This window comes from Trachypithecus francoisi, unplaced genomic scaffold (genome assembly GCF_009764315.1).
Source record: "Trachypithecus francoisi isolate TF-2019V2 unplaced genomic scaffold, Tfra_2.0 Lachesis_group2, whole genome shotgun sequence".
In the NCBI taxonomy this organism is placed as follows: domain Eukaryota; kingdom Metazoa; phylum Chordata; class Mammalia; order Primates; family Cercopithecidae; genus Trachypithecus; species Trachypithecus francoisi.
This window is the reverse complement of record NW_022681465.1, coordinates 111,168,481-111,306,354: the sequence shown is the minus strand read 5'-3', so window position 1 is coordinate 111,306,354 and position 137,874 is coordinate 111,168,481. Positions and strand designations below refer to the sequence as shown.

General features: G+C 54.2%; 6 protein-coding genes across 15 annotated transcripts in view; 3 read left to right on the top strand and 3 right to left on the bottom strand.

The window, feature by feature from the left end:
* Positions 1–10,547, bottom strand: part of RNF44 (ring finger protein 44) — a 10,999-nt gene extending 452 nt beyond the window's left edge. Inside the window, exons 1-11 of one of the 3 annotated variants that reach the window (XM_033180096.1) lie at positions 9,453–9,930; positions 4,925–5,075; positions 4,563–4,752; positions 4,004–4,171; positions 3,432–3,605; positions 3,150–3,311; positions 2,938–3,062; positions 2,584–2,671; positions 2,377–2,498; positions 2,143–2,242; positions 1–1,941 (exon numbers count right to left, since the gene is read on the bottom strand). The exon at positions 1–1,941 is cut by the window's left edge and continues 444 nt beyond it. In XM_033180096.1, coding sequence (XP_033035987.1) covers positions 1,879–1,941; positions 2,143–2,242; positions 2,377–2,498; positions 2,584–2,671; positions 2,938–3,062; positions 3,150–3,311; positions 3,432–3,605; positions 4,004–4,171; positions 4,563–4,752; positions 4,925–5,031 — 1,299 coding nt within the window. In that variant the 5' untranslated portion in view covers positions 5,032–5,075; positions 9,453–9,930 and the 3' untranslated portion in view covers positions 1–1,878. Of the gene's footprint in view, positions 1,942–2,142; positions 2,243–2,376; positions 2,499–2,583; positions 2,672–2,937; positions 3,063–3,149; positions 3,312–3,431; positions 3,609–4,003; positions 4,172–4,562; positions 4,753–4,924; positions 5,076–9,452; positions 9,931–10,241 lie in introns of those variants that run through there. The other 2 variants (XM_033180097.1, XM_033180095.1) reach the window with 2 other exon arrangements.
* An 11,725-nt stretch (positions 10,548–22,272) lies between these two features.
* On the top strand, positions 22,273–72,392 carry CDHR2 (cadherin related family member 2). 2 transcript variants are annotated; one of them, XM_033180092.1, is made up of 32 exons: positions 22,273–22,374; positions 40,031–40,097; positions 40,357–40,428; positions 43,386–43,525; positions 43,668–43,718; positions 45,617–45,706; positions 48,200–48,289; positions 49,504–49,629; positions 49,700–49,846; positions 49,927–50,002; positions 50,114–50,229; positions 50,338–50,571; positions 51,849–52,004; positions 52,087–52,248; positions 53,961–54,022; positions 54,292–54,535; positions 57,216–57,455; positions 60,049–60,118; positions 60,269–60,874; positions 61,766–61,837; positions 62,595–62,644; positions 65,371–65,522; positions 65,670–65,778; positions 65,870–65,958; positions 66,416–66,484; positions 66,591–66,668; positions 66,763–66,823; positions 66,900–67,024; positions 67,546–67,659; positions 67,740–67,820; positions 69,139–69,196; positions 71,957–72,392. In XM_033180092.1, exons 2-32 carry the CDS (start codon positions 40,046–40,048, stop codon positions 72,095–72,097), a joined length of 3,933 nt encoding a protein of 1,310 aa, XP_033035983.1. In that variant the 5' UTR covers positions 22,273–22,374; positions 40,031–40,045; the 3' UTR covers positions 72,098–72,392. The 2 variants fall into 2 exon arrangements, with proteins under 2 accessions (XP_033035983.1, XP_033035984.1); XM_033180093.1 differs by lacking the exon at positions 69,139–69,196.
* On the bottom strand, positions 72,228–86,936 carry GPRIN1 (G protein regulated inducer of neurite outgrowth 1). Its single transcript, XM_033180094.1, has 2 exons — positions 86,787–86,936; positions 72,228–76,277 (listed from the first exon to the last, which is right to left on the bottom strand). The coding sequence occupies exon 2, from the start codon at positions 76,232–76,234 to the stop codon at positions 73,241–73,243; it is 2,994 nt and encodes a 997-aa protein (XP_033035985.1). The 5' UTR covers positions 76,235–76,277; positions 86,787–86,936; the 3' UTR covers positions 72,228–73,240.
* Positions 86,937–96,641: 9,705 nt separating this feature from the next.
* SNCB (synuclein beta) lies at positions 96,642–107,514 on the bottom strand. 2 transcript variants are annotated; one of them, XM_033180090.1, is made up of 6 exons: positions 107,245–107,514; positions 106,515–106,644; positions 103,389–103,430; positions 103,069–103,187; positions 97,647–97,736; positions 96,642–97,277 (listed from the first exon to the last, which is right to left on the bottom strand). In XM_033180090.1, the coding sequence occupies exons 2-6, from the start codon at positions 106,633–106,635 to the stop codon at positions 97,245–97,247; spliced, it is 405 nt and encodes a 134-aa protein (XP_033035981.1). In that variant the 5' UTR covers positions 106,636–106,644; positions 107,245–107,514; the 3' UTR covers positions 96,642–97,244. The 2 variants fall into 2 exon arrangements, with proteins under 2 accessions (XP_033035981.1, XP_033035982.1); XM_033180091.1 differs by having other exon boundaries at positions 103,401–103,430; positions 107,245–107,509.
* Positions 107,515–120,547: 13,033 nt separating this feature from the next.
* EIF4E1B (eukaryotic translation initiation factor 4E family member 1B) lies at positions 120,548–123,585 on the top strand. The gene is made up of 6 exons (XM_033178614.1): positions 120,548–120,735; positions 121,074–121,169; positions 121,815–121,878; positions 122,557–122,670; positions 122,804–122,943; positions 123,291–123,585. The coding sequence occupies exons 1-6, from the start codon at positions 120,626–120,628 to the stop codon at positions 123,403–123,405; spliced, it is 639 nt and encodes a 212-aa protein (XP_033034505.1). The 5' UTR covers positions 120,548–120,625; the 3' UTR covers positions 123,406–123,585.
* Positions 123,586–124,805: 1,220 nt separating this feature from the next.
* On the top strand, positions 124,806–136,348 carry TSPAN17 (tetraspanin 17). 6 transcript variants are annotated; one of them, XR_004429895.1, is made up of 9 exons: positions 124,812–125,130; positions 128,877–128,927; positions 129,015–129,161; positions 130,011–130,181; positions 132,174–132,299; positions 133,379–133,435; positions 133,996–134,112; positions 134,191–134,456; positions 134,810–134,948. XR_004429895.1 is itself a non-coding variant. In XM_033180085.1 (9 exons), the coding sequence occupies exons 1-9, from the start codon at positions 125,044–125,046 to the stop codon at positions 134,988–134,990; spliced, it is 999 nt and encodes a 332-aa protein (XP_033035976.1). In that variant the 5' UTR covers positions 124,812–125,043; the 3' UTR covers positions 134,991–136,348. The 6 variants fall into 6 exon arrangements, 5 of the variants coding, with proteins under 5 accessions (XP_033035979.1, XP_033035975.1, XP_033035980.1 ...); XM_033180085.1 differs by having other exon boundaries at positions 134,191–134,252; positions 134,810–136,348; XM_033180086.1 differs by having other exon boundaries at positions 124,815–125,130; positions 133,379–133,426; positions 134,191–134,252; positions 134,810–136,348.
* Positions 136,349–137,874: the final 1,526 nt, after the last annotated feature.

The following is a 137,874-nucleotide window of genomic DNA, read 5'->3' as shown; positions in this document are numbered from 1 at the left end:
TCATGCCTAGGCCAGAAGTTGGTAAATAAAAGAGTAAACAATGGCAAGCCCCCACCACAGGAAATCATTGGTAACATGTCATCTATAGCAAGGTCGGCAAATCACAAACATCCTAAGTAATTGTTGTATAAATCTTGGTTTTAATGATGATTTTTTAAATGCTGTGTTCCCCCCCAACAGCTGCTTGTTGGAATCACTGCTGCAGCCGACACACGGTCTGCGAGCCTGTTTCCGCCTGCCCCAGGAACCGTAAGGGGTTTGAAAACCTTTTGTTGGGGTCGGGAAGGGAGGGGTTGGAGAGGGTGGTTCTGTGTAAAACACGTGGGTTTTCAACACTGCTATAAATATAGAAACGTCACCTGGAGTTATATTACAGTAAGACTTTGGGTTCTTCATGGGGGTGGGACCAGGCTGACGGGCCCCACGGCAGGCTGGGGCGGGAGGTGGGAGCCAGGGCCGCTGCCGGGAGAACGAGGGTGGTTGGAGCATCCCTGAGGCAGCAGGCGCCAGGGGCTGCCTGCTAGGATGTGCCGGCCCCACACGCAGTTCGTTCAGGGCAGCAACCCCAGCTGGGTGTAGGACAAGAAAGGATTGGGACCAGGGAAGGAGGGTGGGAAGCTCAGCCAGACCCTACAGCGGCCTCCTCCAGAGCTTGGAGGACAGGGAACAGGTTGGGAGGGCCCCCGGAGATGGGGGTCCACGGCCTTCCTGGTCCCCATTCTCCTGGGACTTTCTTGGAGGAGACTCGCCCAGGCAGGTGGGAGACGGGCCCCGGCTGGAGGGAGAAATGCCCTGAAAAGCGTCGGGTCCCGGTAGGCTCTAGGGACGTGTGCAGTACAGTGCATGGCAGTTATCAGCTGAGCACAGACCCCCAACCCTGCCCCACGACCGCCGGCCGCCCAGCCCAGCCCGGCCTGGCCCGGCCCGGCACACGCATGCATGCAGGCTGGCCAGCACCACCGTGCTCGGCCCCCTGGGCACTTGGTCCCAGTTGGTCCCTATACACGCCCCTATTAAACCAAAAGAAAACATAAATTGTCTTAAATATCCACATCCCCAAATCCTACACGCGATTTTGGGCCAAATGAATAAACAAAAACTGCTGCTCCTCACGTTCATGCAAAACAACAGAGGGAGAGGAGACTGGGCACGGGTCTGGCTGCATCCCCGGGAGGGACAGCCACCGGGAACACAGGACTCCCTCTCCCCGTATGGCCCAGGCCCCTCAGGATACGTGTGCCCCAGCTCGGGGCTAGGCTGGGACACTCTCCAGCCTGAGGGTAGGGCTGGAATGTTGTGCCTGGGATGAGGGTCCCCTAGGGAGCCAGACTCAGCCCTCACAGCAGCCAACACAGAGCCGGCTGCCTGAGTTCACTGTTTGGGGTCAAGGAGGGAGGATTCAGCCCTGGGGCTCAGGAAATGGCCTCGTGACACCATCAGTCTATGCACCTGGCAGTGCCACCTGGGCAGAGGGCACACCATTTCAGAGCACGAGACCTTCTGACCCAGGATGGTGCTGTCTGCCCATCCTGAGGCCAAGGATCTCCACCAGCCCCAGCAGGGGAGCGGACCCCTAGCTCTCAGTGCCAGCAGGAAAAGGAGGGACCCAAGGGCGCACAGGAGGGACACCAGGTTAGGGACACTCAGGCAGCTCCGTGGCGGGCGGACCGGCAGGCAGACTAGGGAGGGAGTCTTTGGAGCTTGGCAAATGCAGGGGCTTATTGCAGGGACTCCTTGCCGGGCTGACCCTGGCACCAGCTCTGGAGATACAGGCGGGAGCGATGGGGCAGGCCTGGGCCACTCCCTCCCGTCCTCCCTGGGCCCTACCCCCAAGTTTCCAGAGCTTCACGCAAGGTTCTCCCGCGCGGCTGTGTGGCCTCACTCAGCCTCCCTGGGCACCTCGGAGGCATCGGCCCGGCAGATGGGACACGTCCGGTTGGCCTGCGGGAACATGCATGTCAGGCGTTGCTTTCACCAGCCCCAACCCATCACATCTGTGCAGCCACCTGGAGGGACTTGGTCCCCTTGGAGCCGGAACTTCCGAGATGACGACAAGGACAAGGAGGGAAACAGCCCAGGCCTGCCCATCCATGCCCTGTCACTGCACGAGGAATGCCCAGGAGCCGGCCTGGGCAGTGTTACCTTCAGCCACTTGTCAACACACTTGGTGTGGAACTCATGGTTGCAGGGCAGGACTCGGAGCAGCTGCCGCGTCTCGAAGTCACTGAAGCAGACCACACACCTGCAGAGGGGCACGGAGCGTCACCTCCGCACTGAGGTCCACGGGAAGGCTCAGTGGAGTGTGACTCCCCTGAGAGGGGCGTCCCATGGCAGCCAGCTATGTTCAGAGGGGCGGGAGGCGGGCATGGCACTCACAGCGTCTGCTCTGACTGATGGCTGTCCGGGTTAAAGCGGTATGACGGGAGCTGCTCTATGTCTCCTTTGGTGAGGCCGCGGGGCTTGGCATCTCCCAGCCGCTCGGCCAGGTTCAGGAGGGCCTGCATGCGGGCAGGAAACGGTCAGCGGTGCCCAGGGCTGCAGGTCTCCCAAACCCCACCTCCCAAGCATGGGGATCCACGGGACCTCATAGTTCTCCATCTCCACGTCATCCACGTCCAGATCCAGGCTGATGGTGGGCCCCATTGCTGTTGGTGACATTGGCAGCATCGAGCTAGAGAGAGACAAGTGTGGGGGCCCAGGGTCAAGGTCAAAAGGAGTGGGGTGCACAGAGCCGCTCTCCTGACTCCCTCCTTGCAAACAGAGCCCAGAACGTTGCAGTGGCGAAGGGAGCCCAGCTGGTGTGCCTGTCAGGCTTGGGGGAGAACGCAAGATGGCTTCAGAGGCCCTGGGGCCCCTGGAGCTGTGTTTGGGTCTAACCACTGGAGATTCTAGGAGAACAGGGCATCAGGGACCTCGGGTGGATGTGCTGATACTTACAGGAAGTAGGGCAGGAAGCTGGGGTAGTAGGGTGGTGGGGGTGGTGGTGGGGGCGGCGGGGGCAGTGGCTGCTGCAGGCGGTATCTCTGGGTGCTCAGTCTCCGCGGCATCATGTGAGAATATGGCTGCAAGAGGGGTCAGGTGCAGGTCAGCCCGACGGGCCTGCCTCCCAGATGGCCCGGAGCCCAGGTGGGGTTCCGGGTGGCACTCACCACACCAAAGGACAGCTCCTGGTGCAGCGGGTCATGGGGCAGGTAGTGCAAGGGCACTGATGGGGAAAGGGCTGGGCCAGGCGCAGAGGTGGAGTAGGTGAAGCTACCCAGGGAGTGCTGGTCCCCACGCAGGTCCACGTCATTGTCGAGCCGCTGTAGGGGCTGGAAGAAGCAGCACCGGGTCAGGAAGTCAGTGAGACAATGCTGTCCTCGCCCCGCCTCCCCCGACGCCATCCCCCTCCATCATCATTCCCCTCCAGCATCGGACCCCTGCCGACTCACCATCCGAGGGTGCTGGGTCTGCAGAGACACAAACTGCCCCAGGGGCGCCATGTGGGTGGGCTGTGGGGGTGGGGCCGGTGGTGGGGGATGCAGGATGTAGTGGTCACTGGAGATGAGGTGGGGATAGGCCTGATAGGGCACAGGCAGCTGCTGCATGGTGCACGCCTGGATAAGCTGCTGAGAGAGGGGACAGGAGGCTGAGAATGTTCTCCTGGACTCTGGGCCAGGTCTATGCCATGCCACCCAGCAAAAGGCCCCCACCCTGCACACACCCAGCAGCTCCAGGGTGTGCACAAGAAACCATGTGGAAGGCCTATCCCTGTTCTAGGCCACCAGGCAGGACACTACTCTTCAGGCCCACAGCCTCAACTCCTGGGCCTCTGCCAAGCTGTAAGGCTTGTACAGGGGTACAGGGGTACTGGAAGGTCCCTGAACCTTGAAACATTCTATTACCAAATGTGAATACACGTATGCTTTCCTGGGGAGGCCAGGCAGGCGCTCTGACAGCCTGGACGGCTGGATAGCTCAGCCCAGTTCAGGGCTGCCCTGGTGGAGGAGCTGGGAACACTCACCGGGGGCGGGAGGCAGCAGAGGGGGTAGTGCTGCCCGCTGAACATCACGGAGCATGCTGGGAGCTGCTGGGCACTGCAGCCAGGGATGTGTTGGCCTGTAGGCAAGGGGAAGCCTTGGGTCGTCACTGTGGTGACCGTGTAGGACAGAGGGACAGGTCCCTGGTGCACCTGTGGGTAGAGAGAACGCCAGGAAAGGGTGAGAAGGAAGCTGGCCGTGAGGGCTACTCTCAGAGAAATCGTCCTGCCACGATCAGCTGCTGGCTCCCTTCCCTTCTCCACAGCGGCCTACCTCAGTGCAGACTAGACTGTGCCTCTACCCCCAGGTCCCCGGGGCAGAGAAAGCCCTGTGGGAATCCAGCTCTGCCAGTCATCCACTGTGGCCCCTTCCCCGGGCCTCAGTTTACCTAACTGTAAAACAGGGCTAATAATGCCTCCCTGAAACGTGAAATGAAGCAAGCTAGGTGAAATGAAGCAAGCTAGGTGAAATCAAGGCCTTGCTGCCTCTGCTTCTTAGAATGGCTCACAGGGCCAGGGGCACAGGGGATGGGGTTCTGCCTACCTGCTCGTGGAGATCAACCATGAACGGGCTCTGCTGGGTGGCTGGGTGCAGCATTCGGGGGCTCCCGCCGGCAGGAGCCGAGGCTCGGCGCTCCTCTACGGGGAGGTGTGGAGGTCGGGACAGCGGCTGCTGGGAGGGTAAGCGCTCATCCCGGGCAGGTGGGCTGGCCAGGGGACCCTCGAGGCTGGGGCTGCACCACAGAGAGGAGGCCCCGATAGGACTGAGGGGGGCCACTCGTGCACAGAGCAGGGAGAGAAGCCAGGGTGACTCCCCCCATGGGGAGGGAAGGCAGCTCAGGGCCCTGCGCCCCACCCCTGCTGGCCCCCGTGCCCCAGCATCAGAACTGTGAGGCTCCTTCCTACCTTCCCCAGAGCTGGCCCGGGGTGCTGCCGGGTCCCGCAGAGAATCGCCGCTGACCCACGGGGGCAGAGGGTGGCCACCTAGTCACTGCCAGAGCCCATGGTCGCATCAGGGGGGCAGGGGGGTGGAGGGGCTGGGCCGGGACTCACAACCCTAGGAGGCAAGGAGACAAGGAAACTGAGGCGCCTGGTCAACATAGTGAAACCTCATCTCTACTAAAAATACAAAAACTAGCCAGGCATGGTGGCGGACACCTGTAATCCCAGCTACTTGGGAGGCTGAGACACGAGAATCACTTGAACCTGGGAAGCGGAGGTTGCGGTGAGCTGAGCTGAGATCGCGCCACTGCACTCCAGCCTAGTGACAGAACGACACGCTGTCTCAAAAAAAAAAGAAAAAAGAAAAAAAGGAAACTGAGGCACAGAGGAGTCCAGGTGCTTGCACCATGAGGGGTCAGGAGACAGAACCCAACCTCTGCAGTGTGACCCCAGGGACCAATGGTGTTCAGCCATGCCCCTCCTCCGAGTCCTGGGGTCCAGTGCTGAAAAGCCAGGACAACTCAGCCTGCCAGCACCCAGGCCTCCTCAGTTGTGAGCTCAGGGAACCGGCCAGTGTGCTTCCAGGCCAGTGGGCTCCCCATAGGCTCCCGCTGGGCGGGGTCTAAGGGCACCCTGTCTCGGAAAGGGGCTTAGGGATGGACCTTTTTCTGCCTTATACCAGGGGCTACAACTTGGCCTTCAGGTGGCAGCTGGGGGTTCCTGAGGAGGCTCCAGCATCCTCCCTTCCCTCTGGTTGGCTCCAGCAGGGATTCCAAACAGGCCTGGGACCCAGTTCTCCTCTTATGGGCGCCAGGCAAGAAGTTCTAACCTGCTCCTGCCCTTGGGGGCTTCCAGTCCAAGGCAAGACACTATTCTTTCTTTCCTTAACCTGCTCCCACTGTGCCTACCCAAGTGTGACTTCATCTACCTTTCAAGAATGTATAGCTGGCCCATTTGACAGAGGAGGAAACTGAGGCTCAGCCAGAATAAACTTGCCCAAAGCCCCACGGTAGCGTTAAAGCTGGGAGGTGGGCCAAAGACAAGCCTCTCCCTGTGCTCTGCTGCCAACAGAGAGGACCAGTCCCAGGCTTCATGGAGGCAATGAAGGAAGCCGGCCTGGGGAGACTGGAGTCTGGCATGCAGCGAGGCCCTTGCTCTGGGGCCCCCAACCCAGCCCTCAAAGTGGGAGGTGGGGCCTGTTGAGAAAAAAGGGAAGCAAGAACCGGAGAGAGGAAGTTGAATAGGAATGAGTTGGGCAGGGTCTCCTGCCTCCGGCCAGAGCCGAGGGTCCAGGTGGGGGATGTTGAGGGACCTGGCTCCACCTCAGGGTTCCGCTCAACTCAAAGTTGGGACGAGGCCCTTGACGGAAAAGCTCTAGAACCTATCAGGCCCTGCAAAGCTGAAGGATGCGTCCGACAGGACCAGCTCTTTGTTGTTCCTGCCACAGGGAGGCCCCTTCCATCCCTTCTCCCATCTAACAAAACTCCTATGCATCCTTGATACCCAGCTTTCAATGTTGCCTCCCTATTGACACAGCCAGCCAGTGTAACTGTCAGCTCAACACCTAGTTGCTTCCTGCCAACAGCAGCAAGAACCATTTCCTCTGTGCTGCACTTCACAAGCCTGGGCCCTGCTTCTCAAAAGGAGCCCACATGGGAGATGGGGCCCGGCCAGCAGAGGGTGTGGGCAGGGCCAGGGACCACTTTGTGTCCAGCTCAGGGCAGGCCTGATGGGATAAATGTGCACGGAACAGAGCCAATCACACAGGTCTGAGGCCACCCAGTCTGGCAGCGATGACTTTAATGCCAACGACTGAAAATTGGGAGATTACAAAAAAAACCTGGCTTCTCATGGCAAGTCTGGTCCCACTTGTTTCTGCCTGTCCCCTTCACTGGGAGCAAGAGCTTTCCCTCCAGGTCACCCAGGCCCATCCTCTGCCTGCCCACCATCAGGGACTGGGTTTGTGACCCCTGGCCTGGGCCAAGTGCACATCATGACAGCCATGTCTACGCACACAGCCTCCCTAATTCCTGCCGACAAACCAGCCAAGGAAACAACGGCCAAGGGAGACTCAGGAAATCTCCAAATAACTGAAACAGCAGATGCCTGGCCCATCCCAAGCCTCCTGGACCAGACGCTTTGGAGGGATGGGGAACAAGGGCACCCAGATTTTTATCAAATTCCCCAGAAGTTGTCACAGCACAGCTAGGATTGGGAATTTCTACCTTAGCTAACCTCAGAAAGCCTGGGAGCCCGCAGTTCTGCTGGTGCGGAACAAGCACCATAATAACTATGCCGTTTCCCCCGCGCCAACTTGGTGAGTCCTCCCAGCAGCCAAGACACCAAGGCTGGGAGAGGTGAGGTCCAAGGCCAGTCAGCTGGAATCGTGAGGACACAGGGGCATGACCTAAGCAGTCTGGCCGTAAAGCACCCATGATTAGCCACCAAGCCAGCAGTCTTGACTGCTCCTTATGCCAGGATGTCTTGCAGATGGCTGAGCAGTGCCAGACCCAAGGCACTCTCACGGAGGCCCAGGCCTGGGGGTGTCTGCTCTGTAGACACCCTACAAAGGCACCCACTCCCCAGGGCAAGGAAGGTGGTAAGGAGCTGTGAAAGCAAGCCAGAAGACAGAAGGGCCTCCAGCTGTGGGTAAGAGCGTCAGCCCTCACAGACTCACACACGACAGTGACTTCTAGCTAGATTCTTGCCTACAGACCATGGGCAAGGGCTTCCCCTCCCGAGCCTCAGTATCTTCATCTGTAAAATGGGAACAGCCCAATAACTACCTCCTAGTTTACCATCAGGGACTGCTCCAAGGCAACAGCAGAGGCAGCTTGTAAAGTCTGAACTTAGCTTGGGTGTGAATGATCATTATTAGAGACTACAACACACTGACCTCCATTTCCAACCCTGAGCAGAGCTTGAAGGGTGCCACTTCCCGGGCAGCAGGCTACTCTAGGGGAATACCTCAGTTGGGAAGAGTGGATCCTGGTTCTTTAAGCCCTGCCAGGAACAGGGGTGGCATAGAAAGGTTACACCCACTTCACAGCTGAGAAAACTGGGGCTGAGAGAAAGGAAGTAAGTTACTCTAGGCCACAAGGCCAGAGGGAACAGAACTGGTCCGTCCTAGTTGGCCTCCTAGGCCCAAACTCCCCCAACCCATAACTCCTTGTGGCATCAGTAGCTGGAGGAAATCACCTAATCCCGGGTCGCCAAGCTATATGGGAGGCTGGGAGAGCACTCTCTTTCAGGCACCCATCTTTAGTTCGGTGGTACAGAGAAGCAAGCAAGGCCCAGAGTTGGAGCTAGCAACTTGCTCAAGGTCAAACAGCAAGGGTGGCCAGGTGGCCTCCCCTAACAACTGCTCTGCCAGTCCACATTTCTGTGCTGTGCTGTCACGGAGGTCTGTGCGATCAAGTCTTGAGAGTCCCGTCGCTGAGCCCCGTCCGCCCTGAGGCATGCAATGCATTTTGCAGTTAACACCACCCCTCTACACCCACCCAGGAAAGCCGGCCAACCTTTTAGGTCCAGCGCCCCAAGCACCTACCCTGACCTCGGTCTAAGAGCCCCAGGGATCTGTTTGCAGGAAGAGACACTCCCTTTTGCAGATAAAAACACAGTCAGACCCTGGGGGCATGAGCAGACACAGCCAGGAAGAGAAGCGGGCCCCCTTCTTACTTCCCCATACCCCACTCCAAACAAGCAGGCTCTGCCCAGCGCAAGCAGAGCTTCCCAACTGGAAGCCGCTGAGGGCCGGACCACCAGACGACGAGAGAAAAATCCCCGGGTGACCTTGGTCAAGGAAATCCTTTTGCTTCTGAGAGCCTCAGGTGGCACAACTGTAAAATGGGGGTAGAAATCTTTCCTTCCCAGAGCGCCCAAATCAACCAGAAGAGTCAAGAAGAAACCAGGTGGTCACACTAGTGGGGGAGGAGACCAGTGTCCCCGGGGAAGGGGGGGGGCTCTCCAACGCGGGCCAAGTGCATATTGTGGGGCTCTGGGAAGCTTACCCAGCCACCCCTCTCCAGGCATAGTGCTGGGGAGCCGAGGCGCGGACGTCTGCCCCGAGAGGGGCCTCCCTCGTCCGCTTCCCACTCTTTTGTGCCGCTCTCGGAGGGACACCGGGGGCGGGAGGCAAGACTGCAGCGCAGGGGCCGGAGCGCTGTGACTTTAAGAGCCGAGGATCCCGGACCATGTGCTCGGCGAGAGACAAAAGCAACAACAAAGGAAGTGGCGGCCGCAGGGGGAGGGGGCGGCTCCTTCCTCTCCAACCGCAGCGCTCAGCCGCAGGAGAGGGGAGACCTGGCCCAGCCACGGGGGGCCCGGGGGGGTGGGGGGTTCCTGATCCCAGGGGTCTTGCTGTCCGCAGTCTGGACCGCCCGTGATTAACCCCTGCGGAGCTAGCTAGATCACGGCCCCCATTCCCAGGGGAGGGGAACAGGAGGTCCATGAGTAGGGAAATAGGGAGTTGGGGGCCCTGGCCCCGACTCACCTTTGGCCGCCCGGCCACACGTTGACTCCTTTGTTTCCGATCTAAGACGGCCAAACTGGGCAGGGGGCGCGGGGGGGGGGGGGGCCTGCCTGGACCCTTTAAGAGCTCCCGCCCTGCGAAACAATGTGCTCGCCTCCCCACCCCCGGGTCCAGGGGCAGCCCGGCTCCTTCCGGGGCCTCTCTTTGTTGTCCGCCCAACGGCGTCTGCCTCGCGAGGCCCACACGCGGTCAGTCTCTCTCGGCCCAGGCCCTCAGGGAGCGGGAGGCGGCGCAGGACGCAGCTGGGTCTGCGCGGCAGCCGGCGGCTGGCCCTTTAAGAACTGTCCGCGGCAGCAGCGGAATGTAACAAACCCCACATTTGATTCACAACATTCGAAGTGGCGGGGTCGCGCGCCGGGCGGGAGGGGGCTCGCGGGGGCGCGCCAGGAGGATACGGCAAACAGTAGCCCGCTGCAAGCCCGCGGGGGCCCCGCCCCGCGCCGGGAGCTCCGCCCTGAGAGCCAATCACTCGCCGCGACCACGCACGTGACTACTGGGCCGCCATCTTGAAAGATTTTTTTTTTAACCTCCTCGCCCCCACCTTCGCACTTAAAGTGGCCGCAGCCCTAGTCAAAAGCAAGGGGCGGGGCCACACGGACTGATATAAAGATGGGGAGACCCCAGGGTGGGCAAAACCGATCGGCTGCAACTCGAACTTGCTATGCAAACTCGCTAACTACTCGCACCTCTGAGGCTCAGTTTCCCTGCCGAAGAAACTGTACTGCAGCAGAACCGGCAGTACGGACTTACTGTGTCATGGTCCCCTCCTCGGGGACAGGGTGCCGCCTAAGATACTGAAGTGCAATGGGTCTGACCTCTGACGGGGCGAGAGCGGCCTCAAGCCGGCCCAAGTGGTTAGGCTAGCTCTAACAACCCTGGGCCGGCTACCTTCCCGGAGATGACGTCACCCCCAAGAGCTGCAGCACCGCGCTGACATCATGGCTCGGCCGCCCCACATCTCCTTGTTTATACTATGCGGCGTCTTTAAAAAGCTGGGACGGCCCAGATTGCCCAACAGACCAATGGCGGGCTACCCATGCAAACGAAATAACGACTGCCGGGCAAGGAGATTGGCCCTGCTCGCGCTGACGTCACAGAGACGCTTAACCGCCCCGCCCCCAGCGTGGCGGCGAAGGAAGAGGGGCGGGGCGGGGAATAGGTTGTAGCTTAAAGCAAAACTGCAGTCACCGGGCGCTCTAGTTGCTAGGCTGGGCTTGAGAGTTGGGTGTCCCCGCGGAGACCTCCCTACCCAGGGAAACTGGGAACTAAGCCCAGTGAAGTCTCTATACTTTAGTTTTCTGTTCTTCTCAGCAGCTATGAGACGGAGGGATTGCTAATAGCCAGTTATTTTAACAGATGGGGAAAGTGAGGGCCTTCCCTTACTCCAGATCACACAACTGGAAGTGTGGCGGAGCAGGAATTTGAACCTAACCCAAAGCCAAGGCTCTTTCTCCTTTGCCTCGAAGCCCACCCGCCCGGGCAAAATTTATACAAAATGAGGTATTACCTCCATCACAATTATATAAGCAGAAAATCAGTAATTTCCTAAATATTCAAGAGCTGGAACAAGTCGAATAATGAATATTGGGTCCATACATACATAATCAATAACGACTCTCGGGCAGTTACCACAAAGAGGCAGCTGGAGGCGACATGGGGCTACCTCCAAGACAGCCATAAACAAGGCGCCAATGCAAAATGTTAACATCTGTTAACCTGCGTGGTGGGCCATGGGGCAGGGGGATGGGGAGCTCACTTTCTTTGCTTCTTTGGTATATTTCATAATCCCAAATTTTAAATAAAAATGGAAACCAAGATGCTGAACAGGTGTAACAGTATGTATCAGGTTTTTTTAATTGGACATATACCACATCTGCATTTATTTCTGGAAGGGTATACAGAAAACTGATTAACAATTGTTGCCCTTAGGGAGAACTGGAAGGGAGAAGTGGGTCAGGAGGATAGACTATTGTATATATTGCACATTAGCTCTTTTTAAAAAACCCTATGCATCATAACCCACTGAAATTTTAAAAGAAAACTATTATAGAGACTATGTCTTAAGTCTTTTAAGCCAGAAAACCATTTGTTCCCTTAGAATCAGAAATCCCCTTTCAGCTTGGGGAACAGACATGTTTATGGCAATGTTTAGACCAGCAACAATCAGTATCACTGTGCAACACAATGACTGAAGATGGAACTGAGCCGGCTGTTTGCAGATCTCTAAGCAACACAAGAGCAAGTTCATGATGCAGTGCTATTGATGTTACCTGGAATGCCAAACTCTATCCATCACAGTTAAAAATTACGTGTGCATGAGAATAAGTGTGGATATATAAGGTTATGTCTTTAACCAGTTCCTTATCATCAACTGTTCCTTCACCTCCAATGTCTCCTTCAACCTTTTGTTTTCCCCACCACATAAAAGCAATTTGAAAACCCTCCCCTTGGCCGGGCGCAGTGGCTCACACCTGTAATCCCAGCACTTTGGGAGATTGAGGCGGGCAGATCACGAGGTCAGGAGTTTGAGACCAGCCTGACCAACGTGGTGAAACCCCGTATCTACAAAAAATACAAAAATGAGCCGGGCATGGTGGCGTGCACCTGTAAACCCAGCTACTCAGGAGGCCGAGGCAGGAGAATCGCTTGAACCCAGGAGGTGGATGTTGCAGTGAGCCGAGATCACGTCACTACACTCCAGCCTGGGCGACAGAGTGAGACTCTGTCTCAAAAAAAAAAAAACAAAACCAAAAAAAACCCTCCCCACATTCGAAGGTACCTACATATTTGTTAGATTACTGCCTGCTGGCCGGGCGCGGTGGCTCAAGCCTGTAATCCCAGCACTTTGGGAGGCCGAGACGGGCGGATCACGAGGTCAGGAGATCGAAACCATCCTGGCTAACACGGTGAAACCCCGTCTCTACTAAAAAATACAAAAAACTAGCCGGGCGAGGTGGCGGGCGCCTGTGGTCCCAGCTACTCGGGAGGCTGAGGCAGGAGAATGGCGTAAACCCGGGATGTGGAGCTTCCAGTGAGCTTGAGATCCGGCCACTGCACTCCAGCCCGGGCGACAGAGCGAGACTCCGTCTCAAAAAAAAAAAAAAAAAAAAAAAAAAAAAGAAAGATTACTGCCTGCCTGCCCTTATGGATAGGGCCTACAGTGGCTCCCTACTGCCTGGCTTCGAGGCTGCACTTAACAAGCTCTTCCTGCCCAAACTTTTCAGGCTCGCCTCTCCCCAGTCCCTCCTCTCACACCTCTGGCCTTCTCTCCCTGCCACCTTCCTGCCTTTTTTCAGGCTAGACCGCCTGCCTGGGATGCCCTCTCTTTTCCTTTCTGCCAATCCATTTCACTTTTCGGCCGTTTGAAGCTCTGTTCCTATCTCGCCTTTTACAGGAAGCTGCCTGTGGCATCTCCAGCTGTGCTGAATCCCCCATTTTTGAACGCAGAGCTAGATGCACCCCAGCCTTTACCTCATGCCATTTAATTTGCGCACAGTCCTGTCACAATCTCTGTGAGTCTCACTCAGTAATTCCCCTGACTGAAGGGGTTTGGCTTTTTTAAGTGCGCAGATGTCCAACCTTCACTGGCACATACGAGTACCCCAGCCTCATTTTACAGATAAGGATCTGAGGCCACACAGTGAGACCACCTTTACCATCCCCACTCCAGGAAAGCGACCCTCCAGCCACAATCTAATCCTGTACTTTTAAGCCAACAAGCCTCTGACTGTGGCATTCTCCCTGCTTAATATGTCCTCAATATCTCCTACTTACTGGGCAAAATCCTGCTCATGCTTTGGGGCTAGCTCAAGGACCACTCCCTTGGAGCCTTCCCTGCCCCGCCGGCTTGCTCTGGCATCCTCAGTCCATTAGGATTACCATCACATTGCATCATGAGAGCAGAAGGCCATCTCCATGTGACTGCTCCCCCTGCTCTCAGCAGGGCCCACAACACCCAGTCTAGGGCCTGGCTCCCGCTGGGTGGCGGATGCCCAGGGATGGGGCTCTGGGTCTGCCTCTTGTCCTGCAGGACCAGGAAACCCCTGCTCTGTCCTGGCCCCAGGAAACCCTCAGTAAATCCTCAGTCACTTGAGTTTCCCCTCAGCGCCAGAGGCCAGTAACACATCTCCCCCTAACCTGAAAAACCTCGTGGGCGATTGTGAAATCACTCTGGATTAAATGGGAAGGGAGGCACAATTTTCCCAGAATTTTCCAGTTTTTCAAATGAAGCCAGAAATCTAAACTTTTCTTTGAATCCCTCCTCAGGGTCACTGATGGATTTTAGGCTTTGGAACTTTTCTTTGAATCCCTCCTCAGGGTCACTTTGGATCTTAGGCTGTGGGGACATGGCCTGCACCCCTACAGTGCCAGCCGCGTTCTCCTCACACCTCAAGCCCTCGCAGGCAGGTGTTGTTTACTTTCATCTCACAGAGAGGAAAGCGGTTCAGAGCCATGGAGGGGCCGACCCTCACCACAGAGCCCAGAAGTGGGAAACCTCAGATGGGAGTGGCCCATCTGCTTTGGCATCTGCTGTGAGGTTCTATGGGGGAAATAGGGGTCCTAGAGTCTTCCACAAGCTCTGGGCAAGTCCTATCCTGATCCTCTCCTCATCATGATCTAAGAGCTGGCCATCAGCATTGGCCCCATTTTACAGATGAGGTGAGAGGTGACACCACTCACCCAGTGTCATGCAGCCATCAAGAGGCAAACCTGGGATCCCATTCTAATCTCACATTGTGTGGTTTGTGCAATAGGAATGCCAATACAGGGGCCCCCGTGGTTGCTGAAGAACCAAATACAGATGTCCCCAGGGAAAGGGGAGAACACAGAGGCTCAGGGACTAGTGGATGGCTCCAGATCAGGGTGGACAGGAGCCTGAGAGGGATCCAAAGTTTGATCCTTCCAGCACAAAGCACTAGATGCCACATTCCGGCTTCCTCCCCCAGGCCTCCTCTGCAGAGGGGAGGGGCTTGCGCAGGCTGAGGCAGGAAGAGGACATGGCCAAGTTTCCTGATGGGGCCCTGCCCGACCAGGGTTCTCACCTACCCCAGAGCCTGGACAACTGGCTGCATCTCTCCCTCAGAGTCAGAAAGTATCCCATTTCTTTCTTCCAAGGCCCCTCAAACCTCCCTCCAAACAGGCAGGGCCCAGTCACCTTCCCAGGATGGAGCTGCCGGGACACAGAGACTGGGGTACCAGCCAGGGACACAGCACAGCCTGGCAAAGCCAGCTCAGGGCTCACACCTCCCAGACACCAGAGCATCAGACCAGGGCCCAGAGCCTCACACACCAGGGAGGGAGTAGACAAGGCCCTGCTAAGTCCTCTCCACTCAGGGCTGGCCTCAACACCCCTGAGCCCTGAGTTCTGGCTCCATTGAGTGGCTGTGCAGATGGCGGCGAGGGCAGCGCGTCTGGAGAGATGCTCCAAGTCTGGGGCTCTGGCCCTCAGCGCTCGGGCTCCAGTTTCGAGACCTTGGGTAAGTTCTATGGCTTCTATCCTCCTCAGTCTCTAGTCTGTAAAGTTGGGTGATCGATAATAACTAGGCCACTGGGGGAAAGGACTACATTGAGGGGTGAGACAGAGCTCCTGAGGCCAGCCCGTTCTGCCTCTGCTTAGCCTGTGACCTTGGGGAAGTCAGTAAGGTCTGTGAGACTGTTTGTCCAGGTATGAAGCGGGGTGAAAGCATCCTCCTCGGTGGGTCAACAGAGGTTCTCTGTGTGTGTGCCGGTGGGCGGTACCTGCCGACTTTTCGGGTCTGGGTCTGCATTTGGAGGTGTGCGCTGTGTGGGTGTGGCGTGGGGGCGTTCCCCTTTCTGACTCCTCCTCCCCACCCCGCAGCTCTCACTACGGGAACCCCCAGATTCTGCAAAGGGGGCAGGAACCCGTCACCGCATTGTTCAGTGATGAAAACCGAGGGCTGCAGGAGTGCGGTCCCTGGAAGACCCAGGAAGACGAGTCTTCCCGAATCCCCCACTGTCCCTCCAGCTCAGTCGTCCTCCTCCCCCCACTTCCCAGCCCCCGGCACCAGCTCAACTAGAGCTTAGTGGCTTTCAGGCAACGGAAGCTGTGTGACCTTGGGCAAGACACGGACCCTCTCCGGACCCCGCGGCGTTCCGACATCCAGAATGCAGTAAGGACGGCGCTGGAGTGCAGTGGTCTGTTCCCCGGACCTGCAGCCGCTCCAGGGCAGGGCTCTGGCCGCTCTGGCTCCCGGCGGCTGGCACAGGGGGCGTCGGGGAAATGTCTAGGACGGACATGGCGAGGCCAAAGAGCTGCAGCGCGTCTCCAGCTCGCGGTCCGTGACCCGCCGGGGGTGGCGGTCGAGACGTGCGCGGGGCGCAGGGCACCCGGGGGCTCGGAGTTCCCTGGGGCTCCCCGAGCTGGGGCGTTTGGACCTAGCAGACGGGGAGAAGAGCGGCGCAGCTCCCGCTGCCGGGCCCGGGACTGCGAGCTCCCACCGTGCGGGCTCCGGCAGAGGCCTGGCGGGAAGCCTCCGCGTGCGCTCCTCCGCCGGCCCGCGGCCGCCCCCTACCGCCGCCTGCTCGCCGGCCCTGCGCCCGGGGCGCTCGGCGCAGGGTCCGGGCCGGGCGTTACCTGGGGCCGCGGCGGGGCTCCACCCCCACCCGGCGGCCGGCGCGTCGCTCCCGCTGCAGCCCGGGCTCGCAGTGCGGCTGCGGCCCGCGCGCCGCCTGCCGCGGCCCCTCTCCGGCCCCGTGCAGGGGAACCGTCCGCAGACCTCACCGCCCGGGCGCGCGGGGCCCACGCCGGGTGCGCAGCTTCCAGTACCCCCGCCCCGGCCCCTCGCGAATGGAGCTGCCTGGACCGCACCACGCGTGCGGGAGCGCGGGTGGCGCGGACGGGGCGGAGCCTCTTTCGGCCGCGCCCGCCCAGCGTCAGTCGGCCAGGGGTGCGTAAGGGCGCGGCGCCTGGGGCCTGGCAGCGTCCGTGACCTTGGAGGAGTGACTTCGTTTCCTCGTCTGTGAAACAGGGGAAACAATACGACCCCGTGGTCGTTCAGAGAATCTTCGCTTCCCGGAGAGTGTGCCCCCTCCCCCACCCCCGATGGGCGCGGGGGTAGCTAATAGAGAGCTGCTCTGGGGTCAGCAGATCTTGGTTCCCCACTTTGGGCCATTCTCTGAACCTCAGTTTTCAAGTCTGCGGAATGGAAGTGATGATACCTTCTTCAGGAGGAGGATGGGAGACTCCAGTGACAAAAGACGAGGCTGCCGGCCGAGACGTGGGGAGGGATTACGCTCCCCGCAACCCCTGTGTCCCCATCTCTAGAACCAACCTGGACCAGGGCATGGCCGGCAACTGCTCAGGCCGCGGGTCCCAGCTCCGGAGGGGAGCCCCACCGCCCCCGCCTCCTGGGCGCATTAGGCCAGCGAGGGCTGCACCCTGCCGCGGGCCGCGCTCTGGCTGGCATGCAGGTGGTGGTAGTCCATGCAGACCGCGCCTCCCGCAGGCTGCCCAACCAGGTCGTCTTCTCAGCCCAGGTTTAGGTCCTCTGCGGAGGGCTGATTAGACGGTGGAGCGGCTGCCTCCCGGTCTACTTAATTTTTAAAGCTGCCGTTTGTTGACAGAACAGCCACCTAAAGGAGAGCTTTAGAGGGAATGAGTGCCCTGGAAGGAGGCTCTGGGGTGGGGAGAAGTTGGTCTCATGGGTCCCTAAGTTCTTTCTTTCTTTCCTTTCCTCCTTCCTCCCCCCCTCCCCCCCTCCCTTCTCTCTCTCTCTCCCTCTTTCTTTCTTCTTTCATTTCCTTTCTTTCTCTGTCCTTTCTTTTTTTGACGGAGTCTTACTTTGTCGCCCAGGCTGGAGTGCAGTGGCACGATCTCGGTTCACTGCAGCCTCCACCACCCAGGTTCAAGCGATTCTCCTGTCTCAGCCTCCCGAGTACCTGGAATTACAGGTGCATGGCACCATGCCCGGCTAATTTTTTGTGTTTTAATAGAGACAGGTTTTCACCATGTTGGCCAGCCTAGTCTTGAACTCCTGACCTCGTGATCCGCCCGCCTCGGCCTCCCAAAGTGCTGGGATTACAGGAGTGAGCCACCGCGCCCAGCCCCCTAGTTCTTTCTAGGGTGGAAGGCTGAGTCTGTGACATCACGGGGATATTCTTGGGTTGGTTATTTGTAAGAGCAATGAAGGGACTTTGTACCCTTCAAAGGGCAACTTCTGGGCAGGATTGGGGAGTTGAGGGGTTGAATGCATTCACACCAGAGAGTCACCCTCAGCCCAGACTCTCCAGGTCCTCTCTGAGGCTGTGCACTAGGTGGGCATCAGAGGTATTGCAGGTAAAGAAATGGCGGCTCAGAGGGAAGGAGAGACTTGCCCAGCTCCCGGGCAAGCTAACACTTGATTTCGACTTGACAAATTTCTGAGTATGTAGTGGATGCACATAGCAAAGACAGGTAATGAGAAGTTTTCCTTTTCTTTTTTTTTTGGAGGGGGGAGGGGACAGAGTCTCTGTCACCCAGGCAGGAGTGTAGTGGTGCAATCTTGGCTCACTGCAACCTCCCCCCACCCCACCCCCAGGTTCAAGCAATTCTTGTGCCTCAGCCTCCTGAGCAGCTGGCACTACAGGTGCGTGCCACCACACTGGGCTAATTTTTCTATTTTTAGTAGAGACGGGGTTTCACCATGTTTCATGTTTCACCGTGTTGGCCAGGCTGGTCTTGGACTCCTGGCCTGAAGTGATCCGCCCGCCTCAGTCTCCCAAAAGTGCTGGGATTACAGGTGTGAGCCACTGCGCCCAGCCGAGAAGTTTTTCTGATAAAAAAAATTTTTAAGGCACACACTTAAGACAGTGACTGTGAAGGAACCCTGATGTGTATCTAAACTGTTGCCTCATGTACGTCACCCTGTTACTTACCCTGTGCTAAGTGCTGGCATGCATTACATCATTACTCCTTAGAGCAGGCCTATGAGGTGGAGTCTGCATTAGGCCTCTTTTCGACAAGGACACCAATAATGTGGGAGATGATGTACCTTGCCCAAGCCCCCAGCAGGTAAGTGTTGGGGGGGATTAGGACCCAGGTCACCTGAGTCCATATCCTGGGCTCTTAGCCCCACTCTGCCTGGCTGCCTGCTGTTCCATGAAGCCAACCCTGGACCTAGACCTGGACCTGGATCGTCACAGCCCGGATCCCCGTGTGCTTCCCAGGCTGCCTTGTGGCAGGTGGATGGTGCCCCTTGAGATGGGCAGGGCACCATCTGGCCACACATCTTGATGGGTCCAAAGGTCTGTGCAGGCCAGGACACACCTGTGGCAGCCAGAGCAGTGACTCAGAGCTGTCCGCCTCAGCCGTAAGGGCAGGGAGGGAGGGCAGGGGCTTGGATTGGGGTCTGCCCTATTTGGGGCACAGCAGAGTGACCAAGCTGACTCCCATGGTCTGAGGCAGAGTGAGGAGCCTGGAGCCTTGGGTGGGGTCACCTGCCTCACCTCTTACCAGTTAAGCCACCAGCGATGACTAGTGCCTACTTCCTTCAGAAAGGAATCTGATGGCTGTGGCAGGAAAGTCAGGGGCAAGAATCGTTGCACAGACATGAGCTAATATCCCGGTGCTGCCACTTTCTGTAATCTTGGGTGGTGATCTAACCTGTCCAGGTGTCTCTTTTCCCATCTGTAATAGGGGAAAAAAATCATCCCTGGAGTTACTGGCAGGATTAAATGAGGTGATATTAGTAGTAATAATGCAGTGGTCGCCACCACACCACCACGAAAACTTAGCATTCATCGAGACCTTACTGTGTTGGGCACTGTGCCCGGGACTTTCAATGCGTAATTTCATTACATCCTCACCACCACCTTCCCAGGTAGGCATCATGTCTTACCTGCAATTTCCAGATAAGGAAACAGTCTTAGAGGGGTTATGTAACTTGCCCTGCCAAAATTGAACCCATTTGTGAATATACATTAGGTAAACAAAATTAATAAAAATAAAATAAAAAATTGTGGCCAGGCACAGTGGCTCACGCCTGTAATCCCAGCACTTTGGGAGGCCGACACGGGGGGATCACCTGAGGTCGGGAGTTCAAAACCAGCCTGGCCAACATGGTGAAACCCCATCTCTACTAAAAATACAAAAAATTAGCCAGGCGTGGTGGTGCATGCCTGTAATCCCAGCTACTTGGAGGCAGAGGCAGGAGAATTGCTTGAACTCAGGAGGCAGAGGTTGCAGTGAGCCAAGATTGCGCCATTGCACTCCAGCCTGGGCAACAAGAGTGAAACTACGTCTCAAAAAAAAAAAAAAAATTGAACCCAGCTGTCTGCCCCAGGAGGAGCCTGGTCTCTTAACCCCTGCATTGTAATAGTCATATCAAGTGCTACCTAGTGTCTGCAGCCTCCTTTCCTCAGAAACACTTCTCAAAAAGAGGAAAAGTCTCTTGGCTATCAAAACTCAGAACTGCATCATAGCTCATAGCTCCCAGAACCTGGTTATATGCAAAGTAGTTTTTTTTTTTTTTTTTAGACAGAGTCTTGCTCTGCCACCCAGACTGGTGTGCAGTGGCACGATCTTGCCTCACTGCAACCTCTGCCTCCCGGGTTCAAGCGATTCTCCTGCCTCAGCCTCCTGAGTAGCTGAGATTACAGGCACCTGCCACCGTGCATGGCTGATTTTTGTATTTTTAGTAGCGGCAGGGTTTCACCATTTTGGCTAGGCTGGTCTCGAACCCCTGACCTGTTGATCCACCCACCTCAGCCTCCCAAAGTGCTGGGATTATAGGCACGAGCCACCATGCCCAGCCTATGCAAATGTTTTAAAATGAATGGATGCTGGACTTAATGGATCTCAATTCCCTTTTTGCTTTGCCTGCTGGGAAGCTCAGAACCTGATTCATGACCCACCTATACAATTACCCAGAACTTGAAAGTAAATATATATATAATTTGTTTATTTTTTGACAGACAAGATCTTGTTATGTTGTCTGGGCTGGAGTGCAGTAGCTATTCATAGGCACAATCTCACTAGTGAGCAGCACCTGAGTTTTGACCTGCTCTGTTTCTGACCTGGGCTGGTTCACCCCTTCTGAGGCAACCTAGTGGTCCTCTGCTCCTTGGGGTTCACCATATTAGTGCTGAATTTAGTGTGGACACCCCGTCAACATAATGCACTACAGCACAGAAATCCTGGCTTCAAGCCATCCTCCTGCTGCAGCGTCCCAAGTAGCTGGGACTACAGGTACACACCACTGCCCCCAGCTCAAGCCAAGTATTTTGTGGCCTCAATTCAGGCATAGATTACCCTTGTTTTTCTCACTTGGCTTCCCTTCATCTGGGCTTCTCCTTTTTCTGCTCATGGCATATATATTTTGTTAATATGTTTTACATTTGGAGAGTCGGGAAGCAAACTATTAAAACGCCTGACTATAGCAACTGCCTGATACACAGTCACACATCCCTTAACAATGGGACACCTTCTGGGAAATGTGTCATCGGGCAATTTCGTTGTTGTGTGAACATCATACAGTGACTTACACAAACCTAGATGGTACCACTTACTACACACCTAGGCTGTATGCCACCAGCTGTCCCCCTGGGCTGCTAACCTGTGCAGCCTGAAACTGAACCAGACACTGCAGGCAATAGTAATGCAGTGGTAAGTATTTGTGCATCTAAACACAGAAAAGGTGCAGTGAAATACGGTATTATACTCTCATGGGACCACTATTGTATGTGTGGTTCGTCGTTGACCAAAACACAGCTATATGGTGCATGACTGTGTATCTATTGTGAATTAGACATGTCCTCTGCCCACAAGAAGAGGGCCACCCAATGGTGATGACCCAATGTTGTGCCTTAAGAAAGTTGTGCCCAGGGTCCCCTTTCTGTGTCAACTGTGATGGCTGAGCCAAAGGGAGGATAAGGAGGACTTGTGACTGAGTCCCTGCGAGAGGCCACCACATTGGACAGTGCTTAAAGCCAGCCTGGGGGCCGGGCTCCGTGGCTCATCCTTGTAATCCCAGCACTTTGGAAGGCTGAGGCAGGTGGATCGCCTGAAGTCAGGAGTTTGAAACCACCCTGGCCAACATGGTGAAACTCTGTTTCTATTAAAAATACAAAAAATTAGCCGGGTGTAGAGGCGCACGCCTGTAATCTCAGTTGCTCAGGAGGTTGAGGCAGGAGAATTGCTTGAACCTGAGAGGAAGAGGTTGCAGTGAGCCGAGATTGTGCCACTGCACTCCAGCCTGGGCGACAGAGTGAGACTCTGTCTCAAAAATAAATAAATAAAAGGCAGCCTGGGGGTGGATGAAGCCCCTGGGGACGGGCAGATGCCTTTGGAGGGCCTCAGTGCGGGGTCGGGTCAGTGTCAATAGGCTCGAAAGTGGGTTGTCCAGGCTCAGGTAGCCCCCACTCCTCCATGAGAACCTCACAGGGACTGGTCTGGCCACGCAGTGTTTGATTGTTACACTGTTTTACCACTTCCCTCTCCTGACTTAACCCCCTACTTTTCCACAGATCTCCTGTCACTGAAGACTTGTAGCAGGCAGGGGATGGGGGCTCTGGCATCACCTTTTAACTATCACCGTCCCTGCCTCCAGCCTGCCCCAGGGCTGGGCCTTGTTCCCAGGTCCTCTGGGCTCAGGGTCGGTCAGGCCCCTTCTCCTGTGGTGTGGGCCTCCAGCCCCGGGAGCACCAGGAGCTCTGGCGCCCTGGTCCCTGCCTCCTGTCCGGGGCTCCCAGCTCTACTCAGTGCCCCATTAGGAGTCAGCCCACTCCTGGGAGGTGTGGTCTCTGGCAGGGTTAATAATTGCTCAGTGGAGGTGGAGATGGTGCCAAAGTCTGCTGGTCACATAGCTGCAGGCCGCAGAAGGTGCCCAGCTGTGCCCCGGCACCTGTCTGGCGCCTGCCTGCCACCTCTGTGGCGAAGGGGACACAGGTAGGGACCGTCCAGCCCATCGGGAGTCTCCGGGCCAGAGACATTTGGTGGGGGTTGGGGGAGGTCCCTAGAGCCAAGGCAAGCTTGGGGGTATTTAAAGTCTCCCCTGAAGCTGGGCAGGGGAAGTCCCACGCTAGATGGGGCAGACCCGGCTGGAGTCCCAGCCTGCTGTGAGGCCTGTTTCTTTGGTAAACGTGGGATAATAATACCTCCCTCGCTGGGGGCTGATGGCCCCCTTCCCATCCAAGTCCTCGCAGGATGATTCTTCGCAGGATGGAAGGGAGGCAGGCGCCCCAGGGAAATGAGGTAACTGGTCTGGCCCCTTCACAGGATGCTCGGGGGTTGAGGAGGGGAAAGCTGGCCTGGGCTCTTAGCCCAGCTGCTCTGTTCACATCCCAGCTCCACCCTGACCTTGGTGGGCTGCTTCACGCTTCTGGGCCTCCGTTTCCTTATTTATCAAATGGGGATGAGAAGAGTTCCAGAAAGGGCCAGAAGAGCCCTGAGGTGAAGGTGGGCATGTGGTCCATGACCGAGCCCAGTGCCACCTCAGCCAGGACTAGGAAGTGTCAGGCAGGGACTGACCCAGGCTGGCCCCGGCTCTGCCCGGTCTGGGCCCTGTACAGCTCTCTGCCCTGGTAGAGGAGGTGGGGACCCAGCTGACAGTCGGCGCCACGCTGCATCACTCAGGCAGGCATGTGCTGGGTTGGGTACCAGGCACAAGGCAGGGTCCCAGTGAGCACTGAGGTCCCATTGATGGAAACAGGTCATGGCCCGTGTGTAGACTCCATGATTTTTATCCTCACGCCATTTCTCAGCAGGGGAAACTGAGGCCTGGAGAGGGGAGAGGACTTGCCTGGAATTGCACGACAAATATGTGAAATGCTGGCATCTGAACCCAGGGCCGTTTGACTCTGTATGTGTCTGCTGGGCCAGGTGGCCTGGGCCATAGGCACTGGGAGGGCACGTGGCGGGGAGCTGGTGTTCAGGTTCCACATCCTTGCTCGGCGCACCCAGGTTCAGCTGGAGTCCGCTCGGTGGGTGCAGGCATGGTCTCCTAGATCAGCAGAGCCCAGACCAAGGCTTGCCCAGGGACCCCTGGATTTGGAGGCAGCCTGGGTCTAACCTGCTGCCCCTGTCTCACCCATCTCTGGGCATCTGTGAGCCTTGGTTTCCTTGGAATAATAGGATAGGATAATTCCTGCTTGGGAACAGCTGTGAGAAGTCAATGAAAAAGCAGAAGTGAAAGTGCATGGCGAGCTGACCATGTAGCAGTGGCGGTGCTGGGGGAGCCCTGTAGCATCGTGGCTGATTGCACCCCGTGGGCTCCCCGCACTGAAGGAGTACCTACCTCCCCACCCTGACCCTCCTGGAGGCCCTGGGAAGTCCGAGTATCCTCACTCCCAGTGGTTCCAAATTCTAGAAAATCTTGGCACCGTGGACTGCTCTGAGATGCAGCTGAAGCCCCCCTCCCAGCCAAGGCTGAAGAGCTGGCACCTCCTGGGCCAGGTGGGACTAGTGAGGGTTCCTGGAGACTACACATCTCATGGTGTGGGGGCCAGAGTCTCCCTGGTTCTCCTGTGTCCTTTTTGGTCTTTCCCTAAGCACTTTCTTTTTGAGACGGACTCACTGTTTCCCAGGCTGGAGTGCAATGGCGCTATCTTGGCTCACCGCAACCTCTGCCTCCCTGGTTCAAGGGATTCTCCTGCCTCAGTCTCCTGAGTAGCTAGGATTACAGACACACACCACCACACCCAGCTAATGTGTGTGTGTGTGTGTGTGTGTGTGTGACGGAGTCTCGCTTGTCGCCCAGGCTCGAGTGCAGTGGCGCGATCTCAGTTCACCGAAACCTCTGCCTCTTTGGTTCAAGTGATTCTCCTGCCTCAGCCTCCTGAGTAGCTGGGATTACAGGTGTGCACCACGATGCCTGGCTAATTTTTGTATTTTTAGTAGAGATGGGGTTTCACCATGTTGGTCAGGCTGGTTCAGACCTTTTCTGAGAGGCCAGAAAGAACAGGAGTGGCCAGAGGGCTTGGGAACAAGGAAGCAGTAATTTCTGGAATGTAGATAACCCCCATTTTAATTTATTTTATTTTATTTTTATTTTTTGAGACAAGCTCTTGCTCTGTCGCCCAGGCTGGAGTGCAGTGGCGCAATTTTGGCTCACTGCAGCCTCAACCTCCTGGGCTCAAGTGATCCTCCCAAAGTGCTGGGCTGTGTTTGCTCCTTTAAGAAATGAGAACTATTGGTATTGGCCTGGAGGGAGCCAACAGACCTAACCAATAGTTCTCATTTTTTTTTTTTTTTTTTTTGAGACAGAGTCTCACTCTGTCACCCAGGCTGGAGTGCAGTGGCCGGATCTTGGCTCACTGCAAGCTTCACCTCCCAGGTTCATGCCATTCACCTGCCTCAGCCTCCTGAGTAGCTGGGACTGCAGGTGCCCACCACAACGCCTGGCTAAGTTTTTTTTTTTTCTTTTCTTTCTTTTTTTTTTTTTTGTATTTTTTAGTAGGGTTTCACCGTGTTAGCCAGGATGGTCTCGATCTCCTGACCTTGTGATCTGCCCACCTCAGCCTCCCAAGGTGCTGGGAGCTCCCAAGGTGGCGTGAGCCACCGGCCCAGCCAATAGTTCCTACTTTTTTTTTTTTTTTTTTTGAGACGGAGTCTCGCTCTGTTACCCAGGCTGGAGTGCAGTGGCCGGATCTCAGCTCACTGCAAGCTCTGTCTCCCAGGTTTACGCCATTCTCCTGTCTCAGCCTCCCGAGTAGCTGGGACTACAGGCGCCCACCACCTTGCCCAGCTAGTTTTTTGTATTTTTTAGTAGAGACGGGGTTTCACCGGGTTAGCCAGGATGGTCTCGATCTCCTGACCTCGTGATCCGCCCGCCTCGGCCTCCCAAAGTGTTGGGATTACAGGCTTGAGCCACCGCGCCCAGCCAGTTCCCATTTTTTAAAAGAGCAAACAGAGAAAAGAGCCCAGGGGTGTGGTTGCGCAGTGACTGGGACCTTGTTTCACACCCATGCATTGGCCTGAGGCTGCTCCAGCAGGGAGAAGTGGGTGTCTGTCCGCAAGTCCCAGCCCAGGGGCAACTCCATTCTCTCCTTTTCCATTTTGCCCCTTGCTCCTGCCCCTTGCTGGGGTACCAGGAAATTAGGAGCCCAGAGTGGGGGCCACCAACTGCCTGAACACAGCTCCACAGCTGACCTGGGCCTTACAGAACGGAGAGAATTTGCACGTAGGCAGAAGGCAAAGAAAGGCATCCTGGGCAGAGGGAACGGTTTAGACAAATGAAGGAGGAAGGAAAATGCAGGGTGTGGACCGAGAACAGGAGGATTCAACACCACTGAACAGCAGCTCGTGTGGAAAGCAAGACCCAGGAACTTCAAGGACCTTGCCTGCCAGGCTGTGTGGGCCCTCTCCAGCCCACACAGACACTGTGCTTTTTCCCCAGGTGTCTGAATCCAGAGGCGGATGCTCTGGACTGTAGAACACCAGCCTCATGATGATCATGAGGAGGCAGGACTGCGAGAAACCCAGGGCCAACCCCAGCAGAGCAGGAGGCAGGCGAGGCAGGGATGAGGCAAGAAAGAGCGCTGGCCTGGGAGGCAGACAGGGTGGCACCCCTGCTCTGCCTCTGACACCCTGGGAGCTGCTGGGCAGGAACCCTGGCCTCCTGCACTCATGTCAGTGTGCCTAAAGGGGATCAATAAATCCAGCTCTTCCTTCCGGTGGTGGCGGGGCCTAGATTCGGGGGTGAGACCGCATGTGCGTCACGCAGATGCAAAGGGGTGTCGCTGTTGCTCTGAGTGAGGGTCCACAGTCTTCTCGAGACCCTCCGTCCTGCCCTGTGAGACGGGGAGAGGAGAGTTGGGAGACACTTCCATGAGGGAGGAGGGTGGCGAGTATGGGGAAGGGGCTGTAGGGAGAGGCCCCTTGGGGACTGGGTGAAGGTCCTGGTTCGGGCTGTTCTCTCTCAACGTCACATGTCTGTGGGCTTAGCGTGGCTTGTGGGAAAATCAGGCAGCTCAAGAAGGAAAACCCAGGAGCCTAGAAAAGAGAGAAGGCACAGGCCTGGCTTGGGTTCTGGTCCCCTTACTGGCTGGGCCACGCCCTTTCCCCTCTTTGACCTCAATTTGCTGAGGATTAAATGGTAATGGGGGCAAAGTGCTAGCCTCAGCATGTGGCCCTTCCTTGCCAGTTCCCATTTGCTTCTGGGATTGGGAGGAGGGACCCTGAGGGCAGGAATCTCCTGTCCTGCAAGCTGGACCCAGGGGAACTTTGTAATGATGATGAATCCATCTTGACGCCTGCTGGCTGCACACCTACTGACTAATTGTCCTGTGGCAGTTGACTCATTTCTGAAGGATAGAACATGAGAGAAAAAAGTGATGAGGGAGTTAGGTCCCAGATTACAGCCTCAGAGGGATGCCAGGGCTGCATGCATCCAGCCCCTGGCTGTTCCTCACACAACGGACGCCTGTAGTCTAGCATTACCGCTAATGTGCAGCTCACCTGCATCTCCACCGCCAGCTCACCACCACCACCATCTCCCTCCCACAACTGTCACCTCCACCGGCTCCACCTGCGTCTCCACCTTTATCAGCACACGTGTCATCAGCACGTCCATCCCCACTTACCACCACCAGTGCCACCCCTACCCCCGAGGGATCCCTATCCTGATATTGGACCCTACCTCCATGACCACCTCAGTCACTGCCCTTGACTCCAGCGCTAACCTGTCGCCCTCCAGGGCATAGCTGTAGCCACATCTCTGTCCCCGTCTCACTGAGGATTGTGGCTCAGCACTGCTGGGTATTCTGAGGATTGAGAACTTACTAATTCCCCTGAGCAGAGGGGCACAACTGTATTTATCAGTCTGGCTGAGTGCAGCCCTGCCGTCCAGCATGTGGGCTGTCCCCAGCTGTCATCTCCAGGGTTGTTGGCAAGCCAGCATTTTCCATAGCAACTTCCCAAGGTTCCCCTGGCTAGAGTCACATGGAAGGTAGCATCAGAAAGAGCCCCAGGGCCCCTCCACACTTAGCCCTGGCCCTGCCCATTTAGCTCTGACCTCTGCAAGCAGCCTCAGACCCTGGGGAGCGTGGACGATCACCAGGGAGGGAGGAAGCTGTTTCTATGGTGATTGCAGTGGGAGGAGCAGGCATAAGGTGAGGACAACCCCATAGAAGGAAGAAGGTTTGCATTTGCTGGGCGCCTATTGTGTGCCAGGCGCTGAGGTGGCACATTCTTATTCCCACTCATCCCCGCTGCCCACCCTCATCACTTAGTGGGGTTATTATTCTCACAAGGGAGGGAACGCTTAGAGAAGGGCAGTGAACTGCCCAACGAAGCTCTGCTGCTTCTTGACTGTAAACTGAAGCCAGCTTCTTCACTTCTCTGAGCTTTGTTTTCCCCATCTGTGAAGTGGGTAGAATGGTACCAGTTCTAGAAGGGTTTTTGTTTTGTTGTTTTTGTTGACGGTGTCTTGCTCTGTCTCCCAGGCTGGAGTGCAGTGGCACGATCTCTGCTCACCACAACCTCCACCTCCCGGGTTCATGCCATTCTCCTGCCTCAGCCTCCTGAGGATTACAGGCGCCCGCCACCACACCTGGCTAATTATTGTATTTTTAGTAGAGACGGGGTTTCACCATGTTGGCCAAGCTGGTCTTGAACTCCTGACCTCATGATCCGCCCGCCTCGGCCTCCCAAAGTGCTGGGATTACACGCGGCCTCCAAGGGTTTTTGTGGGCATTACATTAGCGCCCGGCTCTAGTTCTGGCAGGCAGGAGGTGCTTCCTCCATGGGTCTCTTGCTATTCATTGCCGTAATGTTTAACAGTTGTTGAACATTCCACCCCGGGCTTGTCCACATCTTTCTTCATCATTGCCTGTGTTTCATGTTACGGTCACTTCCAGCTTCCCATGATTATAAATAATCACTCCTGGTGAACAACTTTCTGCAAAAAGAGCTTCTTATTTTATGTTAGTTGGATGAGTAGGTCAACAGGGTAAACATTTTGAAGCTTTGGGGTCCACATCTGAACTGGGGTTTTCTCTTCTTGCTAGGGCCCTGGGGCCACGTGAGGGCTGCCCCCTTCTCCCTGCTTCTGCTTCAGGGAGAGGCGAGGGCCTTGGGCTTGGAGAGTGGCTGTGATTCCCACTCGCTTTCAGCTGTGAGGGCCCCAGCAAGAAGAACACTCCCAGCAACAGCCCGTCTGCTCGTCTGCAAAATGAGTTGCTGTGAAGATGAAGTTCTATGAATCCCAAATATTCTGCCTCCAAACTACAGCCCTGCTCTTGCCTCTTCTCTCCAGCCCTGCTGCCCCCAGTTCAGCTGGGCGACACACAGCAACCAGAAAGATCTTAAGAGGAAATTAGTCCCTGCCACTCCCCTGCTTAAAACTCTGAAATGGGCCAGGTGCGGTGTGTGGCTCATGTCTGTAATCCCAGCACTTTGGGAGGCCGAGGTGGATGGATCACCTGAGGTCAGGAGTTTGAGATCAGCCTGGCCAATATGGCAAAACCCCGTCTCTACTAAAAATACAAAAATTAGCTAGGTGTGGTGGCACACGCCTGTAATCTCAGCTACTCGGGAGGCTGAGGCAGCAGACTCACTTGAACCCGGGAGGCAGAGGTTGCAGTGAGCCTAGATCGCCCCACTGCACTCCAGCCTGGGAGACAGAGCGAGACTCCATCTCAAAACAAACAAAAAACCCTCCTCTGAAATGACCTGTTTTCCTGTTTTCTGTTTTTCTTAGAATAAAATGAAACATCCTTCCTGTGTTTCACAGGGTGGAGCATGCTCTGGCCCTGCCAAATTTCTGAACCTGCCTCCCTCCCATCATTCCCCACCTGTCTCCCTGCAACCCAGCCATAGGGACCTTCTCTGAACTCCTGGAATATACCTGTTTCTTCCCTGGCCCAGGCCATCTCTCATATTGTTTGTGCTACTTGGGACTCCCCCATAACAGTGCTCACCTTATCACAGCAATATGGGTATTTAATTTTTAAAAATATCAAATAGGCCAGTCACAGTGGCTCACACCTGTAATCCCAGCACTTTAGGAGGCCGAGATGGGAAGATCGCTTGAGCCCACAAGTTTGAGGCTGCAGTGAGCCAGGATAGCGCCATTGCACTCCAGAATGGGTGACAGAGCAAGAACGTGTCTCAAAAAACACCTAACAGGCTGGTCCAAGTGCAGTGGTGTTTACAGCTAATTTATCACAACCAGTTACAGATCGCTTTATTCCTTCTCCACTCAAACTGCTTCACTTGACTAGCCTTAAAACAAACAAACAAAAATATCAAACAATACAACAAGATTTATAACAAAAGCCGGCCTTTTCCTGACCCACACCCCACGTCCCCAATATCCACTCTCTAGAAGCAACTGCTTTCATCTCCTTTGGTCCCCTCCCCTCCCGCCCTCCCTCTCTCTCTCACTCTCTTTCTTTCTTTCTTTTCTTTTTTTTTTTTGGACAGTCTTGCTCTGTCACCACCTAGGCTGGAGTGCAGTGGTGCAATCTCAGCTTACTGCAGCCTCTGCCTCTCAGGTTCAAGCAATTCTTTTTTTTTTTTTTTTTTTTTTTTTTTTTTTTTTGAGGCGGAGTCTTGCTCTGTCGCCCAGGCTGGAGTGTAGTGGCCGGATCTCAGCTCACTGCAAGCTCCGCCTCGCGGGTTCTCGCCATTCTCCTGTCTCAGCCTCCCAAGTAGCTGGGACTACAGGCGCCCGCCACCTCGCCCGGCTAGTTTTTTGTATTTTTAGTAGAGACGGGGTTTCACTGTGTTCGCCAGGATGGTCTCGATCTCCTGACCTTGTGATCCACCCGTCTCGGCCTCCCAAAGTGCTGGGATTACAGGCTTGAGCCACCGCGCCCGGCAGGTTCAAGCAATTCTTGTGCCTCAGCCTCCTGAATAGCTGGGACTACAGGCACATGCCACCACACCTGGTTAATTTTTGTATTTTTTGTAGAGACGTGGTCTCACCATGTTGGCTAGGCTGGTCTTGAACTCCTGACCTCAGGTGATCCGCCTGCCTCGGCCTCCCAAAGTGCTGGGATTACAGGCATAAGCCACCATGTCCAGCCCTTCCTTCCTTCCTTCCTTTCCCTTTTTTTTTTTTAAGCAATGGGGTCTTGCTCTGTTGCCCAGGCTGGAGTGCAGTGGCAAGGTCTTGGCTCACTGCAGCCTCAAACTCCTGGGCTCAAGCAGTTCTCCCACCTCAGCCTCACGAGTAGCTAGGACCACAGGCATTCACCACCGCACCTGGCCTGTTATTTAACAATATGTTGTTGTTTTGCTTTTTTTTTTTTTTTTTTTTTTGATATAGGGTCTCACTCTGTCGCCCAGGTTGGAGTGCAGTGATGCGTTCATGGCTCACTGCAGCCTGAAGCTTCCGGGCTCAAGTAATCCTCCCACCTAAGCCTCCCAAGTAGCTGGAACTACAGGCATGTGCCACCATGCTGGCCTAATTTTTGTATTTTTTGCAGAGATGGGTTTTTGCTATGTAGGCCAGGATGGTCTCAAACTCCTGAGCTCAAGTGATCCACCTGCCTTGGCCTCCCAAAGTGCTGGGATTATAGGCGTGAGCCACTCTGCCCAGCCTCATAATTTTTAAGACATTATCTGTTTATTTCTTTTTTATTATCACCTTCTTAGATTTTTTTTTTTTTTTTTTTTTTTTGAGATAGGGTCTTGCTCTGTCACCCAGTCTGGAGTGCAGTGACGAAATCTCGGCTCACTGCAACCTCGACCTCCTGGGCTAAGTCATTATCTGTTGATTTCTTTTTCTTTCTTTCTTTCTTTTTTTTTTTTATTTTGAAACAAGTCTTGCACTGTTACCCAGGCTAGAGTGCAATGGCGTGATCTTGGCTCACTGCAACCTCTGCCTTCCAGGTTCAAGCGATTCTCCTGCCTCATCCTCTCAAATAGCTGGGGTTACAGGTGCCCGCCACTGTGCCTGGCTAATTTTTGTATTTTTTGTAGACATGGGGTTTTGCCATGTTAGCCAGGCTAGTCTCAAACTCCAGACCTCATGATCCACCTGCCTCGGCCTCCCAAAGTGCTAGGATTACAGGTGTGAACCACCATGCCCGGCCTATCTGTTAATTTCTTAAAGTGAAAGTTGAGGATTTTATTATCTTACAGCCCAACACACTTCCCCAGTGCGCACAGTAAGACTGTAGTCCATCAACCATGGGAATGGTCCCAGCTGAGCCACTGGCGAATGACGTTCCTGGATTCTTTCTAGTACAGCTTTCCTTTCCTGCATGGTCACTGGTTTTGCTTGCTTAGTTTTCTTTCTTTCTTTCTTTCTTTCTTTCTTACTTTCTTTCTTTCTTTCTTTCTTTCTTCTTCTTTCTTTCTTTCTTTCTTTCTTTTCTTTCCTCCCTCCCTCCTTTCTTTCTTTCTTTCTTTTCTTTCCTTTCTTTCTTCTTTTTTTTTTTTTTGAGATGGAGTCTCGCTCTGTCACCCAGGCTGGAGTGCAGTGGCGCCGTCTCAGCTCAGTGAAAGCTCTGCCTCCCAGATTCTCGCCTTTCTCCTGCCTAAGCCTCCCAAGTAGCTGGGACGACAGGCGCCCACCACCAAGCCCGGCTAATTTTTTTGTATTTTTAGTAGAGATAGGATTTCACCGTGTTAGCCAAGAGGGTCTCCATCTCCTGACCTTGTGATCCGCCCGCCTCGGCCTCCCAAAGTGCTGGGATTACAGGCGTGAGCCACCGTGCCCGGCTGCTCGCTTAGTTTTTTACATGGTATCACAAGTTCATCCCTTCACCCTAGCCAGAGGTGTACATCTCCTCGAAATGTTCACGCCATCAGTTCTGTTTCCACGTGTGTAGACAGCCCTCGAAAGCTTGCTGAGCCCTTCTTCCCATCAGGACCCGCTGTGGTCTCAGTGCCCTTTTCCCTCTCTTCTGTGTTGATCTCTCTGTTTCCTTTATCTTGGCTTACTCCCTTCATAGAATGGATTATGTTCTCCAGTAGCTTCCCAAGAAAAGATGCAGAAGAGGTAGCATTTTTCACTTTGTATGTCTAAAAATGTTTTTATTTTGCTCTCATACGTGACTGACAATTTTGGTGGGTGTGGAATTCTAGGTTGGAGATTATTTGTCTTCAGTATTTTGCAGGCGTCGTGTTCTGGTTATTTACTGCTGCTTGACAGAATGCCCCAAAACTTAGTGGCTTAAACAACAATTTATTATTGTATTTCCTGATTCTATAGGATGAGAGTTGGGATAGGGCATACCAGGAATTGCTCAGCTCTGTTCCATGGTGTCTGGGTCCTCAGCTGGGGTTATGTGAAAGATTAGGGGTTGGACAGTGGGGACTGGCTGGACATCTTGCTGTCCCTCAACGCACAGGCCTCTCAACGTGGTTAGCCTGGGCTTCCTTATAACATGGCGGCCTCAGGGTAGTTGAACTTCTAACAAGGTATCTCCAGGTTCCAAGAGTAAAGTGGCCCAAGAGGCCCAGGTGTAAGCTGCAAAGCTTCTGAATGCTGCATTTCTGCCACATTCTGTTGATCAAGCAAGTCACTAAGGCCAGCTCAGATTCAAGAGGAGGGGATTAGACTTCACTTCTCAATAGAAGGAATGTCAAAGAATTTGTGACACCATTAATCTCCCACACAGAGCTCCATGAACTCCAGGACTGTTACCGAAAAGCCCCATAACCTTCTGATTCTGGGTGTCTGGGTGTCACTTCTTTTTCTCTGCAGAAGATGTCAGGGTCTTGTCTTTGTCCCGAGTACTCTGAAAATGCTTCGGCTTGGGTTTTCTCTTCTTTCCTTTCTAAAATTTGTTCTTGGAATTCTTTCAGTCTGGAAGTGTGTTATTCACTTCTACAAAATCTATTGTTTATCCTTGTTTGATAGTTTCCTTTCCCTGTTTTCTTTCTCTGTTTCTCTTTCTGGGACTTCTATTAATCAGACATTGGACCTCCTGGATTAATCCTCTAATTTCCTATTTTTCTCTCCTAGTTTCCGTATCTCAATTTTATATTCTGATTCCTCCATTACATTTTTAATTCCTGCATTGTATTTTTAAAATCTATAACAGTGGCTGTCAACTAGGGGTGATCTTCCCACCACTCTCCTTCCCCCATCAGGAGACATCTGGCAATGTCTGGAGACATTTTTGGGTGTTGCAACTTGGGGGTTGCTACTGGCATCTAGTGGGTAGAGGCCAGAGGTGTTTAACAGCAAGGAAATATCGGCTGGGTATGTGAGAATTAGATAAAGGGTGGTTATGGCATGGCTTTGGATTGGTTGGTTTGCATAGGAGAGGCAGGTCTGAAGGCAAGGTGCTTGCTGTCTCCGGGAATTAGCCAGCCCTGGGATGGAAGTCTTTCCCTAGCCAGCAAGGCTCCAAAGATGTCAAAGCATCATAAACACAGAAAATAAAAACAAATGGCTGGGCTCAGTGGCTCACACCTGTAATCCCAGCAATTTGGGAGGCTGAGGCAGATGGATCGCCTGAGGTCAGGAGTTTGAGACCAGCCTGGCCAACATGGTAAAACTCTGTCTCTATTAGAAACACAGGCCAGGCGCGGTGGCTCAAGCCTGTAATCCCAGCACTTTGGGAGGCCGAGACGGGTGGATCACGAGGTCAGGAGATCGAGACCATCCTGGCTAACACGGTGAAACCCCGTCTCTACTAAAAAATACAAAAAACTAGCCAGGCGTGGTGGCACACACCTGTAATCCCAGCTACTTGGGAGGCTGAGGCAGGAGAATTACTTGAACCCAGGGGGTGGAGGTTGCAGTGAGCCAAGATCACACCACTGCACTCCAGCCTGGGCGACAAGAGTAAAACTCCGTTTCAATAAAAAAAAAAAAAAAAAAAAAAGAGGAGAGACGCCGAGAAAGAATGATTAATATACCAGATTCAAGGGGAGAAGTCACAGTCCTCATCTCTTGCAGGGAGGTGTATCAAAAGATCTGTGGTCCTGTTTGTCTGCCATGCCACTTAAAGTGGTTGCCTTCTTTCACTCTCATAGTGCCCACATTTCCCTCCTCCACAGCAGGGATGCAGTGCACTATTAGGTGGGACTTTGTTTACTCGTCTGCAGTCTGTCTCATTCAGAACCTGCACTGTTTTGCTCACCATTGCCTTCCCGTTGCTGGGAGCAGGGTCTGGCAGGTAGCAGCTCATGGACACCGAATAACTATTTACTGCGGGAATGAATGAGTGAATCAGGGTACTCGGCACATAGTAGGTGCTCAGGAAACGCCAGCAGCTATTTAAGATTGTCAGCCGGCCGGGCGCGGTGGCTCAAGCCTGTAATCCCAGCACTTTGGGAGGCCGAGACGGGCGGATCACGAGGTCAGCAGATAGAGACCATCCTGGCTAACATGGTGAAACCCCGTCTCTACTAAAAAATACAAAAAAAAAAACTAGCCGGGCGAGGTGGCAGGCGCCTGTAGTCCCAGCTACTCGGGAGGCTGAGGCAGGAGAATGGCATAAACCCAGGAGGCGGAGCTTGCAGTGAGCTGAGATCCGGCCACTGCACTCCAGCCTGGGCCCTGGGCAGCAGAGCGAGACTCCGTCTCAAAAAAAAAAAAAAAAAAAAGATTGTCAGCCTTCCTGATGTCCCATGTTTCCCCAGCAGGTCTCGGGGGAGTGTGGCGAGATGAATCTGAATGAAAAGAGGGAATGCTGTGCTGGGGCTTCAGGGTTGGGGTGCCAACCATGCCCGGGGAGCACACAGCCAGATCAGAAGCAGGATCTCTGACTGTTGAGGGCACCCTGGGGGAGGAGGGCCTGCAGCTAGCCAGTGCTGGCCAGGGCAGAGTTCCCCAGAAGAGAGGGACCAGGAATAGGAACTCCAACAATGAGAAGGGCAAGAGACAGACTTTCCTTTTCCTGCAATAATAACTTCTAACATTTATTATGTACTTACTGTGAGCTAGGCGCTGTTTAAGCCTCAACACAAACCCCTGGTGTAGGTGCTGTTATTATTCCCATTTTACAGATGAGGAAGCTGAGGCCCAGAGAGGGTATGTTACTTGCCCAAGGTTACACCAGATTTGGACCCAGGCTCTCAGGTACACATACCACATTACACTCTGCTTTATCTCATGGGTGTTCTGGATAAGCCACCTGGGATTGCAGTGACTCACTGGCTCATCCATGCATTCCTTTCAGAAATACTCACCGAGCCTCCACTGGGCTCAGCCCTGTGTTCCTGGGGTCACAGAGGTGCATCAGACTTGGACATTGCCCTCACATCTCTTCTGGCCTGGTGGGAGAGGCGCATTTGTAAGGAGATAACAGACACCAAGAGCTACAGAGGTTATTCTAGGATCTATGCAGCATCCTGTGAGGTCACGACGGATGGGTGGAGGAGGCAGTTCCTCCTGTGGGAGCACTGAGAGGGTGTCTGGACAAAGGGGATCCTGGAGTTGGTTTTTTGTTTGTTTGTTTGTTTGTTTTTGAGACGGAGTCTCGCTCTGTCACCCAGGCTGGAGTGCAGTGGCATGATCTCGGCTCACTGCAACCTCTGCTTCCCAGGTTCGAGCGATTCTCCTGCCTCAGTCTCCTGAGTAGCTGGGACTACAGGTGTGTGCCACCTTGCGCAGCTAATTTTTATATTTTTAGTAGAGATGAAGTTTCACCATGTTGGCCAGGCTGCTCTCAAACTCCTGACATCAAATGATCCACCCGCCTCGGCCTCCCAAAGTGCTGGGATTACAGGCGTGAGCCACCACGCCCAGCCTTGGAACTGGCTTTTAAAAATGAAGAGAGCGCATCAGGCAGCAAGATGGGGAAGAGCATTCCAAAAAGAGGGACGGGCAGTAGTAAGGGCAGGCAGAGGGAGCCCGTGGGCTCATGGGAGATGGAGAGGTGTGCTGTGATGCAGGGAGCGGTTCAAGGTGAAGCTGGAGAGGTTGAGGGTAGTCTTTGGGAAGCCCTTTTATGGAGTCTGGACTCTAGCAATGGGGAGCCATCGAAGGGTTTTGAGTGAGGGCGGAAAAGATTAGACTGCATGCAGAAGGATTAGTTTGGTTGAGTGGGATGGATTCGAGAGGCTGGAGGAAGGGAGGCATTGAGGAGGCTGAGGACAGTGTCCCCAGGGAGGGCGGCCAGTATGGGATGGACAGATGCAGGCTGATTAGACAGAAACAGAGTAGGCCGCACGGATTGGGTGTGGGTGTTCAGGAGAAGGAGGTGTCAGAATGGCATGGGCAGGTGGGTGGCTCCCCGAGGCTGGAACTCGGGAGGAGGGGTGGGCGGTGTGAAGGAGAGGAGTTCTGGTTTTTGATGCTGTTTCACCATCACGGCTCGGCTCTGGAAGCCATCCTCCTCCCCACTCCTCCCCAGGGCCGCTTGCCCACTTCAGATGCTCTGGGGCAGGAGGGAAAGGGACGTGAAGAGGTGCCCAGGACCAGGTGAGCGTGCTTGGTAGTGTTAACTTCTTAAAAAGCACAAAATATCAATCTAGAAAAAGAGAGGGGACTGTGTGCAGGTGGCCATCCCTCCGGCCAAGACCAGAGACAGACACTTCGAAATGGGGTTTGGGAAAGGAGCTTGGTACTAGACAGGGTGGCTACACAAACATATTCAACAGGTTACAGGAGGAGCTACGGATATTAATAAAGGAGCTCCTGACACATGCATGTTGAACACACGTGCATGTAACATAGGATCCATGCTCACTTGGGGTGGCGACTTAAAATTTAAATGTATCACAATTACGCCCTGTACGTCAAAATGTCTTTTAGATACACAGAAGCTGCATGAGTAAGCAATCTCTGTAGGAGCTGGAGCCAGTCTGTGGTCGGTGGGCTCTTATCAGGAGAAAGTTACTGAAATCAGTCTCTTGTCCAGTCAAGGCTGTGGTTATGGGCTGGGCACAGTGGCTCATACCTGTAATCCCAGCACTTTGGGAGGCTGAGGCAGGCGGATCGCTTGAGGTCAGGAGTTCAAGATCAGCCTGGCCAACACGGTGAAACCCTGGCTCTACTGAAAATACAAAAGTTAGCCCAGTGTGGTGGTGGGTGCCTGTAATCCCAGCTACTTGGGAGGCTGAGGCAGGAGAATCACTTGAACCAGGGAGGCAGAGGTTGCAGTGATCCGAGATCGTACCACTGCACTCCAGCCTGAGTGACAGAGTAAGACTCTATCTCAAAAACAAACAAACAAAAAAAGCTGCGGCTATGACTGGTAGAACAGGGGCTCAGTTCGTCAGCATCTGTGAACTGGATGAGCTGTAATTGCTTTAATTTGGCTTTTCTCGAGGGCCAGTGCTTATTTAGCTGCTAGAGAAAAAGAAAACCCTCGTGGCAGTTAGAACAGAGTTTCTTCTTTAGGGATGCCTGACTTCACCCTGGCCTGGCATGGCCTCAGGTCCTGTTTATAATTTAGCATCTTATTGCCACGGAATGTCTATTCTTTCAGTCCTGCGATCTCTATTTTAACATTAATGCTGGTCAGTTATTGTGTGTCGACTATAAAAGAGAAGGGTGTAATGAGGCATGATTAACCTCTCATCCCCTCATCCCGCCGTGGCTGGAAACTAAGTTTTTTATTTTTTATTTTTTTTTGAGACGGAGTTCCGCTATGTCGCCCAGGCTGGAGTGCAGTGGTGCTATCTTGACTCACTGCAAGCTCCGCCTCCCAGGTTCACACTATTCTCCTGCCTCAGCCTCCTGAGTAGCTGGGACTACAGGCGCCTGCCACCACACCTGGCTAATTTTTTGTATTTTTAGTAGAGACAGGGTTTCACTGTGTTAGCCAGGATGGTCTCGATCTCCCTTTTTTTGTTTTTTTTTTTTTTGAGATGGAGTCTTGCTCTATTGCCCGGGCTGGAGAGCAGTGGTGCGATCTCGGCTCACTGCAAACCCCGCCTTGCGGGTTCATACCATTCTCCTGCCTTAGCCTCCTGAGCAGCTGGGACTACAGGCGCCCACCACCGTGCCCGGCTAATTTTTTGTATTTTTAGTAGAGACGGGGTTTCACCATGTTAGCCAGGATGGTCTCGATCTCCTGACCTCATGAACCATCCACTTCGGCCTCCCAAAGTGCTGGGATTACAGGTGTGACCCACTGCGCCTGGCCTGGAAACTAAGTTTTCAAAGTTTTACTGGGGTCTCCTGGGCCACAAGCAAGGCCATTTAGTCAGTGGGAAGCGTACGATTTTATTTTTAGTTTCAGTAGCAAATGTGTTCCTTAGTTTGCTTTCAAGCTTTAGTTTAATTCAGTTTTGGAAAAGTTAATATATTCAATTAGCACAAAAGAGTATACAGTAAAAAACTGGGCACAGTGGCACACGTCTGTAATCCTAGCTACTCTGGAGTTCAAACCCAGAAGCTCAAGGCCAGCCTGGGCAGCATAGTGAGACACTGTCTCAAAAGAAAAAAGTATACAGTAAAAAGCCCTGTCTAACAAAAAGATTATAGAGTAGCATAGCGAACATAGAGCATACAGACAATTTTCTAGACAGCAAGAAACAAAACATGTGGGGGCCCCTCCTGCTCTCCTGCTTTCTGTGGAGTGACACGTCAGTTGTCTTTGGGAATATTTTTTTGAGACGGAGTCTCACCCTGTGGTCCAGGCTGGAATGTGATGGCGTGATCTCATTTTACCGCAACCTCCGCCTCCCGGGTTCAAACGCTTCTTCTGCCTCAGCCTCCCAAGTCTCTGGGATTACAGGCACTCGCCACCACACCTGGCTAATGTTTTTTGTATTTTGGTAGAGACGGGGTTTCACCATGTTGGTCGGGCTGGTCTCGAACTCCTGACCTCAGGAGATCCGCCCGCCTCGGCCTCCCAAAGTGCTGGGATTACAGGCGTGAGCCACCACACCCGGCCTTGTCTTTGGGCATTAAAAGAGCCTTGGCATTTCAGGTTTCTCTGTGACAGTGAATCAAGTCCCCCTTTTCTCCTTTTCCCAAACGAGGGACAGCTTGCAATGTAAGATGACCAAAAAGCCTGGCCCAGCAGGGTTTTCTCAGCGTCTCTGTCCAGTTATCAATCAACAAGAGGATCCCAGAGTTATGCAACCCTCCCTAGACCCACCTGACCAGGGAACCCTTCTGCCGTGGCGAATCTCAGAGGGCCAGGGTTCCATGGAGCACAGTTTGGGAGAGGCTGCAAAGACAGCCATTAGATGTATCAGCAGGTGAACAGAGGACCCTGCCCACCCATAGTCTCTGGATGGTCCTGGACAAATTATGGTCCCTCTTCAGGGCCTTGATTTTGAAGGATGCTATGAGTTTGAACGCTTCTAACAGGCAGGTGGAGATAGTGCAGTGGTTGAGAGAATGAACTCTGGACTCCAAAATGCCTGTGTTCCAAGCATGGTCTTGTCATTGACTCCCTGTGGCCTCAGGCAAGCCCCTTCCTATCCTGGCGTCTTAGCAGCCACCTCACAGTTGTAGAAATAGCACAATTGCACGTCCAGTGCCTTGGAGCAGTTCCTGGTGCATGGTGGGTCCTGGATTCAGGTTCAGCCGTCGTGCTCCCCCCCACCCCACCTGGCCTCCCCCTTGGTTCCCCCGACCCTGGAGCATCTGGAAAATGGACGAAGGGTGATAGAGGCCCTGGGGAAGAGCTACTAAGCGGTGGTGGTGGGTGGGCTCGGGTCAGACCCAGGCAGATGGGGGTCTGCCAAAAGGAGGGAGGCCTGAGTCCAGGAGCCATTCCCTGATCTCTTCCCTTAGGTCCCTGCGGATGTGATGGCCCGGCTGTGGCTGTCCTGCTTCCTGCTTCCTGCTCTCGTGGTGTCTGGTAGGTATCTCCCCTCCCTGGCCACGCAGCCCTAACCTAGAGACCCTTGGCAGGACCCTCCGGAAGGGAGGGGGATCTCTCATCAGCGAACACCAGCTCCTATGGGCCAGCCCTGTGCTTGGCTGAGCTGGGGAGGCCTGGGGAGGAATCCAGGCCTGGACAGGTGGCCTGGGTGGCCATAAAGACTTGTGTGGGCTCCCAGGGGGGCAGGTAGGGGCCGGGTTTTGCAGGGGTGTTCCAGCACTCTGTGTCCCTGCAGTGGCAGCCAATGTGGCCCCGAAGTTCCTGCCCAACATGACGTCAGTGATCCTGCCCGAGGACCTGCCTGTGGGTGAGTCCCAGTCCCTGTGTCTGCTCCATGCCAAGTCCTGACTCACAAGAAAGTCCTGGGGCGCCCTCTTGAGCCCCCACCATCCCTGCAACTCCACGGCTTATTGTGGGACAGAGAGGGCCTGAAGGCAGTTCCTTTGATTCCAGAAGTTTGTTTTCTCCTCTTCAGATTCTGGGTCGAGAGCAGTGTCCCCAAAGGTGTGAGACGCTTCTCCAGGGGCCCTCACACCAGTGTCAAATTATCCAGCCTCCCCCATTGCGCATCGCTTTCAGTCTCTGACTGGAGGATCCCCTGGGCCAGGCTTCCTTCTCCTTCCTCACACTTGCTAATCTCTCCACCCCCACCCTGGCTTTTTTTTTTTTTTTTTTTTTTTAAGGGAGAGCAGGTGTCAGGCTCAGACCCTTTCACAGAAGCTGATGACTCACTTTGGTTCATTTTTATTTGTAAAGTTACTTTCTATCTATAGCAGGTGAGATGGGTTTTGCGATGTAAAGTTTGCTTTTAAAGTACATGTCTTTACATGGGATGGAAAGTCAATTTAAAGAACGAGCACCAGGAATAGAACACGGACGTAGCAATGGTCTTGGCAAAAGTCACAGCAAAGGTCATGGCAGTGGCGCAGGAACAAATGAAGTTTGGTAACATTATTTTGGAAGGAGCCAGGGGGCCTAGATATCAGATTCCCGAAGGCAGGATATAGACTGGGGAAGTAGAAACCATAGGTGGCCATATTGGTTGGGACCCCAAATAACAGAGATGCAAGCAAGGCAGAGGTGAATTACTGTCCCCCTGAGTCCACCCAGGAGGTGGGAGCTGTGGGGGCGTGTTCCATCAGGCTGTCCTCCCTGTGGGGCTTGGGGCGGCCTTCTTCCTGTTCAGTGCCCCACCTTCCCTAAGGCATGGTCCCACCCACATGGGCCAGGATGGCTCAGACAAGAAACCATTCCAGCCATAGAAGGAGGAAGGGGCCAAGACGGCTTCTTCCTTTCTGGATTTTACACACATTGCATCTGCTTTTGTCTCTTTGGTGAAAACTAAGCCGCAGACCCACGCCTAGCTGCAAGGGAACCTGGCAAATGTGGCCTTCATTCCGGTTGGCCATGTGCCCAGCTCAAAATCTGGGGCTCCATTGTTTTCAGAAAAGAGAGACAAATGGATATTGGGGGACAAGTCACAGCCTTTGTTGCAGTGCAAAATGGAATCCAGGAATATCGAAAGCTGCCAGATGAAACAAGAGACACCAAGGAGTATTGACAAATACGAAACCTGTGCAAGCAATCCCCTGATCAAGAGAAAGTATTTCCATCACCCCAGAAAGTTCCCTGTGTCCAGTTCTAGTCAATCTCTGCTCCCTATAGGCAACTGCTGTTATCATGTCTACCCCATGGAGGCTGGAGAGGGAGGAGTGTATGGGACTTTTTCTTTTTTTTTTTTGAGACAGAGTCTGGCTCTGTCCCCCAGGCTGGAGTGTAGTGGTGCGATCACATTCACTGCAGCCTCCACCTCCTGGGCTCAAGCGATCCTCCCATCTCAACCTCCCAGGTAGCTGGGACTACAGGCGTGCACCACCATGCCTAGCTAGTATTTTATTTTTCTAAGTAGAGACAGAGTTTTGCTACATTGCTCAGGCTGGTCTCAAACTCCTGGGCTCAAGCAATTCTCCCACCTCGGCTTCCCAAAGTGCTGGGATTACAGACATGAGCCACTGTGCACCACTACACCTGGCTAATTTTTTATTTTTATATTTATTTATTTTTGAGACGGAGTCTCACTCTGTAGCCCAGGCTGGAGTGCAGTGGCACGATCCCAGCTCACTGCAACCTCCACCTCCCGGGTTCAAGCAATTCTCCTGCCTCAGCCTCCCCAGTAGCTGGGATTACAGGCACACGCCACCACACCTGGCTAATTTTCTGTATTTTTAGTAGAGATGGGGTTTCACCATGTTGGCCAGGCTGGTCTCGAGCTCCTGATCTCAAGTGATCCTCCCACCTCCGCCTCCCAAAATGCTGGGATTACAGGCATGAGCCACCTCGCCTGGCCTAATTTTAAAAATTTTTTGTATAGATGGGGGTCTCGCTATGTTGCTTAGGCAGCTCTCAAATTCCTAGGCTCAAGCAATGCCCCATCTCAGCCTCTCAAAGTGCTGGGATTACAGATGTAAGCCACCACACCCGGCCTTCTGCTTTTAAAAGAAATTCAACTTTCTTGTGGGCCATGAAAGTGTCAGGGGGTGTAGGCTCCCACGCCAGTGGCTGAAGCCCTCAGAACCCTGTGGTGGAGCTCAAGGGAAACACATCTTCATGAAAAGGAGAAAGTCCTTGCTAATGAACAGCAGGGCCAGCAGAGGTGTTGAAGCAGAGGCTGGATGGGTAAAGGAGGTAGGGGCTCAGGGATAGGGTGGGTTTGATGAATCTGTAAAAAGTTCCTTTCAGGCTAGGGAGTGGACGACCAGCCTGCTGCTGTGCTCAGACATGCAGTACAAGAGTTAGGGCTCTCAGGAGGCCAGCAGCAGACTGGATACAGCTTTGGCTCACTTGAGCAGAAAGGGGGTGTCCTGGAAGGTTCTCCAAAGCTCTAGTCTGCACCCAGATGCTGCAGCTGGAAAGGTTCACGCCAGCCACGTCTAGTCTTGTGTCACGGAAACTCGGTATTCCGGAGAGGGCAGGGCCACAGGCTTGGCAAGGGGAGGGGCAGATGCCTAGGTACAGTCCCCACCCCCACACTGTGTCCAGGGCTCTTCGAGTCACTGGGCACAAGGGACGTCAGGACGCTGCTATCCAAAGGCCTCAGAATGCATGTGGAGGAACAGAGGCCCTGAGGGCTGGGGAGGTCCCAGATGGCAAGTCGAGACTGTGTACGGAGCAGCCAGGCACCCAGCCCAGCCTCACAGCCAGCTTGGCCAGACCAGCATTGAAAGGGTGGCTGTGGACCTTGGGTGGCCCCTGTCCCATCCCCAGGTGCCCAGGTCTTCTGGTTGGTAGCTGAAGACCCGGACAATGACCCTCTGACCTATGGGATGAGTGGCCCCAATGCCTACTTCTTTACTGTCATTCCGAACACTGGGGAAGTGAAACTGGCCAGCACTCTGGACTACGAGGTAAAGAGCATCAGCCAGAGAGGGCACAGGACGCGGAGGCGGTGCTGGGAGGGCTCTGGGAGCCCGCGTCCTGGTGGCAGCACCCCCTGTGCTGCCACCCAGGATGGGCTCACCACTGGCCCCTTCTCTCTGGCTGCTGCAGACACTCTACACATTCAAAGTCACTATCTCCGTGAGCGACCCCTACATCCAGGTGAGTTGGGAGGTGCCGGGGGGTTGACAGGGATCGCGAGAGCCCATTTCTGACTACGTCCCCACCTCTGGCAAGGGAGAGATCCCCAGTTAATAGTGAATTTAATGTTTATTTATATCAAGATTATACTAGTCCATTTCCTTGTCACCCGATATTACCAAGATTTTAGTATTTTTAAAAATTTATTTAAATTATATAAATATATTATTTGTATCATAGAGGGCTTTTTTGTTTACGTATAAATATATTGGTTATATTTTCAATAGAAATTAAATGTATTATTAATGTGTATAAATATTGATTAGAAAAGTGCCAAATACCTCCCCACCCCAGTGCTCCAGGGGCAAAAAAATCACTCTCAACTGCTTTGGCTGAATATGTTGGCAACTACACTCTTATTTCCCACTTTGGGAGGCCAAGGTGGGCAGATCACCTGAGGTCAGGGGTTCAAGACTACCCTGGCCAACATGGAGAAACCCCATCTCTACTAAAAATACGAAAATTAGCTGGGCGTGGTTGCACCGGCTTGTAATTCCAACTACTCAGGAGGCTGAGGCACAAGAATCGCTTGAACCCGGGAGGTGGAGGTTGTATTGAGCTGAGATCATACCACCTCACTCCACCTGAGTGACAGGACAAGATCCCATTTCAAAAAAAAAAAAAAAAAAAAAAAAAATTACAGATAAAACTAAAGTTTCCTTGGAAAATCCTTCCCACCTCACTCCCACTGAAGTGTTGGCCGTCACTGTGTGCTTTGACAGCCCTCAGCACTGAGGTACATGCCTCCATGTATTTCTTGGTGTATTTTCTGAAACCCAGTAGGACCCAGCTGTCTATATTGTCTTGGAAGCCGCCTTGCCCATTCAGCAATTGAGCTTAGAGCTGTCTCTGGATCTGCATGCAAATCCCCAATTTTTGTAACGTCTGTATCTAGGGTGGGAGCCGCTCTTAAGCTTGTCCCCTCTGGTGGCCACATCGTTATTCACAGATTTACACTGTGGCAAACAAAGCAAAAATGACATTCCTGTAATAGGACAGGAACTTTTTTCCAACTTTTTATTTTATTTTTTTTGAGTTAGGATCTTACTCTTGCCCAGGCTGGAGTGCAGTGGTGCAATCACAGCTCACAGCAGCCTCTACCTCCTGGACTCAAGCAATCTTCTTAACTCAGCCTCCAGAGTAGCTGGGACTACAGGTGCTCACCAACCATACTCCGCTAATTTTAAAATTTTTTGTAGAGACAGTCTCACCATATTGCCCAGGCTGGTCTTGAACTCCTGGGCTCAAGTGATCCCCCCATCTTGGCCTCCCAAAGTGCACAGGCATGAGCCACTGCGCCTGGCTGGCTGGCACATTTTATATTTAAAAAATTAACTGCTGTGCATGGTGGTGCACGCCTGTAATTCCAGCACTTTGGGAGGCCGAGGCGGGAGGATCACCTGAGGTTGGGAGTTCGAGACCAGCCTGACCAACATGGTAAAACCCCATCTCTACTAAATACAGAAAACTAACTGGGTGTGGTGGTGCATGCCTGTAATCCCAGCTAGTCGGTAGGCTGAGGCAGGAGAATCCCTTGAACCTGGGAGGTGGAGGTTGCATTGAGATGAGATTGCGCCATTGCACTCCAGCCTGAGCAACAAGAGTGAAACCCTGTCTAAAAAAAAAAAATTAACTAATGATGCCTGCAATTTACTTTCAAATGGTTCAGAAAACAACATGTGGAGAGAACCTGGTCTCTACAAAAAAAAAAAAAAGCCCCCAAAAACGTATGATGAGAAAGAGAGACCAAACAGTAGGTTGATCTGGATGAAGGACATCAGCTCTTTGTACAATACTTGCAACTTTTCTGGTGTTTTAAATCCTATTTTCTGGGGTCCCCTGGGCTTTCTCACTTGCAGGTGCAGAGGGAGATGCAGGTGATTGTGGAAGACAGAAACGACAACGCACCCATTTTCCAGAACACCGCATTCTCCACCAGCATCAGCGAGGTGACACCTGCCTTAACGTGGTTGTGGGGCAGGGGGCATCCCAAAGAGCTTCTCAGAGTAGGAAGAGCCAGAGGCAGTCAGGGGGGCATTCAGGGTTGGGAAAAACCTCTCCTAGCAGGAGCATCTTCAAGAACCAAAGCCAGGGGGATGTGTCCCCACAAACAATGGTGACAGCAATATTTTGCAGTCGATCAGGTTAGGAATTATTTCAGTGATGAAAGCAAAAAAAAAAAAAAAAAAAGGAGTTGATTTTTTTCATGTATCTGAAAAATGTAGAGGTACCTCAGCATGGCTAGATCCAGGCACTCAAATCGTATCTTGATTTGATTTGAGCCAAATCATATCGTAAAATTTGATTTGAAATCATATCTTCAGGCATGGCTGGATCCAGGTACTCAAATCACATCAAGATATGATTTGAGTTTCTCTCCTCCTCTCAGCTCTGCTTCTCTCATTGCCTCCATCCTAGGGGATGAGAGGCAAGTGTCTCATGTGGTGATAAAACTACAGGCTCACCAGGGGCAGTGGCTCGTGCCTGTAATCCCAGCACTTTGGGAGGCTGAGGTGGGCAGATCACCTGAGGTTGGGAGTTCGAGACCAGCCTGACCAACATGGAGAAACCCTGTCTCTACTGAAAAAAAAAAAAATTAGTTTTTGTGGTGGCACATGCCTGTAATCCTAGTTACTCAGGAGGCTGAGGCAGGAGAATTGCTTGAACCCGGGAGGCAAAAGTTGCAGTGAGCCGAGATCGCGCCATTGCACTCCAGCCTGGGCAACTAGAGTGAAACTCCATCTCAGATAAATAAATAAATAAATAAATAATAAAAATAAAAATAAAAAAGAACAGGCTCACATTGAAGAGACCGTCTCTTTCTCAATCTTTCCAGCCCAAAGCCCAGGGCTGACTTTCATTGGCTCATTTTAGGTCATGTGCTCTCCTTGAGTCAATTTAGGGGTGTGGAAGGCTCTCACAGGTTAGGTCTGCATCATGGGCCTTCCCCGCAGCAAGGGGGAGGAGTGGGGCCAGTTCCACTTAAGCTACATGGGTGGAAACGAGGTTCCCCAATGATCACTGGGCAGCAAACACCACCACTCCTGACCTGCCGTTGCCATGTGCCTGCAAAGACCTTCCAGGTGGGGGGCCCCACACCAGGCCAGACACGTATGGTCTGGACAGCTATGTGACGGGCTCTGATGGAATGCCTTGGCACCCGGCGCTGTCCTAGGTGCTGAGGTTACCTGGGGAGCAAGATAGACCTGGTTGCTACTCTCAGCAGCTCACCTTCTAGGGAAGGCCACAGACAGGAACCAATGAAACAAAATGAGCAGAATGATTTCACGTGGTGGTGAGCCCCACCCCGAGCACAAGACAAGGCAAAGTGAAGGAAGTGGCTGCAGAAGGTGTTGCTTTAGGTTGAAGGGTCAGGAAAGTCCTCTCTGAGTTGTGGGCATCTGAACAGAGACCTGAATGGCAAGAAGGAGCTGGCAGGGGATGCTCCAGGAAGGGGTGCTCCAGGCAGGGGGAACAACAGGTGCAAAGGCCCTGAGGCAGGAACAAGCTCAGCCAGTGTGGCTGGAGGGGGAGGGGGAGGAGGAGGTGAGGTCAGAGAGGCTGGTGGCAGCCCAGGTTTGAAGGAGTCTGGACTGTGATCTGGCCAGAATGGGGGTACCCTTGGGGGATTTGAAGCACAAGAGTGATGTGGTCTGATTCATGATTTTCAAAGATCTCTTTGGCCACCATTAGGAAGTAGAGGTCATGGCTGGGCGCGGTGGCTCACGTCTATAATACTAGCACTTTGGGAGGCTGAGGCAGATGGATCACCTGAGGTCAGGAGTTCGACACCAGCCTGGCCAACACAGCAAAACCCTGTCTCTACTAAAAATCCAAAAAAGAAATTAGCTGGCCTTGGTGGTGGGCCCCTATAATCCCAGCTACTGGGGAGGCTGAGGCAGGAGAATAGCTTAAACCCAGGGGGCAGAGGTTACAGTGAGCCGAGATTGTGCCACTTCACTCCAGCCTGGGCGAAAAAGTGAAACTCCGTCTCAGGCAAAAACAAAACAAACAAAAAAAGGAAGTAGAGGTCGTGTGCATAGGAGCCCAGGAGCAGAGGGCTCCCAAAAGAAGCCTCCAGCTCTGTAGGGTGCTGTTTGAAACCCATGGCTATAGGCTGTAGAGAGCACATGGGATGTCTGAGTGTGCAGTGGCACCGTGAGGCTGGACTCTAGAATGATCCCTCGTCCTGGTTCTGAGGGGCTCCGAAAATCAGAAGCCAGCTCAGGTGGTGGAGAGGCTGTGTGGGGAGGGGAGGAGGGAGATCCTCCCTGCCGCCCCGCACCCCCAGCTGCCTTCCACCCACAGCCCTGGTGGAAAGGACAGGGGAACACTGTCCCCTGAGTGCACAGCTGAGGACACTGAAGCTCAGGGGGGCAGTGACAGACGAGGGAGAGGAGGAGCTGGGTTTGAGCTGGTAAGCGACGGGTCCCTCCCTGCAGACCCTGCCCGTGGGCAGCGTGGTGTTCTCCGTGCTGGCCGTGGATAAAGACATGGGAACTGCTGGCATGGTCGTGTACTCCATAGAGAAGGTGAGTGTGAAGGGGGCCCTGACCGCCTTCGTGACCACCAGGGGGCAGCATATCCACAGACAACCCACAGGGCCTGAGCGTTGGGTTGGGGACGTTGGTCCTGCCTTGGCCCAGCCCTGGTCCCCAAACCTTCCTCTGGCCACCAGCCCCCCCTTCCCGGAAACCTCGCTTTGCCCACTTGCCTAAAGAGGGTGCCTGCTGCAGACCAGACCCTTCTTCCCGCCCGCCTGCTCCCAGGTCTTGTCCAGGTTCCACAGACAGTAAGGGGTGTGTGAACCCATTTCTCATGGAAACAGAGTTGCTGTTGATAGCGTCATTTGGCCGGGCGCGGTGGCTCAAGCCTGTAATCCCAGCACTTTGGGAGGCCGAGACGGGCGGATCACGAGGTCAGGAGATCGAGACCATCCTGGCTAACACGGTGAAACCCCGTCTCTACTAAAAAATACAAAAATCTAGCCGGGCGAGGTGGCGGGCGCCTGTAGTCCCAAGCTACTTGGGAGGCTGAGGCAGGAGAATGGCGTAAACCTGGGAGGCGGAGCTTGCAGTGAGCTGAGATCCGGCCACTGCACTCCAGCCTGGGCGACAGAGCAAGACTCTGTCTCAAAAAAAAAAAAAAAAAAAAAAAAAGGATAGCGCCATTTACCAAGCACCAACCGTGTGCCTGGCACATACCATACAGTCACCCCTTGGTATCCATGGGGAATTGGCTCCAGGATCCCTGAGGACACCAAAATCCATGGCTGCTCAAGTCCCTGGACATGCAATGGGGGTAGTATTTGCATGTAACCTAGACACATCCTCCTGTGTGCTTTAAATACCAATGCAATGCAAATACTATGTAAATATAGCGTATTATGTATGCTATATTGTTTAGGGAATCATGGCAAGGGAAAAAGTTTATACACCTTCAGTACAGACACAACCATTGTGAGTATAGCTACAGTTTTGATCTGTGGCTGGTCAAATTTGTGGATGTGGAACCCACAGAGATGGAAGGCTGACCGCATCTTATTGGATCCTCCTTTCAACCCACTGAGGGTTGTCACCAGCCCCATTTCCCAGAGCTGGAAACTGAGGCTCAGAGAGGTCATGCGACCTGGTGCCAGTGGCGTGACTGGTCAGTGGTAGAGCTGGGGCCTTCCCTGTGTTGCTGAGTGGGATCCTCAGGGCAGGGCTGTCCCTAGGGAGACTGACCCGAGTCTGCTCTGCCCCAGGTCATCCCTAGCACTGGGGACAGCGAGCATCTCTTCCGGATCCTGGCCAATGGCTCCATCATCCTCAATGGCAGCCTCAGCTACAACAACAAAAGCGCTTTCTACCAGCTGGAGCTGAAGGCCTGCGTGAGTGGGGGTGCCAGAGGGTGGGCCTAGGACCCACGGCGCTGGCTCATGGGCAGCCATCTCCCCGCAGGACTTGGGCGGTATATTCAACAACAGCTTCACCATCCAGTGCTCCCTGCCTGTCTACCTGTCCATCTCCGTGGTGGACCAGCCTGACCTTGACCCTCAGTTTGTCAAGGAATTTTACTCGGCCTCTGTGGCTGAGGATGCAGCCAAGGTGCACGGGGGACCTGTGGGGTACGGGTGGAAGCGGGAGGCGGGGGAAGTTTGAGGAGTACTGACCAGGCACCATTCCAGGAAACCTCGGTGCTGAAAGTGGAGGCTGTGGACGGCGACAAAGGCATCAATGACCCTGTGATCTACAGCATCTCCAGTGAGAATGGGGTGTCCCCAGGCCAGGGCTGGGCCAGGGCTGGGGTCAGGGCTCCGTCAGAGCCACTGGAGCAGCTGTTCCAGCTGTTCCACCTGTCCCCTTGCTTGCCAGACTCCACGCGGCCCGGCTGGTTTGACATCGGGGCAGATGGAGTGATCAGGGTCAACGGCTCCCTGGACCGTGAGCAGCTGCTGGAGGAGGATGAGGAGGTGCAGCTGCAGGTCACGGTGAGCAAAGGTCCCACCACCCCTGTCAGAATCCTGCTCTCTAACCTCTGGCTTTTGATCTCTCTGAGCACTGGCTCTCTGACCTCTGACCTCTGCTCTGTGCCTCAGGCCACCGAGACACACCTCAACATCTACGGGCAGGAGGCCAAGGTGAGCATCTGGGTGACAGTGAGAGTGATGGACGTCAATGACCACAAACCTGAGTTTTACAACTGCAGCCTCCCAGCCTGCACCTTCACCCCCGAAGAGGCCCAAGTGAACTTCACTGGCTACGTGGATGAGCATGCCTCCCCCCGCATCCCCATCGAAGACCTCACCATGGTGGTCTACGACCCGGACAAGGCAGGTGTGGTGGTGTGGGTGTGGGCGGGGGTGGCATGGTGGTCTACGACCCGGACAAAGCAGGTGTGGTGGCGTGGGTGTGGGCGGGGGTGGCTGGGGGAGGCCAGGGGAAGCCCGGATCGAGTGACAGTGCCATGTGGTGCTGGGTGGTGGTGCTGGTGGTGCAGGGCGTGGTGACAGAAAATGGGGGTGCTGTGTGCTCTCTGGAAACCTGCGTCGGTAAGCAGTGTCATCCTCTGGGGGATCCGTGTGGGGCTGAATAGGAGGCCGTGCTGAGTGGAGGCTGACGTTGAACGTCAGATGATGCTGAGTAGAACGTCATTGTCCGTGGTAATGAGTGGCTGGCGAGGTCTCCTAGCATTGGGTGGCCATGATTTGGGTAGTCTTGGGAACTGGGGGAGGCTGAGCAGTGTTGGGACAAGTGGTCTGAGGGTGTGAGGTGGGAGGGTGCTTTTTTTTTTTTTTTTTTTTGAGACAGAGTTTCACTCTGTTGCCTAGGCTGGAGTGCAATGGCCCAATCTTGGCTCACTGCAGCCTCCGTTTCCCAGGTTCAAGTGATTCTCCTGCCTCAGCCTCCCGAGTAGCTATGATTACAGGCGTGCACCACCTCACCCAGCTAATTTTTCTGTTTTTAGTAGAGATGGAGTTTCACCATGTTGGCCAGGCTGGTCACGAACTCCTGACCTCAAGTGATCCGCCCACCTTAGCCTCCCGAAGTGCTGGGATTACAGGCATGAGCCACCGTGCCTGGCCATGGGAGGGCACCCTTAAGTGGAGGCTGCAGTGAGAGGTGGGTTACATGGTGGCGCTGGAGGATGAGTACCTCCGGAGGGTGTGTGATGTTAGGTGATACTGAGGGAGTGGGAATGTTGCATGGAGGACAGCGTCAGGCAGGGTTAGGTTGGCCAGAAGGGTGGCACTGGCCAAGGGGGTGACATAGGATATGAGTGGTGTTTAGTGTTGCTGTGGGGGTTGGGGGTGGGGGATGTGAAGGGTGGGTGGGAGGGACAGTTGACAGGAGCAAGGGGTGTGTGTGCAGGCTCCAGCCCAGGCCTGGGACCCACAGTGCCTAGGGAGCTGTCTTCTACGGAGCCCACATTTGCAGGGTCTGGTCACCAGCCCAGCCTCCTGCACCCTCTCTTGCAGTCTTTTGAGAGGCCCCTTCCATGGGACCTCATCGGGTGGGGCATCCAGAGATAAGAGCCTGGGGACTGGGGGAAGATGCAGGTAGGCAGAGCAGCGGGGACAGGTCCCTGCTAGACAGCCTACCTTTACAGGGCAGCAATGGGATCTTCCTGTTGTCGCTGGGGGGCCCCGACGCAGAAGCCTTCAGTGTCTCCCCGGAGCGGGCAGCAGGCTCAGCCTCTGTTCAGGTGCTGGTGAGAGTGTCCGCGCTGGTGGACTACGAGAGGCAGACGGTGATGGTGGTGCAGGTGAGAGCTGCTCTGGAGTGCCGGGGGCAGAAGCTGCGGGGCACTTGGGCCCTACAGCTGCTGCTTCCTCCTCTACCTCCAGGTCATGGCCACAGACTCAGTCAGCCAGAACTTCTCCATCGCCATGGTGACCATCCACCTTAGAGACATTAATGACCACAGGCCCACATTTTCCCAGAGCTTGTACGTCCTCAGGGTGCGGGAGCACAGTGCCACCGGCTCTGTGGTCACTGACAGCATCCACGTGAGTGATGTGGACACGGTGGGGCTCTGGGGTCCCAGCAAGCAGGCATGCGTGTGTGTGTGAGAGTGTGTGTGTGAGAGAGAGTGTGAGTGTGAGAGTGTGTGTGAGTGTGTGAATATGAGTGTGAGAGAGTGTGTGTGAATGTGACAGTGTGTATGATGTGAGTGTGAGAGTGTGTGTGATTGTGTATGTGTGTGATTGTGAGAGTGTGTGTGAGTGTGTATGTGTGTGTGTGATTGTGAGTGTGTATGTGTGTGTGTGAGAGTGAGTGTGAGAGTGTGTGTGAGTATGAGTGTGAGAAGTGTGTGTGTGAGTGTGAGAGAGTGTGTGTGAATGTGACAGTGTGTGAGTGTGAGTGTGTGATTGTGTGTATGTGTGTGTGATTGTGAGAGTGTGTGTGAGTGAGTGTGTAAGAGCGTGAGTTTGAGTGTGATTGTGAGTGTGTATGTGTGAGTGTGAGTGTGAGAGTGTGACTGTGTAGAGCGTGAGTGTGTGTGAGAGAGTGTGTGACTGTGTGAGTGTGTGAGTGTGAGAGACTGTGTGTGTGACAGTGTGAAAGTGTGTGATTGTGAGTATGTGAGTGTGTGAGTGTGTGTGAGTGTATCAGTGTGAGTGTGTGTGTATGAGTGTGAGAGTGTGTGTGAATGTGACAGTGTGTATGATGTGTGTGAGAGTGTGTGTGATTGTGAGTGTGATTGTGAGCGTGTGTGTGATTGTGAGTGTGATTGTGAGAGTGTATGTGAATGTGACAGTGTGTATGATGTGTGAGAGTGTGTGTGATTGTGAGTGTGTATGTGTGTGTGATTGTGAGAGTGTGTGTGAGTGTGTATGTGTGTGAGTGTGATTGTGAGAGTGTGATTGTGTGTATGTGTGTGTGTGTGATTGTGAGAGTGTGTGATTGTGTGTGTGTGAGAGTGTGAGTGTGTGTGTGAGAGTGTGAGTGTGTGTGAGAGTGTGAGTGTGAGCGTGTGAGTGTATGAGTGTGAGAGTGTGTGTGAATGTGACAGTGTGTATGTGAGTGTGAGAGTGTGTGATTGTGAGAGTGTGTGTGGGTGTGATTGTGAGAGTGTGAGTATGTGTATGTGAGTGTGATTTGTGTGATTGTGTGTATGTGTGTGTAAGAGTATGAGTGTGTGAGTGTGAGTGTGTGTGTATGAGTGTGAGAGTGTGTGTGAATGTGACAGTGTGTATGATGTGAGTGTGAGAGTGAGTGATTGTGTGTGTGTGATTGTGAGAGTGTGTGCGAGTGTGAGTGTGTAAGAGAGAGCGAGTTTGAGTGTGATTGTGAGTGTGTGTATGTGTGAGTGTGAGAGTGAGTGTGAGAGTGTGACTGTGTAGAGCGTGTGTGTATGTGAGCGTGTGTGTAGAGCGTGAGTGTGTGTATGTGTGTGTGTGACTGTGTGAGAGTGTGTGAGAGTGAGTGTGAGAGACTGTGTGTGTGACAGTGTGAAAGTGTGAGTGTGATTGTGAGAGTATGTGAGTGTGATTGTGAGAGTATGTGAGTGTGAGTGTGAGAGTGTGAGTGTGTGTGTGAGTGTGAGAGTGTGTGTGAGTGTGTATGTGTGAGATGGGGGTGACCATGAGTGAATCCGAGTGTGCTGGGGATTCTCCCTTCATGTCAGGAAGCACGACAGCTCTGTCCCCACGAGTGGCATGCGTGGTAGTGTGTGCATCGCCTCCACACAGCACCCTGCCGTGTCTCTGCCTCACAGGCCACGGACCCTGACACGGGCGCATGGGGCCAAATTACCTACAGCCTGCTCCCAGGAAATGGGTAAGGGCTCAGGGTGGGCTGTGGGCAGGTGGGTGAGCAGGGCCCAGGCCCACCTCTCTGCTTCTCTGCTGAGATGGAATAGCTGGGGAAGACCGAAGGCACTCGGTTACATTTCAATTTCAGATAAACAAGGAATGATTTTTTAAAATAATGAATATGTTGCATATACTGCATGGGATATGCTGAAATATTTGTTGTTGTATATCTGAAATTCACACTGAAATGGCCATCCTGTGTCTCTATTTGCTGAACCTGGCCCCTCTGAGCAGGGTAGACCTCTTCCAAGTGGATCCCATCTCAGGGACGGTGACGGTGAGGAACGGTGAGCTGCTGGACCGGGAGATCCAGGCCGTGTACTACCTGACACTGCAGGCCACAGATGGCGGGAACCTGTCCTCCTCCACCATGCTGCAGATCCATCTGCTGGACATCAATGACAACGTGCCCGTGGTCAGCGGCTCCTACAACATCTTCGTCCAGGAGGAGGAGGGCAATGTCTCTGTGACCATCCAGGTGTGAGCCCGCCTGGACCTGGTGGGTGGGGCTGGGGGAGGGGACCGAGCCTGCTCTGTGGGCATGCTGGCCCTGGGTAAAGTCGAGGCTCTGCTGTGTGGCTCTGAGACAGTCATTCAGAATCTCTGGGCCTGTTTCCTCTCAGGAAATGAAGAAAATTACAGCCTTACTCTCAGGGTCATTGGGGAATAATTTGATAACTTGTGTGAGGAGCTCAGCACTGGGCCTGCCACAGAGCAATCCCTCAAAAACATACACTTCTTTTTTATTTACCCACCTGCCCCACTCCAAAAAGGACTTGAGGTGGCTTAGGTAAATAGTAAGATAAAAATATGAAAGAAATAAGAAAAAAGAGAAAATAAGAGTGGCATTTGTTAAAGGGCACAAAGGTAAAATTAGAACCCAGTGCTACAGAATTGCTTGGAGTGAGCTGTGAATTCTGATCTGAACTTCGTGGTGGCCAAAGCAAAAAGGGAAATGAGATCAGTGGCCAGGTTCACAGAGTTCATGAGATAAAAATCCACTAGTGGCTCCAGAGAAACACCGGGGAGTAGCTTCCTCCCTTGTCCTGAGGAGTTTGGAAGCTTCGCCCCGAGGCGTCTTGTGAGAAGTGAGAAACCAGGTTCTCAGAGTGACAATCTGGTGGCCACAGAGCCCTCCCTTCTTTCCAGAACAGTGTAGTTTCCAGACCGTGTTCCTATCCCTGATCTCTTGACCAGCTTTTGAAGCAGGCGGTCTAATAGTTCCCATTTTGCAGGAGACAACAGGCTCAGAAAGGTTAAGTGACTTTCTATGGTTACACAGCCAGTAAATGACAGCACTGGGGCTGCAGCCCAGACCTTTCTGGCCCTGAAGCCTTGGCCTTTCCTCCTTCCTGCGTGGCACTTCTCCCCTGGTCTGTGAGCTCCTTGGGGCAGGAGCATTTCCGGTCGGCTGCTGTAACCATGGTGCCCGGTGTGAGCCCCAGGAACCACTTGATGAATTAACTGACCTGAGTTCAGGGCACCAAGGGATGAGCAGACAGGGTCAGGTTTTGGGGAAAAAAAACGTCTCCAGCTGCTTTCAAATTATGCATGTAATAAACAAGATCCCAGCAGAATGAAATGGAGGAGCTGAAGGCGAGGACCGGCAGGGAGGAAGGAAATAATTGGTTAAGTCAGAGTGGTCCCACTCTGGATGCAAGGCCACGTTTGCTGAGCACCTACCCAGTCTTTGACTGGGTTCTGGGTCCTCAGAGATGAGTCCACCACCATTCCTGTCCCCAGGCAGCTCCCAGTTGGGAAGAGGGCATCAGTCACCCAGCGGTGTCACCTGTGCTATGTTGAGACTGAGAGAAAGAGCCAACCTGGCCTGGAGACAGGCAGGGAAGGTGTGGGGGGCATCGGGGTGAGGGAACAGAATCTGCAAAGTCCTGGCAGCACAGAGGAACCCACTGTGTTATCCACGCTGGTTCACCCCAAAGGCAAACCAAGCACGCCTTCAGGGCCCTGGCAGGGCAGGAACACACACGCACACACACACTCACATACACACGCACTCACAGACGTACAAAGTGGGTGAAGAATCAGCTATTTAAAACATATAGCACTGACAACTGGGCATGGTGGCTGATGCCTGTAATCCCAGCACTTTGGGAGGCTGAGGTGGGTGGATCACTTGAGGTCAGTAGTTCGAAACCAACCTGGCCAACATGGTGAAACCCCATCTCTACTAAAATTACAAAAATTAGCTGGGTGTGGTGGCACACGCCTGTCATCCCAGATACTTGGGAGGCTGAGGCAGGAGAATCACTTGAACCCAGGAATTGGAAGCTGCAGTGAGCTGAGATCACGCCACTGCACTCTACTCTGGGCAACAGACCAAGACTCCACCTCAAAAAAGAGAAGAAAATGAAAGGATAGACATGGTGGCTCACGCCTGTAATCCCAGCACGTTGGGGGGCTGAGGTGGGTGGATCACCTGAGATCAGCAGTTCAAGACCAGCCTGGCCAACATGGCGAAACCCCGTCTCTACTAAAAAATACAAAAAAAAATTAGCCTGGCATGGTGGCGGGGACCTGTAATGCCACCTACTTAGGAGGCTGAGGCAGGAGAATCACTTGAACCCAGAAGAAGGAGTTTGCAGTGAGTGAGAGAGATCGTGCCATTGCACTCCAGCCTGGGCGACAAGAGTGAAACTGTCTGAAAGAAAAAACAAAAAAGAAAAAAAACAAAAAAGAAAAAAAATCTATATATAGCACTGACATAGTCATTATGGGAAAATGAGAATCTTGCTGGACTTCACACTTATGAGTTTAAAACTTTCTTTGAATGTCTACAATTTCCTGCCCCCATACCCCCCTTCCTGCTGGAGTATCAATAGCAAAAGGGCCTGTCTTGATGGCAGTTCTATTCCTTGCACCTGGAATGGGGCTGGGCACGTAGGTCCATAGTGGCCGTTTTTGAGATGAAAGAATGACCTCAGTGCTGAAGATCTCAGAAGCTCTTGCAAACTGTTGACCTGAGCCCCTTAGATGGGAAACTGAGGCTGGGAGATGGGCCCACTGGCTCCAGGCCTGATTACTGCCTGTGTGGGCCAGCGCTGGAGAGGAGGGTCTGGCTGCATCCGAGGGGCTGGGGGCTGGGAATGCCCATGGCCGATGGCCGATGGCCGATGGCCAACCCCTGCTTACCTCCACAGGCCCACGATGATGATGAGCCGGGCACCAACAACAGCCGTCTGCTCTTCAGCCTGCTACCTGGCACCTACAACCACAACTTCTCCTTGGACCCCGACACAGGGCTCCTCAGAAACCTGGGGCCCCTGGACAGAGAGACCATCGACCCCGCCCTGGGGGGCCGCATTGTGCTGACAGTGCTTGTGTCTGACTGCGGAGAGCCTGTCCTCAGCACCAAAGTCAATGTCACCATCACTGTGGAGGTAAGGCCTGGCTCGGCCAGGATGGGCCCGGGGGTCTCCCAAGCCGATGGCCAGCCCCTCCAGCTTGAGTCACCCTTCTGCCTTCTGCAGCCAGCCTGCCTGGGTTCCAGTCCCGCTCACTTGTATAGTCCCAGGCAATTACTCAACCTCCCCTGAGCACTCAGGCTCCTCGTCTATAAAACGGGGGTGAAAAGGTTAAAGATTAAGTGAATTAATGAATAGAAAGTGCTTGGTAGCATGTCTGACCTATAGACAGTATCAGTAAATATCAGCTCTAACTGTCACTCACAAAGTACCACCTGAAACACTCCTGTCTCCCTGCCGCCATTGAAAAGCAAAGGGAAGGGGTGATAATCAGCATTGCTGGTGTCTACTGCACATCAGGGCATCCCCCAAGGTCGGGCCGGTTATTACCATTATTTATTTATTTATTTATTTATTTATTTATTTATTTATGAGACAGGGTCTTTGTCACCCAGGCTGGAGTGCAATAGTGCCATCATGGCTCACTGCAGACTCAACCTCCCAGGCTCAAGTGATCCTCTCGCCTCAGCCTCCTGAGTAGTTGGGACTATAGGCATATGCCACCATGCCTGGTTAATTTTTTTATTTTTGTAGTGATGGGGTTTTTCCATGTTGCCCAGGGTAGTCTTGAACTCCTGAACTCAAGCAATCCACCCGCCTTGGCTTGCTAAGTAGCTAAGACTATGTGTGCCACCACGTCTGGCTAATTTGGCTAATTTTTAAAGTTTATTTTTCATAGAAACAGAGTATCACTTATTGCCCAGGCCAGATTTGAACTGTTGGCCTCAAGCAATCCTCTCAACTCAGCCTTGCAAAATGCTGAGATTACAGGCATAAGTCACTGAGCCCGGCTTATTACCATTTTATTGATCGAGCAACTGAGGCAGGCCTGGGTGCGGTGGCTCATGCCAAAAACCCCAGTACTTTGGGAGGCCAAGGTGAGAGGATTGCTTGAGCCCAGGAGTTCCAGACTGGGCTGGGCAACATAGTGAGACCCCATCACTACAAAAATAAAAAATTAGCCAGGCATGGTGGCATGTACCTGAAGTCCCAGCTACTTGGAAGGCTGAGGCAGGTGGATCGTTTCAGCCCAGGAGGTTGAGGCTACTGTGAGCTATGATCATGCCACTGCAATCCAGCCTATGAGACAGAGCAAGACCCTGTCTCAAAAAAAGAAACTGAGGCACAGAGAGGTTCAGTACCTTGCCTGGGGTCACAAAATGGGGTTTTGACTCCAATCAGTCTGGTTCTAAGGCTGCCAGCAGCCCACAAGTCACCTTCCTCTGGAACAATATTGTAACACATGTGCACCTCCGCCATGTCTGTGGTGTGGCTGGCACCCCGCAGGGTTGTACAGTGCACAGCCAGCACCCGTGCACATAGCAGTCCTGTGTCCCCTGGATTGGGATGTGCCATTTTCACACAAGGGTCAGAGAGTGAGACCTCAGAAATGAAGAAACCACAGCAGAATGAGGACTTGCTGGCTGTCCTTGGGATGGGAGGGCTGCAAAGAGAGAACTTCATTTCCTGAGTGCACAGGTTTCTTCACCACTGTGAGCAGTCCTCACAATTGCCCTGTTAGTGGGACTACTACCCCGTTTTGCAGATGAGGATGCTGAGGTCCAGAGAGGTCAAGGTCACACATGAGGTAGAGGTGCAGCAAGATGTGACTCAGCGCTCTTAGCCACTCCTGTGAGTTAGGGTGACCTTGAGAATGCAGCTGGTCTTGTGCATGGAGCCAATGATGTCATCTCTGGGAAATTAGCAGTAGAAAAGACATCTAGCTAAGGTGCAAGGACGTGGTCTTCCAAATGTTCACTCTAGAGTTATTCAGAAAAACAAACACCTGCTATGTGACCCACAAACCTGGGAAGGCCTGGCATGCTCAGGGCATCCCCCAAGCACATGCCAGTGTTAGGGGACACAGGGGAGGGCAGAGTCACCTCCAGGCTGTGACAATAGTTGCAGGGCTCCAGCTGTGTCCAGTGGGCTAGGGCTGGCCACAGAAGTGAGAGCCGAAAACAGCTGGTGTCCGAGGCAGGAGCAAGTCTAAGCTTCTGCAGGTCCCTGGAGCCCAGCTCTGCCTAGGCACAGAGCTGGTGTCATGGGCTCAGTTGTGTGCAGGAGGGACAGGGGTAGGAGGGGACAAGGGAAAGTGTGGGCCTTGGAGCCTTTGTGGACATATAATGGTATTGGTGCCAACACAATAAATCCGAGAGATGGAAATCAAGCAGGGCCAGGCAGGGCCACAGGTGGGGACCCAGAACCGTGTTTCCAGAAAGCAGGGTCTAGAACATTCTAGAGCTGTGGTCAGAGAAACAGGAAGCAAGCAGGGCTTCCTGAGGATGGATATGTAAGGCCAAGGTCCCACTGTAGGTCCCGAACCCCAGGTGTGTGACCTGGGCAAGTTCCCTCCTCTCAGAGCCTGTTTCCTTATCTGGGAAGTGGGCAGTGAGGTCTGGGCACTAGCAGAGCCCGTGCTTCAGAGCACAGGGACTATTGGTTTCTCAGATTGGCTCTGGGGAGGGTGAGATGGGGTCTGGGGACTCAGACCTATCTCTGTCTGCAGGACATCAATGATAACCTGCCCATCTTCAACCAGTCCAGCTATAACTTTACGGTGAAGGAGGAGGATCCAGGTACTTGCTCCCTGGGCCAGGAAAGTCACTGGGGCTGGGGCCTGGCGTGGCTTTGTCAGGGTGGATCTGGAGTTCCAAGAGAGGCAAGGGCAGAGGAGGCTTCCTATGGCGGGGCCAAGAGTCCCTCCGAGCTCTGCCCCTTGTCCACAGGAGTGCTAGTAGGCGTGGTGAAGGCCTGGGATGCAGACCAGACAGAAGTCAACAACCGCATCAGCTTCAGCCTGTCAGGGAGTGGTGCCAACTACTTCATGATCCGAGGCTTGGTGCTGGGGGCTGGGTGGGCTGAGGGCTACCTCCAGCTGCCCCCGGACGTGAGCCTGGACTACGAGATACAGCCCGTTTTCAACTTGACAGTGAGTGCCGAGAACCCAGACCCCCAGGGGGGTGAGACCATAGTAGACGTCCACGTGAATGTGAAAGATGTGAACGACAATCCCCCCATCCTGGATGTAGCCTCACTCCGGGGCATCCGTGTGGCTGAGAATGGCTCGCAGCACGGCCAGGTGGCTGTGGTGGTTGCCTCGGACGTGGACACCAGCGCCCAGCTGGAGATACAACTTGTGAACATTCTCTGCACCAAGGCCGGGGTCGATGTGGGCAGCCTGTGCTGGGGCTGGTTCTCAGTGGCAGCCAACGGCTCTGTGTACATCAACCAGAGCAAAGCCATTGACTACGAGGCCTGTGACCTGGTCACGCTGGTTGTGCGGGCCTGTGACCTAGCCACGGACCCTGGCTTCCAGGCCTACAGCAACAATGGTAAGGTGGCCTGGCCTTGCAGGGCTTGGCAGGCCACAGCTTAGGGGCCATGGGAAGGAGCCCTGGGCTGGGACTTACAAGATCTGGGCTCAGATCCTGGCTCCAGCCCTTTCCAGCTGCAAATATTGGGAAAGTCCCAAACCTTCTCCAAGCTTCAGTTTCCCCATCTGTCCAGTGGAGTTGGGCAGTAGGGTTGGCTGTGAAGATTCAATGAGAACATGGATGTAAGGCATTTATTGCAGTGCCTGGCATGCAGTAGCATCAAATTAATGCCATTATTTTGCAAGATGCTGTGAAAGAAAGATCACATACTTCGGAGCCAGATGTGTACTTGTATCCCACTTCTGACACCAAATAGCAATAATACCACATTAACAACTAGCATATATTGAGTCCTTATGACAGCCAAGAACTACACCAGGCACCTCGTAAGCATTTTTGCACTTCCGCACAACCCGTGGGGTAGGCGGTCCCTATCCAATTTTATAGATGAGGAAACTGAGGCAGAGAGTGGGCATTTAAACAACCAGCTTACATAGTTAGAATGTGTCCATATAATGTCATAGGTGAGATCTACCTAGGATGGGCCCACTCCTGGCCCACCACTACTGCTGTGTGACTTTGACAAGCTGCTTATTCGCTCTGAGGTCTGGGATGATACTCTCACCCACACAGGCCAGAGAAGACTGAGCAGGCATTCTGGGTCAGGAGCAGGGGAGGGGACTGAGCAGGCATTCTGGGTCAGGAGCAGGGGAGGGGACTGGGCACGGGGAACACATGGGAGAGAGGCTGCAGGGCATGGGGTTGAGGCTGGGAAGCACCAGGTTGAGGCCCAGGCTCCTTGGGTCAAGCTCTTGCCCGGAGCCAAAGCCAGCTTACCTTGTCTCCTAGGAAGCCTCCTCATTACCACTGAGGACATGAATGACAATGCACCCTATTTTCTGCCTGAGGATAAGACTTTTGGTAAGCAGCAACCCCCTTTACACACCATACCCCTGCTCCATGAGGCCACCTTTGAGCAACCCCCACAGACCCTCCTTGGACCCAGGGGGGACCTTTAGAAAGGGAGGAAGGCCTCTAATTCTGCTTTTTCCTAGGGCTGCAATAGGAGAGGACAGTGGAATTTTTTTTTTTTTTTTTTTTGAGATGGAGTCTCACTCTGTTGCCCAGGCTAGAGTGCAATGATATGATCTCGGCTCACTGCAATCTCTGCCTCCCAGGTTCAAGTAATTCTCATGCCTCAGTCTCCCGAGTATAGCTGGGACTATAGGCATGTGCCACTGTGCCTGGCTAATTTTTGTATTTTTAGTAGAGATGGGGTTTCATCATGTTGGCCAGGCTGGTCTTGAACTCCTGGCCTCAAGTGATTTTCCCGCTTTATGATTTGGCCTCCCAAAGTGCTGGGATTATAGGTGTGAGCCACCACGCCCAGCCAACATTGGAGTTTCCATTCCGGCTCTGCCTGACCTAACTGTCTGGCCCTGGGCCAGGCCTTGCCTCTCTATGCCTCCATCTCCCCATGGTCCTGTGGGCCTGTGACAATGGGAGGTGGATGACTTGCTAACTACTGGCCCAGTGGTGACTGTAATGGGGGTCTCTTTTGGTAGAGAGGTTGAGGGCAGATTTAGAGGGATGAGCCCTGAGCTGCGCTCATGGCCAGCCTTGGTCCAGGTGGGCAGTGTCCCGACCCTGCTGACCCCCTTCCCATTCACACCTGCAGTGATCATCCCTGAACTTGTGCTGCCCAACCGGGAGGTGGCTTCTGTCCGGGTAAGTTCTTGGCTCCAGCCTTTGTTGGTTATGTGAGCCCCAGTGGACACAGAGCTGAGGCCTTCAGGCCTTTAATGGTAGAAAGAAAATATGTGGGTTCCAACATATGAAAAAGAAAACCCCAGAAGGGAAACACCTGTCTAATCAGTGTAATCAAACTTCACTGTGTTAAATGTAGCATTCATAAAAATGTCATGACCTCAAACACCACTCGCAGTCTAGATATTTCTTACTCTGCCAGAATTCTTGAGTGGTACAGAGAACTCGTAGCCAATTGTAAATTAAACCAGTGCCTTGTCATTAAATAATTCTCAGAGCCAGCCAGGCACGGTAGCTCACGCCTGTAATCCCAGCACTTTGGGAGGCTAAGGCAGGTGGATCACCTGAGGTCGGGAGTTTGTGACCAGCCTGACCAACATGGAGAAACCCCGTCTCTATTAAAAAATACAAAATTAGCCGGGCGTGGAGGCACATGCCTGTAATCCCAGCTACTGGGGAGGCTGAGGCAGGAGAATTACTTGAACCTGAGAGGCGGAGGTTGCGGTGAGCCGAGACCGCGCCATTGCACTCTAGCCTGGGTGACAAGAACGAAACTCTGTCTCAAAAAAAAAAAAAATTGTCAGAGCCAAGTCATAAAAAGGCTTTTAGCTGTTTATGGTGTCGGATGTGGACGAGTTTATTAGGGGTGGCGGCCATGCCGTGTGGGGATGAGGCCTCCCACACCACTGAGGGCTGGGCCTGGCTGAGCTTCTTACTGACCTGGAGAGCTGCCTACTCTCTCTGGGACTCCGTTTCCCTCTTCGACACGAAGCTGGCGGTTCCCAGAATGTGACATGTGGGTGCCACTCCCTATGCTGTGGAAAGGACATGGGTATAGGAGATGGACAGGGCTGGCCTCCCCCACTTAGAGCTGAATGTAAGGACATGGTCTCTCAGAGCTTCAGCTTCCTCTTGTAAAATGAGGATAGTAATTCTCCCTCGCTACATTGACGTTTATGCTAGAGACAGCGACTGTGTGACTTTCAAGCCTTAAGACAGTTTCCCAATCTTCTGCCAATTTTGTTCTAATGTCATGAGTTTAGCCACGGCAATTTTCTTTAAATAGACTTCTTTTTAAGACTTAAGCACCGGCGTTGGCCTATCCTCAACAGTAACGTTGGTGAACTCGAAGCTCTGTGTGCTGGTTAAATTTTTCTCTGAAAGGCACTAGAATGAATAAAAATGTTTGTGTCCCCTCCCCAACCAGCTTCATGGTCCACTAGGGGCGTTGGTACTCACATTAGCACTGAAACGAGGGATCCCAGGGGAGGTGCTTAGGAAATCTGAGCATTGCTGTGTGTGTGCACCAGTGTGTGTGTGTGTCCAAGTGTGAATGTGTGTGTGCATGTGTATAAAGGTGAGCGAGTGTATGAGAATGTGTGGGACAGTTTGTGGGTATGTATAAGTGTGTGACTGTGAGTGTGTGCATGTGTGTGTGTGACTGTGCACGTGTGTATTTGTGTATGTGAATTGTGTGTATTTGTGTGTGTGAATTGTGTGTATTTGTGTATGTGAATTGAGTGTGTGTATTTGTATGTGAATTGTGTGTGTTTGTGTGAATTGAGTGTGTATATTTTTTTGTGTGTGAATTGAGTGTATTTGTGAACTGAGTGTGTATTTTTATGTGTGAATTGTATTTGTGCATGTGAATTGAGTGCGTGTATTTGTGTGTGTGAATTGTGTGTATTTGTGTGTGTGTGTGAATTGAGTGTGTGTATTTGTGTGTGTGTGAATCAAGTGTGTGTATTTGTGTGTGTGAATTGAGTGTGTGTATTTGTGTGTGTGTGAATTTTGTGAGGGTGAGTGCCTGTGAGAGCGAGGGTGTGAGTATATGTGTGTGAGGACAAGTGTGTGTGAGAGGGTGTGTGAGTGTGAGGATAAATGTGTGTGTAAGGGTGTGTGAGGGTGTGTGTGCACGCGTCTAAGTGTGAGTGTATTAAGGTGAGAGAGTGAGAGTGTGTGTGAGTGTGAGACTGTGAGGGAGCGTGTGTGAGTGTATAAGTGTGAGAGAATGTGAGAGTGTGTGTGGTGTGTGTGTGAGTGTGAGGGTGTGTGAGAGTGTGTGAGGGGTGTGTGTGACAGTGTGAGAGTGTGTGAGGCGGTGTGAGTGTGTGTGAGTGTGAGGGTGTGTGTGACAGTGTGAGAGTGTGTGAGGGGGTGTGTGTGTGAGTGTGAGGGTGTGTGTGACAGTGTGAGAGAGTGTGAGGGTGTGTGAGTGTGTGTGAGAGAGTGTGAGGGTGTGTGTGTGAGAGTGTGAGGGTGTGTGTGAGAGTGTGAGGGTGTGTGTGTGAGTGTGAGGGTGTGTGTGTGAGAGAGAGGGTGTGTGAGGGGTGTGTGAGTGTGTGAGAGTGTGTGTGAGTGTGTGTGAGAGTGTGTGTGTAAGTGTGTGTGTGAGATATGGCAGTGCAGGGGTGTGTGGGGAGCAGGGCAGGATTTCAACATGTGAGGGACTTAGAGCAGTGATCTGTTTAGAATTGGGGAACAGGGGCAGGGACTTGTCCAAATCTGGATTTGCAGAGCAGGCACACTGTTTTTTGAAACCATTTGCTTATTCGGGACAGCATGGGGATGGTGGATAGAGACGTTGAGGACCAGCCTCCTAGGCCACCCTTGCGTCTGATCCCTGCTGGGGTGGAGGGATGCCTGGCCTGGCTGGGCCCCCAGATATTATCCACTCTTGCTCCCAGGCCAGAGACGACGATTCAGGGAACAATGGCCTCATCCAGTTCTCCATACTCCGAGTAGACTTCATCTCTAAGGACGGGGCCACCATCCCTTTCCAGGGCATCTTCTGGATTTCCACCTCCTCCGAGGCCGACGTGTTCACTGGGAGCATTCAGTAACTGCGGGTGGCCCCGGGAGGGAGGTTGTGAGGAGGGGCCTGATAGGAGCTTTCAGGCAGCAAGTCCCCCATCCTGGAGGTTACAAGTCTCCTGAGGATTCAGCTTGGGTTCCAAGACTGACCTGCACCTCCCGCCTTCCACAGGCCAGTGACCAGCCTTGATTCCACTCTCCAAGGCACCTACCAAGTGACAGTCCAGGCCAGGGACATGCCTTCCGTGGATCCTTCCCTGGAAGCCAACACCACCCTGAATGTGAGTGCCAGTCCCACTTCCAGCCCCCAATGCCCTCTGCCAGCCCCCAGAGTCCCTCATGCCTCATCTCCCACACACCCTCTTCCCCCAGCTCTTCACCGTGGACCAGAGTTACCGCTCGCGGTTGCAGTTCTCCACATCAAAGGCGGAGGTGGGCGCCAACACACAGGCGATTAATGAGTAGGTCTGGGGGGCCCGGGAGGGAGCGGTGGGAGGAACTGGGTGTAGAAGCCTGGTCCCTGACAAAACCTGGATGGGATGTCTCTCAATCCTGTTCCTGACTCACATTTGACCTTGTCCCTGTCTTTAACCCTGTACTTTAACCTGCACCACATTCCTGCATGTCCCCAGAAGCCCATACCCAGCAGAGGGCAAAGGGAGGCCTTGGAACAGGGCTGCCATGTACAGTTCCGAAGGCTGTGCCCTGCACAAGGGCACTCTGCTTGCTAAGCTATTAACCCAGCCCCAGAGGAAGGGATTTCCTTTTGTAATTTTCACAGATGTGCTACCTACTCAGCCAACAGAGCTGTCCAGAGGAGGTGCCCCTTTCTCGCTCACACAATTCTTAATTCCACTGGCACAGCCCTGGCCACAGGCCCAGGCTAAGACCCCTCTGTGACATCTGCCTCCTTTTCAGGGCTCTTACCCAGGCAACCAGGACTACAGTATACATTGTGGACATTCAGGACATAGATTCTGCAGCTCGGTGAGTGCCCAGAGGCCTGGGGGTGGGGGTGAGGGGGAGAAGCGGTAGCAGGAGGGGCCTGCTGGGTGATCCAAGCTGCTGACTCTTCAACTCTGTCCCCCTCCAGGGCCCGAGCTCACTCCTACCTCGATGCCTACTTTGTCTTCCCCAATGGGTCAGCCTTGACCCTTGATGAGCTGAGTGTGTGAGTGGGGCTGCCCTTGGGGCAGGTGTGAGGGTGAGCAGGAAGCCTGGGGTGTACCAGAGTCCCTCGGGCCTAAGTGAAGTTATGTGGTCAGGATGATCCGGAATGATCAGGACTCACTGATGCAGCTGCTGCAGCTGGGGCTGGTGGTGCTGGTGAGTGCGGGCAGGGCGGGGCAGCAGGTGGGGCTGCTGGGACCCCACAGTCTCCCTCACACTTGTCCTTCTCCAGGGCTCCCAGGAGAGCCAGGAGTCAGACCTGTCAAATCAGCTCATCAGCGTCATCATAGGATTGGGAGTGGCTTTGCTGCTGGTCCTTGTGATCATGACCACAGCCTTCATGTGTGTGCGGAAGAGGTGCGACTCCCAGTGCCTCTGTGTCTACAACCTTCACCCTCTCCCACTACCCAAGACATCGGGGGCGGGGGTAGAAAGAGCTGGGGTTTAGGCACAGGTATACGTGCATTCACTCCCCAGTGACCCAGTGTGAGATCTTGGGCAAGTCACCTCCCCTCCCTGAGCCTCAGTTTCCTCATCTGTGAATGGGCACGACACTAGATTCCTCAGTGCACTCAAGGAAGTAACGTGCATCTCACACCGAGCAAGACGTCTGGCACACGCTATGCATTTAATAGATGCTGCTGCTTTTTCCAATATGTATAGAGTCAGCAACCTTATCTAGGTGTGACTTCAAGCCTTGTCACTGGCTATGTGACCTTCAGCACATCACTTGCCTTCTCTGGCTCTTACTTCTACTCTCTGTAAAATAGAGCTAACACTCACCTCCCAGGATCTTGTGAAGCAACACGCTCAGGGCCTCCACTGGGGACACAATAGGTGTGCAGCAACAGTGTGACCCCTCTTCCGGTTCCCCACAGCTACAACCGGAAGCTTCGAGCTATGAAGGCTGCCAAGGAGGCCAGGAAGACAGCAGCAGGGGGGATGCCCTCAGCCCCCGCCATCCCAGGGACTAACATGTACAACAACGAGCGGTGAGCAGGGGTAAAAGGGTAGGTAAGAGGCCTGGTGGGGTGGCTGAGGGCCAGGCCACTTGACTAGGCTTTCTCTCCAGAGCCAACCCCATGCTAAACCTCTCCAACAAAGACCTGGGCTTGGAGTACCTCTCTTCCTCCAATGACTTGGACTATGTCAGGTGAGCAGTGCCCCTCACAGCCAGGCTAGGTGGTGGTGGTGGTACAGGTGCTGGTGGTGGTACAGGTAATGATGGTGATGATGATGGTGGTGGTGATGATGGTGATGAGGATGGTGTTGGTGGTGATGATGGTGATGACAATGGTGATGGTGGTGGTCATGGTAGTGGTAGTAGTTGTGGTGGTGGTGGTGATGGCAGTGAGGTGATGGTGATGGTGGTGATGATGGTGTTGGTGTTGAGGTAGTGGTGATGGTGGTGATGGTAGTGGTGGTGGGTGATGGTGATGGCAATGGTGATGGTGGTGGTCATGGTAGTGGTGGTAGTTACTGTGGTGGTGGTGGTGATGGTGATGGTGGTGATGATGGTGGTGATGACGATGATGATGGTGGTGATGGTGTTGGTGGTGATGATGGTGGTGATGATGGTGGTGATGGTAGTGGTGGTGGTGATGGTGATGACAATGGTGATGGTGGTGGTCATGGTAGTGGTGGTAGTTACTGTGGTGGTGGTGGTGATGGTGGTGATGGTGATGGTGGTGATGATGGTGGTGATAACGATGATGATGGTGGTGATGGTGTTGGTGTTGAGGTGGTGGTGATGGTGGTGATGGTAGTGGTGGTGGGTGATGGTGATGACAATGGTGATGGTGGTGGTCATGGTAGTGGTGGTAGTTACTGTGGTGGTGGTGGTGATGGTGGTGATGGTGATGGTGGTGTGATGGTGATGGTGGTGATGATGGTGGTGATAACGATGATGATGGTGGTGATGGTGTTGGTGTTGAGGTGGTGGTGATGGTGGTGATGGTAGTGGTGGTGGGTGATGGTGATGACAATGGTGATGGTGGTGGTCATGGTAGTGGTGGTAGTTACTGTGGTGGTGGTGGTGATGGTGGTGATGGTGATGGTGGTGATGATGGTGGTGATAACGATGATGATGGTGGTGATGGTGTTGGTGTTGAGGTGGTGGTGATGGTGGTGATGGTAGTGGTGGTGGGTGATGGTGATGACAATGGTGATGGTGGTGGTCATGGTAGTAGTGGTAGTTACTGTGATGGTGGTGGTGATGGTGATGGTAGTGATGGTGGTGATGATGGTGATGATGACAATGATGATGGTGGTGGTGATGATGGTGTTGGTGTTGAGGTGATGGTGGTGGTGGTAGTGATGATGGTAGTTGTGATGTCACTGGTGGTGGTGATGGTGATGATGGTGGTAGTTGTGGTGGTGATGGTGGTGGTGATGATGGAGGTGGTGGTTCCTGGGCACAGCAAGGGAGGACTGGGCCTGCCAACACCTGCGCTCCATCACCTCTCTTACAGCACCAACTCCCTGGACGACAACTCTGTGGATGTGGACAAGAATAGTCAGGAAATCAAGGCAAGATGGGGGATGAATTGGTGCCTGGAGATTCCAACTTGGGTTCTCCTGTGGAGGTGTTCAGGACAGAGTTCAAGGGACCTGCTACTGACATGGGCAGTTCTGCTTCTCTGCACCAGGCCCCAGGAAGCCCTGCGGCTTTGGAATGGGGTCCAATTCCTGCTCCTCCACTGGTTCATTGGTTCACAACCCTGAGAGGTTGACTTCTTGCCTCTGCTTCTCAGTGTTTTCACCTGTAAATGGGGATGGGAACATCAACCATGCAGGGCCATTGTGAGGATTAAATAAGGGCAGGCATTAAGAACCACTTGGCACAAACAAGCGCTCACCAATCTGCCTCCAGCCCTTTATGGCCGTTACAGGAAAGCCAGCTGGGGATGGGGAAAGAGATCCAGAGGTGAATGAGCATAGTCTAGCAAAAGAGAGAAGACAGGTTCAAATAAACAACAGTACCGCCATCTGTTAAACAGGTGAGTTGGTTGGATGAGATCAAGTGTTCATAGACTGGCCTGCTACGTAAAAGCACCTGAGGAGCTCTCGAAGAATACTGATGCCCAGGTCACACCTAGGTCCATGGGTGCAACATTCTAGTATTTTAAAGACCAAGAGTTCTGATTCTGATGGCCCACGTGGGGCCTGGGCGTGGACCTGTTGTGAAAGCTGCTCAGGGGATGCTAAGGTGCAGGCAGGGTGGACAACGCAAGAGCAGGTCAGCGGGCTGAGTGCGGGGTGGGTCCTGCACATGGAGGGGTGGCTCTCTGGAAACAGAAGGAACTGCCCTCTCTCCTTCCCACTTTGAAAGCCACCTCTGGAGGAGACACTCTAAGGCCCATTGGCGCTGTGACAGTCTGAGGTTCTGTGTGTGGTGTTGCGCAGGATCCACCCACATTTTCCCCCAGTCTGGGTTCTGGCCTTGGCCGGGTCCCTGCCCGCTAGGGGCTCCCAGCCTGACTTCATGGTTCAGAATTTGTTTTCCCTGAGGACTCCTTACACGGAAAGATTTGGTCAACTAAAGCTTCTCTTGGTCTTTAAAATGGTAGAACGTTGCACAGGGGCCCAGGTATAACACGGTGCAGGGAATCTGGCACAGAAGCCTCCTGAGAGGCCCCAGGTATGGTTGTGTGGGTGGTAACGCAGGCAGCCAGGCAGCGCTGGAGGCCTCTGGGTAGATGCTAGGAGATGGTTAGTGGCCAAAACTCCAATGAACATGTCTGGGGAACTGAGACAAAGGAACAGTCTTGTCTGCTGGAGTTCATGGCCTGTGGCAGAGGCTGATGCTGCTCCAAGCCCGAGGGAGTGGAGTTAAGGACCCCCTGAGGTGCGGCTGGATCTGTGGACTGGGGAGGGGCAGGGAACTAGGAGAAGGGTCTGGAGAGGGAGGGGGACAAGTCACTGAAAGTCTTCAAAGCCAGAAGACTGCTCAGATTTTGTCCTAGGAGGGCAGGGGGTTGCTATATTTCTGAGAAGCTGCCGAAGGCTCCGCCCTCTCTCCTGCAGCAGTGAGTGAGTGAGTCTTGTGGGTCTCTGGGCAGGCCCATGAGGCATGGGGCCTTCTTGGGAGCTGTCTGCCCCCTGATCTCCCATGGCTGGGGTGGCGCAGGTGGATCCTTTTCCCAGGAATCTCTTGGTCCCCTGACTTGTCTAAGCTCCACACATGTCTGTGTGGCAGGTGTGAGTGGCTGCAGAGATTATCACTCTAACCTCCCCAAATAACCAGCAAGGAAATTGACATCCAGAGAGGGGTGCTGACTTGCTCAAAGTGGGACAGCATGCAGGGCAGGAGCAGACCAGAACCCGGGTCTTTGGTCTCTGGCACCAGGTCATGTTATCGTGGGTGGCACTGAGCCTGCAGCTCTCCACTCAGGGTCTGTCTTGAGGGCTCTGAGGAACACAGGCAGAATGCTTAGCCCTCTGGGCCCCTCAGATGTTCCACTGTTTACTAGCGACCTGAAGAGCCCCAGTCTGGAAAAAGTCCTTGGAGTGCCCTGGGGAGGGCAGTGGTGGCTGGGGCTCTGGCCCTGTGGGTGTCTCTGTAGCAGAGCAGCTGAGCTTGGGGACCTGGCTGTTCCACAGGAGGGTGTGTGTGTGTGCACGCACACAGCATGTTGCATGGGAAGGTGGAAGAGGAAGGCCAGGGGAGATGAGTGTGTGCCATGATGAACTACAGGTGGGACCAGCCTGTGGGCTGCCCTCTGAGGGCAGCAAAAAGAGACGTCAAATTCAACCAGGGCAGTGTCACACCATGGACACACTTTTGAACCAGCAAGACCAGTGGTCTGCCCCCTCTTCACCAGTAGAGCTCTCTAAGCCTCAGTTTCCACATCTGTGAAGAGAGGACATGTTCCCTCCCTCAGAGGTTTTCAGTGGGTGGTTGAGGTAATGGATGGACCTTGACCCACACGGTGCCTGCCGTGGGGTGCAGGCGGCAGGAACTGCGCTGGGCCAGCTCCTCGGCACAGGACACAGGGCCTAGCATTATCCAGAACTGGGCTGAATAGCAGAGTGCCGCAGTGTTGGTGGGCAGGGCAAAGGCCAGAGTGGACCCCCCAGGCCACACCCTCCCCCTCACCTGATCTGCATCACCATTAGCAAGGGCCACCTCTGGGACACAGCCTGGACCAGAGGCCCCAGGAGGGGCAGGGTGGGACCCCTGCCAAGGAACCATTGGTCCTGAGCTTGAAGTCCATGCACTCCCTTAGGGCCTGGGGCGCTTGCCCCACCTTACCTTGCCCTTCACTCCTCCTCTCCCTCTCCCTGCAGGAGTACAGGCCACCGCACACACCACCAGAGCCAGATCCAGAGCCCCTGAGCATGGTCCTGTCAAGACGGCAGGCAGGTGCAAGTGGACAGCCGGAGGGGCCGTCCTACACCAACGCTGGCCTGGACACCACGGACCTGTGACAGAGGCCCCTCTCTTCTGGCCCCCCTCGAAGAGGCCCCACTACACCCTAACGGCACCTGTCTCACTGGAGATGAAAATATATGACACTGCCCTGCCTCCGGCTTTTGGCCAATCATGGCAGACAGGGGATGGGGAAACATTTTATTACCAATGTATGCTGTGACAGTTTGTAGCCAAAAACTGTGGCTGGAGGGGTGGGGATGGGGCACTGAGTGGTCACAGGGGACTTGTGGGGCTCACAGCACGGGGTGACAAGGGGCTGGAGAGGGTGACCTTTAAAAGACAACCGTGGTTATAGAATGAGCTCTCTGTCCTGTCCCCAATACCTAAGAACAGCTGTCACCCAGGATGCCAGGGCCCAAGAGCTTCTGTGAGCCCAGCTGTGACCTCCAGACCTTCCTGAGACCCTCTGGCCTTTCTGTGACTCTCGCTCTCTCTCAGCTGAGCCCCCAGGGTACTTCCTGCAGCTGTCTTTGGCCTCTCTGGGAATCTCAAACCTGTGACTCAGTGGGAGAGGGCATGGGGCTGGAACCAGGCGGGTGGGAGATAGGAACTGGGGAAGGACCACCAACAGCATGCAAGAGACGCCCCGGCCACGGGGTCAGCCACTGAGTGGAGATGCTCACACTTGTTCTACCTAACGTGTCGCCCGGGGCCTCACATTCAGAGCCGTGCCCACTCGGGGGTCTCACACACCGATCCTCACCCACTTGAAGCTTCTGCCACTCAGACTTGCATGCAGTCTCTCCCTGTTCTGGTGATCCGGCCCCACTGGAGACCACAACGCACCAGTCTGGACATCCCAGGAGCCTGCCCCAGCTCTCAGGGGGTGGGAGGTGGGGGTGCTGAGCAGGTCCCCGTGGTCGCCCAGTGTGACCGGGAGTAGAGCTGAGGGCTGTGAGGGAACAGTGGGGCGTCAGGGCTGGCCGGGTTCGTGGGCTCGTGGCCATAAGGGAACTTGGTAGAAGGGGTTCTTCTGTGTTTGTGATGGGAGGGGCTATAAAGACGGGGACGTAACAGCCCTAGAGGCTGCACATCCCCTCGGAGGCCTGTGGCACGCAGAGGGGACCCCTTCTAGGGGCCTGTGATCAAGAAGGGAGCCTGAGAAGGTCGGAAACTCGGGCGTACAAAATGGGGACAGATCACTCGGCCGTGGGTCCCGCTCGCGAGCAGCACCGCGGCCGGCGCACACTCTGCAGCAGCGCGCGGAAAAGGCCGGGCGGACGCTTGGCGGCTCCATCGGGCGGCGCCGCGCGCACCGAGCCCGAACGGCCGGGGCCCGCATGGGCAGCGGGCGGCGGCGCGGGCGCCCCTTGGCGGCCGTGCTCCTCGATCTGTCGCTCCAGATGCTTCTGGATGGCCATGCCCAGCACCTCCACCTCCATAGCGGCGCCGTATACCTCCCACGTCATGCCCTTCTCGTCCCAGCTCACGTCTCGCACGGGCTCAGCCGGCTCCGGGGGCGCCACGGCGGCCGCCAGAGCTGAGCCCGGCCGCACTCGCACTTCGGGGAAGGCGGGCGGCGCGGCAGCTTGCGGTGTCATGGGCCCAGTGGCCACGGAGCGCGTCTCGGCGGCGCCCAGCGATACCTGTAGGCCCGCATCCCGGCGCGAGGGCGGTCTGGGTGCGGGGCTGGGCGCGGGAGGCGCCGCCTGGAAGCTGAAGGCCGGGCCCCCAGCGCCGTCCTGCGGAGACATGGGGCTCACGGCCACTGAGACGCAGGCCTGCGCGCCCGCCTGAGTGCCTGCGTCCTCGCGCGGCGGCGGCAGGGCGCTCGCCTCCCACGATGGCGCCTTGGTAAAGTTGTCGCGAGTCCGCGGTCCCGGTGGGGTCGCTGCGGCCTCTGGGCGGGGGCTTCTCTCGGCCCCAGCTGCTTCCAGGTCTTTCTGGCCGAGGCTGGCGGCCTCAGTGCTGGACACAGGCTCGGGTTTCGGCTCCACGCGGCCTTCACTGCCCCTGGCACCCTCGGGAGACCGGGCTGAGCCGAGGCCTTTGCCGTCTAACTGCCTGGAGGAGGAGGAGGACGGCTTGGTCTTCTCCAGAGTCAGGGAGGCCACCTTCCCCAAGGATGGAGACTCCATTTTTCTGGAAGGTGCAGAGTCGGCCTTCCCCAGGGACACAGGCTCTCCCTTTCCTGAAGCAAGGGGCTCTGCTTTTCTGCAGGATCCAGGATCCACCTTCTCTGAGGCCTGCGGTGTCTCCTTTTTCAAAGACACAGCCCCTGCTTCTCCTGGTGCTGTGGCGCCCTCTTGCCCAGGGAGCTTCGTTTCTGCTTTGCCGCCAGACTGCGCCTCTGCTTTCCCGGAGGCCTTGGGATCCGCCTTTGTGGTGTTAACAGGATTCCCCTTCTCTAGAGGCAGAGAACCCACCTTTCCCTCTGGGATAGCTTCTGCTTTTCCCAGGGACACGGGATCCACCTTCCCCGAGGGCACCGGGACTGCTTTTCCTGGAGTTGAGACCACTTTACCTATAGACACAGAGTCCCCTTGTTCAGAGGGGGCAGCGTCTGCCTTTCCCCTGCTCACAGGGTCCTCCTTGCCTGCCTCCAGGGGCTTGGCCTTCCCTGAGGCTGTGGGAGCCGCCTTTCCAGAGGCCGCCAGACCTGCCTTCTCCAAAGACAGGGGATCTCCTTTTCCCCCAATTGCTGGCTCAGCCTTTACTGCAGATGGGGGACCTGCTGTCCCCAAGGACCTAGTATCGCCTGGACCTGAAGACACAGGGTTTGTCTTTCCCAAAGACTCAGGATTGACTTTCTCAGATGATGTCTTTCTACTTTCCACAGATACGGGGTCCTCTTTTCCTGAGGATACAGTTCCTGCCTTTCCCACAGACACATGCTCTGCCTGTCCAGGGGACAAGAGCTCTGGCTTTCCTGAGCACATGGGGTCCATCTTTCCCAGAGAAACTGGATCCACCTTGCCTGAAGACATGGGATCCACATTTTTCAAAGACGTGAGATCTGTCTTTGCTGAAGCCGTGGTATCCGTGTGGCCAGACACAGGACGCCCCTCTCCTGAGGAGGCAGCATCCATCTTTCCCAGGAACCCGGAGTCCTCTTTTGTGGTGGGCACAGTTTCTACATTTCCCACAGATGCGGGATCTGCCATCCCCAAGCATGTGGGATCCAGCCTTCCCGAGGACCTAGGAGCCCCTGTCCCAGAGGATACAGGCCCATTTTTGCCTGATGAGCCTGGAGTCAGCTTGCCCAGGAGCCCAGGCTCTGTCTTTCCTGTGGACACAGAATCCATGCTTTCCAAGCACACAGGATCTGCCTTTCCCAAGGGCCCAGGATCTCTCTTTCCTGACAACACAAGATCTACCTTTTCTGCAGATGTAGGAGCCACCTTTTCTGAGGACATGGGATGCTCTTTTCCTGAATACCTGGGCTCCTCCTTTCTTGGGAATACAGGGTCCACTTTGTCTGAGGACACAGGATCCTCCTTTCTCGGTGACACTGTATCCATCTTGCTGAAGCACAAAGAATCTACTTTTCCCAGGGATCCAAGATCTTCCTTTCTTAGAGTCATGGGATCCATCCTTCCAGGAGCTACAGGATCCCCCTTTCCTAAGATTTCAGGCTCTGCTTTTCCTGTAAACATGGGATCTGCCTTCTGCGAGGACCCAGGATCCTCCTTTCCTATGGCAGTGGAATCGGCCTGCTTTGAGGACTTGGAATCCATCTTCTCCAAGAACATAGGAATTCTGTCATCTGAGGATTTGGGCTCAGTTTTCACAGAGGACACAGGCTCTGGCTTCCCAGACATGGTGGTTTCTGGTGTCCCTGAGATGGAGGCTCCATGTGCCTCCAGTGTCTCCTTGGAGGGTGCCTCCTGGGGAGCGAAGCATGTTGGGGAGGGGCAGGCTAGGCTCCCTCTGGGGCCATCAGAGCAGGAGGCCCCTTCCCCAGCCCCACTGGGGCTTCTGTGTCTAGACTCCATGCCTGGACTTTGGTTAGGGGTGTACCTGGGGGGTGCAGGGCTTGCCTTTTGCTGGGAGGGGCAGTAATCCCTCATGGCCGGGCTGCCAGCCCCCAGGCTCCCATCCTGTGGGCAGAAGAAGGCTGTGGGTCGGGGTCCTGGGGGGCTGGAGTCCTTTTGAAGCAGCTGGAGCCAGGCCGGGTCTTCAGCAGTGCCCATCTGCCCTCAGGACCACGCCTGCACCCAAGGCTGCTGTCTGGTTCTGAAACAGAGAGAGAGCTGACTCAGACTTCCCAAAGCTCAGTGGGGGAGGAGCCTCTTCCTTTTCCCCTTCCTCACTGAGTGCTGTGTCCTGTCGGGTCCCCACCTGTCAGAGGACCTGGATTAAAAACACAAACCCAAGCATGTCACTCCCCTGCTTCACTCTCCCAGTGGCCCTCTGTATAAAGACATCTTAAAATGACATTCAAGGCCCTTCACAATTTGGTCACAGCCTAACTTTCTTTTTCTTTCTTTCTTTCTTTTTTTAAAAACAGAGTTTCGCTCTTGTTGCCCAAGCTGGAGTGCAATGGTGCCATCTCAGCTCACTGCAACCTCCGCCTCCTGGGTTCAAGCGATTCTCCTGCCTCAGCATCCCAAGTAGCTGGGACTACAGGCATGTGCCACCACGCCCAGCTAATTTTGTATTTTGTTGGTCAGGCTGATCTCGAACTCCCAACCTCAGGTGATCCACCCACCTCAGCCTCCCACAGGCTGGGATTGCAGGCGTGAGCCACTGCACCCCACCCACAGCCTAACTTTTCAACTTTGCTTACCATCGCCCCTCCCTGTTCAACCCCACCCCATGCAACACACTATCCAGAAGTTATGCTTTTGTCCTCTAGGCCAGGGGCTGCAAACTCTGATGTCCAGGGGTCAGAGAGGTAATTTAAGTGAGGGAAGTGGGTTAGGTATAAGACAAAAGGGAGTGGTAGGGACTATGGCAAATTAGAGAGCACATGCTCTGTCTAAAGCAATGGCCGGGTGCGGTGGCTCACGCCTGTTAATCCCAGCACTGTGGGAGGCCGAGGCTGATGGACAACTAGAGGTCAGGAGCTCAAGACCCGCCTGGCCAATGTAGTGTAACCCCGTCTCTACTAAAAATACAAAAAACTTAGCCATGTGTGGTGGTGAATGCCTGTAATCCCAGCTACTCAGGAGGCCGAGGCAGGAGAATTGCTTGAACCCAAGAGGCAGAGGTTGCTGTGAGCCAAGATCGTGCCACTGCACTCCAGAGTGGGCAAGAGCAAAACTCCATCTCAAAAAGAAACAAATAAAAACAAAAATAAACAAAAATAATAAAGGGAGAACCACTACTCCATCAGCCAAGTGCTATCCTGGAAAAAGGCAACCTGGTAATACCAATTCTTCCAGTTGCTTAAGTGGGAAATCCAGACTTTAATGTAAAATATGCTAATTAATTCAAGTTTTTAAAAAAAAAAAAACCCAAACACTAGGTGGGCCAAACATGACTTGCCTGTAGGCTACCAGTTTATGTCTATGTAGGCCCTGGAGAGCTGTGAATGGTTTATAGTCAAGGAAGGGACATAGTCAGATATGCGTGTTTTCAAAGGTTCCCCTGGGATGGTATGGAGGCTGGGCTGAAGGAGGACAGGGGTTGGCCAAGACCTATTAGGAAGCTGGTAAATCATTCATTTAATCTTTCATCCATTTAATCCTTCATTCATTCACCTAGCCCTTTCCCTGCAACAGGCCCTGAGCAGTTGCAAGAATCTCGATGAGAGACAGCACAGCAGAGGTCCTGGAGATGGTAGTTAAAGGCAGAATTGAGAAATCCAAAGGAAAACTGACAGGTACCAATAGGCTGTATTGGTAACAGCAGGCGTGGTCTGCAGGGTGCTGGCTAGGGTGAGGGCTGGTGGGTGATGGTGCTGGGCAGGAGATGTAGGAAAGGGGGAGATCTGTTTTTGGACAAGCTGAGTTTGTGGTGCCTGGAGGATATCAAAGAAGAGGGTCCAGCAGGCAGCTGGACCTACAAGCAACCCCGTTCCATTACACATTCAGTAGCCAAAGGGAGTAGAGCTCCTGATCCCTCCAAACCTGCTCCAAAACCATCGCTTTAATGTTCAGGCCCAAATCCCAAATCACCCTTGACTTTCACACCCCACGTCTATCAACAAAATATAATGGAGTTAACTTCAGAATATATCCAGCACCTGGCCACTGCCCTCGGTGAACCCCCCACCATCTCTCACCTGGATTATCCCTACGTTTTCCTTTGCCCCATAGCTTATTCTCAACACAGCAGCCAGAGGGATCTTAGTAAAACCCGAGGCAAATCATGTCCCCCCTCTGCTTGGAACCAGGCAGTGTCTCCCCATGGCACGCAAAGTTAAAAGTAAACTCCTTAGAATGGCTCAGAAGTCCCTGCACCTTCAGGACCCATCACCTCCTCTGCCCTTTCTGCTGCTGCTCTCCCTCTCCCTCACACTGCTTCAGCCATGCTGGGTGCTTCGCTGAGCCTTGAACACACCTGCCTCCATGCCTTGGCGCTGCCTGCTTCTTCTGCATGGAGAGATTTCTCTCCAAATATCTGCATGGTCGGCTCCCCAAGGTTTTCCCTGACCCATGCAATGTAAAACCGCCTCCTCCCCAGCTCTGGCTGGCATTCTCCACCCTCTTATTCTGCTCAGTTTTCCTCCATAGTACCTGTCACCATCTAACATATCACATATATTCGTTTATTGCTTGTGGTGTGTTGCTCTCATTAAAATGCCAGCTCCAGGAGGTGGGGACTTCGCTGTGCTACCTGATATATCCCAGAGTTGAGACCTCGCACACGTGCAGTAAGCAAGGAAGATCCCCATACAGATTTGTTCCATGAATGACTGAATGACCTAAGATGCAGAGCCAACCATGCCCTCCTTGGCTCAAAACCCTCCTCATTCTTGCCGGAAATGTAAATTGGTTGTAATCTTTTTGGAAGGACATTTATCAATTTCTATCAAAGTTTACAACACACATAGCATTGGAGCCACCCAGCCCACCTCTAGGCATGGTCCTAAAGATAGACCTGGGGTCCTGAAGATGGTCCTGGGGTACCCAAGGGCATGGCTAGTGATAAGAACAATACTGGGAAGCAGGTTCTGTGAACTGTGGGACAACCACACGGGGCACCGGGCAGCTACTAGAAGGTGTGGGGTAATGAGGGAAAGCACCCAAGATAAATTAATTGAAAAAAGCAGGGGACAGCATGGCTACTAGGATCCCACGCATGTAGCCAAGGAAAAGGACCCACATGGATGGGTTTATTTATAAAGAGAGAATTTCTGGATGGAATCCTATAAAACTTTTACAGTGACTGTCTCCCAGAAGGAAGAGCAGGGATCTGAGGGTGCGAGAAACTTTTCTTTGTGTGCTCCTTTGTGATGTTTAAATTGTAGTTATGTGTGTGCCTAGTCCTTTTTTTTTTTTCTAACGGACAATAGAGAAATCTTTAATGACTCCTTCTTACATTTGGGGTAAAGTCCAACTCTTTAATATGCTCCTAAGCCCCTATGTTTCTACTCAAGTGCTGGGATTTATCTTTCATTACCCACTCCCACCCCCAAAACATGTACACACACACACACACACACACACACACACACACACACGCTGTCTCTCTCCCCCACGATCTCAGCTTCTACACACCCTCTTCTGGAGGAATCTCCCCCTCCCTTCTGGCCTGGCTGTCTCTTATTACACCTTCAGGTCTCCGTTAAAACGCCTCCTCCTCTAGTGGGTCTTGTTTCGCTACCAGCTTCCTGGGGATTCCTGCAGCCTCTTGCTCCTCCTGTAACAGGCTCACGTCACTCTGCATCTACCATTTACACCTCTGGGTCCCTAGCCAGACCTCAGGTCTCTGGATGGGGACGCAGTCGATGCTGTGCACTACTGGGTCCCCCAGGCTCTGGCTTAGGTGGGGGAGGGGGACCATCACTAAGAGGAGGACACAGGAAGAGGAACAGTTTTGCAGAGGACGATGGGGCACTGGGTTTCGGAAGTGGAACTGGAGTTCCCATGGGCTTATGGAGGGTGACATCCAGGAGGCAGTAGGAAGCAGGCCAGAAGCACGGGCGAGGTCTGGTGGAATTCTTGGGATCACTGGATGGTCACCAGCCTGCAGGGGTGAGGCAGGCATCAGATTTGAGTGGCATGAATTGAGTCCATCTTCATCTTTGGCCTTTTGATAGTGATATGGGCACAGATAAATATTTGTTTTCTCCTGTAAGGAAAACAATTGAGCAAGGGAAATAATGAAAGACTCCTGATATCCTCAGACTGAGGGAGACAAGAGGGAGTGGTGGGGACTGTGGCAAACTAGAGGGCACTGGCCCCTTCTAAAGGGGCAACTGCACTCAATTCCTGCCAATTGTGGCCAATTAGGAATTATTCCATTAACTCAGCATTTACTGAACACACAGGCAATGTTCTAGGCATTACTCTTGGGACTGGGGATACAGCAGTGAATAAGAAATGTGGGGTCCCTGCCTTATAGATGCAGAAAGATTGGGAGGAAGGTAATAAACAAGTAGCAAATAAATCATATTATTTCAAATAATGGATGCTGTGAAGACAAAGGAGTGGGCAGCTGGTTTAGACATGTGGTCAAGAAAAGCCCGTCTGAGGCGGTTACCATCTGAGCCAGCCATGAAGAGCTGGAGTGGAGTTGGAAAGGGCAGTGGAAGAGGAGGCAGTTGATCAGGAGGCGTGGTGGAGGAGGAGGGTTAGCCTAAGGGAACCGGAAACCCCAGAAGTATTTTCTTTTTCTTTGAGACAATGTCTCACTCTGTTGCCTAGGCTGGAGTGCAGTGGCTCCATCTCGGCTCACTGCAGCCTTGACCTACTGGCTCAAATGATCCTTCCACCTCAGCCTCCCAAGTAGCTGGGACTACAGGTGTGCGCCACCATGCCAGGTTAATTTTTGTATTTTTTGTAGAGATGAGGTTTTTCCATGTTGCCCAGCCTGGTCTAAGAGCCAAACTCCTAGGCTCAAGTGATCCTCCCACCTCAGCCTCCCAAAGTAATAGGATTATACCTTGACCGCTTGAGGCCAGGAGTTCCAGACAAGCATGGGCAACATAGCAAGATCCCATCTCTAGAATAGGATTATGCCTAGCACCTAGTGAGCCAGTGTGTCCTGCCCCTTGGAAGTATTTAAGCAGGGAAGTGAATGTGGCCTCTGTGCCTCCAGGTTTCCTAAATTTTTTTTTTAGCTAAGTCATGTATCTGGATATCTGTATTTTTATTTATTTATTAATTTATTATTTATTTATTTATTGAGACAGAGTTTTGCTCTTGTTGTCCAGGCTGGAGGGCTGGAGTGCAATGGTGCTATCTTGGCTCAATGCAACCTCCGCCTCCCAGGTTCAAGTGATTCTCCTGCCTTCGCCTCCTGAGTAGCTGGGATTACAGGCATGCACTACCATGTCCAGCTAATTTTGTATTTTTAGTAGAGACGGGGTTTCTTTATGTTGGTCAGGCTGGTCTCAAACTCCCAACCTCAGGTGATTTGCCTGCCTTGGCCTCCCAAAGTGCTGGGATTATAGGCATAAGCCTGTAATCCCGGCCTGGATATCTGTATTTTAAATATTGGCTCATTTAAAAAATATCATACAGGCTAAACAAAACACTTTTTTTTTTTTTTTTTTTTGAGACCAAGTCTCACTCTGTCGCCCAGGCTGGTACAATCTCAGTTCACTGCAACCTCTGCCTCCCAGGTTCAAGCAATTCTCATGCCTCAGCCTCCCGAGTAGCTGGGGCTACAGGCACACACCACCATACCCAGCTAATTTTTAAAATTTTTATTAGAGACGGAGTTTCCCCATGTTGGCCAGGGTGGTCTTGAACTTCTGGCCTCAGGTGACCTGGCTGCCTTGGCCTCCCAAAGTGCTGCGATTACAGGCATGGGCCACCACGCCCAGACAAAACACCTTCATGAGCCAACTTTGACCCCTAGGTCACCAGCTTGCAACCTCTGATCCATCTGGCCCTTGGGCTATGGAAAAGGATGTTATAAGCCAGGGTGACTGGGAAGATGGTCAAGGGAAAGGGCCCTGGGGCTGAGTACCACGGCTGTAATCCCAGTGCTTTGGGAAGCCAAGGTGGGATGATTGCTTGAGGCCAGGAGTTCCAGACCTGCATGGGCAACATAGCAAGATCCCATCTCTACAAAAAATTTAAATTAAAAAAAAAAAAGAAATTAGCCAGGTGTGGTGGCATGTACTTATAGTCCTGCCGGAGGCTGAGGCAGGAGGATCTCTTGAGCGCAGGAGTTTGAGGCTGCAGTGAGCTATGATCAGCCTGGGTAACAGAACAAGAAACTGTCTTTAAAACAAAGAGAGACAGGGAGAGAGAGAAAGGGCCCAGGTTCCAGTGAGGGCCAGGATCTGCCTCCCATGCCTGCCTGTTTCCTTCTCTGGAAAATAGGAATTCAACAGCTACATGGCTGGTGTACAGGAAGCTTAGCTGGAGCTGGAAGAAGTCAGCAAAGGATATAGGAAGGGTGCTCTGGGCCCTCAGTACCCTTCATTTCAGCCCTGGAAGCCCAACCCTGGGGTCCTCACACACCAGCCCAGCCAACAAGCTCCTCTTCCTGGGTGAAGCCTGGGCAGCAAGTCAGGCCAGCCCACCGCTTATCAGCTCTGTGACTTCAAGCAACACCCTTCTCCTCCTTGGGGACCCTGAAGAACCCACCTCCTGCTCCCCCAGGGCTATAATGAGAATTAAAGAAAATGAGGGGTGTGCCTGACTCTGCTCACTTTAGGGCTGGTCTGTGTCTGTGGAAGGCCTGTTTTTATCTACTCGGCCTGTCAGAGCCCAGCTGTGCTCCCAGGAGGGGACAGGGGAGGAAAGGGCCTGCAGCAGACACAAACCGGCAAAAACTGACCCTCAGACATGCTTGTTTGACCCACAGCGCTAAACACATTTTAAAATCAGTTTTAAAAAGGAATTAACTGATTAACTTCTAAACATTAGAAGATTTCATTTGACAGTAAGATTTCCAGCTTCTCTTGGAAAACTAAAATTTGGCAATCTGAGCATGCTTCCTGCCTGGCAGCATTCAGCTGGAGCCCCGAAGGGACAGCCTCCTTAGATGGGGGTGTACTCCCCAATCAGCCACAATCCGCCCCCCTTCCCCATGGTGTCCTAGACACTGAGGCTGACTGCTGCCATCAATCATGGAATTTGCACTGTCGTTTTTCTCACAGCCGGCCCTTCATGTATCTCACCCACTTGAGTTTGGACCCTGGACCTCAATGCCAAGAAAGGCAGGAGGTGACCTTGTACAAATCAAGCCCTTACTATGTGAAAATCCCACCCACCTGCCAGGCAGGTGTTATAGTCCTGTTTTCCACAGGAAGAAACAGGTTCTGAGAGGCAAGCTTGGCTCAGCTGATAACATGCCCCTTTTGAAAGTCCCCAGGCTTCCCCATCTCCAACTTGTATTTTCCAGCCTCTGAGATGGGATAAAGTCCAGGGTAGGGACAGAGAGCCTGGTCAGGGAGGTAGAAAGATGTAGGGTCAAGCCCCAGCTTAGTCACTGACATCCTCTATGACTCTGAGTGAGTTTTTCTACTCAGTGGGTCTCAGTTTTCCAATCTGTGAAATGGGGGAAGGGAGGTAGTTATATCTGGAAGAGCTATAGGCCAGCCCTGGGTTTAAGAAATGCCCCAGGCCGGGCGCGGTGGCTCAAGCCTGTAATCCCAGCACTTTGGGAGGCCGAGAGGGGCGGATCACGAGGTCAGGAGATCGAGACCATCCTGGCTAACACGGTGAAACCCTGTCTCTACTAACAATACAAAAAACTAGCCGGGCGAGGTGGTGGGCGCCTGTAGTCCCAGCTACTCGGGAGGCTGAGGCAGGAGAATGGCGGGAACCCGGGAGGCGGAGCTTGCAGTGAGCCGAGATCCAGCCACTGCACTCCAGCCTGGGTGACAGAGCGAGACTCCGTCTCAAAAAAAAAAAAAAAAAAAGAAATGCCCCAAGACCATTCCCAGAGGCTTTACTGCTCACAGTTCTGCTGGGCCCTTCCCGGATCTTAGGGAGGCCTGAGGATCCTCGAGCTGCTTCTCCGAGAGGCAGCCCAGGCCTGGGGCCCCACATTCTCTCCCTGCAACTATCCCATTAGAACCCAGCTCCATTACCTGGGCCCAGCATGCTCACTGACTTTCTTTTTTTTAGACCGAGTCTTGCTTTGTTGCCTAGGCTGGAGTGCAGTGGCATGATCTCAGCTCACTGCAATCTCCACCTTCCCAGGTTCCTGCCTCAGCCTCCCGAGTAGCTGGGATTATAGGCATGTGCCACCATACCTGGCTTATTTTTGTATTTTTTGTAGAGACAGGGTTTCACCATGTTGGCCAGGCTCGTCTTGAACTCCTGGCCTCAAGTGACCCACCTTCCTCTTAAAGTGTTGGGATTACAGGCGTGAGCCACTGCACCCAGTCTCAGTCTCTTTTTATCATCTGGATCCCACAACAATCTCATGAGGGTGGCATTATCATCCCATTTCACAGATGAGGCCACTGAAGTCAGAGGGAGAAGACTTGACCAAGGGCACACAGCTGTGGTGGGAGGGAGGAAGGCTGTGGTTCAAAGGCAATTGTGCCCAAGCACAAAGCCTGGGTTCTTTCTAAGGTTGTGGACACTGACACTTGGCTCTTTTTTTTTTTTTTTTTTTTTTAGACAGGGTCTCACTCTGTTGCCCAGGCTGGAGTGTAGTGACACAATCATACCTCACTGTAGCCTCCAACTCCTCAGCTCAAGCAATCTTCCCTCATCAGCCTCCTAAGTAGCTACAGGCATGCGCTATCACACCCAGCTAATGTTTATGTTTTTGTAGAGATGGGGGTCTTGGTATGTTGCCCAAGCTTGTCTCAAATTCCTGGCCTCAAGCAATCCTCCTGCCTGGGCTTCTCAAAGTATTGGGATTACAGGTATGAGCCACTGCACCTGGCCTGACACTTGGTTCTTAAAACCCCCTTTCTGGTTTTTGAGGTCAGGCCAAGGTTCCTCCTAAGTAACAGTGCCAAGAAGCACGCAGTAGAAGAAGCAGGAGCTCCCCATGCCCCTGCATACATTCCCCCACCTGTGGGAATGTGCACACCCTATGAGCAGATGAGCCTGCACACTTGGGCACAAACAGGCTGAGTGTGGCCCGACTGAGGCAGAAGGTAGGAATGACTGCTAGGTATGTGGGCGGGCTCACCTGCTGTGCAAAGGAGTGAGCAGACTGCTTGTGGATATATGTACCAGCTTGGGCCACTCTGGGGCCAGGACCTGGCTCCTGTGTTCTGCTCAAGAAGAGCTTGTTTTGCGTATGTCCACCTGCATGTGCAGAATGGCCTGTGTGTTTGTGCCTCATGGGGGCTACTTGGACCCTGTGGGTATCTCACTCTTGGGAGAGCTTATCTGGGTGTTGCACAGGCGCCTGTGTCCTGCTCCCAGGGAAAGCAGCAGCCCCTATGACTGCCCATTCAGGCCACAGAGACCTGGCCAGCCATTCCTTTCCCTCTAGGATTTCTTTCCAGCATGGAGCCATCCTTACACCCATAAACAGGGCCAGAGCTGCCAAGCACCTGCAAATACCTCTTCCTATGCTGACAAGACCAACAAAGGCTTGAGGGGCTTCAGTAGTCGTGTATGTCTAAGAATCTCAGTCTGCTGCCTCTTGTCCCCTTCTCTCCTAGTGCCCTCAGAGCCGCAAAGTCTCCTGCTCTGGGATGTGGGGGGAGAAGGAATCTAAAGGTGTTCGCCAGACCTTCTTCCAGAAATGGTCCTCAGATCATACATACATACATACATACATAGGAGGGCAAGAAAGGACGTTCACGGACATGCAAACGTGGGACAGTGTGGGTGGGAGTGGGCAGCACGCTAAGGAGTGTGTGTGTAACAAGGAGTGTGTGCACAAGGGTGGCAGTCTACTCCAGGGTCTCCGGGTACGCAAGGGACACCATGAGCAGGGGTGAGCAGGCCAGGGCAGGGTGGCCCCGAGTGTGTTGTGGTCGGGGAGTATTGTTGAGTGGACCATGCTGTGATCCGCGATAGCTGGTTTGAGTGCGTAGCTGTGCCTGGGTGTGTACGCAAGGCTCCCACCCAGTACCCTGGGTGACAGGTGGCTGTGTGTATGAGTCCAATGGAATGACCAACAGCCATTGTGTGTGTGCGTGTAGACCTGTGGCCTCACTGGAGGAAATGAGGTGCCCGTGCGTGAACGCGGTGGTGAGTGTGTGATCGCGCCCCGGAGTGTGTACCACAATGGGTGTGACGGCAAGTGTGCTCAGTAGTGCGAGTGGAGCCAGTGGAGCGTTGAGCTCGCTCCGGGGAAGATGAATCAACGCGGGAGGACGCCCTCCCCCCAGTGGCGGGAAGCGCCCCCCTCCCGCGCGGCCGTGCGGAACAAAGCCAGCGGGTGGCGGCGAGGCCGGGCGCGGGGCCGACCCCGCAGCCAGGGCAGCCTGGCCCGCCGGGCCCCTCGGATGTTCGGCCCGGGGCTGCGGGACCCGCCCCCGCCCCGCCCCACCCGCCCCGGCAAGGAGCCTGGAAACAAGACACCCACCGCCCCCTGCCGCGCGCACACACCCGGGTTCAGGCCGCGCGCGGTGTCTGAGCCCCGCCGCCGCGGGGCTTCGAGGACCCTGGACAGCGGCTCTGGGGCGGCAGCCAGCGGATGAAGGGGCTGCCGCCGCCCGCCCAGAAAGACAGCCGGTGTGGGCGCGGCGCTTACCAGGCAGTGCCGCTGCTCCGGCTCCTGGGCGCGCTGCGCCCCGGCTCCCGCCGCCGCCGCCGCCCGAGCGGCCTCGGCTGCCTCCGGCCGGGCTGGCGGGAGGACCCGCAGACTCCGCGCCGCCGTCCCCCGCGCCGGCTCTGCGCTCCCGCCCCGCGCCCCGCCCCGGGCATGCGCACTGGCTGCCCGGCAGCCTCGGAACCGGGAGGGGGCGGTGATCGCGGGGAAACCGCGGCCCGAGGGAGCGAGGGAGGGGCGCCCCTCGCTGGCCAACCGTAACTGCGGACCCTGGGCTCCTGGGTTCCGCGCGTCCTCGGGCGGGTTCCCACTTCACAGACAGGGAGACTGAGGGCCGGAGAGGCTGCCCCTTTGCTGCGCGCTTGCTGAGGGCGGGGCGCGCCGTCTCGCAGATCTCAGTCCAGCCCCTCGAATGCCCTCGCCTGGCTTGACCAAGGAGGGAACTGGGGCTCAGAGAGGGGCAGTCGCCTGCCGAGGACTCGCGTCGCCTGGATGGGGACCCAGGTCGGCGCGATCTCCCGGCTCCGCCAGCGAGGAAATTTCCCGCCTCCGCCCCCCACACCCCTGGTCGCACTTCCGGCCTCCTCTTCCCCGCCCCCGGCCCTTTGTCTCGCCGCTGCCCACGCTCCAGCGAATGGCGGGGACGCCTGGAGGTAGTGGTGCGGGAGAGGCGTCTTCCAGTCCCTGGCTGCGGCCTCCCCAGTCGGGGGGCCCGCCCCCTCCCCCTGGGTACCCTCGAGCAAATTATTTCACCTTTCTGCACCTCAGTTTCCCGATCTGTAAAACAGGATTAACATTAAGCACCTCGTGGTGGTCTTGGAAGGGCAAAGTAGGTGTTCAGGGACTTCCAGTGGTATCTGAATCACCAAGGACACGGAGACTCGCTGCCCACTCCCTCCACATTTTCCTGCAGAGAAGGAGTTCCCTTCCCCTTGACTTCCCAGAGGAGAAAAAATAATTCCGTAATTGCTCTAGATGTGACAAAACCCTCTCTCACCGGTACTATGAAGCCACCACCATCTATTAATTAATGGTAACAACTATTGGCAATGATGCTTATGTAGGGCCAGACACAGCGCTAAGATTCTGTTTACAGGTTTTATCTAATTTCAATTTCCAATCGTTTAGGAGCAAGTTAATATTAATGTATTATATCTCCATTTTTCAGGTAAGAGAACAGAAGCAGATAAGTAACTTGTTTGCAGCCACACATCTAGTTAGTAGTGGAGCTAGGATTACAAACCCATGCAGTCTAACTCCTGAAACCTCACGTCTTATTCTTATGTTTTACTCCCCTCTCTTACTTAGTGAACCGTAAGTCACCGTGATCCTTAATATATATATATAAAATTCTAAGTGGTAAATGAAGAAAATCCGTGGGACTGGCGTCTCCAGGCAGCACGCCAGGGAAGGAGAAAACCTCAGCGTGTCGGACCGGTTTCAGCACCACGGACAGCACCACACCAGGGCTGCTTCCTCACATTTCCGGTCCTGAAAATTGCTCATTCACTGCCCACAAGGCCATTTCGCTTCAGAGCTTACAAACCCTTATTCCACATTCATCATTTCATTTTTTTCTCCCTACAGCCCTTCAAAGTAAACATTACTGGCTCCATGACACAAATGAAATTAAGACTTGGAGAAGTTCACAGATGTGAAAAGTGGCAAGAACCAACCTGTGATCGAAAAAGGTCCCCCTGGGACAGGATGAGGGTGGACAGGAGCAGGGACTAGGTAGGAGTGAGGAGGCTGTGGCAGGTGTTCAGGTGAGCGATGACAATGCCTGAACCACATTTGTAGGGGATGGAGAGGAGGGGTCAGATTGGATAACTGTCTAGGGGTAAAATCAATAGGCCTTGCCCATGAGGTGGATGTGGGTGAGAGGGGAGAGAGATCTCTGCTGTCTCTCTGAGATTCTGCCTTGGGGAGCCAGGTGGATGAAGGACAGATAACTTACGAGTTCTGGGGAGAAAGAGGGGCTTATAGGATGGCTGTGCTGATATATTTGAGTCCAGAACTGAGTTCTGTAGTGGCCAAAGCTGAAGGCAGACAAGGGAGCCCATCCACCTCCAGCTGGTGCTGGAGGTCATGGGAGGGGTGTCGGCACGTGGGAGGATAGTACACACCAGGCAGGGAGACACAAGGGCCCTAGGCCAACTCTGAGGCACACCAACATGAAGAGACTGGCTGGGAAAAGGAGGCTGCAGCAAAGAATGAGAAGCAGTGATCTGAGAAGCCAGAAGTAGCCCAGGAGAGTGTTATGTCTCAGAAGCCAAGGGAGAGAGTGTTCCAGAAAGCAGGCAGGGTCAACCACATCAAGAAGACAAGATATGGCCTGAAAGGTGTCCTCTGGACTTTGAAAGTTGATGATATGCAGTCAGTGGAGTAGAGGGATGGAAGGCAGCCATGGTCGGGGGTAGGCTGATGAGGAAATGGGAGTAAGGAAATGGGGTGGGCAAGTAGACAACTTCCTCAGAAAGTCTGGGCTTTGAGAGAGAAAAGAGGAATGACAGTGTCTCCAGAGGGATGGGAGTTTGAGATGAAGGAGATTTGAAGGCATTTAAATTCTGATGGAAGGTGCCCAGTACAGAGGGAAAGGGCAAGGTGTCAGCAAAAGAGAGGACCAGGGTTGGGCCTGGATGCTCAGGTGGAAGGCGGGGATGGGCTCCAGAACCCCAGGGCAGCTCCCAGACCTGGAGATAAAGATCAAAGGCATGTGGTTTATTTGTGAGGTGCAAGGACACCAGCAGGGGAGTGGGAAGGTGACCCAGGAAGGGAAGGCAGCCAGTATGAGGTTATTATTAAGTCGGCTACCACAGTGAGTGAGTGAAGCCTAGTCCTGCAGGGAACTCTTGGAAAATGGGGTAAATACACATTTTGGAATTCTCCTGGCTGAGGGCAAGGGAGGTGGGGTATTTATATCCCAACACCAGCAGATGTTGGTTAAGGGCCATCCCTGGAATGTGTTGCATGGGCTGTGTGTTAAATCCCAGGCACTCCTGGCCCACAATGAATGTGGGCAAAGTGGGTCCCAGCAGCCTGAGAGCATCTCTCTGACAAAGATGCAGGTACTGCTGCTGGGAGTCCTGCTGGTGGGCACAAAAATGATAAGAGCACCCAAGGGGATGTGGTCGGAGTTCTGGCAGTGCCTGCTATGTGGATATTGCAGGCTCTTTACAATCTAGGTCCTCTGCCATGCTCTGAAACCACTCTTGTTCCATAGGGACTTGTTGATAAAAACATTTTTAAAATGAAAATTTCCAGACAACAAAACAAAGCACTTGCTAATGCAGAGGAGGAGCTCAAAACAGGTATGGAGGCAGCTGATGTGGGTTCAGTCCTGGCTTTGCCAGTTACTAGATGTATGGCCTTGGATGAGGTCTCTCTTAGCCTCGATATCATCATATACAATGCTTAGCTCTCAGAGCTGTAAGGAAGATGTAGGGATGAAAAATACACCAAATGTCCTTGCTGTGGACAGCAGTGTTATGGCAAGCCCAGCACTGCGCACCCTTTTCTGACTACGGCACCTCCATTTTCCTTGGGAGACCACCTCCCCACCCCAGCCCATGTGGTGGGGTGGGATGGATCCCAGTGCCAGCTCTAGGGTGGGCAGTGACCCAGGTCACTGATTTGTTCTGGGTGGAGGGGGAGTCAGGGATGGAGCACAGAACCAAAGCCACCTGCCTCTCCCACTCTCCTGGAATTTTGGGCCTTGCTGAATCGGTGCTGCATACACCTGGAATTGCTGGGGGTCATCTTTGTCCCTGTGTGGAGAAAATCCATCTGGTCCCAGGTTGTGACTCATCCTAGGGTTCAGGCTCACCCTGTGACAATGGACATGGTCACCCACACCCATGTGAGTGTGTGTATGTATCTCGGGTTGCTCTGCCGCTGGGGAGCCATACACACTCGTACGCACCACAAGATAAACAAGTGCCTGCAGCTTCTTGGCTGGCGCCCAGGCCGGGGGTGGAATAAACAATCCCAGTGACTTTCTGAAAAGCAAGCGTGTGTGGCAACAGGCACCATGGAGACAAGCAGACTGTACCAGAGCAGAGACAGCAGCCACCCCCCAAAGCCACCCCTGCACACACACACACACACACACACACACACACACACACACACAATATGTATCTTGCCCTCTTTCCCCCTCTCTTTCACGTTCATATCTCCTCCATAAAACACAATCCCCTTCCCACACCCAGGCAGCTACTCCCACTCTAGCTTTGTTTGAGGCTAAAACTTTTGAGAAGGTCTGAGATTCCCAACACAGCAGCATCCATAGTTCCTGAATTCTTTGCCTGGATACTAGCCCTGGTCTAGGCCATATTTCAGCAAATTGAAGCCACTAGAGAAGGTGTGTGCTGTGTGTGAGTGTGTGTGTGTGTGTGTGTGTGTAGGTGGTGGAGGGCAGGCAGTGCCATAAAAACCCAACTTTCTGTAAAGCTCTTGTGTTTGCTTCAGGGATGCACACACCACATACACGCACACGCTCCTTCAAGAAATACTTACCCATAGCTGGCTATGAAAATTGAACAACATTTTTTAAAAAATTTATTTAAAAATAAAAATAACAAATACAGACACTCGGATCCACACCCATTCTCCCACGTGCCATGTATAACCCAGGACTCCCCAGATGATGACAACGATGGTAGTATACCACTTACTGTACATACGTGTTTTACAGTCTTCACCTCATTCTATTTAATCCTAAAGAAAACCATGTGAGACAATACAATTATTCCCATTTCATAGGTGAGGAAACTAAAAAGTTCAGAGACGTTAAGCAACTTGCCAGGGTTGCACAACTAGAAAGTAACAAAGTTGGGAGTCAAACTCTAGCCCCGCTCAGACATACATACAACCTCATACATGTGCACATACTACACACACACACACACACACACGAGGAAAGCCGACCTTCTCAGTCAGCCCAGATAACTGATGCACATTGGGTCACCTTCCCCACCCTGATCTCCTCATAGGCACTGCCCCCAGGCCCTCACAGTGCTGCACTGGTGGTCACGAGAGCCCTGGCCTGGGCACATATGCACACAGCCTGCTGCTCACACAGGCCCCCTCCCCACTCGCTGCACCCCTCACCCCCAGCAGCTGCGGCCCGACCTGGATGAGGGAGGCTCCAGGATTCGGATGGTGACTCAGGCTGAATCATGGCCCAGCTGCTCCTTGGCAGCCCTCTCTCCCATACTGCCCAAGAGCCTTTCTTTCTCTTTTTCTTTTTTGAGACAGGGTCTTGCTTTGCCTACGATGGAGTGCAGTGTCATGATCACAGCTCACTGCAGCCTCCAATACCTGAGCCCAAGCAATCCTCCCACCTCAGTTTCCCAAGTAGCTGGGACAAAAGGTGTGAGCAATTGCACCCAGCTGATTTTTAGTATTTTTTGTAGATAGGGTCTTGTTATGTTGCCCAGGCTGATTTCGAACTCCTGGGCTCAAGTTATCCCAGAGAGCTTATTTGGAAAGCAAAGTTGAACCTTAGGGCAGGGGACAATGAGTTGGGGGTGGACAATAAGGGATGGAGCACTTGAGAGGGAGAAATTGGGCACAAGAGGACCTCTGTGCCCTCCTCCACTCTCTGATATCCTGCAGGTGTGCCCAGGCAGCCCCCACCCGTGTCCCTCATTCTGCCAGGGAAATGAGTCCTTCTTCCTGGACACTGACCAGGGGCTCCCTCTCTAATCTCAGGGCTGATTTTGGCTCCCCTGCCCTACCTCTTGGCCCTAACGACGACAACAACAATAAACAATATTAACTATTCTAACTGATCACTCCCAATTTACAGCACTCTATAATTTACAAAGCACTTTCTCATCAGTATTGCATGTAATTCTCCTACCAGTCCTATGGGGAGTCCTCATTTTGGGACTCAGGAAACCAAGGCTCAGAGAGGTTATGTGAACGTCCACTGCCGCAGCTGGTGGCGTGACAGAGTCAGGAAGCAGGCCTGGTCCGATCTGTAGGAGTAAGCACTAGGGCCAGAAGTTAAGCTGCAGTTGGGTGTGGTGGGCACACAGTAGGAGGTAGGTGGGGGGACTGCAGGGGCATGATAGGGCGCATGGTAGAGGGCATGGTGGATGCACGGCCAGTGGCTTGCTGTGTGTGGTAGGTTTGTTGTAAACTTTTTCCCTCCATCCTTCTGTAAGTAAATAATTACAGAATGATTTATGCTTTCAAGCTTTCTTTTCAGTGTGTCAGGCCGATATCCCAAGGCTCTCAACCCCACAGCATGGAGCTTCCACTGAGAGGGTAGCTGGGCTGCAAGACTTTTGCTTCTTTAAACCTCCATTTCTTCATCTGAAAAAATGGGTCCAGGCTTCAGGCAGGATAGGCTATTGAGAGGTGCGAGTGAAATCATGATCATGGTGCCCTTGAGGAGCCAGGAAGGACTTCCCAAAGGCTGCTGCTTGTCACATTTTGTTTTCTCTTTTTAAAAAACACCATGGGTGCTGGGCAGAGGGAGGGGTGGGCTTCTGGGAGGCTGGGGATGGTGCTAACAGGGGAGTGGGTGACAGCTCTTCCTTTCCCTGCCTGGGCTCGGCCTGGCCTTCCCCCACCCTCAGCCCAGAGCCCGTTTCTAGGCAACAGGATGGATGCAGGGATGGTTTGAAGGGGAGAGAGCTATAAATAGGGAAGGGAGAAAACAAAAATAAAGTTCCAGAGAAAGCTGTGGAGCTGCATTACTGGGGGTGGGGGTAGGGAGACCGATGAACAGTGGGGACGGGGGATACTCCCCAGCCCTCCATCAGTGGGAGAGGGCAGTTTTCAGGTTAGCCACCCAGCAAGGGTCCTCAGGGTGCTGACATGGGTGGGAAGGCAGTCTCTATGTGCACAGCAAAGCAGGATGGGGGTGAGGAGGAGAAATCACTTCCAGTCAGAGGACTAAGGAAAGCTCAGAAGAGGGAGAGTTGCAGCAGGCAGAGGTGATGGCTGCTGTCTGGATGGAGGAGGAGGCCGGCAGACAAAGGGAAATCATGGGCAAGGTGAGGTGGGGTTGGATCCACAGATCTCAGGAGGCCTGGCTGGGCTCAGCCTCATGACCACACTGCTGGGGACACACAGACACACAGCGAGGTGGGCTTTTCCTCCACCCGTGACACTTGCCACCCCCCAGGTCTTCCCATACCACCCTCTTCTCCACTAGGTTTCAGCTCCAACCTCCCCTCCTCAGACAACTGACCTGGTCGCCTTATTTTAAGGTTGCTCACTACCTCCTCTTCATCACATTCTCTCACACTGCTCTCCTTTGTTCTTTGTAAAACTCAAGATTACCTTGTTCTATGTATTTCTTGACCATTTTGTGATCACTAGGTGAGCTCTAGTTGGAGCAGTGACCTGAGGGCTGTTCCCTGCAGCCCCTCCTTCATCTAAGGACAGAGCAGCTGTGCCACGCACACTGTTGGATTAAATGAACCCACAACACTTGTGGGCAACACGTGTACATGCGTGAACACTGATGCAGACAGAGCACACTTCCTGCCCATACCACCTTTGTAAGTGTGCACACACAGTTCAAACCCACCCACGTACAGAGCCTCGCTCCCTGGCTCCATGAAATTGCACAAGTGTCCATAATCTCCACCCTGCTACCTCCACATTTTCCTGTTGCTCGTGTCTTTTGTTTATCTCCCCTCAGAGGCAAAGCAGTCCCCTTTTGGAAATTTCAAAGAAGTTGAGCTTTGGAGACAGGCTTGGGGCCAAATGTGGCCTTTGCCACTTCCCAGCAACGGTGACGGTGGGCAGGGTAACTGCCTCTCCAGCCTTCATTCCTTCATCCATAAATTGGGGGTAAAAAACAAGAAAGACTTGAGGGCAGTTTCCAGTGAAATTACTGGAGATAAGCGTTTCATGGTGGGATGTACTGGGCACTTCGGAAATGGGTTGGTCCCTGTCACAAGGGAGAGCCCATGAGATATGTGGGCTCTCACATGCACATGGTCAAGGCTTCTGACACGAGGCTGGTATCTTGGCTGACACTTCTAGCCTGTGCCTGGAATGCACCGACCCTGGCAGATAAGAACACTGGTCTCTGAACAGAACGATTCTCAGTGGGACCAGACGTGAGGCTTGGCACCCAGGAAGCAGGAATGAATCTCCCCACAAGCCAGATGGCAAACCTGGTTTTGGCGTTTAAAAATGAGGGTCAGGTGCTGGCAGCTGGATTGGAGGCGGCAAACTCAGTCTTTAGAGGTCAGGCAGTGCATGAAAATGAGTGAAGTGGATGGGTGTGATACAAAAGGAGGGGACGGGACCGTGGCCAAGCGGAAAAGGTGTGTCCAGCGTAAAGGCATTCAAATTTTACAATTTTAAAACCTTGTGCTCGCAAATCAAGCATATCTACAGGCCAAACTCAGCCTGAGGGCCACGAGTTTGCAATCCCCACGGATTGTGGTTGTGAGAAGCATCTTAATTCAACCAAAAGAGATCTGGAGCTCATGACATCCTCACGTGACTCAGAGAATCCAAGACCACTGGTTTGTTCCCCGCCCCCCCGACCCCCGCACCACGTCTGCCAGCTGCCTCCTACTTCTGGAAATAAAGGTCCCTACCCTGCGGGCCAAGGTGACCTGAGCAGAACGGTCTCCCGCAGCGTTCAAGGCCTTCTTCCCAGCTTGGCACCACTTCTCGCCTCCAACAACTTAGGGAAAGAGGCGCTAACACTCGGGGGCTAACTGAATAGAGCAAACTTCTTCCAGCTAGGGGCTGGAGGGCGATGCAGGCTTGCGGCACGGAATTGAGGTCACACCGAGGTTTAGAATAGGGTAGGGTCTTGCGCAGGCGAGTTTGGGGGCCTCTGCAGCACAGCCACGCCAAGATCCCGTCCGGGTGGGGGCGGGGCCTCTGCGGGACGGGGCGGGGCCTCGGTGCAAGCGCAGAGACAAGGCCTCTGCGGCGAGAGGGCAGGGGCGGGGCCTCGCGCAGGGAGTGCCTGTGCCAATAAAGGCAGCGCATGGTTGGGGGGGGGGCGGTGTCTCTGCGCGGAGCCAGCACTATCTCCGCCTCCATCTGTCTCACTCTGAGGCGGTGTTGGGGGCCCCCTAGTGCTGATCCTGATCTGCTCAAGGCTCCCAGGCGGCATCCCAGACCTTTGCGGGCCCTCGCGCACCTCAAACTTTCGGCCTCAAACATTCCGGCGCCTTCGTAGGGGTGGGAGGGTGGAGCACTGGAGGCCAGGGGTCTGCTGGCTCCAGGGGCAGTTGCTCATTTCCCCTCCCCTTAGACAGGTTTTTCTGCGTTGGGCAGGTATGCGCGGGGCTTTGTGCGTGTCCACGTTCTGGAGTGGGAGAGGTCTTTCAGCACTCGAATGGGAGCGCGCTGGTCTGCACGTGTTGGCCAGCGTGCGTGCACGCGTGTTTGCACGCTTGCGTGGCCAGAGTGCGCACACTTGGGTTCGCGCACTTGGACCCACGGACAGGCACGCGGGGTCCGCACGTGAGTGGGCATCGGCGCGCCTGCGCTGCCTGTGCGGCCAGATGTGAGCCCTTCCGCCCCAACACTGCGGCGGCATGGGGCTTCCCTAGATCCTGCACTCCCAGCTGGCACTTTAGGGACTAGCAGGCGGCGCCCGAGGCCACCTTCCCGCCTCCCAGCCAACTGCGTGCCCTAGCCCCGGGGGCACCCTCCCCGACCTGCCATCCGGGGGACAGAGTAGGAGATGGAGACACGAAGCCAGAGGTGGCCAGTCTTGTACCTCGGCTGTGTGTGCCAGACCCCGAAGAGCGCAGAGGGGCAGACTGGGACCTGGAACACCCGCCGCCACGTGCCGCCCCCACCCGGCGCCCAGCCCAGCCCTGCCCGTGCGGCGCCGGCTACAGACAGATTAGCTTTATTCATGGACTCGCGGGGGGCGGCCGGGCCCACCCGCCCGGGACACGCTCACACGGGGGGATGGGGACTCTCCATGCCACAATCACAACACACGACGCCCGCGTTCGGACCGGGCCGGCTGGGGGCGGTGGAAGGGGGGACATGGCACAGCCTGGCTCCTGGTTTTGGTTAAAAAAAAAATGTTCTCGGGGTTAATGGGAGTGGGGCGGGGTGCTCTGAGGCTGCCCGGGGGCCCCTTGGAGAGCCACTGTCGGGGATGGGGAGGAGCCGTCGCTTCGGATCTTCGTTTAAAAACACATAGAACATGCTACATCCGCGCAGACGCTGGACGGGATGAGGCAACACTGGAGGGGCGAGGCTCACAGCCGCGGCCGCAACCCCGGCCCTGTCCACGCCCCAGGGTTGAACGTGGGCGGGTAGGACAGACAGATGGACAGACACTAACACAGGCTCGGAGGAGGTTGCCTCAGAGCGGAAGGAAGATCTCGTGATTGGGGAGAAGGAGTCAAAGGACAGCCCTGGCTCTAGGGGGCGGGGCAGGGACAGGGACAGAATTGTGCTGCTGGTGGGGGCTGTCCTGGGCCCCTACGCCTCTGGCTCATACTCCTGATATTCCTCCTGCATCACAGGGATGGGGGTGAAGTAGAGAAGAGCAAAAGGGAGGAGGAGTTGGAGACCAAATGGCCAAGCCCTGGCCCAATAACCCTCTCCCTCAAGGAGGAATAGTACCTTCCCCTTTTCCTGGGCAGGGGAGGAGCCTGGAAGTTGGGGACAGCACAGAATTCCTGGGCAGGGGTTCCTGGGGCCCAGCGCTAGACCCTATCTGCCCTCTCCTCCCTGCTCCCACCTCCTGGGGCCTGGGTTCTAGAAGAAGGGTGTCAAGCTCCCTGGCCCAACCATCTCATGTCAGGGATGTCCCACCCCAGCTAGGGATGGCAGCAATCATCCTGGATTCCCAAAGTCCCGCCCAGCCCTGCTGCCCCTCACCTGGGGTGGATCCTCATAACTCTCCCCTTCTGGCTCCATCAGGGGCTCAATCAGCGGTTCCTCAGCAGCTTCCTGGGCCATTTCCTCTGGCTGTGGGCAGAGAAGGGTAGGGCTGGTGAGGACAGCCAGGATGCCCCCCAAATTCCCACACTGGTTAGCTTTGGGCTGGTTGGAGTGGGGAAAGCTAGGGTGGGTTGGCAGAGCAAGGATAATTTCTAATTCAGTTGTTTATTTGGAATGCCTTGGAAGTGGGAGGGAGGTGAAGAGGGAAATTCCCCTGAATCACAGTTAAAGTGACAGTGTGGAGTGGGAGCTGGCTCTCCACAGTGCTCCCCCCATGCATGGCGGCCTCTGCACTTCCATCATTTGGATACTCAGTCACCAGCTTATGCCTCATCCTTTGTGTCAGGCTCTGTGCTGGGCATCGGGACCCCAGAGATAACCCTGGGGGTTCCCCTGGGCTGAAGGGAGCTGGAGGCTCAGGGACAGGGCTGGGCAGGGGCTCTGAGCCATTCCCCGCTACCTTCCACTCATCCCTCCCCCAGGCCCTGTGTGGCCTCATTTCTTTAGCTGTTGCTATTTTAAGATAAGCTGGAAGCCACAGCTCATGGTGTTGCTTGGATGTGTGAGCTAAGACTCTCCCCTCCCCACTGCGTCTGCTGCCCAGACAGGCGCAGACCAGCGGGCATGCATGTGGGTGGGCTGCCAGACACATGGCCAGACACCTGCAGGCGACCACATGTATGTGAACAAACAGGGGACTGAGCTGGCTGCACACACAAGCACATGCGACAGCCTGGGATCCATGTACAACCTGTGCAGGGCCTCATGTGGGCTGGCACACACCTGGGATCCAGGAGCAATGGTGCGGAGGAAAGCCTGCCCTGACCACATCTGCACCCTGGGTGTCCCAGTCCCATCCAGGCAGCGTCAGCTCCTTCACATTACCTGTCTAGGTGGGCCCTGTGGGTACGTGAGTTTCCAGCTCCTGACCTGGCTCATTTCCCCACTGCACAGATGGGTATGCCAAGGCCTAGGAGGTGGGGAAATGTTATTTTGCCCCCAAGTCACCCAGCTATGACCAGAACCCAGGGATGGAAGGGTTAAAATGGCATTAAAATGCCAGCTTGATAGCTGGGCACTGTGGCGCATGCCTGTAGTCCCAGCTACTTGGGAAGCTGAGGCAGGAGAACAGCTTGAACCCGGGAGGCGGAGGTTGTAGTGAGCCAAGATCGCACACTCCAGCCTAGGTAACAGAGTGAGAATCCATCTCAAAAAAGCCAGCTTGAGCACATTGTTTGGAAACAACCCAAATGTCCAACATGAGAAGAATGGATGTGTGCCTTGTGAGCTAATGACAGAATGGAATACCACACAACAAGAATGAAGAGCAACAATGCATACAAGAGCAGGGCTGAGTCTCACAAGCTTCCTGATGAATGGAGGAAGCCAGATACAGAATAGAAGAGCATGGACTTCATGATAACCTTTTTTTTTGAGACAGAGTCTTGCTCTGCGGCCCAGGCTGGTGTGCAGTGGTGCTATCTCTGCTCACCGCAACCTCCGCCTCCTGGGTTCAAGCGATTCTCCTGCCTCAGCCTCCCAAGTAGCTGGGATTACAGGCATGTGCCACTGTGTCCGGCTAATTTTGGTATTTCTAGTAGAGATGGGGTTTCGCCATGTTGGCCAGGCTGTTCTCAAACTCGTGACCTCAGGTGATCTTTCCACCTCGGCCTCCCAAAGTGCTGGGATTACAGGCATAAGCCACTGCGCCCAGCCTCATGATAACATTTACAATAAGTCAAAAAACACCCAACTAATTTTGTGCTGATATAAGCCAGGAAGCAAGGCCAGGAACAGTGGCTCATGCCTGTTACCACTCCCAGCATTTTGGGAGGCCGAGGTGGGCAGATCACTTGAGGTCAGGAGTTTGAGACTAGCCTGGCCAACATGGTGAAACCCCGTCTCTACTGAAAATACAAAAATTAGCCAGGCATGGTGGTGCACGCCTGTAGTCTCAGTTACTCAGGAGGCTGAGGCAGGAGCATCGCTTGAACCCAGGAGGTAGAGGTTTCAGTGAGCTGAGATTGTGCCACTGCACTCCAGCCTGGGCAACAGAGTGAGACTCCATCTAAAAAAAAAGTCAGAAAGCAGTTCCCCTTGGAGGGGGATAGGCAGGGCCAGGACTAAGGGGAGGTGGGTGAGGCTCCTGGAGTGCAGACGTCAGGGAGGCCTGGCCTCCCTCTCCTGGCCGTGCAAGTGAGACTCCATGAGCGAGTGCCCCAGACACCTCTTTTGTCTCCCCCTAGTCCTGGCCCTGGGGATAGGAACTGGAAGGGGTCACAAGGTGGGGTCCTGGGGGATAATGTTCTGTCTCGAGCTGGCTGCTGGTTACAAGGAGAGTTCCCTTTGTGAACATTTCATGGAGCTGCCAGTTTTCCGCATGTACATTGTACTTCAATAAAAAGTTCACTTAAAAAAAATCCCATAGTCTGTAATCCCAGATACTTGGAGGGCTGAGGCAGGAGGATTGCTTGAGCCCAGGAGTTCCAGATTAGCCTGGGCAACATAGCAGGACCCCATCTCAGAAAACAAACAAACAACCCCAGCCTGGCCACCTGGTAGCTACCTGGCATCAGGCAAGTAAGTGATTTTGCTTCTAATCTCAGCAGCCTTGGATGGGAAACAAGGCTGGTGAGGATTCCATGATGATGGATGGAAAGCAAGCTTGAAGCAGAGAGTCTCAGAAATGCAGACCCAGGGTGTGCATGAGTCCCCCCATGCTGCTGGTGGCCCAAGGGGCTGTTGTCTGGGTTATAACTCTACGATCTTGGGCTCCCTTGGGAGGGTAGCCTTGAGGCGTCAACAAGCACCAGTAGGAGAAAGGTGACCAGACAGAAATGATTCTTTCAACCACCCACATCACAAACAGCCTTGGGGCTGACAGAGAGGCTGAACCTGCCTCTCTCTTGCACCCCAGCTCACAGCACTAGGACTGGCCCTGTGCCATCACCAAGCAACTCCAGTGACATGGCCTGAGCTTATCCTCCTGACCACCTTATGAGGGAGGCAGGCAGGAACTGGGGTCTTGGGCAAGTGACTTCACTTCTCTAAACCTCAGTCTCTTCATCTGTAAAATGGGCTGGTTATGGTGCCATATAGGTACATTGTGAAGAGTCAATGAGTTAGTTCATGTAAAACATCTAGGACAGTGCCTGTTCATGAAAGAGATCAATGAATGGGAGTGATTATTGGTAACATGATTATAAGAAATAGGAAGTCATGGCCGGGCGCAGTGGTTCATGCCTGTAATCCCAGCGCTTTGGGAGGCCGAGGCAGGTGGATCACCTGAGGTCAGGAGTTCGAGACCAGCCTGGCCAACGTGGTGAAACTCCGTCTCTACTAAAAACACAAAAAATTAGCCGGGCGTGGTAGCAGGTGCCCGTAATCCCAGCAACTTGGGAAGCTGAGGCAGGAGAATCTCTAGAATCCAGGAGGCGGAGGTCATGCCATTGCACTCCAGCCTGGGCAACAAGAGCAAAATTCCGTCTCAAAAATAAATAAATAAAAAAAAAATAAAAAAGAGACAGGGCTTGAACTAGAACTTCTGAGTCAAGACCCTGACTTCTAACAGTGGAAGGAACCAACTATGCAAAATGGCAGGAGTAGAGGGCAGCATGGGGTCTCCCACAGCCTGGTGGATGCACTCACGCTGAACGTACACTGGTCACCCAAACCCAGTGCTGCAGAAGGAGCCCCCAGCCCCATGGAGGCAGGGTCTGCACATGTCCGTGGACAGGCACACAGCGTCCACAGCTAATGCCTGCACACACATGTCATGGGGTCCACCTCCAGGCACACCTGTGCTCACAGGATCCCCTGCAGGCAGACACAGACTGCTTGCGTGATCACGTGGCCACAATCTCTTGCAGGGCACTCACATTATGCAAACCCAGCTCTTTATATCCATGGTTCTCATAACATGCTCCCTGGAACCGCAGCATCAACATCACCTGGGTACTTGTTAGAAATGCAGGCCGGGCGCGGTGGCTCAAGCCTGTAATCCCAGCACTTTGGGAGGCCGAGACGGGCGGATCACGAGGTCAGGAGATCGAGACCATCCTGGCTAATATGGTGAAACCCCGTCTCTACTAAAAAATACAAAAAACTAGCCGGGCGACGAGGCGGGCGCCTGTAGTCCCAGCTACTCGGGAGGCTGAGACAGGAGAATGGCGTGAACCCGGGAGGCGGAGCTTGCAGTGAGCTGAGAGCCGGCCACTGCACTCCAGCCTGGGCGGCAGAGCAAGACTCCGTCTCAAAAAAAAAAAAAAAAAAAAAAAAAAAAGAAATGCAGATCTACCAGCCCCACCTCAGACCTACTAAATCAGAAATTGTAAGGATGAGGCCAATGATCTGTATTTTAACCCAGCCTCTTGGTGATTGATACACACTCAAGCTTTGAGAATATCTAATCTATATTATCTCCAATCTGCATAAGAGTCCTATTGTGTTCACTCACATTTTATAAGCGAACTATCGGGTTCAGAGATATGGTGGGACCTGCCCAGGGTCACGTAGCCAGGAAGTAGTGGAGTTAGGATTCAAACCCAGCTGAGGTTAGGGGTCGGTGGGTTCAGAGCTCACAACTCTTAATCCCCTTTTATTAGGGGGTCCTAGTAGGGGGATCTGTCTCCATGCACACATGAGTGGCCCCTAGGAAACACAACTGCACAGATCACATCCACCCTAGCACAGCTCCCACCTGCTCCAATCTGCCTCGGGGCCTTGGTACTTGCTGTTCCTATGGCCTGAAATTCGCTTGCCACACATCTCAAGGCTGCCTCTCTCATCCCTTGGGTGTCAGCTCAAATGGTTCTTCCTCAGAGAAGCCTTCCCAGCTAAAATAGCCCTCTCACCCCTTGCCTGTCTGTCCCATCGCCCTCTGTCTTTTCTCTGTAGCACTTACCCCGTGGAAAGCAGCCTGCCTGCTGGCTTGCGTTTTACTATCTTCTCCCACTACAATGTCAGCTGCAGGAACGTAGGAACCTATTCACTGCAGCAGCCTCTACAACAATTCCTCTCTGGCATGGATATTTGTTGAATGAAAAGAAATGAATGAACAATTATTGACACATGCAGACGTGGCCAGTAGTCATCTGGGTCACGCTGGCAAGCAGGATACACGCAGACAGCCAGGTCTGGGGGTCCCCATCACTGGGAGCATCACACATCACACCCATGCACGCCTTTATTCAGATGCATTCTGAGCTGAGTCTAGCACGGCCCTGCAGGATGGGAGGCAAAGTAGCTTGTGTTCCACGCTGGTGGCAGGATTGGGGGGGTGGGGATGGTGACAGGTTTATTTGTGTGCCTGGTGTGTGTGTGTGTGTGTGCGCATGTGTGGGTCAGGAGGATCGCTTACCTTCAGATCAGTGGGGAATTCCTCCCTCTTCACCAGGCCTGTGGCTGCTGCGATGTTCCCTGCCCCAGAGAACACAGCTCCTCCCAGATGTGAGGCCTGTTCCTTGGTTTTTTCAGCCACTGGAGCAGGGAGGGGGTTGAGGAAGGGGTTTGGGAGCAAGGGGGAACCATCGATGCCCCACCTTGTATCCCGGGACCTGCCCTTCCCACAGCGCATTCCCGCAGAAGCCTTGGGGGTCTCCCCCGCCCCTGCCCTCTGGTTCCCGGCCAGATCACCGGCCTAAGTGAGAGAAGGGGCTGGTGCCAGGGCTGGGCTGGTACCTGAAGCCACACCTTGTACCACACCTTCTCGGGTCTTGCTTCCTGCAGGGAGAAAAAGCGGCGCATTTAAGGGCTCTTTGCTGAGGGAACAGAAACTCCAGCACAGCATGGTGATGACAAAGTGGGCATCCCGTCACTGCCTCCTTGGTTCCCCACATCCTACAACCTGCACCCCCATGTTAACCCCCCTCTTGTCACTGCACTGGGCCCCCACACCTCTGTCTGCAGGAGCTGCAGTTCTCTCTTGCCTGATGCGATACCCCACCCCTCTAGTGGATGTTGGCTGAGGGCCGGTGCTGTGTAAGGTCCTCTGCCTGCCCCATTGCACTTCACTTTTCCCCAGCCCTGGGAGGCGGGTGCTGTTATTGTCCCCGTTTCACAGATGGAAGCTCAGTGTGGGTTCCGTCACTAGGAAGTGGCTGAACTGACATGCAAGTTCCGGCCTTTCTGACCCTAAAACTTCAGCTACCAACCACTCTAACAGCATGTAGCCCAGGATGGGAGGCAGGTGGGGGGTGGGAGTAGGGGTGGAGCTGGGAGGCGACAAAGCTATATATTTTGAAAGGTTCCCCTCGTGCCCAATGCAACACTGCCCACAGCCCACTGCTCCATTCCATTTTCTTTAAAGATTCTCTTCTCGGCCGGGCGCGGTGGCTCAAGCCTGTAATCCCAGCACTTTGGGAGGCCAAGACGGGCGGATCACGAGGTCAGCAGATTGAGACCATCCTGGCTAACATGGTGAAACCCCGTCTCTACTAAAAAATACAAAAAACTAGCCAGGCAAGGTGGCAGGCGCCTGTAGTCCCAGCTACTCGGGAGGCTGAGGCAGGAGAATGGCATAAACCCGGGAGGCAGAGCTTGCAGTGAGCTGAGATCTGGCCACTGCACTCCAGCCTGGGCGACAGAGCAAGACTCCGCCTCAAAAAAAAAAAAAAAAAAAAGATTCTCTTCTCCTAACAGGGGTGCAAACCCCTTCTTTTGGCCAGAGTAGGGGGTGTCAGGCTCAGGGTGGGTCTAAAGGTGATGTGCAGATTGTGACTGGCACCCATGGCATTGGCTGGGACTTCCTAGGAGGGTAGCAACTTGGTCACATCAAAAAGGCTGGGGGCTGCTGGGAAGGCCAGAGGGCCTGATCTGGGCTGGAGGATGACAGCCGGAAACGGGGCGGAGAGTATCCCGTCTGACAATGTGGCAACACAGAAAACAGTGATGGAGCCAGAACTGGGTGTCTAGGCAGGCTGAGCCTGGCAGGGGGTTGGGGTGAGAGGCTAGCGTGGGAAGACAGGGTTCTCAGGGCAACGGCCAACCAGCACCCAGAAACAGGAGGGGCAGGCTGCATGCTCCCCTTTCACTCCTCCCACAAAACATCAGTTTCCACCTACTCTGTGCCAGGCCCTGGACCAATCTCTCACTGTCTGAAGTGGGTAAGAGAAGAACAGATTCAGTTCCTGGACCTCAAGTAGTGGGGAGAGGACTTCCAGCCTCCAAGGACTGTGTGAGGAGGGAAAGGACACTGTCTGGGCCTTGAGAAATGGGGAGCAGATGGACATCAGAAAGGAAATTGCAGAGGGTATCCTAGGCCCAGGGACCCACTTAGACAAGGCAGAGCAATGTGCTTTCAGGACAGTCCATGTGCCAGGAGCCATGGGTGTGGTGGGAAACGTAAACTGAGGCAGGACCATGAAGGGCACTGAATGCCAGGGTACAGGGAGCCAAGGCTTTAACTTGTAGGAACTGGGGTCCATCAGGGGCTCCCAGGCAGAGGGAGGAACAGGAAGTGCCAATCTAAGGGGAAGAGCAGTATGGCTTGGAGGGGCTGAGTCTATTATTGGAGAGACAATGTCAGGGAGCCAGAGGCCAGCAGGAATGAAAGACCTTGGGGAGGAGGCAGGAGAGAGGCCAGAGCTGGTATCAAGCAGACATGCAATTTAGCCTTCTCCCAGTCTTCATTGCCACCGCCCTCATCCCTGCCACCCTCATCCTGTGGCTTTACCATCTCCCATCAGACCTCTCTGCAGTTGTTCTGTCCCCAGAGGCCCAAGTGACCTTTCTAAACTAATCACATCATGGCAGTCCCTTGCTTACAATCTCTCATGGCCATGATAACAACGTTTTGCCCTGGCCTGCAAAGGGCCCTCGTGAACTGTCTCCTGCCCATCACTCTGACCTCACCTCCTACCACTGCTTCCTGCCTTGCCCCCAGCTCACCCCAGGGCCTTTGCACCTGGCTTTTCTGCAGCCCTGCCCCCTCTTACTACTCAGGGGTGAGGCATTCTCTTCAGGGAGCCACTGGATGTCAACTCGCACTACTGAAATGCTCTGTATCACCATCAGGAGAGCAGGAACCATTCTTTCCTGTTCATTGTGAAACCCCAGCATTCGCAGGAGGCCTGGCACATAATAAGTGGACACAAAATATTTTTCAAATGGCCACAATCCAAATATGCTACGACCCTGGGCAAGTTATCCAACCCTGGCCTTTCTCCTGATACCAGCCGGTGGTTGCAAGGAAAGCGGACGGGGAGGAGAGATGGCAATGGTAAGACCACAGGAGTCTTGATGCAGGTGGACCTGGAACGCAACTCAACTTGGCCTTGGAGGTGCTGGAGGGAGGCGCCACAAGGGGAGGGGTGGGGCTTCCGACTCTATAAAGCTCGGTTCAAACCCCAGTTTCAGCATTTACCAGCTGGGTGACCTTGGGCAAGGTACTTAGACCTCTGGGAAGCCCAGTTTCCTTTATCTGTAGAATGGGCTGGAGCATTAAATGAGGAAATGGATGTTATGATATTTTACCCAGTACTTGGCCTACAGCAAGTGTTCAACACCAGGTAACTAGTAATAATGGTAATAAGGATAAGAAAAAGGAGGTTCTCTGCTTTCATCACTGCACCGGTCCCTGGCCTTTCAGCTGGAGCTCCCCTCATCAGCCGGCCCGTGTCCCCATTTCCGGATACAGACCCAGGCTTCTATGGGCTGGCTATGTCCCCCATGACCCCTGCTGACCCCGCCCCATCTGCTGACTCATATTCTCCTGCCCAGAACCCCCCTTCCCGGGACCCGGCCCCAGCTCTACACTCTTGGGGGATCCCCAGCTCTGCAGCCCCAGAAACCCCGCCCCTCGCCCACCGACGTAGAGGACGCCCTCCTTGGTCTTCTCCGCCGCCTCGGTGACCCCCTGCTTGGTTTTCTCCGCGGCTGCCACAACGCCCTCCTTGGCCATGGACAGGCCCTTCATGAATACGTCCATCCTGGCGACCTGGGGAGGGCGATACACCGGCACCGGTGCTCTGGCCCCGCACCCTTCCGAGGGACGTGGGTCCCCTCCTCCTCCCGAGACCGCGGCGCCCTTCTGGACCCTGAGCCCCCTCCCGCTTTCCCCCATCCCACCCCACTCCCCAGTGGGAAGCCTCAGGGCCGTGGAGAGTCCTAGCGTCCTTGAAACCCGGGGATGCGGGAGGGGCCACCGCCTCTGTTATCCGGGCCCTGCAACCTGCAGCCCCGTGGAACCGGAGTGCTGGTTCGGCGCGAAGATCCAGGACCCGCCTGTACACGCACCGCAGAGTCACACGGTCATGCACACAAACATACACCATGGACAAGCTCACGTGCACACACAGGACACGCAGACGCTCCAACGCGCGTGAACACCCCGACCCACACGGGCGCGGACACACGTCCCCACAGCCTCCCGGGCAGCTGCAAACACCGGAGCATACTCACATACTCCGGGGTGCACACTGACGTGCATCCCCGGACCCCCCTCCATTTTCCATCCTCTTCCCCAGCGCCCTCCTGCCGCCTCAGTCCCCTCTCCACCCTCATCCCGTTCCCCATCCCCGGCGCGCGGCCGCCTCACCTGGATGCGGGGCCGGGGCTGGGGATGGAGCGGTGGCTGCGGCGGGCGGACACAGGGGCTCCGCTAGGCCGGGCCGGGGTGGACTAGGGGCCGGAGCGGGGATAGGGCCGGGGTCAGCCGCCTGGGTCGCGGGTCCTGAGCAGGAGCGCAGCAGTGCCCGGGTCTCGGGTGCGTCGCCAGCCACCGCTAGTTCCTCCCGCCCTGCGAGCTCGCGCGCTCCGGCTCCGGCTCTGGCGCTGCGGCAGCTCTGAGCTCAGCACCCCGCTGGCGGCTGCGCCGCCCCCTCGGCCTGACTGACAGGGGGCGTGGAGGGTGACTGCGCGTAGCCGATGAGCCTCCCGGGGCGGGCCCTGGACGCGTCCCTGGGGGCCCCGGCCGTGAGACTCTCGTAGTCTGTTGGGAGGTGGAGGAGGGGGACAATGCGGCGTGCGAAGAGTGGGGAAGAAATCACGCAATTGGATTTGGAGTTCTGCTGGGCTCGAATCTCAGCTGTGCTCTTAATTAACCGTGGGACCTTGAGCTACTTGGTTCTCCTTTCTGAATGACAGTTTCCTCCTCTGTAAAACAGGAATGGTTAATTCAACGAATGTTTACTGAGCGCTTAGACAAGTGGTGCAGGTTCAAGGCTGGAGGCAGTGGAAAAGGAAAACAAGGTTCCTGGTCTGGGGAAGCTTACCATGGGGGTGTTTGTACGTGTGTGTGTTCGTGTGCTCAGCGGAGGAAGACAGGACAGAAAATAAACGGATCAACATCGAAAGCAACAAAGTCATTACAGCTTGTAAGTTGTGAAGGTAACGGTGATGTAACACGGGGACTAGAGGAGGGGTGCTTGAGACAGAGTGGTCAGGGAAAGCCTCCACCAGCAGGTGAATTGTAGAGACTCCAGAGAGGCACCATGGCACCACAATGGGTGAGGACAAGATCCATAGAAAGTGCAAATGCAAAGGCCCCAAAGCAGTACTGTGCTGACAAAAGACAGCGCAGCTGGAGAGCCAGGATGGAGGGAGGTGGAGAACAAAACCACATTTTTGTGTGCTTATGGTGGGGACTGTCAAAATGATCACAGAATGCCAGGCACACAGTAGGCCCTCGGTGCTATGATAGAATTATGCCCAAGAAGCTGTAGTATCCCAGAGGAAGGGAACTCTGACAGCTTAGGGGAGTCAGGAAAGGACATAAAAAGAGGTGACATCTGAACTGTGGCCTGGCAGGAAGGGGAACACTTCATCTAGCAGGCTAGGGAGAAAGAGAATTTTTGGCTATGGGTACAGCATGAGCAAAGGCACTGTGGCCAGAAATGCAGGGTGTGTAAGTGACAGGTAATTAGGTAAGGGGGCCACCAGCAGCCAGACTGCAAAAAAAAAAAAAAAAAAAAAAAAGAAAACAAAAGAAAAAGAAAAAGAAAAAGAAAAAGAAAAAACCCAACCAACCAAACAAACAAAAAACGTTCACAGGCCGCTGGTAGAACTGCAAATTGGCGCAGACATTTTGGAAGGCAATTTGGCAGTGTTTACCAAAAGCATAAATGCATGCGCCTTTGGAGCCAACAGCTCCCCTTCCAGGAATTGATCCCGTGTGACTCTAGTCATACATGCACACAAAGATATCTGTGCAAGGATTCACTGTAGCATGTTTTTTTGTAGCGAAAAACTGAAAATGATCTAAACGATCACCTGTACAGGACTGGCTAGCTAACTGTGGCATGTCCACCCAGTGCAGTGGCACACTATGGTTGGGAAAGATGTGCTAGACCCATGTGTGCTGACATGGGAGTGTGCCAAGATGTGGTGTTAAGTGAGAGAAGCAAGGTGCCAAACTGCAATGTGTGGAATGAGCCAATTTTGATACAAAGGGAATTATATTTTATGTATAAGTATTTATAATTTTCTATGTGTCAAATATATATTATATACTAACATATACATACTTATCACATACTATATACATTATACACAGACACTTTATATATAAACATACACATATTTATGGCTAGATATACAATTCTTTTTTCTTTTTCTTTTTTTGAGATAGAGTCTCCCTCTGTCACCCAGGCTAGAGTGCAATGGTGTAATCTTGGGTCACTGCAACCTCCACCTCTAGGGTTCAAGCAATTATCCTGCCTCAGCCTCCCAAGTAGCTGGGATTACAGGCATGTGCTATCACACCTGGCTAATTTTTGTATTTTTAGTAGAGACAAGTTTTCACCATATTGGCCAGGCTGGTCTCGAACTACTGACCTCAAGTGATCTGCCCTCCTAGGCCTCCCAAAGTGCTGGGATTATAGGCATGAGCCACCTCACCTGGCCACACATCTGTAATAATTTCTGAAAAAACTGTTAAAGGGCGTTGCACCTAGGAAATGGGACTGAGAGGGTTCCGGGAAGGAAGTTTCACATTCCATTGCCTTCCTTCCTGGTGCTGTTTGATTATTTTCCCTTGGATAGTATTTTACTTGTATTATTTTAAGAACTAGCGGCTGGGCGCGGTGGTTCAAGCCTGTAATCCCAGCACTTTGGGAGGCTGAGGCAGGTGGATCACGAGGTCAGGAGATCGAGACCATCCTGGCTAACACAGTGAAACCCCATCTCTACTAAAGATACAAAAAATTAGCTGGGCATGGTGGCAGGCGCCTGTAGTCCCAGCTACTCAGGAGGCTGAGGCAGGAGAATGGCGTGAACCCGGGAGGCAGAGCTTGCAATGAGATGAGATCGCGCCATCGCACTCCAGCCTGGGTGACAGAGCAAGACTCCATCACCAAAAAAAAAAAAAAAAAAAAAAAAAGAACTAGCATGGAGGATACCTATAATTATTTTTGGTCTGTCAGCATCAGAATTCCCCCTTCCCATGTTTAAAGGGGTCCCCTACCTTCTGAGGCAGAACCCACCTTCCCCTTTGAGAGATGACCATGACAAATAATTGCTTTCTCAGTCTTCCTTGCAACCAGGACATGTGACTGACAGGTGCAGCTCCAGACTTGGGACCTGAAGCTAGTCCCAGGAAGCAGCAGGGAAGGAGGCGGGGGTGTGTTCTGGTGTGGAAAAGTGGTGGTGGCAGCTCCTGCCAAGGATCATTGGCAGCAGTGACAGTCACTGTGGGAGTGTCCAACACCAACAGGACAAGCTGCACTGTCCATGCCCAGCATGGTGTTGGGATTCTTCATGGGTCTGCCTGGTAGTGGGATTTGGGGCATCATTTCAGGCTGTGTGGTCACCAATGTGGATTTTCTAGCTATCTTGGAGATTATTTGAGCCGTCCAGTATATATATATATATTTTTTAAGAGATAAGGCTTCACTGAATCGCCCAGGCTGGCGTACAGTGGCACATCAATCATAGCTTACTGCAGCCTCGAACTCCTGGTCTCAAGCGCTTCTCCCATCTCAGCCCCTTCAGTAGATGAGACTACAGGTGCATGCCACCATGCCTGACTAATTTAACAAATATTTATTATTTGTTTGTGACTTACTTATTTTTTGTAGAGATGGGGTATTTGTCATTTACTTATTTATTTTTTGTAGAGACGGAATCTCACTAGGTGGCCCAGGCTGGTCTCGAACTGCTGGCCTCAAACTGCTGGCCTCAAGTGATCCTCCCACCTCAGCCTCCCAAAGTGCTGGGATTACAGGTATGAGCCATCACACCTGGCCCATGAGCTGCCCAATATTTAATAAACTCCTTATCTGCTTAAATCACCCAGAAGTGATTGCTGTGGCTTGGGATTAAGAACTCCTGATGCCAGAGTATGAGATAAAGAAAGATGAAGGAGGATGGAGGAGCGGGGGAAAGAGGAAGGGAGAAAGAAGATGAAATGAAGCGTATCTGAACTTCAGATCACAGGAAACGGGAAGTCACTGAAGGACTTTAAGCACAAGAGACCTAATGAGATTTACATTTTATGGGGCCAAATGGAGATGGGTTGGAGGAGGATAAAACTGGCTGTAGAAGGATCAGTAGGGGGCTGGGGCAGACTCCAGAGGAGGGAAAAGGACGCCTGAATGACAGAAGCCCCGGTGGGGCTGGAGCAGGGCTGGAAGGAGAGATGTGAATATCACTTGGGAGTAACTTATTAGGTGTTACGGGAGAGGGAGAAGGACAAGTTGAGGAAGATTCCCAGGTTTCTGGGTTGGACAATGGAGTGAGTGATGCTGCTGCAAAATGAAATAGGCAAGAGGGGGTGGAGCAGCTTGGTGGGAGATGATGATGAGCTTGCCTGGGGGAATGATAGACAAGCTGGAGGAGGTGTCCAGCAGATTACTGAGTATCTGAGCCCAGAGCTCAGGAAAGCACTCCAGGCTGGTTTCAGGTACAAATTTGAGCCACAGTGTACTCAGAATTCTTTAACAAATGACACAAATGGCTCTCCAAGGTTGGGGCGGGAGAAGGGCAGGCGGGAAGGAATACCTACATTTGTAGTTTGCCAATGTCCGTGGGGTAAAATACACCCACCATAGTTGATTCCAAGCTGTCAGTGTGATGTCACTGAACAGAAAATTGGTTCAGTTATCTAGAATTTTCATGATACAGATAACGTAGATAAAAATAACCTTAAGAGCACAGATAACAGTAAAATAACTAGGAAGTTATGCGTTTTGAGTATTATCTATGTTTTTAACATAATTTAACTATAACTTTATATGATTTAATTTTTAACAATGTAATGGCTTTAACAACTGGCTCACACAATTCCTGAAGTTTTCTTTTTCTTTCTTTTTTTTTTTGAGACGGAGTCTTGCTGTGACGCCCAGGCTGGAGTGCAGTGGTGCGACCTCAGCTCACCGCAACCTCTGCCTCCTGGGTTCAAAGGATTCTCCCGCCTCAGCCTCCCAAGTAGCTGGGATTACAGGTGCCCGCCACCACACCTGGCTAATTTTTGTATTTTTAGTAGAGACGGGGTTTCACCATGTTGGCCAGGCTGATCTCAAACTCCTGACCTCAGGTGATCCACCCACCTTGGTCTCCCAAAGTGCTGGGATTACAGGCTGAGCCACCGTGGCCAGCCCAATTCCTGAAGTTTTAACAATTGTTCTTGTGAGCCAAGTGAGATCAGTGCCCCACTGGGTTTGGAGTCATTAGCATAGAGGTGGTGGCTGGAGTCACAGGGCTGAGTGTGATCCTCCAGGGGTGCATAGAGAGTAAAAAGAAGAGAGTGCCCAGAACAGACTCCTGAGATGCTGTAAACTTCAGGGGTGGCCAGAAGCAGAGTAACCTGGAGAAAGACTGAGAAGGCCCTGGCATTGAGAAAGAAAGAGAAGCTAAAGAGAGTGCACAGAGACCTTGGGGATAGCGATCGACTAGATAAATGCTAGAGGGAGACTGAAGGCGACCAGCAGTGGAGAGTCTGCGATGGACGGGCGGCAAGTGGGTAGTTGGGAAGCTGAATAGCAGTGAGCCCAAAGAAGGAAGGGGCAGCAGGGGATAGCTTGCAGGAGAAAGTGACATTCGAGCTGGGTTTTGAAAGATGAGAAGGACCTTACAGGTGGTGGTAACCATTCCCAGCAAGGGATCTAGCAGGTGGGAAAGTCCAGCGTGTCAGGTAACAGAAAATAGGTTAAATTCTGAGTCAGGCAGGAAGTTCGTTTGGCTGCTAGCACAGAAGCTTAGGCAAAGCAGGCATTTGTTCTTTCACTTAAACAAGTTCAGTGGTGGGCAGTCCACAGGTGGTGTGATGACTTCACAGGTATCAGGAACCAAGACTCCTACATTTCTGGTGTACCATTCTTAGTACATGAATTTCATCCAAATGGCCCAAGATGGCTGCTGCAGCTCCTGCCATCATGTCAATGCAGACAGCAGGAAGAGGGGAGGGGAGGGTAAAAAGAATACCTGCCAGTTGTCTGTCTTTTTCTTTCTTTCTTTTCCTTCCTTTCTTTCTCTCTCTCTCTCTTTCTTTCCTTCTTTCCTTCTTTCCTTCTTTCCTTCTTTCCTTCTTTCCTTCTTTCCTTCTTTCCTTCTTTCCTTCTTTCCTTCTTTCTTTCTTTCTTTCTTTCTTTCTTTCTTTCTTTCTTTCTTTCTTTCTTTCTTTCTTTCTTCTTTGAGACGGAGTCTAGCTCTGTTGCCCAGGCCTGAGTGCAGTGGTGTGATCTTGGCTCACTGCAGCCTCCGCCTCCCGGGTTCAAGCGATTCTCCTGCCTCAGCCTCCTGAGTAGCTGGAACCATGGGCACATGCCACCATGCCCAGATAATTTTTGTATTTTTAGTAGAGACAGATTTTCACCATGTTCGCTAGGCTGGTCTTGAACTCCTGACCTCAGGTGATCTGCCCGCCTCAGCTTCCCAAAGTGCTGGGATTACAGGCATGAGCCGCTGTTCCTGGCTAGATTCACCAATTATTAACATTTGCTACATTTTTCTCTCTTGCTCCATATGTGCTTCCCTCAGAAGAAGGGGGCACGGATACTGGGTCACCACTTTCTAGCAGGATGGATCCTTTCCCCCGCCACATACCCCTACCACCCTTTAGAGCACGGGGTGGCAAAGCTCGGGCTTGTGGGCCTCCAGTGGCCAGTCCCTAAACCTGCAAGTCCTCAGGACTTCTCACTGTTTTTGTTCTCTCTTTCCCCAGGAAATGGGCCTTTCCATTCTTTTCTTCCTCTCCCCTTCCTAGGAATGTACTCTGGAAGCTTCTCGGAAGGGAACATGACAAAAGGTGGGAAAGGTTTTAGAGAAAATCCTAGTTGCAGCAGCTGGAGCAGAGAGTTCTCTTAAGCGGATCCTGGGGATCCCAGCCCCACCTGGATTCTACAAATATCCAGATGTGCCTTTGTAACTGTGTGTGTGGCGCCTGGCAGATTAAACATTTAGCAACATTTCTGCTGTCCAGAGGCCTCAGAGTCCTGCAGGGCAGGCAGGACGGAAAGCTGAGAACAGGGAGGGGAATGGGGGACATTTACTGAACATCTACAATGCCAAGTACATTCACAGCGCCAAGTACTCCATCCATTATGTCATGACGTCCTCACAGCAATCCTTCAAAGCAGGCATTTTCATTCCCATTTTACAGATAAGGGAACTGATATCCAGAGAGGGAAAGTCACTGGCCTTTGTTCTTTTCAATCAGTCTTCCCTGAGTGCCTACCCAGTGCCAATATCATTCCAGGTACAGGAGCTGCAGCAGGAAATAAGACCAGTGAAGCGCTTGCCCCTCTGGAACTCAGCATTCTAGTAGTATGGGCAGACAATTCACAACTAGTAACCACAAAAGATGTTTCCACTGTGCTGCTCTTGTAAAAATCATCAGCGACGCTCACTTTGCTAAATCTATTGACCAATCCTCCCTGCTCCCTCTGACTTCTGAGTACTTCCCATAAACCAGATGCTGTTGTAGGCCCTGGGGACACAGCTGTGAACAAGAGAGGCCTTGGGGGCTGGGCGTGGTGGCTCATGCCTGTAAGCCCAGCACTTTGGGAGGCCAAGATGGGTGGATTACCTATGGTCAGGAGTTCAAGACCAGACTGGCCAACATGACGAAACTCTGTCTCTACTAAAAACACAAAAATTATCCAGGTGTGGTAATGTGCACCTGTAATTCCAGCTACTCAGGAGGCTGAGGGAGGAGAATCGCTTGAACCCAGGAGGCGGAGGTTACAGTGGGCCAAGATCGTGCCACTGCACTCCAGCCTGGGCAATAGAGCAAGACTCCGTCTCAATAAATAAATAAATAAATAAACAAATAAATAAATAAATAAAATAAAAGGGCCTTGGGGACCTTGAGGAAGGCAAGGGATGAGTAAAATAAATCAGTAAAATATATGGTGTGTCAGGAGGTGACAAATCCTGGGGGCAGTCAGGGAGGAGAAGCAGAGGAATTGCTGCACTGGGGCTGAGGGGTTGAACAGTCACATACGATGGGCAGGGATCGTCTCCCCTGAGAGACGCTAGGAAGTGAGGGGACAGCCTCTGGAAACCCTAAGGCAGGAGGTGGCTGGCACATCTGCAGATCTGCATGACTGAAGACCACTGTGGTTGCAGCAGAGGGAGGGAGAGGAAGGCTGGAGGGATGAGGGCCTTGTGGGCTCCTGCGCTGTGAGCAGAGGAGGGAGTGATCCAGATTTCATTGTAATGGCTGCTGTGTAGGGAGTAGGGAGTGGACTATTCCTGGGCAAGGGTGAAAGCTGGGGACCAGTTCAGAGGCCATCACCATTACACAGGCAGCATGACTGTCACTTGGGCTGGGATGGTGGCAATGGACACCAAGAGAAGTGGTTGGGTCCTGGATGTTCTGAAGGGAGAACTGGTCATGGCATGTGCTAACACGTGAGAGACAGAGCCCCAGGACCATTCCAACGTTTTCGGCTGAGCAGTTGGAAGGATGGAGAAGACGGTTGGAAGAGCAAGTGTGGAGCGGCGCAGAGGAGGTGTCAGGAATTCAGCTTTGGACATGGTAGCTCTGAGATGCACATTAGATACCCAGAGGGAGCTGTCGGACAGGCAGTTGGATATGCTCTTCTGGATTTCTGGTGGTGGCTAAGCATGTCACCGTCTCAATGACATTCAATGCCCATTACTGGATAAGGGCATGAAACAGCAAGTACTGACAGAACAGAGAAGAGGTGCCAGGGCTGAGTCCTAGGGCCTTCTGATTCAAAGAGGAGAAACCATTTTGTTCACAGCTGTGCTTCCCAGAGCCTAAAATGGTGTCTGGCACAAAGTAATTGGTAGGTCATCATTTTTTGAATGAATAAACGAAATAAGTAGTGTTAAGCGCTAAGAAAGAAATAGAACAGGGTGATGAATTCGAGGGCATGGGGGAGAGTGCTCTTCTCTAGATAGGGTAGCAGTCAGGGAAGGCCTCTTTGAGAAGGTGACATTTGAACCAAGCCCAGAAGGACAACGAGAAGTTCTGTAAAAAGTTGCTGAGAAAACTGAAAGTGCAAAGGCCCTGAGGCAGGAACAAATCTGGCCTTTTGGAGGCTCCATGTGCTCAGGGTATGGGAGGCTGGATCGCCCAAGAACTTTGCAAGCCCAGGATCTGGACTTTGGATCACATCCTGGGTGACCTGGAGGTTGTTGTTGTTTTTTTTTTTAGATACAGTTTCACTCTGTTGCCCAGGCTGGAGTGCAATGGCGCGATCTTGGCTCACCACAACCTCCACCTCCCCAATTCAAGCAATTCTCCTGCCTCAGCCTCCCAAGTAGCTAGGATTACAGGTGCCCGTCACCATGTCCAGCTAGTTTTTGTTGTTGTTGTTGTTGTTGTTTGTTTGTTTGTTTGTATTTTTAGTAGAGACAGCGTTTCACCATGTTGGCCAGGCTACTCTTGAACTCCTGACCTCAGGTGATCCACCTGCCTTGGCCTCCCAAAGTGCTGGGATTACAGGCGTGAGCCATCACACCTGGCCTTGGTTTTAAACAAAGAAGTTATGTGACCAGATTAATATTTTAAATGATCCCCCCGAGGAACCTGGAGAACTTTCTGTAGGAAAGCAGGAGTGGAAGCAAATGGAGTGTCAGGAAAGACTCATGTTGCAGCCGAAGTCATAGTCAGCTTCCCTGGGGTCAGGGGAGTCGGGAGGGAGAGGAATGGGCAGATTCAAGATATTTTAGGAACAGGATGGTAGGGCTGGGATTCAAGAGCCCCTGCTGGTTCAATCCCGACATGAAGATGTGCCCCATAGACAGACTTGGGAGGGCTCAGGGAGGGGCCAGAATGCCTGTAGGGCCAGGGGGTTGCTCTTAAGGTCTCTCCTTAGTCACGTCAATCCAAGATTCCAGCGGCTTCCCCAGGCTGGAAGCTGTGGGAGGTGGTGGGAAGGGGTGCTGTGGCTGGGAGGGCCATTCCATGCTGGGCTCTGGGCCACAGTTGTAAGGTAGCTAAGACCATGCCCGGTACTGGGGGACAGCCCTTCCTTCCTTTTTCTTCATCAGATCTAGATTCCTGGCCAGCACAGTGGCTCACACCCGTAATCCCAGCACTTTGGGAAGCAAAGGCAGGAGAATCACTTGAACCCTCCCAGGCTGATCTGAGACTAGTCTGGGCCACATATTGAGACCCCATCTCTTTTTTTTTTTAATTGAAAATTAGCCAGACATGGTGGTATGTACCTATAGTCCCAGTTCCTCGGAAGGCTGAAAAAGGAGAATGAACCGAGGAGTTTGAGGCTGCAGTGAGCTATGATCATGCCACTACACTTCAGCTTGGGCAACAGAGTGAGACCCTGTCTCAAAACAACAACAACAAAATCTAGATTCGTGATCTCTCCCCAGCCTGGTCCTCCTCCAGTGCTCCCTCTGTCCAAATTTCTTCAATGCTCCTCCCACGGAGAGGGGGCAGTATGTCCCCTCCCTTGAATCTGGGCCTGTGACTCTAGTAGAATACAGTGGGTCTGATGTGGTGCCAGGTTTCAGGCCCAGGTCTTAAGAAACTGGCAGCTTCTGCTTCCTGTCTCCTGGGAGGCTTGCTCTGGGAACCCAGCCACCACGCCGTGAGGGAGCCAAGCAGCCACATGGAGAAGCCACGCAGAGCGATCCTGGCCAGCACCCCCAGCTGAGGCTCTGGCGGACAGCTGGCATCAGCTGCCCCACGTGTGAGTGAGCAGATGACTCCAGCCCCAACCTGTAAGCCAACCTAGCTGACCTCCCTTTGGAGGAGAGCTGGGCTGTCCCACATTGCAGGCTTGTGAGCATAATAAATGATGATGATTGTTTTAAGCCACTAAGTTTGGGGTGGTTTGTTGTGCGGCAATAGATAAGTGGGACACAGTGCTTCACCCCTCCAGGGCCTACCAAATATCACTGAGTTTTCCTTCTACATACCCCCTGAATCTATCATCATCTCTCCATCTTCTCTGCCATCCCATCTGTCACCTGGGCGACTACATTAGCATCCTAGTCAGTGTTTTCCCACATCTTCTTGCAGCCACAGGGGTCTGTTTCCTGCACAGCAATCCAGAGAACCTGCTGAAAAGCATATCTGATTGCCTCCCCAGCCAGTCTGCACACACTCGGAATGCTCAGTGGCTCCCCACTGCCCCTAGGATCAGGTTTACCCATTTCTTTCCCCCTTTGGCTTCGCCCACACTGGCTTGTCTTCTCGTCCACTGATATTCCACATTCCCTTTGCCCCAGGGCATTTGCACATGCTGTTCCCACTCCCAGAGATGCCCTCCCCGACCCAGTTAATTATTTCCTATTATTTCTTGTTCATGCTTTAGGTCTCAGCTCAAATACCACCTCTCAGTGAGCTTCTTCCAACCCAGTGGTTCTTAAAACGGGGTCCCTGACCAGCAGCATCTGGAAACTTGTTAGAAATACAAACATCCTGGGCCAGGCGCATTGGCTCACGCATGTAATCCCAGCACTTTGGGAGGCCAAGGTGGGCAGATTGCTTGAGTCCAGGTGTTCAAGACCAGCCTGGGCAACATGCAGAAACCCTACCTCTACAAAACAAAACAAAACCAACAACAACAACAAAAACTAGCTGGGCATGGTGGTGCATGCCTGTAGTCCCAGCTACTCAGGAGGCTGAGGTGGGCGAGTCACCTGAGCCGAGAAGTCAAGATGGCAGTGAACCGAGATGGCACCACTGCACTCCCGCCTGGGCAGCTGGAGTGAGACCTTGCCTCAAAACAATATAAACAAATAAATAAAACGGAAACATCCTCAGGCCCAGGCCCAGAACTAAGACGTCAGAAGTTCTGAGACAGGGCCCAGCAGCATGTGATGAGCAAGCTGTGCAGGTGATTCTGATAAACACACCTGAGAACTGCTGTTCTGAAGCCCCCAGCTTGGATGGTAGACTTTTTAGGTTCTCCCATCCCTGAATCCCTTTCTTTCAGTGGGTTGTGTTTGTGATGAAACAGATTGTCTGATAGATGCTTAATCTCATAAACCTGAGCGCAGAGCCCACTTGTTTTTTGCTCATCACCGTAGCAGCACCTAACTCTGTGCCCAGCACGTATGAGGGCTTAAGGATGTGGGTTGAGCAAATAGCCTCTAGATGGTCACGAGCCAGGGAGGAGCAGGGCCTTTTATACGTCTGGTATCCTAAAAGTGCCCAAGGGGAGGATGCAAAACTTTAAAGGACCTGGGGAGGCTTCAGCCTCCACAGAAAAGGGGTCATTCAGAAGGCTGAGAAAGGTGTCCAAAGCTTCCCCGCCTTCCTTCCCTATTCCAGTCCCCACCCTCCCCAGCCTGGGAGAACCCTCAGCTGACTTCATGTTGAGCAGGAGCCAGGCCTTGTTCTATGGGTTCTATATCATGTAATACCCTCAACAAGCTTCTGAGTTGTGTATGATTAACATTCTCATTTTACAGATGGGGAAACTGACTCGATGAAGCGCAGGCTTGGCTGCAGTCAGGCTAGAATCAGGACTGGAACCCAGGCTGTGTGGCTGCGGCCCTGACCTTCACCATCCATGTCAGGCAGAGAACACTCAGGTGGGGCAGGAGGTAAGGTGGGGGCTGTAGGGAGCCTCATGTGTCTCCAAAGGGATTAGGTGCCTGTGAGGCAGTAGATCCAGGAGGACCTTTCCAAATTCTCAAGAGAAACCAAAAATGTGAATCTTAGTATAAAATCCCCCTATGTCTAAATGTTGGCAGATGATTAAACTTTTAAAAAACTCAGATGCCACTGGGTATGGTGGCTCATGCTGGTAATCCCAGCGCTTTGGGAGGCTGAAATGGGAGATCACTTGAGCCCAGGAGTTCGAGAGCAGCCTGGGCAACACAGTGAGATCCCTTCATCTCTAGTCAAAAAAATATTTTATTTAAAAACAAACAAACAAACTCAGGTGCTTCCAGAGACCAGATGAATACCTGCTCTGATGCAAGGATGGGGATGGTGCCAGATGGCCCCACGGCCATGTCAGTGTCTCTGCTTCTGCCATCTGCAGGGCCATCCACCTCACATTGTGGGGTCACCCTCCATGGGATGCAGACCTTGCTTTCCCTTTGGGCAGACTCCAAATATTGACCCTTACCTTCACGTCTTGGCCCCCACGGTGTGGGGCTGGGTTGGCTTGGTCACAGCTGCTTCCCCAGTCCCAGGCCTGCATGGAGAAGGCCCTCACTAAATGTTTGCTGTTGAGGTAATCAGGCTGGCCTCTCTACCCCAACGCACCATGGCCCCACCCTCTCCCCCGCCCCAGGTGGGTGGGGCAGGTGCTGGTGGGTTAAAAGCTGGTAGCTGGGGACTTTTCAGATGCTGGGTCGTCCATGGAGCCTGAGCTGGGCATGGCTACTGCAGGCCTTGTGAGTGCCCCTGCCTTCCCCTCCTGGAGCAGGGGACAGGCAGGGTGGGCACAGGGACAGCCAGGGCCAGAGCTCACTACCCATCCTGACTCCTTTTTTTTTTTGCTCAGGTGAGTGAAGCTAAGGGTGGAATCCAAGAGTGGGAGGAGGAGGAGGAGAAGGAGAAGGAGGAGGAAGCAGCAGAGAGGACGCCCATGGGAGAAAAGGTTCCGAACTCTCCCAGGACTTTGCTGTCTCTGAGAGGGAAGGCCCGGATGGGGATCCCCATGGAAGTCAAGCTGGAGCTGCACCCCCTGCAGAACAGGTAGGAAGGAACCTGCTTTCAGGCCAGCCTCTGTGGTGGCAGCGTGGCCTTGGGCAACCCCTCCTTTCTCGGCCCTGGCTCTTCATCCGTGGGAGGCCAGAGCTGACCTAAGCCTTGGGCCCTGTTGACCCTTCCAGCCCTAACCCTTCAGAGACTGTGGGTCAAACACCCCCACTCCTCCCCTGCCCTTCAGGACAACCGATTTCATTCACCTGCCCCAAATCTCATCTCCCGGTGCGCCCTCGAAGGGGCGGGTCCTCCCTGTCAGTCCAGGTGTCCCGGGGGTGGACTCAGGAGCTCTCTGCTTCCGCCTGGCTACCTCCCGCTTCCCCCACCAGGTGGGCTCTGTGGTTCTTCAAGAATGACCGCAGCCGGGCCTGGCAGGACAACCTGCACCTGGTCACCAAGGTGGACAGTGTGGAGGACTTCTGGGCGTGAGTGTCTGTCCCCAGTGGGGCTAGAGTTAGGGGTCTCTGAGCTCTGGGCTCCCTCTCTCCAGGTTGAGCCAGCCCTCCCTAGGGCCTTTCAGCATTGGTGAGGGCTGGGACTTGGTGGGTTCTGCCCAGGGGGTGTAGAGCACAGCCACCCCCCACCCCACCACCTTCTCTGGGCTCAGGGAGAGAACCTGGGGAGCGGGAGGAGCAGGGAGCTGACCCTGACTCAGCCACTCCATCACTCTGTGACCTGGGCAAGTTCCTTCCCCTCTCTGAACCTGTCTCAGCTGCAAGGGGAGGACTCGGCTGCCCCAGTGTCCAGGTGCTCACAGGAGTGGCTCTGAAAAGGGCTGCACTAAGCCCTAGGGAGGGCGAGAAGGCCTCGGCTGTAGCTGGAGCGGGGCGCATGAGGGGGTCCAAAACCCTCCCCAGGGGTTGGCTCAGCCTTCACTGGGAAGGCTCCGTGGAGAAGGTGGGTCTTGAGAGTTTGGATAAACGGGGGTGAACTCCCAGGTGGCAGGCCAGTGTAAGCAAAAGCTTGGAGGCCATGGGGTCGGATGAGGAGTTGGGAGGGCTGAGCCTAGCTGGAACCAGGCCCTAAAAAGCCTTGACTTTTGGCATCGGGGGGCGGGGGGCTCTGTCCAGGCTCTACAGTCACATCCAGCTGGCCAGCAAGCTCTCCTCTGGCTGTGACTATGCCCTGTTCAAGGTAAGCTCCCTTTCCCTCCCGCAAAGGGACAAGGGGTTGATCCCTCCCGGCTTCCACTGCATTAATCCCTCAGAGGGGTGGGGGTGGGGAGCTACGGGCCACCTCTCAGCAGAGTTGCGGTTTCTGACTGGAGGAAATGCTCCACAGGAGCCCGTACAGAGTAGGTCAGGCCCAAGCCGCACCTTGGAGGACCTTAAGAGGTGGGAAGGGGAAGAGCGGGGGAGAGAGATTTCTGGCCTGGCTCCTTAACTAGGGAAGGGCATCAGAATTGCTTGAGGACACTGATGCCACACCCATCCTTGGAGGGCTGACATTTAGAGACCTCTCCAGGTGACTTCTGCCCTGCCTGGGAACCATGCAGCCAAGCCCGGGATGTCCCCCTTGCCTGCACTGGGGTCTGCCCCCTGAGGCTTCCATAATCCACCCCCATTTGAATGCTTATCTCAAGGAAGTCAGTAAAGGAGACATGCACATATACAATGCTATACAAGGTGACCAGTGCTGTCTGTCCGGGGGCTGAGTGGCTGGGGGTGGAACCTGCTTGCACGGAGGGAAGGAGGATAAGAGAATCTGGCCTACTTAGGGCCTCAGCAGAGAGCGGATAAGACCGGGATGGTAGGTGGGTCCCCACTTCCCTTTGAACACAGGGAGGCAGTTGACTTGCCATCTGCCTTGCAGGATGGCATCCAGCCCATGTGGGAGGACAGCAGGAATAAGCGGGGTGGCCGCTGGCTGGTCAGCCTGGCCAAGCAGCAGCGCCACATTGAGCTAGACCGGCTGTGGCTGGAGACGGTGAGTTGGAGGAGGAGGGTCCTCAGGGGAAGAGATGGGCTGTGTGGGTCTCATGCTGGCAGTGGTCTCAAGGATGGCAGGCCAGTCCCTATGTCCCAGCCGGTGATCTCACAACTCCCTACTTCGGGTCCAGCTGCTGTGTCTGATCGGGGAGAGCTTTGAGGAACACAGCAGGGAGGTATGTGGGGCCGTCGTCAACATCCGCACCAAGGGGGACAAGATCGCTGTGTGGACGAGGGAGGCAGAAAACCAGGCGGGCGTGCTGCACATTGGGTGAGGAGGTTCTCTGGCACGGGGTGGGGGCTGGGTCTCTTCTAGAGGGAAGGTGGGTGGAGGTGGCTTGGCCTCCAAGGGAGACCTCTGGAAGTCTCCATAGCCTGTCTCCTTTCTGCCTTGCCCACCTGTATGGAAGGGTCTGGTGTCCAGATTTCTAACTTTCTATTATGGCAGTGCAGTTCTCCTTTTGAATTAAGGGGGTCATATTTTGTTTTTCCACATGGATAAGACACGACAGGTGTGGCTGTGGCCAGAATGAGGGTAGGAGTCTGGTGGCCTAGGTTATCTCTAGGACCCTCTGATGACTACCTGTGTCTCTTTTCCTGTGTCCCCCGCACCTGCAGGCGTGTATACAAAGAGCGCCTGGGCCTCTCCCCGAAGACCATCATTGGGTACCAGGCCCACGCAGACACAGCCACCAAGAGCAACTCCCTAGCCAAGAACAAGTTTGTGGTGTGAGGGGGGCCTTGGCACCCCTTCTGTGTAATGGGACAGCCTCATTACTTTGCGGGGTTGGGGTGGGACTGGGGAGCAGACAGCCTAGTTCTTACCTGTCCTCAAGTGAACAGGAATGCAAACACTCTTTAACATGAGTTGGGGCCTGGGCCCTAGGGGCCAGGTGGGGGTAGTGGTGGCAGTCTGAGGACCTAGCTTGTCCTGGGGCCACAGGACAGCAGCAGGGTGGAGGAAACTCCCAGGGGTGGGGTGAGTCATGGAGGGGAAGGAGAGCTCTATGGTAGGCAGAGAAGCCCATAGTCCAGTGTTTACTCTGTTGCTACCCAAGAAGGGGGCGAGGTGACCTGAGAGACAGACTCTCCCATGGGTGGGGGGCTCAAGGGCATAGACACTCTGGAGGGTGAACGCCATCATTTGTACAGAGGGATATGTGGGTTGCTGAGGACTGAGAGAGCCTTGCAAGGCCGCTCCCTTTCTCACTAGCTGTAGCCAGGCTCTCTGGGCCTTGCCTGCCTCAGGACCAGACTGAAGTGGAGGTGGGGGGATGCTGGGCTAGACCTCACCAAGGTTCTGGTAGAAGTGGATAAACTTGATAATAAAAGCTTAAGCATGTTTCTGTTCCTGTTTTAAATAAATACTTCTGAACAAAGTTGGAATTATTTTTAAGAGGACTTCAAACTGGAGTAAGATTCAGGTTCCCCCAAACTTTGATCTGCCCGTGTCCTGTCTTACAGGGGCTCATTGTGAGATCACTGGGTATCAAGGAGCCTGACCAGGACCCAGGCCAGTATGGAGGATAGGGGGCGCGGCTGGGGGAACTCAGCCACCAAAGGGGCTTGAGCCAGGTGCTGGGGCATATGCACCTGGCAGGGTGCAGCCGGCGTGGCACCAAGGCCCAGGCCCTCGTTTGGCCTGAGTTTGAGCCAGAATAAGTAGAGCTGAATTTCCGCTGGGTGAAGGTGAGCCTGATGCGACCCCACAATGATAAAACGTCCTGCACGTGTTAAAAACTCAATCCGGACCAGCTTCCCCATTCGCCTGCCGGAGCCGCAGTTAATCTTCCCCGGGATGGGCTCCAACAGCAGGCTGGGGATTGGGATGGCGCTGGTACCCAGCAGGGGAAGCAAGGCAGCCTCCGGTGCCATCAGCCGGCGTCCCAGGCAGGTCTACAGGACGCTGGGAAACGCGGCGGCCGCGGCCTGCGCAGGGGCGGGGCCTGGCCGAAGGCGGGGCTGCCAGGAGGTCCGAATCGGGCTGCGGGGGCGGAGCTCGGGGGCGGAGCCAGATCCAGAGGTTGGGCTCAGACGGGACTGAGTTGTGCTATGGGGGCGGAGCCAGGTGAGAAGGCGGGGCTCCAGAGGGACTGAGGGCTATGGGGGCGGAGCCTGATGCAGAGGCGGAGCCCGGTCCAGAGGCGGGGCTTGGGCAGAGGCGGGGACAGCAGGGCTCCCGGCAAGGCGGTCTGGATGCTGAGGGCGGTCCCTGAGGGGCGGGCGGGGTCCGACCGGCGCTCTGTGTGGCCGAGGCGATGAAGCCGCAGCCGCCCGGCTAGGCCCCGGGCGGCTCTAGCCCAGGGCGGCCCGCGGGGCGCTGGGCCTGGCTCCCGGCTCCGGTTTCCGGGCCGGCGGGTGGCCGCTCACCATGCCCGGCAAGCACCAGCATTTCCAGGAACCCGAGGTCGGCTGCTGCGGGAAATACTTCCTGTTTGGCTTCAACATTGTCTTCTGGGTGAGCGCGGGGTCTGCGCCTTGCCCTGTGCTGGGGAGGGTGGTGGGAGAGGGAGATTCAGTCTTCTTCTGGGGGAGACCACTCCCTGCCCCAAGAGTTTGGAGCTCGGGACCATCCCCCCAGTTCTGCCACCCCCACGCCCACTTCCAGGACCACCCGAGGTAGCTACAGAGGCCCGGATGGCTGGGGGCGGGTCCCAGCTACAGCGTGGGGTGGGGGTTGGGGTAGGGAGTCTCCCTGAGTAATCCCGAGGCCCTGTGGAGAAAGGGAAGGTGTTTCCTTGAAGACCTTAGGGGCGTGCTAGGTGCGGGTTGCCCCCTCTCTCGCCCAGCCCTCCTTCCATCCCTGGGATGTGGGATGCGTGCCAAGCCCCACCACTAGTTTAGCCGGTAGGGAGGAGATTCTGGCGTGAAGGGAGCCTCCGGGCCCTTTGCCCCACCTCCTTTCCCTTCCAGTAGTACCTGGGTCCGGTGCCTCACCTTAGGCTCCTGCAAAGTGGGGTGGGTCACAGCCCTCTCCCCACCCCAGTCCCGCACAAGGAGGGTGACCTGCCAGGATGGGCAGGGAGGGGCAATAGCGAGTCCTTGGCGGCTGGGAGAGGATCTCCCCAGTTGAGAGCCTGGGAGCTGGCCTTGAGGAACAGAATTCAACATTCCACAGCTGACAAGCTGAGGCTCCTGGGTGGAGCTGCCCCTACAGGGGAAGGGAGCAGCTAGTGCCCCTCCCAGGGTGGCGTCTGTCCCCCTGGGCCATGCCAAGTCTTTTTTCCCATCTCTCCAAATCTGTGGCCTCTGCAGTCTCTGCTCCTGAGGCCTTGGGTCAAGATGCTAGGCCCTTCCACTTGTGTTCAGCAAGACTCAGTGGCACTGCCCTCCACCCACGTGCCACCGAGCTCACTGGTGTGGTGGGTGCCCTTGCACTGCAGCACTAGGCTCTTGAGGGTGTGGGCAGTGTGTGGGAGCACTGGCAAGGAAGTCAGAAGGCCTGGCTGTAGCAGGCCAGCTAGGACACCTTGGGCAAGTCACCTCACCTCTCCGGGCCTCAGCTTTCCTGCCTGGGAGGGGATGATAAAAAATCTGCCCGTGAGGGCTGTTAGGCAGATACAATCAGTTCAATTTGTTGTGTTCTCACAACTGCCTTATTATCTACATTTTACAGATGGGGAAACTGAAGGAATAGACACACAGAAGTTAAGTCACTTACCTAGGGTCACACAGCCAGAAAGTACAGAGCCAAGATGACAGCCCAGTGGGCCGAGGGTGGAGGTGAGGCAGAGCTGTGAGCAGAAGTAACCTCAAATACTGAAGGGGAGCAGGTGTGAGAGACCCGGGTTTGTGTGTTAAGGTGGCATGGAGAAGTGAGGGCTTCAGGTGATGGGTCTGATCTGGCTTCTGTTCTGGAGACCGCTTGCCTGGCTGATGTGTGGAGGGTGGATGAGAGGTAGGGCCTGGAGGTTTGGAACGCGGGTAGGGCTGGGGCAAAGCTGGGATGGTGAGGTGGGAAAGGAGGAAAGCTGCTGGGAAAGTCAAGAGGCTGAATTGACTAGGCTGGGTCACTTGGGGGCTGGAGAGAGGATTTCAGGTTTGGGTCAAGGTGGCCTAAGGTAGGATGCCTGTGAAACAGGCCTAGAGGTTTTCATGTTTAATGTCAGGCAGACCCTGGTGTTGCTCTGCTTGGAACCTGCTTGTGGTTTCTTTTTTTCTTTTCTTTTCTTTTTTTTTTTTTTTGAGACAGAGTTTCACTCTTGTTCCCCAGGCTGGAGTGCAATGGCACAATCTCGGCTCACTGCAACCTCCATCTCCCGGGTTCAAGCGAGTCTCTTGCCTCAGCTTCCCACGTAGCTGGTACTATAGGTGTGTGCCACCACACCTGGCTAATTTTGTATTTTTAGAAGAGATGGAGTTTCTTCATGTTGGTCAGACTGGTCTTGAACGCCTTACCTCAGGTGATCTGCCTGCCTTGGCCTCCCAAAGTGCTGGGATTACAGGCGTGAGCCACTGCGCCCGGCCATCCGGCTCATGGTTTCTGACTGCTGCTAGAGTACTGTCTAGTCTCCTCTCCACAGCCTCCAGGGCCCTGTGGAACCGGGCTGTCTGCCCTTCAGTTTGTTCCTTGAACTAGACGTGGTCTTGTGTCAGGGCCTCTGCCTCTGCCCAACCCTCCTCCTGGAACAGGCTTTTCCCTCTTACTCTTTTCATCATTCAAACCTCAGCTGAAATGCCCCCACCCTCCCTCCTGCCCTCTCTAAAGCTCACCTCCGACCCCAGCATCCCCCATCTCATCACCCTGCTCGATATTTGTTAAGGGATTTGTTTGTATCTGGAGTTTCCTTGTCTGCTCGCTCACTGTCCGTCTCCCCTGCTGGAGTGTAAGCTCTGTGAGGGTCGAGTCCGTCCTGTTCACCAGTGAATTCCCAGCATGGCGGGGATCAGTGCCGGTGGGTTGTGGAGGTATTTGCTGCAGGCAGGTGGACGAAGGGGTGTGGGACCAATGTGAGGTCTGGGTGGAGATCGGGAGATGCCAGTGCCATGATGGGATGGAAGACGAGTGTGAGGAGGAAGAAGAGCAGAAGGCTGAGACTGGAGGCCGTGGGACCAGCTGCAGGTGTGGGGCAGGTGAAGGCAGAGCATCCTGGGAAGGAGCTCGGGGAGGAATGGGGTTGAGTTAACTGAAGGTGGGGTTCAGGAAGGAGAAAGTGGCACTCAGTCCCCTGTCCGAAGGCCAAGGGCAGGCCAAGTGGGAGGAGGCAGGAGAAGTGATGTTTGGTTTCACATCAGCAGACCCACCAGGTAGGGTGGAAGGGAAGATGTTTCCAGAGAAAGAATAGAGCAGTGTGGGGAGCCCAAGGTCAGGGAAGGGAAGGTGATAAAGGCCTTGGCCGTGGCTATATGCTGAGGGAAAGGAGTCTGCAGAGAAAGCAGGTGGGTGGGGAGGTTGTAGGAGGTGGGGTCATGGCCCCAGGCTTGCCCCCTCTGAGACTGCATGCCCAGGGACCTGCCCAGGGTCAGGGGTGAGGGTAACCAGCCTTGACATCCAGGGCTCTTCCCAGTAGGGAATTGAGGCAGGAAGGTGGGAAAGCTGAGGATGGAGGAGGGGCACTTGGACTGCCCCGGTGGGGAGTCTCACTGGTGTTCTGAAGGCCCAGGCAGAGCTGTGACTACGGGGCAAAGCCACTGGCATAGGCTAAATGCTAGCTGGATTCTGCTAGGGATCATTGACATTCCTTGTCATTCAAGGGCGTCTGGTTGTGAGCCACAGAAACTGACTCTGGCAGGCGGTTAAAGGGGTAGGATGGGGCTGGGGAGGAGTGTCGAAGGTGGGGCAGCAGTCACAGGACTCTAGGGCAGCAGGAGAGCTGAACTTGGGAGGGTGCAGAATGGAGGCTAGGAGCCTGGAACCCAAACACCAGCTTCGGTCAGGAGTAGAGGCTCAGTATGCTGGTGCTGTCACTACCCCTGCTGCCACTGCTGCTATTGCTCCTTGGCCAGTTTGGAGTTCCAGGAAGGGGCCCCTGATGTCCATCCCAAGGCTAGGGGAGGGTTCAGTCCTCCAGGCTGTGTCCTGTGGGGAAGAAGCACTGGGATGTGTTCTTGGGAAGATGGAAAGGACCCCAGATTCTGTTCACAGCCCTTGTGCCTCTTCCTGTCTCCACTGGCTTCCCAAAGGCCCTGACCACTGGGGAAGGATGAGCCGGGAGAGTCCTGGGGCTGCTCCCAGCCCTGAGCTCTTTGCTGCTGCCCTTGCAGGTACTGGGAGCCCTGTTCCTGGCTATCGGCCTCTGGGCCTGGGGTGAGAAGGTAAGGCAGTGGGCGGGCGTGGGGCTGGTGTGGGACGAGGTGGTGGGAAGGTCAGCTCCCCACACCTGCCTCTGCTACCCGGCACAGGGTGTTCTCTCCAACATCTCAGCGCTGACAGATCTGGGAGGTCTTGACCCCGTGTGGCTGTTTGTGGTAGTTGGCGGCGTCATGTCAGTGCTGGGCTTTGCTGGGTGCATCGGGGCCCTCCGGGAGAACACCTTCCTGCTCAAGTTTGTGAGTGCTGCCCTCGAGATCCACTGGGAACCCCAGTCTCCTCCCATCCAGTTCTTGCAATACAGTTGGAGCCTAATGATGTGTAGCTTTATTATTATGCTATAATCGTCATCGTTAGATTCATGTTATCTATATTTACTAGGATCCTTTCTGTGGTATGGTAAGTGACCGAGACCTGGTGGTCCAAGCATAAAATATTTATTGACTCAAATAGGAAAAGTCCAGGGGTGTGCTGGCTGCCGGTGCATTTTGATCCAGGGGCTGCTACAGTGTCACTTGGCCTGCTTTCTCTGTTTCTCAGGTCCCCCCGCTCCCCCGTTTTGGCACCATTCCTAGGTGGCAGGAGGCTCAGGAACAGAGCCGGCTTCCCCATGCCCTCCCAGGAACTCCTGCTGGGGGCTGAGAGCTCTCTTCCCAACTGTTTTCCCAAAGTGCTTTAATTGCATTTCCTTGGCTCTGATTGGCTGCCTCTGGACCAATCCCTGGAGGCCGAGGGAGGTGGTGCTCTGATTGGTGAGCTCTGGGCACTTGCCAGTCCTGTATCTGGGACTGGTGGGTGCGGGGAGGTGGCTCCATCCGAACCTTGGAAACTAAAGGTTTGCATGGAGGATGATTTTTCAGAGAGAGCAGGGTGTGATTACCAGACAAAGGGAATTGAGTGGGTAGGTAAGAACAGATGCCTTTTACCATCGTATAACAATACTAAAATAATAGAAGGTGGGGACTCTGGGCGCCTCTGGGTCTTGGTGGAGGGAGAGATGGAACCCCTCCCTGTGGCACACTCAAGCCCTGGGAGGCCACCAGAGCCCTGCGTCTCCAGCCCCCACTGTCTGTATGCCCCAACCTCAGTTCTCCGTGTTCCTCGGCCTCATCTTCTTCCTGGAGCTGGCAACAGGGATCCTGGCCTTTGTCTTCAAGGACTGGATTCGAGACCAGCTCAACCTCTTCATCAACAACAACGTCAAGGCCTACCGGGACGACATTGACCTCCAGAACCTCATTGACTTTGCTCAGGAATATGTGAGTCCAGTGTCCAGCCTGGGACACCTGTAGGAGGCCCCTTCCTGGCAGACAAATGAGGAAGCAAGTCCCCTGTGATGGGACCATCTCCTTACCCACCTGGGCTAGCGGGCCCAGGAGAGAGACCCAGGAGTGTCCTCGTCCGAGAAGAGCCAGCCCCTAGTGATCCTTATGGCTCCCCATTTGCCTAGTGCCATAGGGCCACGGCCTTGGGGAACAGAGGGCATGGGCTCCACACTGGCAGCTCCCAGGCCAGGGCCCGCGACACACGGGAGAATGGAGAAAATGAGACATAAACATATAGATTTCTACTTCTGCTCAACCCTGGGCCCACAGTATCGGCTGGAGCTATGTTGCTGCCGCCCTTTTACTGGTACAGAGGCTCTGTTTGCCACTGTTCCCAACATTCTGTATTTTATTGTATCTATCAGCCCTTATCTCTCATTTATACTGTATTTGGCCTCTGTGCATATTAGAGTTTAGACCCCTGATGGAAGGTCTGCCCTCAAGCTTGCAAACTTAACCCTAGTGAAGAGCAGCCAGAGAAGAGTTCCCGAAACCCTATCTGCCTCCCACCTGCACCATCTCGCCCACTTACCCCTTACCACAAACACACAGTCACACACTGTCACCCACAGTCACACCCATACCCAGTCACATCTCACAGGCACACTTGATCACACCTGCACCTACACATGGTCCCACAGTCACACATGAGTCACACCCGATCACACCCACGCATGGCCACAGGCCCTTGGCACCAGTCACCACCAAGAGTCAGCTCTGGATCCAGAGATGAGGCAGAGCTGGTGCCTGCTTCAAGCAGCTCTCAACCCAGGGCAGAGGCAGACATAGCCAGGCAGTTATGATGCAATTCATTCATTCAGCACATGATTGTTAAGGGCCTACCATATGCCAGACCCCAAGCCAGGCCCTGGGGATTCGGTGGGGAAAAAAGCTGGGACCTGTCCTCTCAGGGATGGCAGTTGGGAAGAGACAGATGGTGAACAAGCAGAACAAACGAACGTGTGCATGTACACACATGTGTGCAAAATTGTACATTGTGATAAGAGTCAAAATGAAGGGTGGAGAATGGGAAGGCCTCTGCGTGATGAGCTTGAAGCCTCCCAAAGGAGGAGAAGGAAGAGAAGGGAGAGTGTCCTCTAGCAGGGGCAGCTGGCACTGAGCAGGTGCCAGGAGGCAGGTGGAGGCTGAGCCCTGCCCTGGGACCAGCACATGCAGGGCGTGTGGCAGGTCTGGCTCCTCCAGCTCTCTGGCTCGGCCCCGGCGCCTGTCTGTGTCTGCTGCCGAGCTTGAGCTCCCCCAGCCCTGTGTGCTGCTCTTCAGCCCTGGTGCTGCTGCTCAGTGAAGGCTGTGTGCACCCATGTGCCCCACAAGACCGTGGTTCATGGCAGATCCCAACCTCGCCATTGCCCCTGCCTAGCTAGGGGACAGCTTAGGGTGTTCTGGGTGGGGGTGATAGGGTGCAGATGATGCCAGCTGGCATGGAGGAAATGGGGTGGGATGGCTATGGAGTGGCAGGGCTGGGGTGGGCAGGACTCCCCTCCTGTCCCTGCACTGAGGAGAAGAGGACTTTGTAGAACCTCTGGGGCAAGTGTGGGAGGCCTGCTGCAGACATGGGGCTCAGCAGTCTCTGCCGCCACAGGGCTTGGCCCAGCGCCTGCCTCTCAGGTAGTCCGGAGGAAGCCATGGTCGTTGAACCAGTATCCTTGTCCCATTCCCTCCCTTTTTCTAGCCTCTCTTGGGCCGGGGGGAAAGCTCAGGATCCCCTTCCTTGCACCCCTCTGCCTCCCCAACCTGGAACCTGGAGGTTGGGCCCAGGCCTGTGGGGATGGGGAGGTGGTCACCCACCTGGCTGTCCCAGCCCTGTCCCTGACAGCCCTGTTTTCCTGCAGCCTGGGCTTGTCCCCAAACAGGCTGAGGCTCCTGGGGTGGGCCTGGCTCACCTGGGGCTCTCCCCTTCCCCCACAGTGGTCTTGCTGTGGAGCCCGAGGCCCCAACGACTGGAACCTCAATATCTACTTCAACTGCACTGACTTGAACCCCAGCCGGGAGCGCTGCGGGGTGCCCTTCTCCTGCTGCGTCAGGGACCCTGCAGTGAGTGGGGCTGGGGGAGGAGAGGTGAGGGGCTTTCCAGTGCACAGACTCCGGGGAAACCCCCCACGGGGCCCTGCTGTGCTCTGCCCTGCTCTGGAGGCACGGATGCTGGGGGAGGTCGTTTTACATGGGTGGCACTTAAGCCTGTTGGGACGCGGCTGCTTTCCCTGTTCAGCAAGACTTGTCTTTTTTATTGTAATGAGATGGAAACCGCAGGACCCTGGGGCACAGGGATGGGGACTGGCCTGGAGGGCCTCCCTGCACCCTATACATCCACAGAAACAGCCGCAGCCATTGTCTGCTCCTGGCCAGCTTGAAGGCTGGCCAGGCTGTCACTCTCAGTTACAGTTGTATGTGGCAGGGGTCGCCTGGGCCATTGCCAGCCACCACCCCACTGGGCCACCATTGCACGGTAGCAGGGAGTGGGGACCTCTGTCCCTTTATGACTTTCTTCAGGGCAGAAACCTCTTCTGGTGATGTTTCTTCAGTCACAATTCATCTGGGGTGCCAAGGGCCAGGTTTCTCCCCATTCTTATGTCCCCATAAGAATGGGGAGAAACCTGCAGGCAGGATTCCTGAACGGAGGCAGGTCTAGGTTGGCGATTGCAGCCATGCATTCCAGCGTCTGGGAAAGAGGCACGTGGGGCCGGGTGCGGTGGCTCATGGGAGGATCACTTGAGTCCAAGAGTTCGAGACCAGCTGGGGCGACATAGTGAGACCTCAGGTCTACAAAAAAAAAAAAAAAAATGAGACAGGCATGGTGGCATAATCTGTGGTCCCAGCTACTTGGGAGGCTGAGGTGGGAGGATCATTTGAGCCCAGGAGGTTGAAGCTGCAGTGAGCTATGATCATGCCACTGCACTCCCGCGTGGGCCATGGAGTGAGACCCTGTCTCAAAAAAAAAAAAATAAAAGAGGCACATGGGCCTCAGAGAGCCTCACTTAAGACTGGCAGACACAGCAGACTCCATGGGCCTATCTGCTTCCTCTGAGAAGGAAAAGCCACTTCAATGACCAGGTACCATGGACCCCATGGGATGTGTTCCTCACCAAGTCACGAACTGACCTGTCTCCCCTCAGGAGGATGTCCTCAATACCCAGTGTGGCTATGACGTCCGGCTCAAACTGGTGAGAGGGGTAGGAACTGGGCTGGGGCAGGCGGGGGTACTGGGATGGGAATGCGACTGTCTATAACCTCCTCTGGAAGGGGTGAGGCGTTCTTTGGGGAGAGGGTGCTGGGTCCCAGGAACCAGCCAGACACCCAGGCAGCAGAGTGGGAGTAGATCCCTGGGCCTGGGAAGATGTGGATTTACTCAGTCCTGCTCTGTGGAGCACCCTTGGGGTGCCCGGCTTTGCCCTAGAGACCAGAGATTTGGTGCTCATGAAACAGTCGGCTCTGGAGGAGCGGAGGGAGAACGACGGTAAGCCCTTAGAGAAAGCAGTGTGAACAGCCATGTGACGGTCTCAGCCGAAAGCTTGGAAGAAAATAAGGGAGGTAATAGGAGAGGAGCCGGGCAGGCAGGAGGGGGCGTGCATCCTTGCTGAGGCCCCAGGAGAAGAGCCGGCTTTGTGGAGGCCCTGTGGGGAGAGGTGCTGCAGGTTTAGGCCCTGGGCTGGGTGTGAGCTTGGCAGGCTGGGGAGGGAGGGAGCCGGCCTGAAGGGCAGGCAGGCTGAGCCCGGTGCCTGCGTGTCCCCAGGAACTGGAGCAGCAGGGCTTCATCCACACCAAAGGCTGCGTGGGCCAGTTTGAGAAGTGGCTGCAGGACAACCTGATTGTGGTGGCAGGAGTCTTCGTGGGCATCGCCCTCCTCCAGGTACGCTTGTGGCCCCACGTGCTCCTCCCCTTGCCGGGGCTGCCCTTGCTCTCCCCTCACCTGTCCTCTGTCTTACAGATCTTTGGCATCTGCCTGGCCCAGAACCTCGTGAGTGACATCAAGGCAGTGAAAGCCAACTGGTGAGGCCGCCACAGGCCATGGCCACATGCCCAGCCTACCCAGGCCTCTGGGGGGCCCCCCAGGACCCTCCTACTATACTCATGATGGGCAAGGCTGCAGGAGGCGTTCCTGCTGGGACTGAGCCCTGAGGGGTTTGCCTGAGCTGCTATGCTGTCCACCCACGGAGAAAGCTGCCGTGCCTCTGCCTGGGCCGCTTGTCCTGTGTGTGTGTGTACACACACATGCAGGCACACAAGTGCACAGGGAGCCACCGTCTCGGCTACCTTTGGGGTGGTGGGCTCTCCAGGGGACTAGGAAGGGTGCAGCTCAGAGGGTGCAGGCCAAGCGGGGTGGGAGGCGCTGTGTGGAGGGCCCCCCCATTCCCCACCCCCGATGCTGGGATGCACCTTTCTGTGCACAGCTGTATAGGGCGTGTTGCCTGAGCCACCGCCTCGCGCAGCTTCAGAGCACTCTTCTATGAGCTGTAACTTTGAGCCTGCCAGGAACCCAGCTCAGCCTCAGTGTCCCAGACTCTGAAATGGGTCCCAGATTTTTCTTTCTCTTGCTTGCCTCTCAGGAGCAAATGGAATGGTGACTTTGAAAACCACTGGCTTACACCCACCGTTTCCGAGGTCCTGTCCACGGTGGGGCCTCAGCAGAACTCTGTGATTGGGGCCCCTGGCCTGGCCCCACCCAGCCGACATGCTTTCTTTGGCCTGGGTGGTTTATACCCTGAGCCAACCTTTAAAAATTGGTAGATTTCACGTAAGCGTCCAGACCCACAGCTTCTCTTGAAGAATGACCACCTGACCACGCCAGCTCTTCAGTGGCAGCACTACCTGGGACACTGCCTCCCCAGTCACCGAGGGCCTCAGCTGGCCCGTTCTACTCACCTAAGTGCCGCCTGACGCTTGTACACTAGGAGCTGGCCTCTCCTGCCGCTGCAGGTTATTCCCTGCACCTCAAGGCCGCTGCGGGCCAACCTGGAGTGCAGCACAGGGACCTGAAGGGTGGGTTCAGGCTGGACCGCGCTCTGAAGAGGGTGCAGCCTGGGAAGGGCGGCTTTGCTGGGGACTGCGGTGGGAGTAGAGTGCCCAGAAGAGGGTCTGAGGGGTGGGTTGGGGTCAGGACAATTTTGCAAAAGAAGTAGCTGGAAGCCATGGGACTGGGGGAGCCTGTTTGGGGGCTCTGGATGGTTGATTCCTAGGAATCAAGTTCAGCATCTTCGCCGTGGCTGCAGAGCTGCCTGATGGGCACTAGAGGGCGCGCCAGCCCCACACTCCCTGGGTCTGGCTTCCTCCTGCAACCTCAATGTGGTAGAGCCTGTGCCTGCCTACTGGCGCCCCGGGGTTCCGAGAGTTTGGGAATTTCTCAAGAGCCAACTGGCTCAGGCTTGGGAAGGCTGGCTGCTGCCCTCAGCTCCGCCTCATCAGCTATGTGAAGGGGTATGTGTGGAGTGATCCTGCCGCCCCCTGCCTGGGCTCATCCAGAGATCTCAAAGTCAGATGACCCTGGGTCCACGTAGGTGGTATAGATGGATGAAACAGGCCCTTGAGTTGGGAGCCTGCTTCACTGTGACTTTACGTCTGTTGCTGGAGACGAAGACATCGTGTTGAGAGAAAGTTCGCACAAGCTAGTCGGTAACAGCCACTTACCTTGAGACCGATAGAGTGTGGTGGGGATGGGGGCAGAGCACGGGTCCCCATCTGACAGTGGCCGCTGCCGTATTCAGGTGTAGCTAATTGCTCTGGTGTGGGAATACAGGCCTAATGCCAGAAATCTGGAGAAGCCAGAAATACAGATTTGTATGCGAGATGTCCTGATTTTTTAAGTTGTTGGCAGAAACTAATTCAGAAATCAAATCTGCAGGCCAAACAAGGTGCAGGGCCCAGTTTTGGCCCCATGCCCCTGTAGGTCCCTCCGGGACAGTCACCCCTGGGGCCCTAGCTGCTCTGCTATTCAGGGATGCTGGGCACTGCTGCTGGGTGGCCAGGGTGTGGGGCACGCGCCCAGCAATGTGGCTCCTTGGCCCCACTGGACAGTGTCCTGGGCCCCTGACAGGCACTGGCTGGGAGTGGTTTATACATATACAATAAATGCAGCTCACAGCATTGTGCATGTGTCTTGCATTTTCACTTTCATTTTATCCCTCAAGTCACACAACACCCTGTGTGGTAGAATTTCTTTTCCTGTTGAGGAGATGGACTCGGGAGGGAGGTTGCCTGGAGTGCACAGCTGGGAGGAGGCACACCAATCTGACCCCTCTTGCTGGAGTTTTGCACCACACCTGTCCTGTGTATCTGATGCATTTGGGTTAAACCCCTGTACTCAAAATAATAAGGGTGGTTCATTCATCCCCCAAGTGTGAGGTGAACATCAACTGAGGGGTGGAGATACAGAGAAGGGCAAGGTCCTGCCTGTGTGCTGCATTCTTGTGGAGGAGACACAGAAAGCAAGCTGGCCAGCATTTTTGTTAGTAATACACGCTATGAAGAAAGCAGGAGTGACTGCAGAGGGGCCTGGGAGAAGGGGAGCGGAGAGGCACCATCTCTGGGCTTCTCTGGGGGAATGATGTTCTAGGTTTTAGTACCAGCTTCTGTAGAGGCCCTGAAGCCAGGGTGGGCTCCGTGTGAGGGAGCCTGGGGTGGCTGGAGATGTGGGAGTGGGGAGGGGCAAAGGGCATGAGCACAGGGAAGTGGTGTAACCAAGATCTGTTTGGAAACAGGATTGAAGAGATGGGATGGGAGTGATGAGTCGGAGCAGTTGAGGCCCTGGCTAGGGACCCAGAGTAATCCAAAGCTCAGTTCTGCTACTGGATATCCATTCTTCCATCCATCCACCCACATTTACCATCCATCCATCCACTCACCCACCCACCCATCCATCCACACATTCACTCATCCATCTGGCCACATGTTCACTCATCCATCCATCCATCATCCACTCACGCACCCACCACCCACCTACCCATTCATCCACATGTCCATCCATCATCTACTCACCCACCCACCACCCACCTACCCATTCATCCACATGTCCATCCATCCATCCATCCATCCATCCATCATCATCCACTCACCCACCCACCACCCACCTACCCATTCATCCACATGTCCATCCATCCATCCATCCATCCATCCACTCACCCACCCACCCACCTACCCATTCATCCACACATTCACTCATCCATCCATCCACTAACCCATCCACCCACCTACCCATTCATCTACACATTCATCCATCCATCCATCCATCATCCACTCACCCACCCACCCACCTACCCATTCATCCACACATTCACTCATCCATCCGTCCATCCATCCACCCACCCACCCACTTACCCACCTACTCACCCATTCATTCACATGTTCACTCATCCATCTATCTGTTCACTCATCCATCCACTCACCTACCCTCCCACCTACCCATTCATCCACACATTCACTTATCTGTCCATTCACCCACCCTTCATCCATTCAGCCATCCACTTACTCATTCATCCATTCATCCACTCACCCATCCATTCATCCAGTCACCCACCCACCTACCCATTCATCTATCCACCCACCCACCCTTCCTCCATCCATTCACCCATCCACCCACCCATCCCTCCATCCGTCCATGTTCATCCTTCATTGACTT

Bases quoted from the DNA above. Each gene is read 5' to 3' on its own strand.
- CDHR2 (XM_033180092.1), top strand. From the start codon at position 40,046: ATGGCCCGGCTGTGGCTGTCCTGCTTCCTGCTTCCTGCTCTCGTGGTG. The intron at 60,119-60,268 runs GTACTTGCTCCC...CCTTGTCCACAG, and splicing joins GGTGAAGGAGGAGGATCCAG to GAGTGCTAGTAGGCGTGGTG. The intron at 60,875-61,765 runs GTAAGGTGGCCT...CTTGTCTCCTAG, and splicing joins CCAGGCCTACAGCAACAATG to GAAGCCTCCTCATTACCACT.
- GPRIN1 (XM_033180094.1), bottom strand. From the start codon at position 76,234: ATGGGCACTGCTGAAGACCCGGCCTGGCTCCAGCTGCTTCAAAAGGAC.
- SNCB (XM_033180090.1), bottom strand. From the start codon at position 106,635: ATGGACGTATTCATGAAGGGCCTGTCCATGGCCAAGGAGGGCGTTGTG. The intron at 103,431-106,514 runs GTGGGCGAGGGG...TTCTCCCTGCAG, and splicing joins GGAGGGCGTCCTCTACGTCG to GAAGCAAGACCCGAGAAGGT. The intron at 97,278-97,646 runs GTGAGGGGCAGC...CCTGTGATGCAG, and splicing joins GTTATGAGGATCCACCCCAG to GAGGAATATCAGGAGTATGA.
- EIF4E1B (XM_033178614.1), top strand. From the start codon at position 120,626: ATGGGAGAAAAGGTTCCGAACTCTCCCAGGACTTTGCTGTCTCTGAGA. The intron at 121,879-122,556 runs GTAAGCTCCCTT...TCTGCCTTGCAG, and splicing joins GTGACTATGCCCTGTTCAAG to GATGGCATCCAGCCCATGTG. The intron at 122,944-123,290 runs GTGAGGAGGTTC...CCGCACCTGCAG, and splicing joins GCGGGCGTGCTGCACATTGG to GCGTGTATACAAAGAGCGCC.
- TSPAN17 (XM_033180084.1), top strand. From the start codon at position 125,044: ATGCCCGGCAAGCACCAGCATTTCCAGGAACCCGAGGTCGGCTGCTGC. The intron at 130,182-132,173 runs GTGAGTCCAGTG...CTTCCCCCACAG, and splicing joins TTGACTTTGCTCAGGAATAT to TGGTCTTGCTGTGGAGCCCG. The intron at 133,427-133,995 runs GTGAGAGGGGTA...GCGTGTCCCCAG, and splicing joins ATGACGTCCGGCTCAAACTG to GAACTGGAGCAGCAGGGCTT.